The sequence below is a fragment of the Myodes glareolus genome, chromosome 1 (genome assembly GCF_982192425.1).
Source record: "Myodes glareolus chromosome 1, mMyoGla1.1, whole genome shotgun sequence".
In the NCBI taxonomy this organism is placed as follows: domain Eukaryota; kingdom Metazoa; phylum Chordata; class Mammalia; order Rodentia; family Cricetidae; genus Myodes; species Myodes glareolus.
The window spans coordinates 20,946,385-21,090,563 of NC_142026.1; the positions used below are offsets into that span (position 1 = coordinate 20,946,385).

General features: G+C 43.4%; 2 protein-coding genes and 2 pseudogenes across 3 annotated transcripts; 2 read left to right on the forward strand and 2 right to left on the reverse strand.

Moving 5' to 3' along the window:
- Positions 1–11,164: 11,164 nt before the first annotated feature.
- On the reverse strand, positions 11,165–11,260 carry LOC125416497 (U6 spliceosomal RNA; annotated as a pseudogene).
- Positions 11,261–58,618: 47,358 nt separating this feature from the next.
- Positions 58,619–104,634, forward strand: Acsl3 (acyl-CoA synthetase long chain family member 3). 2 transcript variants are annotated; one of them, XM_085697856.1, is made up of 15 exons: positions 58,619–58,757; positions 77,967–78,384; positions 84,926–85,103; positions 87,224–87,333; positions 89,233–89,371; positions 90,173–90,323; positions 91,588–91,711; positions 92,266–92,337; positions 92,716–92,855; positions 94,807–94,979; positions 96,123–96,197; positions 97,709–97,900; positions 100,000–100,114; positions 102,042–102,199; positions 103,931–104,634. In XM_085697856.1, exons 2-15 carry the CDS (start codon positions 78,007–78,009, stop codon positions 104,086–104,088), a joined length of 2,163 nt encoding a protein of 720 aa, XP_085553982.1. In that variant the 5' UTR covers positions 58,619–58,757; positions 77,967–78,006; the 3' UTR covers positions 104,089–104,634. The 2 variants fall into 2 exon arrangements, with proteins under 2 accessions (XP_085553982.1, XP_048315016.1); XM_048459059.2 differs by lacking the exon at positions 58,619–58,757 and adding an exon at positions 63,869–64,009.
- On the forward strand, positions 63,875–69,378 carry LOC125416221 (U3 small nucleolar RNA-associated protein 14 homolog B-like). Its single transcript, XM_048459058.3, has 2 exons — positions 63,875–64,009; positions 65,253–69,378. Exon 2 carries the CDS (start codon positions 65,314–65,316, stop codon positions 67,675–67,677), a length of 2,364 nt encoding a protein of 787 aa, XP_048315015.3. The 5' UTR covers positions 63,875–64,009; positions 65,253–65,313; the 3' UTR covers positions 67,678–69,378.
- Positions 104,635–130,319: 25,685 nt separating the features above from the next.
- LOC125416442 (glyceraldehyde-3-phosphate dehydrogenase pseudogene) lies at positions 130,320–131,324 on the reverse strand (annotated as a pseudogene).
- Between the last annotated feature and the right edge of the window lie 12,855 nt (positions 131,325–144,179).

Genomic DNA, 144,179 nt, shown 5'->3' on the forward strand with positions numbered 1-144,179 from the left:
TCGTTTCATCCCCCATTGCCTCCTTAAATATTTTCAAACTGGGCACTGGGGATTCATCAGGAAAGCTGTATGTGTGTTGGGCTGGGGCAGGTGTAATTCAGTCCATAACGGTATAAGAAATGTTTCTCTTTTTTTCCCTATCAAAGTAGCTAGCCAGCCAACGGTGACTATTTCATAAATTTCCCCCACCTTGTGAAACTTTTATGCGAATCTTTTACTTTCTCCTAAAGAGTAAAACTTGTGTTTGGCAAAGCCTTTTTCCCTTCCCATTTTCCCAGAACTTGGTGGCCCGGAGAAGCTGGTCCCTTCCCCCTTCTTTTCATTTCCTTTGCACCAGTTCTTTACAACAACAACAGCAACAAATCACAAAGGCTATTAGGTTGAGCTCAACTGAAGGGGAAAAGACACAGTCATTTAGAGTATTAGAACAAAAACTAAGTGGCTCTCTTTTTGTCCCAGCATGCTTGCTAGCCTAGATAAAACTATGGCACCTGCCTCCACCCAACCATTCTCCCTTTTTGTCAAAAAGAAGTTGCCTTGCCAAGTTACTATCTCTTTGCTCCCGTGCTTCCTGCACGACCCTGCTAATATTTGTTTCCAACCATAGTAAGCAATATTAATACCGATTTTAATAAAATTTTATTTACCGATCGTAATAAAAGCTGACATTGGCTTCTGTATATTAGTCAATGCATACAGCATGCTTTTTTGTGTGTGATGTTTCTTTCTCTAGTTTGTTCTTCTAAGATGAAGCCAGGTAGCACAGGCTGGATTTGAACTCATTATGTAGCCCAGGGTGGTCTTGAACTCTCCAAAATCCTGCTCCCACTGTGTACGAGAGTGACAGGCACCAAGTAGCAGGCTCGTGTACAGTCCTATAAAACTCCCCAAACAAGAGTGATTACTTCCAGGGTGATGAGCAAAAAGAAATTCATTTCACCACTCAGAGTGAATCCTAGCTAGAAACAAGGGGGCTGACGGCTCTAGCGCCTGCTGGCTGCCAATGAACCCGAAGTAATCTCATTACAAGGGCAAAGTGGGGGAACTGGGGGAGAGCTGGTCGGTGAGCAAACAGAGACAGGAAGACATGCCCCTGACTCAGGACACCGCTGCTCTTTGCCAGGGCCCGTCTACTGGACGTTCCTGTATTTTTCTGCCTCCGTGAGTCTTTTTTAAACATTTTCCCTCATAATTACAGTGTCTGTCCTGGAAGCGGCTGGCTGGGTGTCAAGGTCAGTCCAGTTAGGACTCCTCCAAGAGCTGACTCAAACCCCGGCAGTGCGCTCGCCTCTCAGTTTTGCGTCTGACACAGTTTCCAGGGATCCTGTGTCTGGGTTTTTACGCCTGAGGCTTTGGGGTTCTTTGTGTTTGAACTTGACGTCTGTGGTGCCAGCTGATCCCTGCTCACCCTTGGGATTGTGTACAGTCCTTTGTTGCTTTATTTGATCCTATCTTGGGCTTCAGCCTCATCTCCTACCACACTGCACTCAAGCATCAAAACCAGTGCTTTTGGGTGCTCCTTTTCAGGTCACACACACCCTCCCCCCCCACCCCACCCCACCCCACCCCCGTTTCTGAACAGCTCCCGCCTCAGCTGCCGAAGAGCACGTTCCTTCCTTGGCTTTTACTCTCCTCTCCAGCATACTTTCTTCTTATTCTCTCTGCTTCCTGTATTTCTTTTCGCTTGTCCTTATTTTCATGTTCTCCACTTCCTTCTTCCCTCTGGCTAACAGCTGTGTATGCGCATTGAGCAGCATTGCTTTTCCCACGTAAGGTTTGACAGGACCCCTGTCTCCTGGGCCATCGGGAGCAAACTGCATCCTCAGTCACAGGGAAGCAGAAATGCCCATGGTTAGTGAATTTGTTCTCACATCCAAACTCGTGTTGCACCCATCCGCCATTGCTTCACCCCTGGCCCATGGGGATGTCTGTAGCAGTCTTTGGTCCTGTGTCCTGTTACACACATTCTTCCTAGAACAAATAATTTAAATCAAGCAGAATTTTGTTCTGGAACATAAACCCAAAGGCTGCTACTCAGAACTCTGACAAATACAAAAAAAGACAGTTTTTAACCGTCTCCTTCCATTTGAAACAGTTTCTCCATGTAGCCCAGGCTAATTGACCTTGAACACACTGCTCAGTTCTAGCTGGCCTTAAGCCTGTCTCCCAAGGGCTGGGATCACAGGCACAGAAAAACATACCTGGTTTTTGATATACATTAAAGTGTATGTGTGTCTGTGTGTGCGCGCACGTTTGTGTGTATCTGTGTCTGTGTGTGTGTGCATGCACACATGTGTCTGTGTATGTGTCTCTGTGTGTGTGCACGTGTGTATATGTGTCTGTGTGTACACATGTGCCTGTGCATCTCTGTGTGTGCATGTTTGTGTGTGTGCATGCACACATGTGTCTGTGTATGTGTCTGTGTGTGTGCACGTGTGTATGTGTGTCTGTGTGCACACACGTGCCTGTGCATCTCTGTGTGTGTGCATGTTTGTGTGTGTGTGCATGCACATGTGTCTGTGTATGTGCACGCACATGTGTATGTGTGTGTCTGTGTGTCCACACACGCATGTGTGTCTGTGTGTGTTTGTGTGTGTCTGTATGTGTGTGTGTGCACGTGCATGTGTATGTGTGTGTCTGTGTATGCACACACGTGCGTGTGTCTGTGTGTGTGATGCCAAAGATCAAAGAACCTTCCTCTTCCTGAGCAAAGTCCTTCTAGGCCTCTAAGCACATCAGTGGGAAGGTGAGATCCCTGTTTCTTTTGGAGACACAGTCTCACTGCATAGCTCTGGCTGTCCTGGAACTCACCATGTAGACCAAGCTAACCTTTAGCTCATAGAGATCCATCGGCCTCAGCCTCTTAAGTACTGACATTAGAGGTGTGAGCCCCACACCCAGCTCTGATTTCTTTTCTTTCCTACTATACATGAAGTGGCAATGAAGATATTGACCCGTCTCATAGGGAAATGCCCTAGGATGTTTCCTGGAACCACAGACATAATTTGAGGAAGCATGAGGTTTACCCGCTAAAACATTCGTGAAGGAGCATGCTTGAGTTCTCCGGGCCTGGAATGGAGAGGGACTTGTTTGCTACATTCACGTCACAGGTGGGGGCACTCTGAAATCAAGATCATGGAAGACCTGGAACCAAAAGCCTCAGAAGTGGCTCCATGCGGCTTGTTTGTTGGTCCATTTCCCAATAAACACACTTCAGCACCGCACTAGGGGCAAGAATCCAAAGTAGAAGAGCCAGCAACTCTCCAGGAGCTTGGGACCTCCCAAGGGAGGTGGCCCTGGGCTCCTGCTAGTGGGTCATCGCCCTGGGCAGTGATGGGGACATTCTAAGCTAGAAGATGTTGAACTGGTCCTGTAAAAGTCATTGCTCAGGCCTCAGGGAGCCTCCCCTTCTGCCCCGGAGCACAGCAGGTGACATCTGCGGTCCTTGCCTTTTCTGGTTGGGGAAAGGTTCTTCCTACAGGACAAAGGTGAAAACAGGATCTCCCCTTCCCTAGCAGTACCTGTCACTAACATTAAAGAGACAACACGTAGTGTCCATGCCTCAGAAATCATGTTCAAACATGTCTAAATTCTGTTAAAGAGATTAAAAGAAGCATTTGTCTGTTGCCGGGGGTGGGGGAGGGGTGTCTCTGAATCCTTGGTAAATGAATGCAGATGACATTTGCTCAGAAGTCACAGCTGCTTTCAGAAAAGCGATCACATCTCTCCCCACACAGAATGCTCTCTTCCCCCAAATCTTTCCTGTAGCCTGTCTTCAATGTCATGTCTGCCCATCATGTTTTTATCCTTTTGAACATTAATGTGACCTGCCTCAGCTGAGAATTGTTCTTTTGAAAGGACCTATCTGGAAGTTTAAAAACCCTGCAGTTCTTGGGCTTTTCACTGCCCCCATGACCCATGCCCCCCACCCCGGACAAGGCTTGCCTGCCTACAGGCTCTTGTCATTCAATGATCCATTTTCGGTTCAGTTTTATTTGTTTTTTTACTTTAGGTGTTGTTCCTTGGCAGCCATCCGCCTTGGGTTTGTTGATTGGTTCAATGTTTGTATTTATTTATTTTTTTGAGATCTGCATATACTTTGATTATATTCTTTCTCCTCCTGGTACTCCACCCAGGTCTTTCTCCTATATCTACCGAACTTCATGTCTCTCTCTTAAGAACAAAACAAAGCCGGGCCAGGCAGTGGTGGCGCACACTTTTAATCCCAGCACTCGGGAGGCAGAGGCAGGTGAATCTCTGTGAGCAACTGGTCTACAAGAGCTAGTTACAAGACAGGCTCCAAAGCTATAGAGAAACCCTGTCTCAAAAAAAAAAAAAAGAAAAGAAAAGAAAAGAAAAAAGAAAAGAAAAGAAAAGGAAAGGAAAAAGAGAAGAAAAGAAAAGAAACCAAGACAACACCAACATCAAAAGCACTATGAAAAGCCACCCCTGGAGTCAGGCTGATTTGTGGACTCCAGAGCAGAAGGTTTGCCCTGGGGTGAGGATGACAGGCCTACTGTCACCCCACGGAAGAAAACTGATTCAGAGTCCATGACAGCATGCACAAGACCCACACGAGTTCAAGTCACACAAAAGTCACACAAAATGACAACGCTGAGAAGCAGAAGTGAACAAAATCCCATCTCCTAGCCAAGAAACTATATGCAGCTGATACCTAATGAGAAGGGAAAATCCCCCTTTTCCCGAAACAGAGAGAGAGAGAGAGAGAGAGAGAGAGAGAGAGAGAGAGAGAGAGCAAGCATTTTTTCCACTGGGACCCAGGGATCCTCCTACCTCTGAACCCCTCCCCAGACCTGCAATTACAAGCCTGTGCCACCCACTACTTTTTTATGGGGCTCAACTCAAGGTCCTCATGCTTGGACAGAAAGTACACTGCCTGCTGAGCTGTCTCCCCAGCCCCGCCCTTCTGCCAAAGATTCATTTTTAATCTCTATTTGCCATCATCATTTATTTGCTTTAAATAATTGTAGTTCTTAGAAGGTAAGAAGGGTTCAACTCAGCAAGAGGAAGACTGTGACTCATTTCCATTCTGGTGTCATAAACAAAGTGACCTTTTCCTTCTGTTAAGTGGCACTTAGACACAAATATGATTCCTCCTGTTCTTTTTTGGTCATCACAATTTTCTAGACCATTTTTTTTTAAAAGTGAGTGGGCTGGTCTTCTGCTAGGTCCCTCAAAAGTTTCAGTCTATTTATTTCCAGGCACATCTCCTTTCCTTGGTGTGTTGACAGGTGACTCAGAAGTGTTGGTGGAATGTTAGAACAGACAGCAACTCTGTTCCGAGAGAAGGTGATGCCCAGGGGGCAGCTCACTGGATCAGAACCCCACCACCACCACCACCACCTGAATTATCAGGCTAGCCTCTTTCAGAGCCAACCTGTTGGGAATAATGAGTCCTGGCCTTCAACTGCTCTTCCCTGCTAGAGCCTTCTAATGGAAGTGACTAAAAGCTGTGCTTTGCCTAGAGGATCAGAGAATGAGATTTTTACCTGTTGGCCATTGACCGCAGGGTATTTAAGCCTCCAAGGTGCTATTAAAGAGGGCTTTTGGTACCAGTGATTGAAGGTCTGTGTGTTGGTCTGTCTCTGCGTGAGTATTCTCAAATTCCAGCCCCTTTCCCAAAGCTCGCGAACTGGGGTCTAGCGCATGGAGCAAAGACCGGGGCCGTGGTGCCCGGCAACAACCTACTCCTCGGACAGAGAATCCTCAGTACAAAGCCAATGGGCTCTATGTGAAAGGAACGCTCGCTCTAACAAGTTCCCAACTGGGTCCCATCTAAATGCCAACCCCAGGGGTCTCAGAGGTGAAGTGGGATTGGGTGTCCTGTACAAGAGCTATGTACATAGCAGGCTCAGCTTTGTTTGGTTGCTCTTGAAGTTGCTGGCAAATTGTCATCTGTAGAAAAACCTTCTCTCCAGCCATACACAACAAGGGTTCCCATTTCCAAGTTCAGATAATCCTGTGCTTGCCCCTTGAATTTTGTTGGAAAAGGGAGGCCACTTGTTGGTTTCTGGCCGTCCAGCTAGCTTAGATCCAAAATAATCACACAGAAACCATATTAACTAAAACACTGCTTGGCCCATTAGCTCTAGCTTCTTATTGGCTAACTCTTACATATTAATTTAACCCATTTCTATTAATCTGTGTATCGCCACATGACAGTGGCTTATTGGGTAATGTTTTCAGGGTCTGTCTCAGGAGGAGGATCCAAGGCTTCTTTCCAACTGTGCCCTTCTTTCTCCCAGCATTCAGCCTAGCTTTCCCTGCCTACCTAAGGTCTGCCTTGCTCTAGGTCCAAAGTAGTTTCTTTATTCATTAATGATAATCACAGCACACAGAGGGGACTCCCACATCAGTTTTTGAGGACTGATTCATTAATATGCTATTTCATCTGATTGCCTGGCATTGCAAATCTAATCTAGAAATCATATTACAAGGCCAGATGACTAAATTCTTCATGGGAAGGATATTTCTTAGAGGTTTTATCAATTGTTTTCTCTATACTACTTTAAGTTTGATTTCCTGGAAGCTTCTACTGCATTGAGAGGCCTTGGCTTTACTAAACATTATTTAAAACAAAACAAAACTCTTTCTTTTAAAAATGGGCTCTCAAATAGGTTTTGTAGAGGTAGCTCAAAGATAAGAGCATTCACGGCTCTTTCAGAGGCCCTGAGTTCAGTTTCCAGCACCCATGTGGGGCAGCTCACAACTGCCTGTAACTCCAGTTCAAGGGCGCCAATAACCTCTTCTAGACTCACAGGCATTCACATATATGTAGCATAAACTCCCAGAGACATACACACATATACACAAATCAGTCCATAGAAAATAAAAACAGACCTTTTAGATACTTAGAAAATTAGCATAGAATAAACACATTGACTACAATGACAAAATTGGGTCTAACAATATTTTATTTACTTTATTTATTTTGAGACAGAGTCTGTGAAGTCCTGGTTGTCCTGGAATTTGACATTTACGTCAGGCTGGCCTTGAACTCAGGGATCAGCCTGCTTCTGCATCTCAAGTGTTGGGATCAGACATACACGTGCCACTAAACCCCATGTGGCTGCTCCTTTTAAGGGAGAGAAATGACAAAACAAACAAACAAACAAAACAAAAAACAAACAAAAAACCCAGTCTGGGATTAAGACCATTTGTATTAGAAATTCTGCTTCCTCCAGGCTAGGACAGGCGACACCCCACCAACCTTCTTCTCTTCTCTCTAACATAGAACATTTTAGGGTGGTCTTTGTCTAGCGTGGCTCAGCCATCCAAGGTTTCTTTTTCAGTCATGTGACATCTAACCCATGATTGTCACACAGTCTAGCGGTGTCCCTAAAAGTATGTCTTCAGAGCAATTTCAAAGTTTTCAGCAGGCTGAGACAGGAGGATTACCTCAAGTTTGAAGATAGCCTGAGCTGCATAGTAAGTTCCAGGCCCTGCTGAGTTACAAATGAGGATGTGCCTCAACTATCTACCCCAAATAAATAAGTTTACAGGAGATAAATAAATGGGAAAACAAAACAAACAAGCAAAAAAACTTGAGTTTAATCCCAGTGCTCAGGAAGTAGAAGAAATCAAGGCCAGCCTGGTCTATATCAAAAGTTCCAGGCCAGGCAGGGCTGCATAGCCGGGGCTACATGAGATCCTGTCTCAAAAACAAAGCAAGTAAACTCTGCAGTAACAGATGTCATTATTACCAACAACGGAATAAGCCTGGCAGAGTTCTGGAAATGTTTTAAAACAGAGATTATGTGGAAATGGTTGATACCTGCTGCTTGGAATATATAAATCAACTTTCAGAATACAGATCGGGTTTTAAAAAATTTAGTGTCTGTGTGTGTGTGTGTGTTTGTGCGTGTGTGTATAAATGTTTGCACTTTTGTTTTGTTGTTTAAAAATAAATAAAATAGATTATCTATTTATTTTAAGATTTATTCTTTTAATTTTATTTTATGTGTATGGGTGTTTTGCCTACATATATGTCTATGCACCATGTGCATGCCCAGTGCCAAAAGAGGCTGTCAGATCCCTTGGAACTGGATTTATTGGTGATTGTGAACTCCTAGGTGGGTGCTGGTTACCTTGTTCTTCTGGAAGAACAGCAAGTTCTACTAACGAATAAGTCATCTCCTCAAACCCAAATATCTTTATTCCTTGAGACTATAGAAAAACATGTGTTCCCTATGAAAAACACTCTGGAGGGGGAAGCTGGGGGATGAGAAAGAAGCTCCCAATCATACTCGGTCACACAGCAAGTTCCAGAACAGCCTAGGCTACATGGATTACGTCTCAAAAGAAGCATTTTAAGGGTCTGGAAGGGAAGCTCAGAGGTTAAGAGCAAGTATTGTTCTTTAAAAAGGCGGGTGTGTTCCCTGGCAGGCTTGCAGAGCAGCCGCTAGTCCGACCAGGATGGCTGTGGGTCCCTGCAAGATCTCCAGGGTGGCAGGCTGGTCCTGCCATGCAGCGGGCAAGTCACGTGGGCGGGTACAGCGGATAAAAGGCTCACAGGACATAGTATTACTCAAAGAAGAGGGAGACATTTATTACTTAAAGAAGAGGGAAACAGAGAGACATGGAGAGAAACAGGGAGAGACAGAGACACGTGTGCACACACCAAGAGAAGGAAGACAGAAAGAGAGAGAGTTAAGATGGCTGGTGAGGGAGGTCAGAAGTGGCTGGGAGTGGGTGTAGTTAGCTCTTAAAGGGACCAGAGCATAAGGAATAACAGCAAGTGTATCCAGAGGACCTGAGTTCAGTTCCTAGCACCCATGCTGGGCAACTCACAACTACCTGTAACTCCAGCTTCAATGGCTTTTTTTTTACCTGTGTAGGCATGTGAACACATGTATATACACCACACACACACATATTGTAGAACAAATTTCATTTGAAGTCATGCTTCAGTGATCCTCATAGAGCCCAGTAGCCGAATGTTCCTATGAGGAATGGCCAGCTACGGCACTGAGGGTGCTGTTTTTGAAGGCAGAGACTCCAACAAAACGTCTAGGAAACACTCTGAAAATGAACTCCCAGAAGAAAGGCCAAGGACAGCCGCAGTGCGTTGGCTGAGATTGCTCTCCCTAGCAGGCATGCGTGAGACAGCATGGCACCTCCCACCACCACATATAACAGGGTGTCGTGCTAGGTTTTAATCTGCCTCCGGTGTGGTGATAGGTTGGAATTTGTTAGAAAAATGAGATTGTATCAATATTTTGAAATCTGTGAGTTATAACTTCCCTTAGATGTGTGCGGGGAGGAAGCTGCGCCCGATAGCTGCTACTCTGTCTCTCAGGCAGGGGCAGCATCTGTAGTGAATGTGGTCTCTGCTTCTCTCGCTTTCATCACTCCTGATCCCCTTGGCAAGCCTGTGGGTGGCAATCCGTGGGCGCTAGGGATCTTATTGTGGACCTGTGAAGGGTTTTCGCACACAGGCTGGGTCTTCAGAACGAAGCTCAGGGACACTTGCTCCTTGTTTTGTGGCTGCCTCCATCCGCCCATCAGACCCCTCAGCCGCAGAGTTAGGAGGAGCGCATCGATTTACCCATTACAACTGTACAAAAGGCACACAATCAGGGCAACCTGATCAATCTATCTGCCTGGAAGAATTACTTATTATGTTTTATTATTATGTTTCTGGATAAGTAAAAAGCCGTGCCAAGATTGACCTACAGTGTTAAATGTGTGCATTGCCTAAACCAGGCCTAGGAAATTAATATCCACAGCCTGGCACTTGAGTTCTGTTTACACTCTCCCTGCTCAGTGAGCACCTTAATTAGCTTTGTGTGCCTTCTCCTCCCAGGATCTGTTTAGGAGCACGAAAATGTTTCTTTTTTTCTCTTCTACTTAAAAGATTGCTTTGATGACTTGTGCCACATTCATAGGGTTGCGCACTCAAATTCAATAACGGATTTTACTACATTCTCATTACCTTTAAAAGAAACCTCGAGCCCCTTAGCCATCATTTTCCAGCTTCCCACTGTGCTCGCACATCTCTGTGCACAGCAACCTCTAATTTATTTTTTAATCTCTACTGATTGCTTTTCTGAACATTTCAAACAAATGGAGTTATACAGTACATGGTCTTTTGTGACAGGCTCCTTTTATGTAATATAATGTTTTCAGGTTTATTTGTGATTACTACTTGTTCCCTTTATAGTTAGTTGCATGCATAGTGTTTTGTTATTAGTTGGTTCTCTCTCTCTCTCTCTCTCTCTCTCTCTGTGTGTGTGTGTGTGTGTGTGTGTGCTCACTTGTTTGAATCAGGGTCTCACTATGTATTCCAAACTGGCCTTGAACTTGAAATCCTGTGACCTCAGCCTCCTGAACAGTGGGATTACATCCAACTGGCATTATATTTTTTTTAAAGATTTATTTATTTATTATGTATACAACATTCTGCCTCCATGTCTGCCAACACGCCAGAAGAGGGCGCCAGATCTCATTACAGATGGTTGTGAGCCACCATGTGGTTGCTAGGAATTGAACTCAGTGCCTCTGGAAGATAAGCTAGTGCTCTTAACCTCTGAACCATCTCTCCAGCCCAAGGCATTGTATTTTCTTTGCAGAGATACTAGAGTTTGTTAAGTCCTCCAACCCCGTATCAGACCCATGGGTTGATTCCAGTCCTTGCTCTTTTGAGTGGGTTTTAGTGGGTAACTCTGAGCATATGTCTTTTCCTGTGTGTGCTGGTACTTATGTACAGCACATTCCAAGAACTGAAGTTTCTAGAGCAGGTAACAAACACAACTACGCTTTGTCTGGATCACAAAATTGCTACATTGCACTCCCAACAGCCAGGTATGAGAAACCTATTTTCTCTGGTCTTTCCATGTTGCATGCTGCCAAAGTCATTTCTGCTAATCGATGGGGTAAGAAGAGAGAGAGGGAGGGAGGGAGGGAGGGAGGGAGGGAGGGAGGGTGGGAGGGAGAATATAAAGCAAATACTATAGTGGTACTGCAATCCTATCATCCCAGGACTTAAAAGATGGAGGTGGAGGCATTCGGAGTTCAAAGCCAACCTGGGCTTCATAGCAAGTTCAAGATTAGCTTGGGTTAGATGATCCTCCATCTCAAAACAAAGATACAAACAAACAAACATCTCTGTCATCTCTGTATGGCTTTGTCTAATTGTTGCTTGTATAAAAAAGAATATTGCACGATTTGTGTGTCATCCTTGCTTAGGGGCCATGCTGACCTTCTTTGTATCGTCCCAAGTGAGCATGTTTTTGAATATTTTTTTTTATGGTTGAGACTGATGTCTATACTCGTTTGACAGCTGTGTGTGAGGCCCTTGTTGGAACTACAGTTCCCTGATTTCATAGAGGGATAGTGAGAGTCTGCCAACTGTTATGCTTTGCTTTCCCAGTGCTAGATTTTCACATCTTTGATATTTTGCACTTTTGCATCGATATACAATAAGGGTATAATTTTTTAGGAGGGATAATTACCTTCATAACATACATAGTAAGAAGGATATGATTTGTTTAATCCTCACATGATTTCCACGGATCAGTTGAAAGAGGAATTGTCCTTCGCTGGGATGGTAACTTTGGTTGGCAACATCTCTGAAAATTGTGAAACTGCAATTCATATTAAATAAAAGAACACATCTCTTTATAGACAACTGAACTGCTTCATTATATGTTAGATGCCTGCCACCAATTGCACTTGGGTTTCTTAGAAATAATAAAGCCCTAGGATTTGCTGGAAGAGGAGTACTAAAGCCAAGTAAACAAAACAAAAAAACCCAAACAGAATAGAAAGTAATACTTTGAATACTCTTGTGTGTGTGTGTACGTGTGTTTCATGTTTTGGTCTCATGTAGCCCAGGGTAGCCTCAAACTCACTTTGCAGCAGAGGATGACCTTGAACTCCTAACTCCTAAGAGGATTATAAGCACGTGTCACCTAAACCTGGCCTTTCCACTTGGTATTTTATCAAGTGACCTTATCATTTTGGAACAAAGATGTTTTTAAAGAAATAAGTGGGGGCCTCGAGGGGTGGCTCAGCGGTTAAGCCCACTGACTGCTCTTGCAGAAGACCTGGATTCGGTTCCCGGTGCCCACATGGCAGCTTATAACTGTCTGTAACCCTAATTTCATCATGTTCTAGGGATCTGGTGCTCTCTACTGGCTTCTGTGGCCACTGAATGCATGCGGCACACTTCCATACATACAGGCAAAACATCCATACATATAAAATAAAAATAAATAAACCTTTCTTATAAAGAAAAACAAGTAAGTGGGTTTATATATGTTCAGGTTTACTTCAGTTCACTGAACAAAAAGCCTGAGATGTCTGCACACGGTACAAGCGCTTCCCCTGAAGCAGCACTTCTTGATGGCGACTGCGGTCACCTCAAAGAGCAATGCCCAGTGTGGGTCTCATTGCATCCAGACAGACCGGGGTATCAAGGCAGGACAAGAAGAATTCTCCACTGTGTTATCTCTACCTCATCAAAGGCACAATGGAGACAGCAAGGCTGGCGGTCGGACTCCTCAAACAGGAGCCTGCCCTGACTTGTAGATGGCCTGATGCTCTCCCGGAGAGAAGGTCCTGTGACTAAGGCCGCAGATAACAGGTGTCAGCGGTCAGACCCGGTGATTCATTGCTGCGCTGGAAGTGAGCCGGAAGCGCTCTTCAGGTGCGGTACTGGGTAGTGCACGAGCTAGGGAGGTGGCCAGGAAATGCCAAGCGAGTTGACCAGCACCGATGACAGAAGTATGATCAGACAGACCCTCCTGCAGAAGTTTCTCTAGCAGCAGCTTCTGGCCTGAAACTCGGTAGCCCAGGCTGCCCTCAAGTTCACCGCAGTCTTCACCCTTCTCCCCCAGTGCAGAGATCAGGGGTGTTCATCATCGCGCCTCCTCCCCCAAAGTCTTGAAAAGGAAAACTAGCCAGATATCCTGACGTAGGCATGCAACCTCAGCACTTGGGAGACAAAGACAGGTTATTCACCCGGTGTTCAAGACCAGGGCGATCTGTAGAGCGAGTTCCAGGACAGCATGAGCTACAGGACCCCATTTCAATCAAACCAAGAGCAAGGCACCCCGTCCCCCAACAACACAAGTCTGTGTGAAGCTGCTTTAAGAAAGAAAGTGTAAAGATGAAAAAGTGTCCCATTCCCAAGATAAACTGAAGTAAACCGAGCTGAAATTCTGACGTTTCCTGTCATGAAGGGAAGGACAGATTCCACCTGGCTAGTGCAGCTGATCTTGTTGAAGCGCTTCCCGAGCTTTCCCTAGAGCCTGCCTGCTCATCACGTGATAAGCTCCGCACCTGGTGGCCTCCGTCTGGACTTCATTTGCCTTGAAAGGAAAACTGGAGGGGAAAGCTTAGGCGACTCCCCCGTCCCCTCCCCCGCTCCCGCCCCCACAGCAGCGTGTACCGCAGCCTCCGTGGGGCGGAGTCTGGGAGAGTGGACGTGGCAACTCAACAAAAGGAAGACTGTTTTTGGAATTCTGTGATTTTTCTAAGGACGTGGGCTCCTACTCACTTTCTAGTTCCAGGAACTAAATCAACTCACTGTTTCTGAAGCTAGTTTCCCGGGCACATTTGGACAAAGGCCGGACTTATCTGATTCAAGAGGAGCCGGCTGCCTTCTGCAATCGGACTTGCGATCCCTTTTCTCCTCGTTGGTTCAATTGGACACAGGATCCCTTTTCACTTCCTAAAGCACACTGTCCCACAGTGTGGCTCAGGGCCATTCAACAGCTGGAATGCTTTATGATAGGGACGTTTGGTTCTCCTCATTAAGTAATGTGGTCCTAAAATAGATTAAAAAGAAAAGCACAAAGCACTTTGGCTCTCCCGCCTGGCTTACAGGCAGCATAAACCTAGTTAATATACTTTCATGATTGTTTTTAAAAGCACTCAGGTCTCTTGCAAAAGTCCTCAAAAGCATCACTGGCAAAGATTTTAAGTCATTTTTATATGTGTCAGGAAAAAGAATCTCTGCAGAATTAACAAAGAGCTACCTATGTGGTTATCATTTTTACTAAGAAAAATGTAAGGCTGTGTGTTCAGAGTGGAAATTGTTTTAACGTTAATTCCAGCATACAGCAAACAGACTGGAAACACTGCATCTGCAGTGTTTGCTCTCCCTGCTCTGCGTGAAATTTATAGAACATCTTGCAAAAGGTCACTTCAAAGGAACCTAGAAATGCTACCTGAGCCCGGGAGGGAGCAGAGAACCGGCAGGAATTAAGGACCCCCCGTGGGCTGCTGGAGGAAATAAGAGCCCCTTTGTGGCACCTCAGGGTCCATTACATCAGAGATCCCGAGGTAAAGGGCTGGCGGCCGGCAAGTTGAAGTGAATGCTGTTGAAAACAGTCACCGCGGTGTGGTAGAACTCCAGTTTAAAAGGCTTTCTGCGCTTGGAGTGGTCACGAACATGTGCAACAGCCATTATTATCATGACGACACTGTTCAAAGGCCCAGTGATACATGTCACTGTGCCCTTTAGACTGCTGTTACTTACGGTTTATCTCAGTATTAGTAAGTACAAGGAATCCAATTAAACCAGCTCAGATTACTAAGAGGGGACAGGTGACGCAGCAGCTGTCAGGGGCTGACTCATGTTGTTGTGAACCCAAAACTGTCCTAAAAAAGAACGTCTGTGGCTAGGGGGTGGGGGGGTTGGGGGTTGAGGGAGGCAGTTCAGTCACCAGAAAGATTACCTTGTAAGTGTGAAGCCGAGTTCAGCCTTCAGAACCCACATAAAAAGTGCTGACTTTGCCGGGTGGTGCTGGCTGCACGTGCTTTTAATCCCAGCACTCAGAAGGCAAGAGGATCTCTGTGAGTTCGAGGGCAGCCTGGTCTACAGAGTGAGCTTCAAGACAGGGCTACTCAGAGAGTGTTTGTCTTGGGGGGAAAATGCCAAATTTAGTGGTACATGTTTATAACTCAGCACCGGGGCTGGGGAGACAGACAAAATTTTGGGGTTTGATAGCCAGCCATCTAGCCTACTTGGTGAGTTCTACGCCAGTTGTACTGGCTGGTTTTGTGTGTCAGCCTGACACAAGTTAGAGTCATCAGAGGAAGGAGTCTCACTTGAAGAAATGCCTCAGTGAGATCCAGCTGTAAGGCATTTTCTCAGGTGGTGACCCATGGGGGAGGGCCCAACCCATAGTGGGTGGTGCCACCCCTGGGCTGCTGGCCCTGGACTCTCTAAGAAGGTGGGTTGAACAAGCCAAAGCAAGCCAGTAAGCAGCACCCCCTCCATGGCCTCTGCATAGCTCCTGCCTCCAGGATCCTGCCCTGTTTGAGTTCCTGTCCTTACTTCCTTCAGTGATGAACAGCAATGCTGAAGTGTAAGGCAAAAAAAAAAAACCCTTTCCTCTCCAACGTGCCTTTTGGTCGTGGTGTTTTGTCTCAGCAGTAGAAACCCTAAGACACCGGTGATGAAAGACCAGCCTCAAAAATAGAAGACAGCCATGTGCCACCCGAGGTTGTCCTCTGACCTCCGTACACAGCTGTACACATAAACATGCACACACAGACACACACAAAATACAGGGGTGCGTGTGTGTTGTAAAGAGAGGCCTAACATTGACTGACATCTGGGGTTTTGCTCAGTTGGTTTCTATGTTACATATTGAGGAAGGGCATTGTTCAGTGCCACCCCCTGAGCCAGACAGCCATCTTTATCACACCAGCCGTGCCTGTCTTCAAGCACGCATCAGGATCTCACCTGTAGACTGCCTGCTTTCCGTCGTAGAAGGAGGAGGGATGTGGCGCCATTGGACCTTCACCTGCACATCTGGCCACTCCTCCCAGCCATTTGTATGCAGTTCTTTCCTAATTTTTTTTATCTTTGGGAGGGACGAGGGCAAGCTGGGACCCCATTTAGATGGCTATAGGGAAGCCATCTTCATCCACGCTGGGTGACGACTTCCCGGTGTCCTGTCGGTAACCCTCTCATGCTGTAATTAAACCCAGCAAGCTCACTGGTTTCCCCAGGGTGATTTCTGGGAGAGTTGTACTTTGGTTTTATTATCAGAACGCTGTCAAGGGTGGGTTGACATTATTCTCTTTTCCCTCAGAGAAGGAATTTTAGTAATTCAGGGTGTCCTAGTTGCTCTTCCACTGCTGTGACAAAATACCATGACCAAAGCAACTTATTAAAATAAATAGACGAAGCCAGTAGGTGGTGGCACTCACTTTTAATCCCAGCACACAGAAGGCAGAGAGGCAGGCAGATGTCTGTGAGTTCGAGGCCAGCCTGGTCCAGAGAGTGAGTTCCAGGACAGCCAGGACCACACAGAGAAACCCTGTCTTGAGAAACAAAAATCAATCAACCAATCAATAAAAACTAACAGTTCCAGACAGTTAGAGCCCTTGGCCATCACGGCAGGAAGCATGGCAACTGGAAGGCAGCCACGGCTCTGGGGCAGTAGCTGACAGCTTCCACTGATCCACAAACAGGAGATGGATAGTCAGCAGAGCTAACTGTGAATGGCAAGGGCTTTAGAAACCTCAAAGCCACCCCAGTGACACACCTTCTCCAACAAGGTCACATCTCCTAATTTTTCCCAAACAGTTCCACCACCGGAAGACCAAGCATTCAAACATATGAGCCTATGAGGGCCTTTTCGTTCAAACCACCACACAGGGTCTCTTGCTGAATCCAGTGTGCCTGGAGCTCCCTGTTTTGCTAGCCTAACTGATCAATTAGCCTGTCTTCCCAGCTAGGATTATAGGCAGGCCTCTATGCCCATCTGCTGTATATGTGGGTTCATAGTACAGTGCAGGTGCCTTACCTGAGCATTCAACCTCCCCGTTCTTTCAAGCTTGTCTTAAAGGGACTGATGGACAGATCTTGGGGTAACTGACAGTTACATTATGTCTTTGCCGCCCAAACAAATTACTGGGAGCAATATACACAAGACTTGCCCCAGGAACAACATAGATGTTGTTGTTAACAATTTGGGTTAAGCCCTTCATAGTTTGTAGTATAGATTAATTGTCAAGACACTGCTTTATCTAATTCCCTTTTGGAAAAAAAAACAAAACCCACATCACTCCATTGCCATTAGAGAATTATTCTAAAATGTATTTACATGCAAGGGACAGTTCATCCCAGTTCAAAGGGAGGTGGCATTGGTGACTGCATTTGTATGAATGCCTTGTAGGGAAACGGAGACTGGAACATGGTAAACTAGGGAACAATGGTTAAAACCAGTCTGCTTTGACCTCCCTGGCAGTTCCTAGGCAAAGCTCTCTGTGGAAGTATCTAGTACAATCAAGGGGCATGTCGGATACCTAGGAAGAATCTGGAAGTTTCTTGGACTCTCGAGGTGCTGGAGTTCCACAAGCAGGACAAAGGTGAGAAGGCCAGTACTTGGGAGGCAGAGGCTGGAGGATTATGAGTTCCAGATGTGGCTCCGTGCAAACCCCCACTGTATTGGTTAAGTTTTCCTCATTGTTATGACCAAACGACTGACAGGAGGCTACTTAAGGAAGGGAGGTGTTTTTTTTTTTTTGCCTTTTATTAATTAATTAATTTATTAATTCCTATTTTTTGATTGCTGTCCCAGGGACTCCAGTCCACCACGGCAGAGAAGGTGTGATGGCAGAGAGCAGAAAGCGGCTGGTTATGCTGTGTCCACAGTCAGAAGGCAGAAGATGAACGCCAGGGCAGAAGCCCTGAGCTTCCTTCCTTCCTTTTTTTTTTTTTTTTTAAATTCAGTGATTACTGAAATCACCCGCACTTAGCATTTATTTTTGCACATGCTTATATACCCCCCCACTTCAAAAGGGGAAGGGAGAGGCAGCAGACTTCGTTAATATGATATAAGGAATAAACAGAGCATCCCCAGTCAAGCACTCTGTTGTTTAGACAGGACATATAGCGACCACATCCTTAGAACAAGTACATGGCTGGCAGCAACTGCCTAGAACGTCTTATCAATATCCTTGAAGGAGCAGGAATAGGCTTGAATTCTCTGACCTCTGGTCAAGGTGAAGTGGATCCACATCTATACTCAAAATACTAATTAACCCTTGGTTCGGATCTCTTGTTTGTAGCCACACATGTTGTCAAAAAATTTAAGAGAGCAAGAGTAAGCTCAAACTCTCTGACCTTTAGACAAGGTAGAACAGATTCACGTCTGTGGGCTCCTATACTAGTTTTCAAAATATATAAAGAACTTAAGAAACTTGGCATCAAAACAAACAATTGAATCTAAATCCGGGTTACAGATCTAAACAGGGAATACTTAACTAACGAATCTCAAAATGTGGTTAATTAATAAATCTCAAAATGTTGTTAATTATTTGATACTATACCAATGGACCCAAGGTACAAGCTAATATCTTGTAGCCAGCTTAATATCTATAGGCATGAAGCAAAAACTAATCAGAAGAGATATCAAAGGATGCTAAACGAGTGAGTCAGAGCCAGAGACTGCTGAGGGTCTGGACATGAATCTGGGACCTTCAAAGAAGTAGACCTAAGCCAGGACCCCTGTGGGTCTGGGTGTGAGTCTAGGACCTCCCAGGAACTAGGCCTGAGCCAAGATCTCTGTCAGTCTGGGTGTGAATCTGGGACCTCTGAGGGAGTGGGCAGGAACCAGAGATCTCTGAGGGGCCCTTCCTCTTTTTTTTTTAAATTACTTTTTGTTTATTGCTCTATTTATTTATTTAGTGTGTCTGCACATGTGTCTTAGGGCTTCTATTGCTGTGAAGAGTTACCATGACCACAGCAACTCTTGCAAAGGAAAACATTTAATTGGGATGGCCTCTTTCCAGTTTCAGAGGTTCTGTTCATGCACCACAGAACCAGACTTGGTGGTGCATCCTAGTACTTGGGAGGTAGAGCCAGGAAGACTGTGGGTTCAAAGTCAGCCTCTACTATGTAGTGAGTTCAAGTCCGGCCTGGGATGTATGAGACCCTGTCTCAAACAAACAAAAACAAACAAACAAAAAACAAGAAGCATAAATAGCCAGAAATAAACCGTAAGTCATGGACAACAGGACAAAGGTTTGGCTTCTGTGGCACACTCAGATTCAAAGCAGCTTTGCTGTACATGTGAACTGTGCCTCACTTTCCAGCCCCTAGAAGCAGATAGAAAAGGAAGAGAAAACTGAAGCCAGAATCCTGTATTGACAGCGCTCAAGCAAATAATCATCTCCGCAGCTGTTTCTCATTGCACCACGGAGAAGCTTGTGACCTTGACCAGCTGAGCCCACCCCACCCCCTGCCTGTATCTCCTCTGGACAGGAAACACTGACATGAGGACAATCAGAAAAGCTGCTTCAGAGTTCGAGGCCAGCCTGGTCTACAAGAACTAATTCCAGGATAGGCTCCAAAGCTACAGAGAAACCCTGTTTCAAAAAACCAAAAACAAACAAACAAACAAAAAACTGCTTCAGATGAAAGAAAGAAAGGAGGGAGGGAGAGAGGGAGGGAGGGAGGGAGGGAGGAGAAGAAGAGGGAAGGACAAGTCATTTCTTCACAAGCCTCAACAAAACCACCTTAAAAGAAAATTTTCTTTTCCTTTTTGAAAGCAGATCTCAAGTTTTCTTCAACTTCAGCCTGCTTCTTCACTTACTCAGTTATCTACTGAGAGCCTGTGCCCAGTTGAAAATGAAATGGAGTTGAGTGAATTACCCGCGGTGTGCCCAAATAATGGAATATCGTCTAATGTGAAAATGAAAAGAGCTGGGGCAGAGAGGAAACTGAAATGCATTTTGCTGTGAGTAAGAAGTTGTCTGGCAGACAGTGGTGGTGCAGGCTTTTGATCCCAGTATTTGGGGCAGAGGGTGCTGGGGTAGAGGCAGATGGATCTCTGAGTTCAAGGCCAGCATGGTCTACTAAGTGAGTTCTAGAACAGCCAGGGCTACAGAGAAAAACAAAACAAACAAACAAAAAAAGAAGTCGTCTGAAAAGACAGAATGACTGCACAATTCAATAACATCCTAAAATGCAAAGTCATTGATACTGTGCAAAGATCAAGGGGTGCCAATGATTAGAAGGGACAAACAGGCAGAGCACAGATCTGGGAGACAGTGAAAATATCCTGTATCACACTGTCCTGGAGGTGGTCTGTGTCATTACACGTCTATGTAAACTCAACAGAATTTGTAGTGCGAGTATGAACTGTTACATAAGGGTTGCTCATATGATGTGTCAGCGTAAATCATCCGGTACAATGTAGGTCTCCTCTTGTGGGGCTGTTGACGTTGGAGGATGCTGTGTGTGATGGGGGTGGAGAAGCATAGGAAGAATCTGAACCTTCCTCTCCACACTGTTGTGAAGCTCTGAAAAGAAAATGTGTTGTTTTTTTTTTTTTTTAAAGGAAGAAATGTATTAAGAACCAATCAGCTGAGGCTAGAGCAGCTCAGTGGTTAAGAGCACTGGCGGCTCTTCCAGAGGACCTGGGTTTAGTTCCCAGCACCCACATGGCAGCTTATAGCTGTCTGTAAGTTCGGTTACACGGATCCAACACCCTCTTCTGGCCTCTGAGGGGGTTAGACATGCACATGATGCAAGACATACACACAGACAAAACCTGTACACATGCAATTAATTAATTAACTAATTTAAAAAAGAACCAAACCAACCCATCAAAATCGGGATCCCTGAAAGGAGGAATCATAGAAGAAAGTCAGAAATGGCTCCTGATTGGCTCATATTGAAGAAGTTGGCTTTTTATGGTTTGGGTTTTTATTATTATTATTTATTTCTTTGTTAAGACATTATTTCATTCTGTAGCCTTGGCTGGGTTAGAACTTGCTTTGTAGATGAGGCTAGCCTCAAACACACTGAGATCCATCTGTCTCTGACTCATGAGTACTAAAAAGTGTGCAAGCCAGGCCCAACGTTTTACATTTTAGTTTGAATCTCAACAAGCTTAGTTTCCTACCGAGAAAAGCTTTCCTAAGATATGTAAATGCTACCTAGCACATGATATTCCAGACCCGAGTGTCCCAAATATTAACTCATAGGCTAGGTGCCTTCAAGATTGAAAGACTTAGAAATCTTGATCTAAAAGAAAAATCAAAATTGTGTTATAGCATTGGGACTGGGTATACTTTAATCGCAGCTTCTCAGTCCTTAGAAAGGATAATAAAATTACCCACTAAAGGCGACTTGAAGCAAGTGTTCCCATGACTAATGAGAAGACGATGCTAATGTACCCCTGAGATGAAAGACGGGCTATAAAAACATTGCTGTTGTAATTACTGTTATTTCACACACCCGAAACAAATGCAAGGGCTCTACTAGTTTCTTTTCTTTTCCTTTTGTGATAACATAATGAAATACCTGAGGGAGGCTAACTTTATAAAGACAAGAGAGTTACTAATAATAATTTCACAGTTTGGGAGGTTGAAAGAGTCACCAGCATGATGCAGATTCTTGCAAGGGCCCCATTCGGCTCCATCACCTCTGGCAGGCAGCCACAGTAGAGGGAAGAAGTCACAAGAAAGCAGATGGGTGTGGTGGTGCATGCCTATGATCCCAGCATTTGGGAAGTAGAGGCTGGGAGGTGAAGAGTTAAAGATCAGCCTTGGCTACACAGTGTGTTCAAAGCCACACAGAGCCTGTGAGTGTTGCCTCAGTAAAACTAAAAAATAGCAGGGAAGCAGAGAGACTGGGACCTCTTTTCTGATGATTATCTCTAAATTCTCAGAACCTCCAATCAGGTCCCGCCTTTTACAAGTCTCTCTCTCTCTCTCTCTCTCTCTCTCTCTCTCTCTCTCTCTCTCTCTCTCTTTGTCTCTCTCTGTCTCTCTCTCTCTCTCTCTCCCTCCTGTTTTCTTTTTTAGAAAAGATTTGTTATGCATACTGTGCTCTGCCTGCACCTATACTTGCACACCAGAAAAGGGCATCAGATCTCATTACAGATGGTTCTAAGCCACCATGTGGTTACTGGGAATTGAACTCATGACCCCTGGAGGAGCAGCTAATACTCTCAACTGCTGAGTCATCGTCTCTCCAGCCCTTTCACAAGTATCTTAACCATCTCTCCGGACCATGTCCCTGGATGGCGGCTCATGCCTGTAATCCCAGCATTCAAGTGGCGAAGGTAGGAGAATTGAATGTTTGAGGCCAGCCTGGGCTACACAGTGAGTTTCAAGCCATCCTGGGATACAGAGTAATTTCCATCTTAGCCACCCCCCCACACACACACACACTGGTTCTTGGGGACTCAGAATTGCCTGTGGTCTCACAGAGGCTCTTGGTCCCACCTTTCCCTCTCTGTCCTCACAAGGCTGACAGTCTCTATGGAGACAAGGCCAGAGTAATAGAATTGGTGTCACTTTAGGCAGCATTGCTCTCCTCTTTTCCAGAGTCCAAGATTTGGCTCCCTTTTCCCCTTGAAGGAGGTTCAATCCTAGGAAGCTCCCTAGTCTATACAAACAGACTTCTGGCGGGCAACCCTTGTTCTGACTGCCTCTGTCCTGGCCTGCAGAATCAGCCATCCTATCTGTTATGATTTACTGGCCTGGTCTGTCACCTGGGTACCCTGTCCCTTTAAGAGACAAGCCTCACCCTCTCCCAACTCCTCCCCTTCTGCAAGTGGATAACCCCCCTCCCAGCCTATGTTCTCTCTTTCCATCTCTCTCCTGAAGAGGTAACTTCTGCTTGCAGGCTCTCTCTCTCTCTCTCTCTCTCTCTCTCTCTCTCTCTCTCTCTCTCTCTCTCTCACACACACACACACACACACACACACACACACACACAAACACATCCATCTGCAAACATACACAAAATAAATAAATAAAACGTATTAAAAAAATAAAACTTCAAAGTTTATGATTTAAAAAGCTGTTAACATGATTTGGGTTTCCCAGTGTATGGCTGATCCCCCTTAATATGTTCCCACAGAATGCTGAAAGGATGGACTCTGGCCTGGTCCAAGGAATCCAGCAACCACCGGGGTCCTAGCCTCCTGACCTCAGCAAACCCTGTCAAAAGTGAGTTTCTGGGACTGCGCAGATGACTCAGTGGATGAGCGCTTAATGATCTCCCTAAGGAGTGGAGCTGGCTCTAGCACCCGCATGCAGCTGCTCAGTCACCTGTCACTTCGCCCCAGGGGACTTGATCTATGCCTCTTCTGGCCTCTGGGGGAACTTGCACACACATAGCATATGCACGTAGGAGCACATAACGCAAATTAAAATAAATATTTCTGTAAAAAGTGAGTGCCTATAGGTCTGACTTCAAAACCTAGAGGGAAACAAGACTGGAGATGCCATGAAGAAATGACAGGAGGATGGATGGATGTCACCAGCGACGCTTGCTGGGCTCTGCCTTCATTTGTGAGAGTGTGGGTGGTAATTGGGTCCTGCTTTTGTTCCTGCCTTACATAACAGAATTACTTTTTGGAGCTGAATGGGGTTCATATTGGTTCTTAACCCCATTCCCTTCCAGTAAAAAGCTGTGACTCATTTCGTGCATTTCATCGAGCTAAGGGGAGCCAAGGAGACAGAGGAAGTGGACCTGTAAGCACAGTCCAAACAATAGTGAAGAAGATGGAAGGCTGGCAAGGAAGCTGAATCTAAAGTTGTTCCTAGCTTTCTGGGCTTATTCTGCCTTGTGTAGTCCTTTGTCCTCATCTGTGTCTGAAGCTCACAAGATAAAACATGTTTGCTTTGCTCACAACGGGCATTGCTAAGAACTCACACGGTGCCTAGTTCATAGTGAAATTTCAATAAAGGTGTCTGAGTGAGTGAATTGTATCTCCTTTAATGTCATGGAAACTGAGGTTCTGATTGGATTTTTTGGCACTCAGCAAAATACCTTTTGAAATGTTGCCTCTGTTACAGTTATTAGTTGGCTTTAAAAATACATACATACACATATGCATAAACATTATTTTTTATGTATATAGGTAGCAATTTTGAATGCTACCTATATACATGTGAATGCATGTGAATGCAGGTACCTTTAAAAGAAGATTTCATTGGACTGGAGAGATGCCTCAGAGGTTAAGAACACCTTTTACCCTTGAAGAGGACCCTAGTTCAATTCCTAGTACCCACAGGGCGACTCAGAGCTACCTGTAACTCCGGTTCTAGGGGATCCAATGCCCTCTTCTGTGGGCACTAGGCATTCATGTGGTATACATACATGCAGGCAAAGCATTCATACACATAAAATTAAACCTAAACTATAAGAAAGAAGGATCGGATCCCCTGGAGATAGAGTCACGGGCCTTTATGAGCCTCCCAACATGGTTGCTAGGAACTGGGGGTGCTCTACAAGAACAGTAAGCACTCCTAACCATTGAGCCATTTCTCCAGCATCCCCTTTTTGAAATGGGGTCCCATACATAGTCCAGGCTGAGGTTCAATTCACCTTGTAGCCAAGGACAACCTTAAAGGTCTGGTTGTCCTGCCTATCCTTCAAGAGTGCTGTAATGACAGGCAGGCATCACCACACCCCACTCTCACCATATAGACTTCATACTTGGCTTAGGATGCATTGTTTGCCTTTTACACTTTGCTAAAGGACTTGGATCCTTCCACTGTCTCAGTATCATCCCAGACAAACATTATTTTCCATGAGATCCAGCAAGAGCTTGGTTATTAAGCCCCTTGGATAACTGGCTATACATTTTATAAATTAGATACGAATATCACCACTATCAAGTGAGTTCTATAGTATAACTGTCATTGCATGGCATCACCTTTCCACAATCATAGTTATCACTTCATCTTCTCAAGAAAAATAGTATTTGGAGAGGCTAGAGAGGTGGCTCAGGGGTTAAGAGCATTGCCTGCTCTTCCAAAGCTCCTGAGTTCAATTCCCAACAACTTCATAGTGGCTCACAACTATCTGTAATGAGGTCCGGTCTGCAGGCATACACATAGACAAAATATTGTATATATAATAAGTAAATATTAAAAAGTAGTATTTTGATTACTGTTTATGTGGAAGCCCCACTTCAGACCCATGTCTCTCTTCAGACCCTGCCTCTAAGAAAGCCTGCCAAACAGCATCACCTCCAAAGGGTATTTAAAGCCCCCTCTTTGAAAACACCATCATGATTTTCCCTCTTTCCTGCGATCACCTGGGAATGCTTTGCTCAGATTAAAACCTGGACTTTAATTTGAATTGATTGGCTTATTGCATCAGTGGAGTCATCCACTACCAGGGCATATTTTTACTTATCAATTACTATCAATAACCATGGAGGAAAAGTCCTAAATTACAACAGAAAAACCCCAATAGCATCCCAAACAGAACTTGTCCCCAGGGCATTTATGAGATTCAAGTGATACATCATCTTTACAAAATGTTTAAAATTGAAGGGAAATTGTGTAAGGCACTGTTACCTGAAGTGCTAATTAAATGTGATCATTCAGCCACCTGAGTGTATCAGCTCACTGCTATTTCCCTGGCATTCTGGAGGCCAAGTAGAAGGATCATCCAGAGTTCAGGACCAGCCTGGGTTACAATGTTCCAAGAAACCCTAAACTTTTTGACATTCTGTTTGACAGTGAAAGAAAGGGAAAGAAGAGAAAGAAGGAAAGAAAGATCTCCCAATAAGACTATTTTTTTAAAAAAAAAAAATTGTAACAGTACTTCTTAGCCAGGTCTGGTGGTGCATACCTGTAATCCAAGCTAGAAGCTGAAGATGGTGGATTTTTCTCAAATTTTAGCTCATTCTTGGCTACATAGTGAGAATTGTTTACAAACAAAGGTATCAGTAATAATATAATGACACTGTGTTTAAGTGAGATATGATGTTGCATGCTTATAATCCTAGCACTTGGAAGAGACAAAGAAAGACCTGGAATTCAAGACCATCCTGGGCTATAGACACCCTATCTGAAAAAAAAAAACCCACAATGTATATCATGCCATCTTCAAAATTTCATAAAGAAAAAGTATATGTTATATTAAAATGGAATATTAAATATTAGTATATTTAATATTGGTATAGCATGCTAATATCTAATAATCTGATAATGCCAATATACCCAAATATTTATATATTAAATTAAACTAAGAGTAGTTAAAAGGTACACATATATCACTGTAACTCCAATGAATCTACAGGAAACTGTGGTATCGAAGCAAACATGCCTATCTGACTGCTTATAGATCCAGTTTAATGACAGGTGTAGAGTATCTAGTACCTGCTGAGATCGTGTCATGGAATTATTTTAATTAGCATGACCTACTCTATCATGGTCAAGGTTCAAATGTAGCCACATTTCCCATTAATAGTTAATCATTGGAACTCTGCTGGCTCCTTTCTCTCTTCGGGGTTCTTCTTGTACTACCAAGGAGTCTTACAGTCCAGCCCAGTTTAGAGCTGCTTCCAAACATCTTGTGAAAGAGTCTGGGGAATCTATTCATCCCTCAGCATCACATTTTCTGAGGTTGCAGCTTCTCAAATGTGGCTGTTTGTCACAGCTCAGCCACCAACCTGAGAAGCACAATTAGAAATGTTAATCCCAAAGACGGGAGGAAAAAGACCATTGATCCAAATCATCATGGCCAAAATAATTAGAGCAAACAATTAATTAAAGCAAGTTTTTTTATACATGTACACGGGCTGCCTCCTACTAAGGGAGGGTTCAAGAGATCAGCGTTGGATGTGGGAAGACAAGGCTTGTATAGCTCAATGGGTAGGGAATTTTCAAATAGATAAAATAGGTGGGGTTACAGGAGCAGAACATAAACATGTGGTCAAAACAAGGTAATCCTAAGGGATTATATAACCTTTCAAAACAAAGGTAGGGTTGCAAGATGATAAACAATTTTTTGAAACAAAGGCACTCTTGCCATTCTTGGAACTGGCAGTCCAGCACCATTTCTAGTTCAGGTTACAGGGGGGTATAACCCAATCCTTGAGAAACAGAGGTTTAATCATAAACAGGAATGAACTTTGTTGCCTTTACTATAAGATGGCTTTTAAGCTAAGATTGAGGCAAACTGGTTCTTCAGAACCAGTTCTTCGAAGTCTAGATCCTGATACCAGGCCTAGGAGAGTCTGAAAGAGTCTGCTCCTTCCTTCCTAGCCAGATTTTCCTGAAAGCTATTTTAGTCCCATAAAGAGAATTTAAACTCTCAAAGAACGTGAATTTTAGTTCCTCTGTGTGTGTGTGTGTGTGTGTGTGTGTGTGTGGAGGTAGGTAGGGGTGGGGAAGCAGTACTCATCAGAACCTTGACCACAATATAGCAAGTCATGGTAATTAAAATAATTCCAGGTCAGCCACCTTGGCTGGAGCAGTTCTGGAAAGGTGAACTCCTCAGGAACAGTAGCCTATCCAGACAGGGACATTTGTGGAAGCAGGACTGGCCAGCAACCTAGGCCAGAACAGGCCTAAGACGGCAAACTCTACAGGAGCAGGACTGAGCCAGGGACCTAGGCCAGAGCAAGCCTGAGAAGGCAAGCTCCACAGGAGTGGGAGCAGGAATTGATCCAGATAGGGACCTTTGCAGAAACTAGACGGCAGGAAATAATCAAATTGAGAGCTGAAATCAACAAAATAGAAACAAAACAATACAAAGAATCAATGAGACAAAGAGTTGGTTCTTTGAGAAAATCAACAAAACAGACAAACTCTTATCCAAACTAACAAAAAGGCAGAAAATATCCAAATTAACAAAATCAGAAATGAAAAGGGGCACATAACAACAGACACAGAGGAAGTACAGAGAATCATCAGGTCATATTTCGAAAACCTGTAGTCCACAAAATTGGAAAATTTAAAGGAAATTGATAACTTTCTGGATAAATATCACTTACCAAAATTAAATCAGATAAGTAAATTAAACAGACCTATAACTGCTGAAGAAACAGAAACAGTCATCAAAAGTTTCCCGACCAAAAAAAAAAACAAAAAACAAAAAACAAAAAAACCCAGGAACAGATGGTTTCAGCTCAGAATTCTACAAGATATTCAAAGAAGAACTGATACCAATACTCCTCAAATTGTTCGACACAATGGAAACAGAAGGAACATTGCCAAACTCTTTTTATGAGGCTACAATTACCCTGATACCCAAACCACATAAAGGTATTACTAAGAAAGAGAATTACAAACCAATTTCACTAATGAACATTGATGCAAAAATACTAAATAAAATACTGATAAATCGAATTCAAGAACACATCAGAACCATCATCCACCATGATCAAGTCGGCTTTATCCCAAATATGCAGGAATTGTTCAATATACAAAAATCTGTCACTGTAATCCACCATATATAACAAACTGAAAAATAAAATCACATGATCATTTCATTAGATGCTGAAAAAGCTTTCAACAAAATGCAACATCCTTTCATGATAAAGGTCTTGGAGAGAGCAGGGATACAAGGAACATACCAAAACATAATAAAGGCAATACACAGCAAGCAACAGTCAACATCAAACAAATGGAAAGAAAGTCATGGAGATCCCACTGAAATCAGGAACAAGTCCAGGCTCTCAATGTCTATTTAATATAGTTCTTGAAGTCCTAGCTAGAGCAATAAGACAACAAAAGGAGATCAAGGAGATTCAAATCAGAAAAGAAGTCAAGCTCTCGCCATTTGCTGATGATATGAGAGTTTATATAAGCAACCCCAAAAATTCTACCAAGGGCTTCTGCAACTCATAAACACTTTCAATAATGTAGCAGGATACAAGATTAACTCAAAAAAAGAAAATCAATAGTCCTCCTGTACACAGATGATTAAAGGGCTGGGGGAAAAAAGTCAGAGAATCAACACCCTTCACAATAGCCACAAATAGCATGAAATATCTTGGAGTAACTCTAACCAAACAAGTGGAAGACTTGTATGACAAGAACTTTAAATCTTTGAAGAAAGAAATTGAAGAAGACACCAGAAAGTGGAAAAATCTCCCACGTTCCTGGTAGGCAGAATTAGCATAGTAAAAATGTCAATCTTACCAAAAGCAATCTACAGATTCAGTGCAATGCCCATCAAAATCTTAGCAAAATTCTTCACAGACCCTGAAAGAATGGTACTCAATTTCATATGGAAAAGCAAAAAACCCAGGATAGCCAAAACAATCCTGTACAATAAAAGAACTTCTGGAGGCATCACACTCCCTGACTTCAAACTCTACTACAGAATTTCAGTACTGAAAACAGCCTGGTATTGGCATAAAACCAGACAGGAGGACCATTTGATTGATGAATCGAATCAAGGACCCAGATATTAATCCACACTTTCAAACACCTGATTTTTGGCAAAGAAGCAAAAAATATCAAATGGAAAAAAAAGCATATGTAACAAATAGTGCTGGCATAACTGGATATCAACATGTAGAAGAAAAAAAATAGATTCATATCTATCACCATGCACAAAACTCAAGTCCAAATGGATCAAAGACCTTAACATAAAGCCAGTCACACTGAACCTCATAGAAGAAAAAGTGGGAAGTACACTTGAACATACTGGCACAGGAGAGCACTTCCTAAATATAACCCCAGTAGCACAGACACTAAGAGAAACAATTAATAAATAGGACCTCCTGAAACTGAAAAGCTCCTGTAAGGCAAAGGACATGGTCAACAAGACAAAACAACAGCCTACAGAACTCAAGAAATTGATAATCAAAAGAACAAATAATCCAATAAAAAATGGAGTTTAGACCTAAACAGAGAACTCTCAACAGAGGAATGTAAAATGCCGGAAAGACACTTAAGGAAATGCTCAACATCCTTAGTTATCAGAAAAAATGTAAATCAAAACAACTCTGAGATTCCATCTTACACCGGAAGAATGGCCAAGATCAAAAACACTGATGCTGGAGAGGATGTGGAGTAAAGGGAACACTCCTGCATTGCTGGTGAGAATGCAAGCTGGTACAGCTTGGATATCAGTGTGGATATCACTTGGATATCAGTGTGGCAATTTCTCAGAAAATTGGGAAACAACCTTCCTCAAGACCCAGCAATACCACTTTTGAGTATATATCCAAAGGATGCTCAATCATGCCACAAGGACATGTGCTCAACTATGTTCATTGCTGCATTGTTTGTCATAGTCAGCACCTGGAAACAACCTAATACCCCTAGACTGAAGAATGGATTAGGAAAATGTGGTATGTTTACCCAATGGAGTACTACACAACAGAAAAAAAAATGACATCTTGAAATTTGTAGTTAAATGGATGGAGCTAGAAAACCTCATTTTGAATGAGGTAACTCAGACCCAGAAAGACAATTATCATATGTACTCACTCATAAGTGGTTTTTAAACATAAAGCAAAGAAAATCATCCGACAAACCATAATTCCAGATCCTAGACAACAGTGAGAGCTCTAAGGGAGACATACTTGAATCTAATCTACATGGAAAGTAGAAAAAGACAAGATCTGAGTAAATTGGGAGCATGGGGACCTTGAAAGAGGGTTGAAGGCGGGGGGGGGGGCAAGGAGGGGAGCAGAGAAAAATGTAGAGCTCAATAATAAAAATCAATAAAAGAATATATATATAATAATTCCATGCCACAAGAACTATACAAACACACATGCAGATAAAATACTCCAATATATAATATATGGTTTTCGAAATATTTTTAAGTATATGCAACAGCCATGAAATAACTCTTAATTTTCTACTTTTTGTTATTTACCTTTCTGGACATTTTCAAAAATTTATTTAAAACATTTTTCCTTTATGTGTACACATAAATGTGTCTGTGTGAATGCATGCCAGGTGTGTACAGGTACCTGCAGAGGCCAAAAGATGGTGTCAGTTCCCCTGGAACTGGGGTCACAGATGATTGTGAGTTGACAGATGGGGGATCTGGGATCTGGGTTTGGATACTCTGCAAAGGTCCCAAGCATTTTATCTTTCCAACCTAACCTTCTGTACACTTTAAATAGCCACTTCACTCCTTAAGCTCTCTTCTTGGAGCACAATTATGAATAAAAATCTGTGTTATGACTAAAATACAATGGGAAGTAATAGGATCTTGTTGCAAATGGTCTACGGTTAGATTTCTGTCCTTCATGCTTGGTGAGTCTTAAGTTTGACTTGTTCAGATAGACTTAAAGCAAGAACCAAGAAGAATGAAACTAACCAAAGAACCCCTTTAGCGATCTTTCCACCAAATTGTATAGTTTATGTTTTTATACATCTTCACAGTGATGTTTTTAAAATATGTGCTCATAAAGAAGGTCTGGTTTTTATTCTTCTCTTCAGTCCTTGTGCCTGTACTCCCCAACCCCCAGGGGTCCAAGCTAATTCTTCTGTACCTTTTAACTTAAAATATTATTTGTGGGAACAGGGATTTTCTGTTCTTTTGGATTCCAAGAATTAAACACTAGTGTTTGAAGTGGGCATTTATCTTTTTTCTATTTAAAACATTTTCTCGATCAAATTGAATGTCTCCTGATTTCAGTGCGGTGTGAAAGACTGTGAAACTCCATGTTCGTAGCTCTAAGTAGTTTGTATACAGTTTCCAGTGGTCTGGTAAGCAGAATTTATTAAGCAAGGAGCCATTCAAACTCAAAAACCTTCTGTAGGGTTCTATAGAAAACCATTCAGGACTCTCTCTGCCATAGCGTGTATGTCTATTTAAGTCTTTGAAAACATTGTAGAGGGCTGGCAAGATGGCTCCTCAAGGAAAGACATCAACTGCCAAGCCAGACAAATCTGAGTTCTGTCCTTGGGACCCAGATAGTGGAAGGAGATAAATGACCCCACAAATTGGCCTTCTCTGACCTCCATCTTCATGCTGAGATTGGTACTCTAGAGCCTCCACATACACACTCAGAGAGAATAGATACATTTTGTTTGTTTGTTTGTTTAATCAAGGGCCTAGAGAGGTCCATTAGTGGTTAGAGCATTTACTTTTCTTCCAGGCAGAGTTGGTCACAGCACCCCTGTCAGGCAACTCATACCCACCTGTAACTCACACTCCAGAGGGTGGGCACCTCTAGCCCCCATGAGCAACTGTAGTCATATGCATATGCCCACAAACAAACCCATATAGACAAACATAATTAAAATACCCTATTTTTGCCAGGATGGTGGCTCATACCTGTAATGCCAGCACTTGGGAGGCCAAGGCAGGATTGTAGGCAAGGAAGAAATAACATTCATTGTATTAATTAGGACTTTTTGCAATGATGAACAACTCTAATTTAGACAGGGAAGGGGATTTATTGGCTTACATAATTAAAAGTCCACAATATATACCCTCTAGATAAAGTCTGAGCTCACAGCTCCTGGAGAAAGTCTGTCCTCTTCTGGCTCTTGTTTCTGCTGGGAACTTCACCACCCTCCATGCCTCTGAGTGTCTCTGGGTAGCAAAATAGCTGCAGGCTTCTTGGACTTCCTGCCTTCACACCATTCTTCCAGGGTATCTAGCTCCTTCCCAAGCCTCAGACTTTATCCTCTCTCATGAAACTCAGATAATCAAGCAGAGTGAAGTGGCTCATACCTCTAACCTCAACTCTCAGTAGTGGAGGGGGAGGGGGCAGAAAGATACCTTTTATTTAAGACTAGCTTGGGCTACAGAGGAAAATCCTATCTCAAAAATGAAAATAAGATAAGTAAGCCGGGCAGTGGTGATGCACACCTTTAATCCTAGCACTCGGGAGGCGGAGGCAGAGGCAGATGGATCTCTTGAGTTTGAGGCCAGCCTAGTCTCCAAAAGAGTTCCAGGACAGCCAGGGATACACAGAAAAAACAAAAACAAACAAAAAAGGAAAAAAAAAAGAAAACAAAGTAAATAAAATCAGAAGTGTAATTTTCCCATCCCTGAAACCATCATGGCAGGGTGTCCCTCTCTTTGGCTATCAAAACATTGAAACAATGGACCCACTGAATTGGCATTTGCCCAGGAATCTCATGGTAGGGGAAGCAAAGGCTGAACCTGGTATCAGCCTGAGAAGGAATCTGGCTAGTGGGGAAAGGGAGTCCCACAGTTCTGACCACTTACCTGAGGACCTTCCAGGTGAGACTAGAGCTGAGACACGGTGGGCGGGGCACAGCCCTTGCTTTGTCTTCAAACCTAGACCTCATGCCAGAGTCATGAAGACGGGCTTGTGACCACTTGTACTTCCTATTCATCCTAATACGCCCACCTTCCCTCGGCTTTCCACTACGACCTCTCTGAGACAGGTGCCCAATCCTACAACTTTCACTACTGAGGTTCTGACCCTAACCATTTCAGTAACATCCTTCCTGAAGCATTCTTTGCAGGCATGGGCACATAATCTTAGAGTAGCCACTTTAGCCCTCTTCCCAGAAGGAGGACAATCCCCTCCCCTAATGACATAGGATGGGATAATGGATGGAAAGCCTATGATCCCCTTTCTCTTCTTGTTGTTGTTTTTTACTCTTAAACTCTTTACTCTTTCCTCTTTTGGAGGGGGCACTTGTTATGATTGTTCGTACAAGTCACGCCCACTCCCTCCCCCATCCGCTGAGGCAGGCTGATCTTCAGCTTCCGGTCTGAGCTCGCTGTTTTTCATCTTCCTCTCGGAGAGGCAGCTTCGCTTCTGCCTCTCTCCCTACTTCTCCGCTTCCTTCCCTGTCTCTCTCTTCCTCTCTCTCTCTCTCTCTCTCTCTCTCTCTCTCTCTCTCTCTCTCTCTCTCTCTCTCTCTCTCTTCCCCCTCACGTCCCTTCTCCCCTTTTGCCTCCCCCTCCATAGCTCCCAGAATAAATATTTAACCTCATTTCTACATGTCGTGTATATCCATGTTTCTGTCTCCTGCCTGCCCGCCATGTGTCTCCTTGCCTGGGACCAGCCACCGCTCGGGACCGCTGCTCCCAGGGCCTGCTGCCTGCCGCCACATGGCCCGCTACCACCATTCGGGGACCTACAGCATTTATGCTGCCTACTGCCGCCGAGGATCTTGCAGCATTTTTTAAAAATCATAACAGCGTTGCCACCCAGTTCCCAAATAAATGATATACACAGATGCTTTTTATTACTTATAAATGCCCGGCTTTAACTTGACTTGTTTCTTGTCAGCGTTTCTTTACTTTAAGTTATCCTGTCTACCTTTTGCCTTTATACTTTTACCTTTCTTTTACTTCTATAAATCTCAGTTTCACTCTTACTTCAAGGCTGACCGTGTAGCTGGGTGACTGGCCCCTAATCCGCTTGCTCTTTCTTCTCCTCCCAGAGTTCTTCTTCTATTTATTCTCTCTGCCTGTCCTTGCTCCTGCCTCACTGTTGATCATTCAGCTCTTTATTAGACCAATCAGGTGTTTAGACAGGCAATGTACACAACTTCATGGAGTAAAACAAATGCAACATAAAAGAACACAGCACATCTTTGCATCATTAAAACAAATGTTGCACAGCACAAAAAAACGTAACACACCTTAAAATAATATTCCACAACATCTTCCCTTCATCTTTTCTTCTCTGTTGCCTTGCTCTGGAGGCTTGAGGATGTAGAAAATAGCTACCCTTGCAGGGTATAGTAGGTCACAGCCATGTTCCAGCATTCAGAAGGTTGAAGCAGGAGAATTTCCGGGAATTCAAGGCTAGGCTGACTACAGGATGAGGCTGTACAGATGTTGGAAGGCATCTGTGCCTTTAGAGTATGAAGCATGTTATCTCAGTTTCCATAAAGTAAGACAAGGTGAGTAACTGTGTTGGTTTGAATGAAAATGGCCCCCGTAAGTTCATTATATGATGCATGATCCACTGCTGGTAGACTGTTTAGGAAGAATAAGGAGCCATGTACTTGTTGGAGGAGGTGTGTCACTAGGGGTGAGCTTGGGGGTTCCAAAAGCCCAGTCACTCTCTCTGCCTCCTGTCTGTGGATCAGGTGTAGGTTCTCAGCTACCGCTCCAGAGCCTTGACAACCAACCTGCTGTCATGATCCATGTCACGATGATGATCATGAACTAATCTTCTGAATCTGGAGGCAAGCTGCCAATTAAATGCTTTATTTTATAAGTTACCTTAGTCATCGTGTCCCTTCACAGCAATGGAACAGTAACTAAGACAGTATCCTTCTGTTCCTCTGAGTCATTCAGGTATGATTTATATTATTTTGTGTGTACATTCAATATGTATCTCTGTGCCTCCTTGTGTTGTGCTTTGCTTCCCATCGTCTCTTAGGACTGAACATGCTGTCCTCAGCTGGACCCAGGCAGAACCAATATGCCGAGAGGAGATGGGTGCAGAAAAGATGTTCCAGGAAGAATTTTCTGTGCTAATAGGCAGGCTTGCCGAGAGCTTTTCTTTATAGAACTGTAACTACTTACACCCACTTTTGCCTAGAAATGTCTAGGGATTTTCAAGGTTGTTAATTAGCTATTCAAGGATCTGTTTTAAGTGGCTCCTATTTTCAAACCAGGTATCTTATAATGATATTTTAAAGTGCTCTTCTTCACTAACAAAGGTAATCACAGCCATTTAGTGAACGCCTTGTAGGCGAATCATTATTCACTTGACTTACGCTGTTGCTAATTCTTCACAACAAACCTCCAAAGTAGGAATTAAGAGTTTTACCACCACCAGCTGAAAGCCTAGGGCTAGGGTGTAGTTCAGTTATGAAGGGTCATGTGTATCCCAGGCAGCCTGGTAAGAAGATGGTGACCTTCTGTTCCTTCGGCCTCTACCTGCCCAGTGCTGGCATTTGAGCCACCATACCCAGTTTCTTCAGTGGTAGAGATCAAATCTGTGACTTTGTGCCTACAAGAGAAGCAAATACCCTGCCAACTCAGCTACATCTCCAATCCAAGATCCCTCTCTCTGTCTCTGTCTCTGTCTCTGTCTCTCTCTCTGTCTCTGTCTCTGTCTCTGTCTCTCTCTCTCTCTCTCTCTCTCTCTCTCTCGTCTTTTTCTGTTTGTTTTTTTGAGACAGGGTTTCTCTGTGTAGCCTTGACTTTCCTAGATCTAACTTTATCTTTAGACCAGGCTGGCTTCAAACTCAGTGATCTGCCTCTCCCTGCCCCTCCCTCCTGAGTGCTGGGATTAAAGGTCTGGGCTGTTTGGTTAAAAGCATCACCTCAGCCCCTAACATCATTATACCCAAAGAGTCTGGAATTTTGGGTCCAGGCTTCACCCCAGCCCCTGGGCACCCCTATATCCAAAGAATCTGAAATATTTGGTGGGAAGTTCCATTCCATGCCTCCCTACCCTGGGAGTTGCCTCAGTCCAGACTCCACCTCCAAGAAAGTCCGCCAAACAGTGACCCCTCCCCAGAGAGAGTCATGACCACTACCACAGGCTATTTAAACTGCCACCCAGAGAATGAACGCATGGTCTTCCCTGTTCTCCTTTCCCCTCTCTGTGGTGGTTTTTTGTTCTTCCTTTCCCGTCTCCATCCCTGGGGGCCTAGAAGGTCCCCCGGCCCCCGGAGCACTGGCATCCATTAAACCTGTGCTGTCTCTAATTCGGTTTGATTTGGTCCGATTTGGATTATTGCATTGGCAGAGAGGCTTATCGGGCCATAAAAATTTTTCATCTGGAGGTCCCACCAAGGGAGCTGTTTTCCCATTGTCCTAGGGCAATGTGTTGGAAAACACCCTTCTCGCACACACCTGCTCTCCGCCAGGCTAAGATCAGCTTTGTCTGGGTAAGTTCCCCTTTTCCAAGTCATTGCCCCCAGGGCCCAGGGCCTCATACCTTTGCCGGATCATCTGCTGAAGTCATGGGCCTGTGCCAGGAGGGCCCTTGCCCCCTTGGGGCTACTTTTGGGTAGGAGACAATCTTCCAAAGAATTTCCCACACCCCTGTTTTGACTCAGGAGTCTTATCATGGTGGACGCATTGTGCTAGGCATTGAGTCCCGAGTCTTGGCATAGACTTATAAGATGGAGACCAGCAATTCGAAGCCAGATCCTCAAATGCCCTTGGGCTGCTTCTTACAAAAATCCTTTTAAATTGGGGCTATCTGACACCATACATCCCTTAACACCCAATGTGAAACAAACAAGCCCCCATATGTGCATGATTTCCGGATGCTGCGCTCCCGATACCCCTCCCTAGCCCCCCTCACTGCTTCTCTCACTGTTTGCTCTCTACAACAGATCAGTTTCCTCCTGTGCTTCCACTCTAAACGGCATAGGTGTTCTGTCAAGTATTTTTCTTAAAATAAACCTCTCCGCCATTGCAAATAATCTCAATCAGACCAAATCAGACCGAAATAGAAGACGCCCATGTTTAATGTGATGCTCCCCGGTGGCACTGGGAAAGCATGGCAAGGGGAAGAGAGAGAAAAGGGGAGACCACGCAAAACCTGGAGACTATGTGTTCATTCTCTGGGGGACAGTTTAAGTAGCCCGTGGGCGTGGTCTTGACCCTCCTTGGAGAGGGGTCACCGTTTGGCGCACTTTCTCAGAGGTGGAGTTTGGACGAAGGCAACTCCTAGCGGGCTTGAAATGGAGGTCCTGCCCAGTATTCCGAAGATGGGTGCCAGGGGCTGGGATGAGGCCCCTATTGTTGTTTAAAAATAATATGATGTTGGGAGTGCCCCAGCGGCCTACAAGCCAGGCAGAAGCTGCCGCCAGAGCAGTACAGGTTACCAGCAGCGGCAGAGCTGATCCCGTCATGCAGCAGGGGAGAGTCAGGCAGGCATGTGCAGCGGATAATAGTAAACAGACATAAGGCTAGACATAAAGGTAAACATTTATTACTTAAAGAAAGGGAGACATAAAGACGTGGAGACAAACATAGAGAGACAGAAAACACGTGTGCACACGGCAAGAGACGGACAGAAAAAAGGAAAGCCAAGATGGCTATGAGGTCAGAAGTGGCTGGAAGTGGGCGTGGTTAGCCCTTAAAGGGACCATAGCAAAGGAATAACAGACCCCAACTATAATATTCTAGACTCTTTGTATAAAGGGGTGTTAGGAAGTTGGGGTGATGCTTTTGACCAAACGATTCTGCCCACAATATTCTTTGACTTACTAAAATATTCCCGCTAGGCCTGTCGGGTTAGCTCACAACCAAAATTATAAAATATTCCTGCTAATCTTCTGCCTCTACTAGCATTGGTAAGTTGTAACTGATTGGGTAAATTATATGTCTAAATTTAACAAAAGAGCCTCTAACACAGAGACAGGCCAGCTCCTGCAGCATTCTATAGCTCCTCCAAGAAGACGCATAGTTACAGAAGACCTTCTACCTGGAGGCTTGCCCCACTCACAGGACCAATAATAACAATCTATTTTTTTCTCCTCGCCACCTGCCTTCTCATCTCCCTCAAGGAACAGATGCCTGAGGTCTCCAGGATGGCAGTAAACCAGAGGCCTCTCTAGCCACATCTCCTGCTGAACATGAGCCCACCCTCTCCCACTTCACCCTATGCCCACAGGAAGTAACCAGACTTGAGCCGGTGCCCCTATACCCTAAGAGTCTGGGATGTTTGGTTAAAAGCATCACCTCAGCCCCTAACATCATTATATCCAAAGAGTCTGGAATTTTGTGGTTCAGGCTTCACCCCAGCTCCTTGGCACCCCTATACCCAAAGGGTCTGAAATGTTTGGTGGAAAGTTCCATACCAAGCCCCCTCCCCTGGGAGTTGTCCAGAATCTACCTCCAAGAAAGCCCACCAATGGTGACCCCCCTCCGGAGAGAGGGTCAAGACCACTCCCACAAGCTATTTAAACTGCCCCATCTCTGTGGTTTTTCAGTCTTCCTTCCTGTTTCCACCTCCCTCTCTCCCCCGGAGCTCTGGCATCCATTAAACCTGGGCTTTTTCTAATTCGGTTTGATTTGGTCTGATTTCGATTGTTGCCTTGGTGGAGAGATTTATCGGGGTGTAAAAACTTTTCATGGGTTACCACTGTCGACCAAGATGTACCTTTTTAAAACGTGTGACTGTTGTTCCCAGAGCCTATGACCCTTTGTGGCTTCAGGAGAGGTCTTAGGACTGCTGTCATAGCTCTCCTTCCTGTCTGAAGCCCGTGGCAACTTAAGGGAAAGGCCACATAACCCTCCTCCCGCAGAAACCTGCTCACCCTGCGCCCTGCCCTTCCCCCTCTCGGCCGTGGGAAGGTGCTCAATCAGACTCAGGCTCCCTGCAGATTGCCTGGAACTGTGAGGAGCTGAGCCTGTGAAGAGCTGAGCCTTCCAGGACAGCCTTAGGGCAAGAGTCCAGTTGGAGCCCAAAGTGAGTGTCTTGGGGGTGGCTGCCTTCTGGAGACATTCTGAATCCTTCTCAGGGAGGCCTTTTAACAGGGGTTTTCTTTCTTTCTACCCCAATATCCCCTGTTGGCACACCATCTTCCTTCCTTCCTTCCTTCCTTCCTTCCTTCCTTCCTTCCTTCCTTCCTTTCTTTCTTTCTTTCCTTTTTACTTATTTATGGGTTTTTGAGACAGGGTTTTGAAGTTGGGTATTTTTTACTCTTCACTTTTTTTTGACTCTTTGGGGGCCCCCGCCACCCAGCTCCCAAATAAACTTAGCACGTGGAGTCTTATTTTTTCCTGTGATCACCAGGCCTTAGCTTGGCTTACTTCTAGCCCAACTTTTCTTAACTTAAATTATCCAGTCTACCTTTTGCCCCTGAGCTTTTAACTTTGTCCTATATACCTTTTATTATGTCTTACTCCGTGTCTGGCTATTCGCTGGGTGGCTGGCCCCTGGAGTCCCCCTCCTAATCTCACTTGCCATCAATCCAACAACGGAACAGTGATAGAGTCCCCATGTCCCCTTTGCCTTACCCCAGCTTCAAATCATTAAACAGTATTTCTTTTTCTTTCTTTCTTTCTTTTTTTTTGGTTTTCTTTTTTTTTTCTTTTTTGGTTTTTTTTGAGACAGGGTTTCTCTGTAGCTTTGGAGCCTGCCTGGAACTAGCTCTGGTAGACCAGGGTGGCCTCGGACTCACCAGGCCTGCCTCTGCCTCCCGAGTGCTGGGATTCTTTTAAAGGCAAGTGCCACTACCGCCCGGCAAACAGTATTGACTCACAGTTGAAACTACCTGTCCTCATTCTAGACAGGAGGCTTTTTCTTAAACAATCCTGACCTTAAGTTTTTCCCGAGTTCATCCCTTTCCTTATATTTTGTTAGGTTTATGGGTTTGTGGAGGATCAGGCTCCTTGGATGCCGGAGGAAATGACCGTCTTAGAAACCATGTCCCATCCAGTGGTTTCCCATCACATTTTGGTATGGACCCATTTTAGCCTCATACCTGCCTCTTTTTCTTGGTGTTTCCTTGTTTGGAGTCCTGTCCCAAGTTGAAGAGATTCTTCTTCAGAAATTCTGGGTGGACGTAAGAGAACAGAAACAAGGCTGGGCAGAAAGACGGAACAGACACAGTCGGATGCAGTAACGAGCTTGTTCCGCAGGCTGCCCAAAGCTGGCAGGGCTCAACACAGTTGCTCTATGGCAGGGCCAAAAGCTCAGCCTTGGCGACCCTTTTGTAGGCTGCTCTAAGAGATAGTGAGTGGCCGGCCATGGGCCTGGGGATTCGAGTCAGTTCAGAAATTCCTGTAAAGGGCCACAGAGGGTGCACAGTTGAGAGCTGTTGGCTGAGTCATTGCAGCAGCTGAGGAGATAAACCCTGGAGCCTGAAAGAGCGGCAGGGAGTCTGAGAAGCATGCCATCCACCCGTCTCTTCTTTGTCTCTGGCCATTCATTTTCTCACATCCTTCTGCTAAGTGAACTGTCTAGAGAGCGTTGAGATAAAAACCAAATACCTAGCAACATCCTTAAAAAATAAAAAAACAAAAACAAATGGGAAAACATAAAAATCATAGTATAAGGTGGCCTTTTTTTTTTCTTTACAATGTTTTGGGTTTTTTTTCTCTAGTTTTTAAAAAGAATTTTCTTTTTATAAATCTTTGTTTTGAGAAAACAGACTGAGGCTTGGTGGTGTAAAAGTTGGTAGTCTCAGGCAGGATGATTGAGTTTTAGGTCCTCTTCAGCAACTTAGTAAGGCCACAAACAAAAGTCATTGAGATACTTTTTTCCCCTTCTTTTGTAAATAGACATTTGCACGCTTCCAAGTACACTTTGGAAATCCAAAGCCTTCTTTTCCAAATACCTAAACTTGGTAAGTTTATAAGAAATGGAAACTATTTTAGAAATGAACCTTGAAGCAAACTGAAAATAAGGTGGACTTTCCTTTTGACCCAATACAGAAAGTCAAGGGGGCCCAGAGGCACTGTGAAAGCAAGGACTGAAGACTTCTTCAGAAGCAGAAGATTGGAATGACAGATGTCCTCTGTGTGACAGGGTTGTTAAGTAGCTGAGAGCATCCTCGGCAGGCTTCGAGCTAGAAACTCAGATATTAGTTTTTCTGAACTCTATAAGTGTGCTCGAAGGTCCTTCAGACTCTATGACAACCTGGCCAGCCCGTATGGAGGGACGACACCTATTAAGTCACTATTACAGACTGAGTTGTGTTCCATCCCCCAATCCCCTCCCCAGAAAAGGACAGAAAAATATATATATATTGGAGTAGTACCTGCCTTTATTACAGACTTCATCTTTCTTTGGACATGGGTGGGTCTTTTAAAAGGATTTAAAAAAACAAAACAAAACAAAAACAGGGTCCTGTGTAGCCCAGGTTTGCCTTGAGCGCTCTAGGCAATTGCAGCCGACTTTGAACTTCTGATCCTCCTGCCACCACCTCCGAATGGGGGGGGATTCAAACCCAGGACTTTATGTATGCCAGTTTAGCCCTCTAACCCACTGAGCTAAATCACCAGCCTTTCTCCATGTATTTAACAAGGCATATGAGGTGTGTGTGTGTGTGTGTGTGTGTGTGTGTGTGTGTGTATTTCCCAGAGTTGAACCCAGAACTTTGTGTATGCTAGACAAGAACTCTACCACTAAGCTATATACTCAATCTTTAAGTAAGATAGTTTTTTCTTATTATTTTGTCTGTCTGTCTATCTGTGTGTGCTCAAAAATGCATGTTTGTAAGATCATGTGTGTCGGGGCACACACACACACATGAGTAGAGGTCAGAAGACGACTGTAAAAGTCTGTCCTTTCCTTCTACCATGTGGGTTCTGGAATCAAGCTAAGATTGTCACGTTTGTTGTAACCCCAGATAGAGACTTTACAGAAGGTAATCAAGTCCAAATGTATGATTGATGTCCTTTAAAAGGGAAACTTTTCAGTCTATAATAGAGCCTTGTCCCTAAAATCCAGCACTTAGGCTGCGGAGGCAGCAGGATTGCCAGTTTGAGGTCAGCCAGAGCTACATGGTAAGAAATACTCTTAAAACTAATTAATTAACAGCTGGGGAAATGGCTCAGAGGTTCAGAGCCCTTGCTGCTCTTTCAGAGGACCTGGGGGGTCCATTGCCTTCTTCTAGTCTCTGCAAGCACCAGGCATAAAGTGTAGGCAAGTGTAGGCAAAACATCCATACACATAAAGTCAAAAAGAAATCAAAACAACATACATAAAAAGCTCAAGTTTTTATAAAAATTTAATTAAGTGAAATAAAAAGTAAATTTGGACACGAAGACAGCTCTAGCGAGACAGCATTGTAAGGGACACTGGGAGAATTTTGTCTCTAACCCAAGAAACATGGAGAGGAGGAGAAAGGACACAACACAAATCAGCTTCTTCAAAGGAGCCAATTGCACCTTTGCCTTTGTTCTGCACTCTGCATTTTTACTTCCTGTTGCTCAAGTCACCTGCTTGGTAATACTCTGCTAAGGCAGCCTCGGGAAAGGAAGATCACTCTGCTGATAGCGCTTCTGTTGGGCAAGGCGGCTGGGCTGCGGAACGGGCATGTGTGTGGAGCCGTCCTGCCTGAGGAGCCGTTCTTCGGTCAGCTTACTTAATTCTCCCGTCTGTTTTCTTCTGTGTAAAATAGGAAGCTTAGCAATATCTACCAAAGAGGCCTTTTAAGAGTGTGACAGGACCTAATACCTTAATTCTTCCTTTCCAGTTTTAAATTCAAGAGTATCGCCTGAGGCCCCTTGGCCACACTCCAGCAGACTCTCCGGTGCAGTAAGACGTCGATACCAATTATTAATGTTATTGTCAATTCTGCCCAGCTCTCAGTGACAAAGGCAGTTACATCTCCTGAAACAAAGCTAGCAATTATCTTATGTACTGAGGAAGTCAGAAGCCGGAAATCTAAGCTTGGAGAAAGTATGGAGCTTTGTTTGTAAGACAAGCCACTATGAAACCTTCGGAGGTTTAGACAGCCATATCGGTCAGGTTTAGAGTCATACAGTGGGGTACCAGCCTCTTTTGGGTAAGATATTACTATTACTTGTAAGATATTTATTTATTGTCATTTATGTGTATGAGTATTTGTTTGCACGTATATATTGGTACAACACGTATGTATTGGGACCACATGCATGCCTGATGTATGAAAAAGATGTCAGATACCCAGATCTGGAATGACAGATAACAAACGGTTTTGAGCCATTGTGTGACATTTTGTGGTATCTGGGAACTGAACCCAGGTCCTTTGCTAAAGCGGTAAGTGTTCTTAACTGCTGAACCATCTCTCTAACACCTGCCTGGATATTATTATTATTTTAAGTGGATATTTTAGGCCATTTAATCATCCTTGGTCTATATGGCATAGAAACTTTCATATAATACCCAAGCATTACAAAATTGAACATAGGTGAACTTTAGATGATCAGAGTAATCAATCTTTTGATGGAGAAATCAAAAGCCACTTAAGTCACAATGAGATATTACCTCTCCCATAGGATGGATTAAATTAAAGCACTGGGGCAAAGACACTTGGAATGTGGAGAAAGTCAAAGCCTTGAGTTTGCTGGTGAAAATTTAAGCGAGGCAGGGCCCAGGAACACGGTCGAGTGAGATTCCTCAAAAGGATTAAAGAATTCCGGTATTACCCGGGTGTGCTCCTAAACGAACTGAACCAAGGACTAATGCAGAGGCTTATGCAGATCAGAACTTCCTGCAGCTCCATTCACAGTGGGTCAAGGTAGGGGCAAGGCAGGTGGCCACCAGCAGATGAAGGGGCCAAATGAAGTAGCTGCACCCGGTGTCATATGTAACCATAGAAAGGGAAGAGGTTCGGTTGCAGGTTCCACCAGCGTCACGCCATGTGAAAAGCAGATACAAGACTGCCATGACTGATTTCATTTCTACAACAGCATCTAGAAGCTGGGCGGTGAGGGCGCAAGCCTTTAATCCTAGCACTCAGGAAGACAGAGGCAAGCGGATCTCTGTGAGTTCGAAGCCAGCCTGGTCTACAGAGTGAGTTCCAGGACAGCCAGAGCTACACAAAGAAACCGTCTCAAAAAGCCAAAAAAACAAACATACAAACAAATCAGCATCTAGGGCTGGTGTTCTAATCAGGATTATCATTGCTGCAAAGAAACACAATCACCAAAAGCAAGCCAGAGTGGAAAGGGTTTATTTCACCTTGACTTCCTGATTGTAGCCCATCACTGAAGAAAGTCAGGGTAGGAACTCTAGCAGGGCAGGAACCTGGAGGCAGGAACCAATAAAGAGACCATGGAGGGGCGCTGCTTACTGGCTTGCTCCCCTGGTTTGTTTGGCCTGCTTTTTCATAGAACCCAGGACCACCATCCCAGAGGTGGGCCATCCCTCATCAATCACTAATTAAGAGAATGCCCTACAGCTGGATCATATGGGGACATTTTTCTCAATTGAGGTCTCTTCTCAGATGACTCTAGGTTGTGCCAAGTTGACATAAAACTAGTCAGCCCAGGGTCAGACCTAAAAGCATGCAGTGAGAAGTCTATCTTACCAGGAAGGTAAGAATTTTTTTCTTTGTTAACGAGGTACTGATTCCTCTCCCAGCTATGGTCCACTGACGTAATTTACCTTTCTATCCTCCTCTATGCATTGTTACCAGGGGCTTTGGGCTCATTTCTGCATACTTGGCTGTCCTCCAGATATTGGATATCATTATATACACATTATATACATTGGTTTCAAGAATCTGATCTTTGTAAATATTCAGATGAACTTCCTGGGAAAACTCAATGTCCTTTTTGTTGTTTTTTTAAACAACGCAAACTAAACTAAACCAAGATTTCTCTATATAACCCTGGTTTGCATGGAACTCGCTGTGTAGACCAGACAGAATTCAAACAGTCCTCCCGCCTCTGCCTCTGAGATGGCCGATGCACACTTCCACACCCAGTTTTTGCTGCCATGGGAGTGGCACTCAAGGCTTCGGTAATGCTAGGCAAGCCCTCTACCAGCCCGGCTCTAAAATTGGTCTTTTAAAAGTAGATATTTGATTACCATTAATTACATGTAAATTATGTAACTTCCCTACTATTTTCAAAAAATGTTTTTGAGGCTGCAGAGAAGGCTCAGTGGGTAGAAGCACTCAGGCTGTAGCGCAAATTCTTATTGGTCTTAATAATAAGAACCTGGAGTCAGATATTAGGGGGTGAAAGCCGAAGGACTGGACAGGCAGAGTGGCAGCCACTAGCCCTGACCTCTGTAAAGTCCTCAGACCGAATGGGGTATCCTGTCTCTACAAGTCCTCAGACTGAATGCCTTGAGCTCCCGTCTCCTCCTGTCTTATATTCCTCCCTCCACTCAGCCATATCCTTTCCTGTCTCTGCCTCCTTAGTTCTGGGACTAAAGGTGTGAGCCACCACCGCCTGGCCTCTATGGTTTTAGCTCCACGTTCTGATCGTCAAGCAAGTTTTATTTGTTAGATCACAAGCAAAATATCACTGCACATTTACCATGCAAACCTGATGACCTGAGTTTGAATCCCTGGAAACTACAAACAAGTTTGCGGCGGCCACACAGACATCTGTCTGTTTCGAACTCTTAAAATACATTTTCTTCATGTCATTTTTAATCGTGTATGTATGCGTGTGGTTACGTGCACACGAATGTATGTTTCCATGGAGACCAGAGGCATCGGATCCCTTGAAGCTGGAGTTACAGGCAGTTGTTAGCCATCGGATACCTGACACAGGTGTTAGGAAATGAACCCAGGTTCCCTGCAAGAGCAGTAAGCTCTTCAGAACCACGGAGCCATCTCAAGAGTTCCAAGCATCTGTCTTGTTTTTGTTTTTGTTTTTTAATTTACTTATCTATTTGGGGGGGGGGGAACGGGAGGGACACAGCAGGTGTATAGACGTCAGAAGACCAACTGCAGATTCAGTTCTCTCCACTTATAATGTTGGTTTGGGCATCAAACCCGGGTCCTCTCTAAGAGCAGGTGCTCTTAAGAGCTAAGCCATCTTTTTAGCTGTGCTCAATAGTTTCACGTCAACTGGACACAAGCTACAGTCATCTGAGAGGAGGGAGTCTCAACTGAGAAACTGCCTCTATAGATTGGTCTGCAGGCAAACCCAAAGAGGAAGAGACCCACAGCCCGTGAACCACTGTATACACTCCAACTGCAGAAAAGCACAATGCTGATGCTAATGCCTGGTCCCTAATCCGGTAGCTACCCTCTTCACTGATGACATCTATGGCTCTAGCTCTGAACTCAGGCCATGCTGCCCATTACATATCTCCAAATGGAGGCCCCCAACTGTATTCGCCATCTTCTTCTGACACTTGGGCTTCCATTTGATTGGCAACAACTTGCCAGTCACTCAAACCAGTAACCTGGTAATCATCTCTACCCTTCTTCCTTTTCCCTTTGCAACCTTCCTCCTTGCTTTTCCAGGCACGCCAGTCTCCCATCCTCTACATTGCTAATTCAGATTCTCTCCCCCACTTTCAGTGGAGTGCAATGCCTAATTCCTCCTTCCAGAACCTGAGCAGACTGCGTGTTTCCAGGCCGAGTCTCTTGCTACCTCCTCTCCCAGTGTGATTAAACCAACAAACAAAACCACATCTGGTTGTGTTTTTCTGTTTTTCTCCTACTTAAAAGCATTTAGTGACTAATGCTTGCTAGCAAGCTACATTTCAAACATTCCAGTCAGACTGGCTTGCAAGCAAGTCCATGCATGCTCTTTCCCATGTGTCCTGAGGCCATTTTCTTCCACAGCCTGAGCTATAGTTATATTGACTTACTTGACATTTCAGACGTGTGTCCTGGTCTTGGTCCTTACTGTGGGCTCAACCAGAATGCCTGTTCACTTCCTTGCCTTCCACTCCTGCATGCCCTTCGGGACTTGGCTCAAATATCAATTCTTAGAAGAGGATTGATCCCCTCTCTTCTCCTTTGTAGCCCTCTTTTTTCAGCCTGTGCTGAACTCTACCCTACTTCTCTTACTCTATCATACTGGTTTTCTTGTACAGTACCCTTTCTAGCTTAACTATTATAGAGGCGTGCTGGCTCCTTTGTCGTCAACTTGACGACAACAAGCTAGAGTCATCTGGAAAGAGGGAACCTCAGTTGAGAAAACGCTGCCATCAGGTTGGCCTGTAGGCATCCTGTGAGGGCATTTTCTTGATTAATGATTGATGTAGGAGGGCCCAGCCCACTTTGGTGGTGCCACCCCTGGGGAGATGATATTGAGCTGAGCAAGGGAGCAAGTCAGTAAAGAGCGTTCCTGCACAGCCTCGGCTTCAGTTTCTGACTCTAGGGTCCTGCTTGAGTCCCTGCCCTGACTTCACAGCGCTAAGCTGTGATCAGGACTGATCAGCATGCCAAATAAGTCAAACAAGATGCTTGAAGTCATGGTGTTTACCACACGGATAGAAAGCTAACTGGAACAAAAGGGAATTGTATCAAACGTATGTCTGGGACATAGAAGGGATTGGGCATGGTTGTGCATTCCTATAATCCTGTCACCTGGGAAGTGTGGCTAAGATGATTTCATGAATTCAAGGTTATCCTTGATTACATATCAAATTTAGGGTTAGTCTGAGCTACAGGAGAGCCCCTCTGTCTTTATATGGTTTCTATCGTTTGAATGAAATAACATGATTAAAAAGAAAGTTGGGGAGGAAAGGGTTTATTTGGCTTACACTTCAGCACTGCATTTCACCACTGAAGGAAGTCAGGACAGGAACTTAATTAAACAGGGGTGGAAACTGGAGGCAGGAGCTAGTGCAGAGGCCTTAGAGGGAAGCTGCTTACTGAATTGCTTTCCAAGGGTTGCTCAGTCCACCTTATAGAACCCAGGACTGTAGCACAATCAATAAAAACTCAGAGGCAGATATTGGGGTTCAAGCTGAAGATCAGAAAAACAAAGCAGCCAAGCCACTAGAGAGATCTTACCTCAAGCAAGGCTCAGACAAACAAAGAAGCAATCCTGCCTCTACGAATCCTCAGATTGAGACTGAGAGCTGTCTCCTCCCGTTTTATATTCCCCTCTAAAGCTGGGATTAAAAGCATGCATCACCACTGCCCAGCCTCTATGGCTAACTGGCGTGGCTGCTGGGATTAAAAGTGTGTGCCACCATTGCCTGGCCTGTATGGCTGACTGGTGTGGTTGTTTTGCACTGACCTGCAGGCAAGCATTATTTATTAAAACACAAATAATATACCACTATACAGGACTGAAGGCTGAAGGACTTTGGTCTGTTAACTGGCCTTTTAATGCCGTGACAGACACAGAACCAGCAGCCCAGGGATGGTACCACTCATCATGGACTGGGCCCTCCCCCACTGATCACTATATGAGACACTATATGCCTCACAGCTGGATTTCAAGAAGGTATTTCTTCTGCTGAGATTCCTTCCTCTGATGACTCTATAGCTTGTGTCATATTGCCACAGAAAACCACCCAATACACCCTCTCAGAACAAACAAACAACCCCCCTCCACCAACAGTAACAAAAGACAGGGCCATAGAGACGGCTCTGTGGGTAAATGTGTTTGCCACCAAGCCTGACCACCTATCCCCAAATGGTAGAAGGAAAGACCTAGCTCCCACAAGCTGTCCTCTGACTCTGACATATATGTGATGGCACAAGTGAGGTACACATACGCACATATATGTGATGGCACACCATGCGATACACATACACAAATATATAAATAAACACAATTCTGAAGAATGTGTGAATATATATATATATATATACACACACACACACACACACACACACACACACACACACATATATATATATATAGCTTTTAATCTACATTCTTTTATGTGACTCAGTTTCCGTACTCTGTACTATCCTTGTTGTTTCCTCTCCGTCTGGCTAGCAACTTCACCTTTCTCTTTCCAACGTTTCTCAGGCCTGAAAATCCTGCGTAGCTATTGGCCATTTAGCTTTTCATTAAATCAATCCTATGGATATCTCTTTACACGATGTGAAGGGATATTCTAACACACACACACACACACACACACACATTCACAGACACACGCATATACAGACACACACACACACACACACACATTCACAGACACACGCATATACAGACACACACACACACACACACACCCGTTCCTTTCAATTTTTCCTTCCCAAGGTCTATTCTGTATTCATTCACCATCCTATAAGTCATTAAATTTCAATATATGTATACATAAGAATATAGAAGCTGTTTTGAGCTGTGGCTCTTTGAGGACCAGTGACTGCGATGGTGTAGGTTCTGCCACATCCACACTGAAAGAAAAGTCCCAGCCACCCAGCATGGCAGCACATGACTGTCAGCTCTGGCTGGGCTCGAACCTGATGCCTTGAAGGCCAGTCTGACCTGACTTTTAAATCCTTTCTGGATGTTTAAGTACACTCTCTAAGATTCTTTCTTGGGGAGCAATCATATTTCCTTCACTTTTCTTGTTCATTTAAAAATTACATAAGCAACATGAACATGTGCTTAATGTAACAACGGATTTAAAAATACAGATTTGCATGGAACAAAGGGTGAAAACCCGGCCTCATTTCCAGGTCTCACGTTACCGTTCCTGCTTTTTATGGTGCATTGGTCTGGTTCTTTGCCGTACCTGTTTATAGGCATCACAGACATGTATTTTAATGACTTTTCCACGTTGGTATTATATGACTAAGAGGTTAAGAGTCAAGTATGGTGGTACACACCTGTAATCACAACTGTCTGAAGGCCGACTGAACCACGGAGTCAGACCTTGTCTCAAAACAACCAAATGAAGACGGTGGCATTCTAAACTGCAGAAGATCTGCCTTTAGGTTACAAGATACAGGATGGGCAAGTTTTGAAGGGTGGAGAAGGGCCAGGAAAATTCTGTCCACAAGGCTGTCCTGGGTGGCGTGTTAAATCTGCATGGGTGTAGCACCCTGAAGCATTGTCAAATGCAAACCTCTCTGAGCTTCCAATTTTGTTAGCCATATTTTTCAGACCCCAAGTCTACTAGGATATTTTATAAGTGGTAATAATGAGATGCTAATATTATATTCCTAATTCCCATTTAAATTTAACATTTTTATCACAGTGGGCTTTTTTCTCAAATAAATTTAAACAATGTTTATTTTTCATTTCTCATTCATAATTTGATTCTCTCTGTCCTCTGATCTGTGGGTTCTAGGTACCAAATCCCAGTCATTACGTTTGCACTAGTGAGTAGCAAATGTCTTTACCTGCTGATCCATCTTGTTGGACCCTCTCATTTATAATTTGAGATGCATAGTCATTGAAGAATGATGCTTGTTTTGAGGTCTTTTTACCTGCCAGAAATAATTTCTTCTTTCTCATTCTGCTCACTTTTCTTCTGTTCATCTTTTCTCATTTCTCTCTCTCTCTCTCTCTCTCTCTCTCTCTCTCTCGGTAGTCAATTTTTGGGGGAAGGGGAAAACAGGAAGTGCATTTTTTTTACAATTTTCTTTTTGCTTATGGATTTTCACTTAATTCCAGCTCAATCCAATTATTTATTAGCATGATACTTGACACTGAGACTTAAGCGTAGTTGGATCCACTCTGAAGATTTTGAGCATGTGGGTTTGGATGCAGTGAGTGAGGCACTAGGATGGCAGACAATACCAACCTGTCCTCTGGACATGCAGAACTCAGAAAACAGGGACTTGCTTCAGGCAGTCAAAAGGCCTGAAGTCATGCCCAGGTTCTACCACCCACTGTAGGATCTCAAGATGATGCTTAGTAAGCTGGGGATACCGCTTGATTCATAGAGTGTTTGCCCAACCTGAGCAGAGCCCTCAGTTGGGTTCCCAGAATCATAGAAAACTGGGTGGAGAGAAGTATACATGTAATTTCAACTCTTTTGGGTAGAGGCAGGAGGATCAGAAGTTTAAGGTTATCCTCCCATCTGACCTGCAGGAGACCCTTCCCAGGAAAGAAAAATAGTAACCCAGCAAAGATTGAATGTTTTCTCTAAACCAGGGAAATGCTTCAGAAGGATAGCTAATTAAAAAAAAAAATAGCATTTATGTAGCTGGGCAGTGGTGGCACATGCCTTTCATCCCAGCACGTGGGAAGCAGAAATAGGTGAATCTCTGGGAATTTGAGGCCAGCCTGGTGTACAAAGTGAGTTCCAGGACAGTCCCCAAAGCTACAGAGAAACCCTGTCTCGAAAAGCCACACACATTCACACACAAAAAGGGCATTCATGTGACAATGATTTAATAAATGTGTTCCATTTTCCCATCTCAACCTTTTGATTTTTGAAAGTAAATGATGGAAATTTTCTAACTTCCCCAGAGTCAACCAGGAGAGAAAGAGCGGGATTTCGTGAAAAGAACCGCCTGCTTCCCACGTTCTTCTTCCCTGCAGTATTCGATTAGAAACCTTATCTTGCGTGTCCTAGAGAAGGAAGAAAGAAACCCTTGAAATATGAGTCCTGCGTGCAGAGATGGGATGATAGAATACAGCCCATTCAGAAACCAGCACAGGCCCTCGCTAAATGTTTGCTTAGTAAGCCGAGCTTCTGTTTCACCATAGCAACAAGCTACCTTCTTAAGCTGCAGTGAATTTCAATTTAAAATCTGTTTTCCACCTTCCTGTTTGTGTGTGAATAAAGTCGAGTAGTGAAGGAGCCAGAAGTAGCTTTAGCAAACATTCATACTGTACTATATTGCCTTATTTTATGACAGAATTGGGGTAGGTTTTGACCCCAATACTGTATGTAGGGATCCCCATTCTCATTGGTGTCTGTTGGCCCGATGGTTGACTTCTGAGAGACTTTGCTGTGGACTCTCAACTTCAGGACCTTAGGCTTTCAAGCCCGTGTCCTTGTCAAGATGTAGAAGACCACACCAGGAATGGACTCTGTTTGGTCCTCCCCGGATGACGGAGCCATTCTTTGAAACGATACTCCTGGCAAAAGTTGGAAAGGAATGATCTCGTTGTCAATGGGTCTGTATTTCCTTCTATAATCACTGTGGTCAACAAGATTGGAGTCTTAAAAATTCTCCCAGAAATAGTCAGAATAAGGAGGGCTGTTTTACAAAAGGGAACACACACACACACACAAACAAACAAATAAATAAATAAATACAGGGGGAAAAACCCTGAAACAAAATGACAACAAACAAAATAACAGGCATATGTTTTGAATCTGAAATGTCCTCTTGTGATTTGGTGCTTTTCTCTTGGCAAGGGGTGAAGCTTGGGGAGGCTGTGACAACTTTAGGGGTCTGTCTGGCAGAAGCAGGTCACCAGGGGTAGATTTACTTGAGTTAAAGGCACGCATTATCACACCCATCCCGCTTTAATAATTTTTAAACTTGTTTTCAAAATGTTAGAATATTTTGCATTCATTAGGTTGTGCAAAATAAATGGCTTGAAATTAACTTGATTTACTTTTCCTTTTGTGTTTGGTGCAGAAAATCTGAGACTCCATGTTTGGCCTCTCTTGTATCTCTAGTGAATGGTGCTAGTCTAGAAAATTGGTTATCTATCAATTGATTGATCAATCCATCACATGAACATTTTGCAGATCTCATCTGAGTAGGTCTGAATGACCCACGATTCTGCATCTTCTTACTCCCAGACTGGGTTGATGAGGCTGTGCCACAGAACACTCTTTGAGTACTAGGGGCTAGAGGCCTCATGAGGTAACCCGTTCAATATGGGCTGTGATCCAAAACTCATAAAGAATGAGAATGAACTTAGTCTGCAAAACATGATAAACATCACTGGAGAAATAACTGAAGCTGGGCCACCTCAGGACTATCTTCCTATGAAACACTGAAGAAACACTTTAATATAAAATATATTGAGATGTGCGCCATCCATTTAACATCAGTACTTCTAACATGTTAGTACCATACTAACATGTGGTACTTCTCCGAGTACATGCATGTATTTTCAGTATTCAGTAGGTCTGTACTGAGATGACTGAATGTTGACACTGTACCTGTAGCACCTTGGTAGACCCTGGGGATTAGAAAATGAAGGCAACATGACCCTGGCTCTCAAAGAGCTAATTGCAGAATCACTGAGAACCATAACTGAGCAAACCACAAGGTAAACTGTATAAAGCTCATGGTAGGGACATTAGATATTTTGTTCTAACTCTCATCTTTTTACAAACAGTGCACGCTGAGTTTCTTGAAGCAAATTTTATTATTTCCCAAACATATTTCTTCAATATTTTAGGGGTATAAATGGCAGAACTCCTTCCGAGGAGTCCAACTGGAGTGTGTGAGTCAGCCCTGGGTGAACAGAAAGACTGGGTAAGGAGAGATACATAACCCTACCAAAACAAATTAGATTTCTGGGAGGGGAACCTGAATTTCCAGTGGAAGGAGAGGCAGGAGAGGTCTCTTGCCATCTTACCGTCATGGGAACCTGAGAGTGGTCAAAATCCAGTAGGAAGGAAGCCGACTTGGGCAGTGATGACACCAATCATGCGGATGTCTCTGTTGTTCATTTGTTTTTGATGTGCTGTATCAAGCTCTCCTGGAACTCATTATATAGCAGAGAAACCCCCATCCTTCTCCCTCCATCTTCACAGTGCTGGAATCATATGCGCCGCCACACCTGGTTTTTGATATCTTTATCAAGATGTGACTCTGAGGGTGGATAGACTCCTGGGGACTTTAATTTTATAAGCTAATACATTCCATTTGTTGTAGCAAGCGTAACTTGCATTTCTCTTCCCTTTAGCCTAAAGAGGCCTAACCATAAATCAACAGCATGAACAACAGCATGGGAGAATTGTCTTTTCTTTTCTTTTTTTTTTTTGCATGAAGGTTTCTCTTGACATGTTCAAGTTCATTGCCTTAAATGCTCAAATCTAGTAGAAACTTTAGCTCACAGAACTATGTTGTTTTGTTTTTTTGAATCAGAGTCTCACTCTTGTACCTGTGGCTGGCCTTGAACTCACCATGTAGACTGGGCTCGAACTCACAGAGATTAGTAGGTCTTGCCTTCTTGTGTTGTGAGTTTAAAGTGACAAGAACTAGATCCTAGCTTCAGCAAGGCTCTCTAAAGTGCAGGGACATTTTATTTATTTATTTTTTCTGCCTTTAATACCAGTTAGGTTCTCATTAGGCATTAACATTACCTCTGAGAATCGTCTTTCCTGACCTGTCCATCTAAATTGTTTCTCTGCTCTCTCCCCAGTTATCTTATTCACATTTCAGTGACCACTGTCATTATCTTTAATGGTCTTACTTTGTGACAGGTCTCACATAATAGCCTTAAGGTGGTCATTTGGCCTCACAGCCTCTGGAGTGCTGGGATTACAGGTTTGAGCCACCACATCCAGATTATTTATTATCTTGTTTACTGTTTTCATATATTTTGTGACAAGGTTTCCTGTATCCCCGGTTGGTCTCAAATTCACTTGACATCCTTGGTTTTGATCTTTTTCCCCTGCGTCTCTTGAATGCTGGGATTACAGGTGTGATATTGTGCTAGGGATTGGACCCAAACTTTTGTGTATATGAGGAAGGCAAACACTCTACTGACTCACCGCCTCAGCCCTTATTTACGTATGCTTCTGTTTGTTTGTTCGTTTCTTCAGACAGGGTTTCTCTGTGTAGTTCTGACTGTCCTGGTGTCCTGGAACTGACTCTGTTGACCAGGTTGGCCTCGAACTCACAGAGACCTGCCTACCTCTGCCTCCCAAGCGTTAGGACTAAAGGTACTATTGTACACAGCATTACCGCCAACCAAGGAATCCCGGCACAGCCAGGAAATACAGCAGGACTCATGGAGGATGCTGTTGGCCAGCTGCCTCGCATGCTGGCCCATGCTCACCTAGGGGTCACCTGCCTAGGGGTTGGTGCTGCCCACAGTGGACTGAGCCCTGCTACATCAGTTAATACCAAAACTCTGCCCACAACCAAAATAATCCCCCTTAGCCATGTCCGCAGATGGAGGCAGTTTCTCCGTTGAGATTCTCCTCTCAGATGATGCTAGGTTGGTCAAACTGACAGTGAAAGTCACCCAGGATGGTCTTATTCATGGAGCAAGATGGCTTGAACTTGCAGCAGATCCTCCTGCGTCTGTCTCTGATGTGCTGGAGTTGTTTGCCTCTACCTGCCCTGCCTTTTGAGGTCATTTATGTGAGACAATAAGTGGTTTACTTTTTTTTATTTTTATTCTTTTGAGACAGGATCTCTCCACCCATAGACCCGGTTGTCCTTGGACTCAAAGACATCCACCTGCCTCTACCTCCTAAGTGTGGGATTTTCAAGGCTTGTGCCATCACGGCAGGTTGTAATGGACATTTCAAAGTTGCTTTGGTTGATTGTTCTGCTCCTTGGAATAAGCCTGCTGGATCTGAACAGTATCATGTGTTGTATTCTACCCACCCATCCGCTGGAAGTGAGACAACCAAAACATTCCTGTTGAAAAACCAAATATCAGCTGGTCCTGCTGTTGTATTAGAATAGAAAATGCAGTTCTTGTGATATGGTCACAGGCCATCTTTTTGTGACTCTTCTCAGGAACCAGTCCAGTCCACGTTTATGACAAGTATAGACAATGCCCCTCAATGTCCCTCTAAGTTTGCAAAAGGGAAAAAAGTTTGCCTTGCTCCTATTCATGATTTCATTTGGTGGACCATTCACAGTGGTTTCTAACTTGAAATTTTATAAAAAAAAAAAAAGGAAAATGTAATCAACACTTGATACCCCGCAAAGCTCTGCATGAACACACACTGAAAACCTTTTTAATAGAAAAGCAAATGTGCTTTTTTGTTTTGTTTTGTTTTTTGTCTGTTATTCTGAGGCAAGGTTTCACTTTGGAGGTTAAGCTGGCCTGCAATTCACTTCAGCCCAGGCTGGTTTCACTGTCATGACAGCCCTCCTTCCTGCCTCAGCATCTCTAGGGCTGGGATTGCACATGTGAGTCGCTACACCCAGTTGTGACTCTGTCTTCCCCTTTTCTTTGCCATAGGTTTTTATTTTGTATATGTGTGCATGCATCCCAGGATGCTTCAGGGGAGGTCAAAGGACATTTTTGAGAGTCAGTTCTCTTCTTCCACAATGTGCGTCCAGGGATCAAATTCAGGTCACCAGGCTTGGCAATAAGCACCGTTACTCCAAAAGCCACCTTCCCAGCCTTTGTTTTATTTTTTATTTATTTTTATTTATTTATTTAGGTTCTTGAGATAGGGTTTCTAGTTGTCCTGGAACTAGTTCTTGTAGACCAGGCTGGTCTTGAACTCACAGTGCTGCCTCTGCCTCCCGAGTGCTGCATCACCACCGTCTGGCTATTTTTTATTTTTTTGAGTTAGGATTTCAGAAAAGGTTTTTTTAGCTGACCTGAAACTTGCTAAGTAGACCAAGCAGGTCTCGAATTCACAGATCTCCCTGCCTCTGCCGCCTTCCAGTACTGAGATTAAAGATGTGTGCCTTCACACCCTGCGGGGTTTTGTTTTGGTTTTCTGAGGCAAGGTTTCTTTCTCTATATATATCTATATATCTATGTCTATGTCAATATATATATTCTCTCTCTCTACATATATATGTATACACACAATACATATTTCCTCTCTCTACATATATATGAACACACACACACATACGTATATATAAACAGTCCTGACTGTCCTGGTGTTCTGGAACTTGCTCTGTAGACCAGGGTGACCTCTAACTCACAAAGATCTGCCCCTTCTCCCTGGGATTAAAGGCAAGCACCACCGCTGCCTGGCGCTCTATTGTTTTTAAAGCAACAACAACTAAATAAACCTAGGTGAGGCAGGAAGACTGCCTGGTAGGGTTCAGGCTTTGGGCAGTGTCAAGCTCTGATACCTGACATAAACAAAGCATACCATGGTGGATCACACCTAAAATCCTAGAATCATCTAAATCACCATAAATTCTAGGCTACCCTGGTCTGCATAGGAAAAATCCAGGCCTGTCTGAACTACACAGGGAGGTCTTGGCTCCTGTTCTCTTGCAAGTAACAAACAACCATACAAAGAAGCCTAGTGACTAGAAAAGCGATTACTTTTTGTTTAGCCTTAGTATTTGAATTTAGTAGCCTTTGAGTTTCAAGAGGATTTGCTGTTAAATGTAAATAGATATCCATAAAATCTTGTCTAACGTAGAGATAACGAAGAAAGACATCCCTGGAATTCTACCCACGTGCTTTCTGGGGGAGGAAGGTTGAGTATTCCTTTTCCTGTCTCGAAGTTGCTTAGTTTTCCTAGAGTTTTCTTGTGGTTCTGGGATTACGACTTCTAAGGTATACACATCCCTCTATAGAGCAGAAATTCTGCATTCCATTTGTTAGACAGATCAAGAACCACAGACACGTCGCTTTCCTGATAGACTGGCCAGGGGCCCAAGGTGAGTGAGCTCTCTCAGTTAAGTGCCTGGTGACTCCACCTAGTTCAAGTTCTGGCGGCTTCCTGACTTTTTTTTTTTCCAGATCGTCCTGGGAAGTGAGCCTCTGCCTCTGCTTGAGGCTATCTCAACAATTCAACCTTTCACCTACTTAAAGAAAAGTTCACAGACCAACGAAATTATACGTTGAGTTAAGGGGAAAACAAAACAAAACAAAAAACCCGGGCATGAACACTCTTCCGTCTAATATTACACCGGAGTGGTTGTTTTAGTCCTTTGTGTTTTGCTCTGTTTTGTTTGAACTGGGGGTGGAGGTGTGTGTTGGGGGGGGAGGCAGTCTTATAATAAATGCCTTTCCCTGGTGCTGTGTCCAAAATGATATACAATGGCAAACTAAACAAACACACATTTCCCGTTCATAAACAATAATTTGGAGTAAACTTTCATCCTTTGAAAACAAACACGAAACCTGGGGTACGCGAAGAAAGGGAGGGGGGTAAACGGGTTGGTTACACACTGCGTTAAACGAAACCCATGCAAGAGAAATAACACTGGGCATGCTTCAAGCTTTCGAGCCTTTTCCCTCCACAGGCATTCCCAAACGTCATTTTTTTTCCCTCCTTGTAAGATTGGCTAGAAATTCGTGCTTCAACTAGGATAACGAATAAATTCCAGAGAAGAATGAAAAAACCAAAAACCAACCATGCTATTTTTCCCTCTACGTTGAGATTTATGCACCGCGGCAGTGAAAGCGAGTTTTGCAGTTCTCTGAGGGGACCACCTCGTCGTTGCCTCTCGTCTATTCCCTCCCCCCACACCTCCACTCCCCATCCTCCCGGCCCCGCTCCCCTCGGCAGCAGCGGGCCGGTCCCGCCGCTCCCCTCCCGGAGGCTCCCATCCCCGCCCCACGCGGGGCCCAGTCCGGTCCAGCCGGCGGCGGCGGCTCTGCGGAATGACCTATAGTAACCTCGTCCCCGCCCCGGCCGCCGGCGCCGCGCTCCCCCGGCCGGCCCTTGATTGGCCCAGCCCCGCACGCGCCACCGCCCGCGGGCCAATGGGCGGAGGTCTCTTTGCATATGCAACGAGCGCCGGCTGGGGCTGCGCGTCCTGGACTGCGGCTCAACAGACGCCGCTCGGCCGGCGCCGGGGGAGTGTCGCTGTGGTTGTGGCTGCGGCCGCGGGCTGGGACGAAGAGGCGGCGGCGGCTGAGCGGGCGGCGGGCGGTCGTCTCTCTTTCTCTCTCGCAGGGCGGCCCCGGGCGGCTCCGTCAGGGTCCTGAGGAGGTGGCGCTGGGCGGGAACCGCTCCTGGGAACAGCCAGGCCTGCGTGGGTCGGAGCCCACGGTGAGTGTGCTCAGCGCCCGTTGTGAGGAGACGGAGGGTCGCGGGATGGCGGCAAGGCCTCCCCTCGGCGTGCACGCGGTCCACCGGTGCCCGAGGGGGACGCCCGGCCGTCGGCGGGGTCGGGGAAAGAGGTTGGTGGAGGGTGAGGAGTGGAGCGTCCGCGCGAGGTCGTGGAAACCGCCGCTGTGGAGCCGGGGGGCGCGGGAGGAAGGATGCACCGCGGCCTCCGCTGCGGGCGCGGGGGTGGGGTCGTCCCGCTCCACACGACCGCGCGGCATCCGTGGGAGGAACCTGCGCGCAGCAGTTCCCCCCCCCCCCCGAAAGCCAGGCCGGGACTTGCTGCGGGCGTGGGGCAGAAACTGCGTGTGCTGGACGGTGGGACTGGCGTGGGGACCTCTCTGGTTTACCCTCTTCGGTGCGTTTTAGTCTCTTACGGGTCAGTCATGCGGTGCACATAGCAGCAGCCCCGGGGGTCAAGGTGTGATCGGGTGAAGGGATTTCACAGATGAATATCTAACTGCAGTGCCCCTTCTGGCTCTAGGGCAGGTACTCAGATCAAAGAGCCCCTCCGATAGAAGGGACAGGGCAATTCCTGGGAATTACATAGAAACTGGAGAGGGGGCCGGCTTTGTGAAAGTGGTGATAACCGAGCAGAATGCTAGAGCTGCATCTATTGAGCCTTTATTAAACGCCACACTTGAGTACTTTATGTACAGCTATGTTTACATGGTTAGATCCCCAGGACGGGTGCAAATTCCCATTTGAGAGTGAACACATTAACTTAGCCCAGATCTGACTAGTAGGAGAAACTGGGACCCCAGGAGGGCCTGTCTGAATCCAGAGCGCTTACATCTGAAGGCTTTAGGAGCATGCACCTCTGTGCTGCCTGAATGAATAGTTAGCACCGTGGCTTTGGGTCTGGGGGGTTCTGCAGGGCTTCGGTGTTCTTCCTACTTGTGGTAGCCAGTTTTGTATGTCCACGTTGGTTTTGAGAGTTGTTGAGGGGTGCCTGGTCTGAGAGAACGGGTTGGGACGTCCAAGTCAGTTGCACAGACTTTGGTGTTCTCTGGTATCGTCCTATGCAGAGATGGAGGCCGATTGTATTTTCTTAAGTTGTTCTAAGTCTTTTGTCACACAGTGCCTTGATGACCGTGTTTTTGGCTACAGGAGAGTGTCATCAAGTGTCTTTGAAGCTCAGTTACTGGATTTGTAGGACATTTGAACTGAGTACTTATTAAAGCACAAGTATTCTGTGACTCCAAGATGTCCTCCTTTGAAGAAGGGAAGGCAAGAAGAAGGGCAAAGTGAAGGACATTAGGGGGAAACATCACAGGCGCAGTCCTGATTCACTTAATTGCTCACTGAGAGCCTTCTCACTTCTACCATGTAAGACACCTTGTCAGGTGTGGGAAATACAACAGGGACAGAATTGATGTGACCCTGTGCCCTTAGGCAGGAATTAGACTCCAAGCCAATGCTCTTGTAGATGAATGGGTGATTGCAAGCTATCTTACAGTAAAGGTGAGGTGGAGATTATAATAAACGTTTCGATTTAGATGGAAATCTAGGGAGCTCTCTTTTTAAAAAACTGATAGTGGGAGATTTTCCTAGATTTCAGTCTCTGTTCTGAGGATGTAATCACATAGAACAGTAGGTAGCTTAAGAACTTTTTTGAGCAACTATTATTATTATTTTTTTTATTTCAGTATCTCTTTCCCATCAGATTGTCATTCCAGCTTACATTGCAAGATACCTGAATGAGATAGGGAATGTTTCCAAGCATTTATTTTACCTGCCTTTAGGGTGCTTAAAGTTTAACTATTCTTGTAGTGCTTCAGTCTTCTCCCGATGGATAGTTCAGAAGCAAGAATCTTTTATATGAGCTTTGGATTGAAGGTATGATTTAGACAGTCCTCCTAACCCCTAAGTTGGCACAAAGTGACAGGCTTTTCTAATTCTCGATAAGCAGAATCAAATTTTCAAAAGTTCTTTGTAGTTTATATCCTACTGAGTAACATATATTTCAGCTCTTGGCTGGGTGTAATGGCACACACCTTTTATCCCAGAATTTGGGAGGCAGAGGCAGGTGAATCTCTGAGTTCAAGGCTATCCTGGTTTGCATAGGTCCAGGATAGTCAGAATCACATAGTGGGACCCTGTCCCAAAAAACCAATCAGCCAAACAAATTCCAGTTCTTAGGATGCAAGAAAAACCAGGCATGAATTTGGAAGTATAAACTGCTAACTCTATAAATATTTTAGTCAAGCTTTTAAAACTGTCATCTGTTAGATTAGTTGAGCCTTTAAAGAGGTTAATATGATGAGCAGGAATTTCCAGAAAGCGGAGATGTTAGACGTAAAGTTTCATGGCACGGTGATAAATCCATGAGCTGAGAGAAGGTACTTGTTGAAGTTTATTGGGAAGAAGTAGGTTTTGGATGTGATAGAACAGTTCCTAGGTTTAGCAGTGTCCGGTTGGAGTTGCCTTCTCTGTAGGGTACTGGTTTAGTGTTCAGAAGGAGAATGGACTTAAGCCATTTGGGGACCTTCTGTTGGAGAGAGGATAGTATCTGAAACCATGAGCATGTCGGGCTGCCTATGGAGGATCACGGAAGAGCAGAAAGAAGCCTGCGTTAGTACTGAGTAGAAGTAGTTTGCAAAAGAGAGAAAAGAGTGGCCTATTAGTTATTGTGACAAAAACAATCTGCTCAGAGAAGGCAGGAAAGATTTCTTTTGGTTCATAGTTTCTTTCTTCCTTTCCTTCCTTAACCTTCCTTTCTTCCTTCCTTTCTTTTTTTTCGAGACAGGGTTTTTCTGTGAGACAGTCCTGGTTGTCCTTGTCCTGGAACTCACACTGTACACCAGACTGACCTCGAACTCACAGAGACTCACCTGCCTCTGCCTCCTGAGTGCTGGGATTAAAGGTGTGCACCACCACCGCCCGGCTTGGCTTATAGTTTCTAAGATGTCATTCTGTTTTAGGGGGAGGGCTTGTTGAGAGCATTTCATATCAAGGTGGCCAGGGAGTAGAGAAAGGGGAATGTTGGAAGGTCCTAGGGCAAAATAAAACCCCAAGGATTCCCCCTAGTGGTACACTCCTCCAAAGACCACCTCCTAGTTATGCTGTGCTATGATTCCATCAAGGGGTTAGTGTGTCTATGGCTGGAACTCTGTGATCTAATTGTCTCTGGAAATGCCTTCACAGACCCTCTCCCATAACCAGGGGTATGCTTTATTAATCTCCTAGGTATTTATTAATCCAGTCGAATTGACAGTCTGGAGTAACCATTTCAGGACAGTGAGAAGATAGCCAGAGGTAGTCACTGCCGGGGAGGCAGTCAGGATTATACAGTGCTCCTGTGAGTTCTTGGTGACCCCTGCCAGTGTGGTAGGATGGGTCAAACCAGAGGTGAGGAAATGAGACAATCGAAAGTGTTTCCCATAGGTTTTTTGCTTGTTTTGAGAGTGGGTCTCTCTCTATGTGGTCCTGGCTGTCTTCCAGGCTGGTCTTCCTCCAACTCACAGAGATCCTACTGCCACTACCTCTGGAGAGCTGGCATTTAAAGCTTGTGCCATCGTGTCTCACTACTAACAGAGTTTTTGTTTTTTGCTTATTTTTATTTTTTTGTTTTTCCTTGAGACAGGATTTCTCTGTATAACCTTGGTTATTCTGGAGCTCACTATGTAGATCAGGCTGGCCCTGAGACTGGAGATCTGCCTGTCTCTACCTCTCAAGTGCAGGGATTAAAGAAACACACCACCACTGCTCAGCCTGTTAATAGAGGTTTTGATCTATTTAAGGGAGGCTTGGTGGATTATAAATAGTTACTTATTTGAGTAAGTTGCTGGGGCATGGGAGGAATTGGTACTTTTGCACTCATAATCAAGAGTATAAAATTCCATACTTTCCTTTAAGGCTCTTTTTTTGGTAATTTTAAAATTTTATTCAGCCTAGCTTTACTTTGTTTCTAGTTTTCAAAATGTTCTTAACATTTTACATTTGTGCATATCTTAATCACTTTACTTTATTTCATAAAAGGCTGTAGGGAAAATTCACAAAGAAACACCGTCTCCTTGAGTGTTCTTTGTAAATACTAGTCATTTTGCCAATTCTGTGCATTAGTACTTGCTTCCTGTAAGAATTTTCCTGTAAGTGTAGCTCACCATCGTCCCCCACTGTAGTTTGGTGGACAGAAACAGGAGGCAGGGTGCTAGGGTTTGAATCCTCTCACTTATTGGACGACTGTCCTCTGACTTTTAGTTAGCTTTTCTGTGCTTTGGTGTATTTACCGAATGGTCATAGGAATTGAACCTTTTGCTGACTGTCGTGAGAGAGAGAATTTATGTGTCTACAGTATTGTTGTCAATAAACATGAGCTAATTTTGTTTTCAGATAATCCAAAGTTTATTGCTCCCCCTACCCCTTTTTTTTTTTTTTTGAGACAAGAGTTTCTCTGTGTAGTCTTGGCTGTCTTGGAAGTCTGTAGACCAAGCTAGCCTCGAACTCACAGGGATCTGCCTGCCTCTTCCTCCAAGTGCTGGGATCAAAGGTGTGCGTAACCACCACCTAGCTTCTCTTCTTGAAGTAGCATTAACTTTTGTAAACAGTCGTGTCATACGGAACTGTCTTATGTGTTAGAACCTCTTTTTAGTGGTGTTAGAGGTACTGTATGTAAATAAACATTGACTAACTTTTGTTCTGTTATTTTAAAAATTAGTAACATGTATACATGATTATGTGTGCCTGTGTGCATGTCACAGTACACATGTGAAGGTCAGAAGACAACTTTGGGGTCGGTTTTCTCTTGCTTTTATGCTTTTAGGGGTTGAGCTTAGTTCACCAGGCTTATGTAGCAAGCCATCATTGGCTGAGCCATCTCACTGACCCCCTGGTTTTGTTCTGTTTTATTAACCATTAGTTAATTTGGATTTGTGATTTAATTTTCTCGGGAAAATTAAATTTCTACGTGTAACACATTGTAAGCGGGCTGACATTGTAGCATTTTCACCCAGGTAACAGGCAAATGCCTTTTGTTATTTAAAAGGTTTATGTCATATGACATAATAATTCAGATGGCATTTCTTTCTTTTTATTTTGAAACAGGGTCTCACTATTTACTCCAGGGTGGCCTTGAACTTGAAGTGAGGCTCAGGTTGGCCTTGAAGGTGAGATCCTTCTGCCTCAGCCTCCTGAATCAACTTTGAGTTGCTGAGTGGAGGAGGCACCATTGCCACCCGTGTATATAAAACTTGGTATGTAAATTGGAGCTAGTCAACTTAATTCTCAGACTTTTTTCTTTCTACAAAAGGTTTTTCTTTTGGTGGGTGGGGGCAGGTCTTTATTTTTTTTATGTAACTCTATACTACTAGCCTTGATCTTAAAATCTCCTGTCTCAGTCTCCCAGGTGCTGGGGTTACAAACATGCAACACTGTGCCTGTCTCTTAGCTTTCCATTTCAGTCTTTGTAATATGACAGTTTAAATTCTTACCTCACAGTTTTGTTGGCTGAGGAAGGAAACAACAGTTTAGGGGACACAGCTAAGTGCTTGCTGCTTTCCTTACCCCTCTGCCTTTCTCCTCTGTTGTAATTTGCTTTTTCCTATTTTCTTCTCCTGTCTACTTATTTTTGTGTTACATAGTAGCAAACATTCTGAATCTGGTAAGTTAACAAACTTTATAGTTTACATTTTAAAGGGATTGGTTGAAAGTATTCCTTATGTTTTATCAAGCTCCGTGAAGATACTATAAAGTGTAGTAAAGGCCAAGGGGTGGGGAGCTCCTGTTTGGCCAGAGTAGCCAGGGAAGGGTCAGCTAAATGAATGAAGTGAGCCTTGAGGTGGGTTTGAGGAAAACAGGAGTTTAAGGAAGGTGCTTACAGTGGATATTGAGAGGCAGTGCTGGAAGCACATCTTCATCCAACATTGAAGGTCAGCTATTGAGGACTAAGGAGGGTAGGGGAGGCATGGAACAGGGGCTTGAGAGATAGATCCAGTTAAGACCCTGCATGAATTTTATTCAGTGAATCAACTGGGATATAGCAAGTGAAGAAGACAACAGGAGCTTTTCACTTGTTACATACAGGAACTATGTTGAGACACTTACTCGTCTTGAGTTGATTGCCATGATGCTGCTAGGACTGGTGATGTGGCATTGTCCACAACCATTTGGCCTTCCCATTGAACTTAGTTTCTTGTCTGATTTTTCTCTTGCCATAAAATCTTCTTTCCCATCATAGTTCTTTATTTTCACTCCCCCTTTCCTTTTCCTTGGCTTCAGATTTTTGTTACTTGTGCCATAATTTATATGCTATACACACATGCACATGCGCACACACATATATACACACACTTATGAGAGAGAGACAGACAGACACAGACTAAGACTTTATATAGCCTAAGCTGTCCTTGTATGTTACCATCCTGACTGGCTTGTAAATTTTATGTGTTGACTACTTAGAAATTACTGGGGTATTTATATGGGTCTTTTCTTCTTTAGACATCTCAATAACTAAGATTCTCAGAAAACATCTATGTCAGAGACAGTGGGCAGTGCATAGATGGAGCCAAAGAGTGACACCAGACGCTTCTTCAAGAGCTTACATGCTTTCGGTGAGAGAAAGCAGGCTGCTACCGTGGACATGGCCAGGAATGTGGCAGGTCTTCTGGCTTTGAGCCAACAGGAAGAACTAATGGATTTGCCAAACCACTCCCCATTGAGTACAAGTGAAGATGAGGGGGACAGTGATGGAGAAAGAAAAAGTCAAAAGCTTCTGGAAGCGGTCAGTTCCCTTGGTGGAAAGAGTAGGTGGAAATTGGCAGAGAGATCTGAGGCTACTCTGGGGGTGTCAGAGTTCAATGTTACTTCTGACGGGTCAGGTGAAAAGCTGGTTCTTTCAGATTTGCTTGAGTCTTCTACAGCCTTATCTTCATTGGCTGCTGTGAGAAAACAACTGCTTAGAGTCAAGTCGAAGACTCTTGCGATACCCCTTGACAAAAAAGAGGCCGATCAGATCCTCAGGGAGGCAGCATTCAGCAAAACCGCACAAGTGCTCTCCAAATGGGATCCTGTTGTTCTGAAGAACCGGCAAGCAGAACAGCTGTTTTTTCCCATGGAGAAGGAGCTGCCAGCTGTTGCTCCCGTTGAGCATGCATTCACTGGCTGGAAAACAAGAACCCCCCTGGAGCAAGAAGTTTTTAACCTTCTCCATAAGAACAAGCAGCCAGTGACAGACCCTTTATTGACTCCTGTAGAAAAAGCCTCCCTCAAAGCCATGAGCCTGGAAGAAGTCAAGATACACCGAGCAGAGCTTCAGAAGACGCGAGCTCTGCAGTCCTACTATGAGGCCAGAGCTCGAAGAGAGAAGAAAATCAAAAGTAAAAAGTATCACAAGTTTATGAAGAAAGGAAAGGCCAAGAAAGCCTTCAAAGAGTTTGAGCAACTGTGTAAGGATGACCCAAGTGCTGCATTGCAAGAACTGGGAAAGATGGAAGAGGCCAGAGTGCTGGAGCGGATGAGCCTTAAACACCAGGGCAGTGGGAAATGGGCAAAGTCAAAGGCAATTATGGCCAGATATGACCTGGAGACTCGCCAAGCTATGCAGGAACAATTGGCTAAGAAGAGAGAACTGACACAGAAACTCCAAGTAGTTTCCGAGAGTGAGGAGGAGGAGGAGAAATGCACAGAAGAAGGGATAATCTCTGCCTCTGATGGGATGAACGACCTACAGATGAATGCAGCTGGTGTAAATCCTTGGATGCTCAGGAGTTGCAACAGCAGTGCAGGAAGGGGTGAGCTCAAGACCGACCCTGAACAGCTGCCCCAACAGGTGGCCGGTGGGTTTTCTGTAGGGGAGGAAGATGAAAGACCAGTGGCAGAAGAACTTGTGTTGAAAGAAAGATCCTTCCAAGAAAGAGTTGAACCCAACAGTGCTAAGCCAATGGGTGGCCAAGAAGCAGAAGTCTCTTCAGATTGCCAAGAGGAAGTATCTGAATCTAGGGTATTGCTTCAGAAACTCCACAAGGAAAATGATCAATCTGAGCAGCAAAATGTGAGTTCAGTGGGAACTGTTCTCCAGATCCAGAGAGAGGAGCTTGCTCAGGAGGAGAGCCTGGTGCCTCAGAGGCTAGAGAGAACACATGTTCTGGAAGAACAAGGAGAGTTGGGCAAAGAGGGACGTTGTCAGAAAAAGGGGCATCCCAGACCTATGTTAAAAGGAGAGTGGAAAAAGAGGAACCCACACAGTGTACTTGATGTCTCTAGAAGGGAGAAGAAGGATCAGATGATTGATCTACAGAAACTCCTAACAACTAGATCTCCTGTGAAATCCTTGGCAGTACCCACAGTAGTGGAGTTGAAAGATGAAGTGGAGACAGACCACAAGCAGATAATAAAGGAAGCTTTTGCTGGGGATGATGTCATCAGAGAGTTCTTAAAAGAGAAAAGGGAAACTGTAGAGGCAAATAAGCCAAAGGACTTGGATCTGACATTGCCTGGATGGGGTGAGTGGGTTGGTATGGGCCTGAAGCCTAGTGCCAAGAAGAGACGCCGTTTTCTTATTAAAGCTCCTGAAAGTTCTCCAAGAAAAGACAAGAACTTGCCAAATGTGATTCTCAATGAGAAACACAACATCCTTGCAGCAGCTCATCAGGTGCATGCTATTCCACACCCATTCACCCACCACCAGCAATTTGAAAGGACTATTCAGAACCCTATTGGGTACACATGGAACACCCAGAGGGCCTTCCAAAAGCTGACAGTTCCCAAGGTTGGCACCAAACTAGGCCATATTATTAAGCCCCTAAAAGCAGAAAATGTGGGCTACCGTTCTTCTTCAAGGTCCGACCTGTCTGTCCTACAGAGCAGTCGGAAGCGTCTCTCCAAAAAGCAGCAAAAACAACTGAAGGCAAGCTCTGCAGATTGAACTGCTAGGGGACTAGCATTTTGGTTCCTGGGACAAGGATTCTTGAGGTTTCTTTTGGTTGCTTCATAGTGCTTTAGGGACATTTGCTTAATTGGAGCAGAACCCTGTGTAGTTCTGCCACATTGTAGAAATAAGACAATTTTATCTAGTACAGAGTTTCCATTCCATTTTGAGATATGTGATAAAGTCAGAAATGGGAAAAATGACTACCATAAGCTAGAGTACCTATGTAGTTCCTGTCCTAGGATTAAAGAGGGATCAGTGAGTGGACAGAGGTTCAGGCTGGGATAGGGCGGAAGAATCATGGGCAACAAAGAATGCTCATTTAGTTTAGATATTAAATTAATAGCTCCTGATGTAGTGGCACCTGTATGTAATCCAGCATTCTGAGAGGCCTAGGCAAAAGGATCATTTAGTTGAGGCTAGAGAATGAGAACTTGGCTTAAAAAAACGAACAATCCCGAAAATATTCTAGGAAGAGTTAACAGGTAAAATGAACAAATTTAGAGATTTGGTGAGCACAGTGAGAATAGATAGAAGTGACTAGAATTTATTTAACAATAAAGTGTGACAGAATTGGGTGTATTGAGAAGTCAGTTGTGGAGGGCCTTAAATGCTTTTCATAGACATTTGAAATTATGTTTTATTTCTTTCAGGCAATGTAGAGGAAATAAGACTTGTATAGGGCTTAGGTGTGCTGACATCTATGTTAAAGGAGTGTGGATGCCAAGCTGGCAGTGTGCTTGCTGGATGTATTGATGGGGTGAGAGTTAAAGACCTCAGCTTGTAGAAGTCAGAGTGAACATGGGCAGGAGGGCTGGATGATATAGGAAGTAAAACAGTCACTTGGCAAGAGATCTGAAGAATAAAGGAGAATGAAGATTTTACTGCGTGCTTTTAAGTTTTGAGCAGTGTTTTGTTTTATACTCCGGTTGGACTAAAACTTTGGATTTAAATTTGTAGCTATTCTTCTGCCCCCCACCTGTCTACCTATGATAAGGTCTCTCTGTACCCTGGTTGTCCTGGAACTTGCAATATCGACCAGGTTGGCCTGGAGCTCGCATAGATCCGCCTGCCTGTGCTTCTTAAATGCTGAGATCGTCAGGAAACACATTTCAAGTTAGTGTTTGGGTTTTCCAGGTTCTGTTTCTTGTTTAAAAAGGTCATATACTAGCTCAATGATTTGTGATTTTTAGTATATAAAATTTGTTCCTGTCTGAATGTGTAGAAATCATTTTATACATATTTCTTTCTTTATTATAACAATATATGTTCTATATAAAAATAAAAACATGTGTAAAAACATAAAGATGAAAAATTAAAAGTCAGTACTAATTCTTCATCCCCAATATGGCCACTGCTGATACTTTGGTGTTATTGTTTGTTAACAAGTGAAACTATATTGTGTATCTTTAATATTCAGCCTACTTTTCCTTGTCATTATGTCACAAGCAATTACCGTGTTCATAGATGTTTGAAATATTTTTAGTGGCTATATAATAATCTAGTGAATGTATGTGTCACAATGTGTTTGACATTCACAGTTACTGTGTATTTGCTTATTTCTTTTTGAATGCCTGTTACAACTAATGGAAAACTTGAAATTTTTTTTTTTTTAAAGATTCCTAGTCGTGAAAATACTGGGTAAAGGATATGGAAAAAGTTCAGTGCTCTTAATAAAAATCACAGCTTGCTTTCTAAGTGGTGGTCCTTCATTCTTGTGTCCTTACCATGAGGGTGACTTGCATTTCATTGGTGATTGCATTTATGTAGCCAAGAAGAAAGCCTTTTTTTTTTTTTTTTTTTTTGAGACAAGGTTATGTAACACTGGTTGTCCTGGAACTTATGTTGACCAACCAGGCTGATCTTGAACTCACAGAGATCCATCTGTTATCCTTAGTGTGACATATACTTTCACAAAATGACCCTCCCCAAACTACTTAGCCTCTTGAGTATTTTGGTTAAACCAGACTCAGTGATGTTCTGATTTCAATAGCCATCATACTTAGCCATTTCCTATATTCTACTGAAAGATCTGAAGACAGGACAATGTAGGTGATAACCCTTCAGTGATTTCCTGACTTTTGAGTGAGTTTATAGAAAAACCCCTTACTTTCTTTGAGATTTCCAGCCTATTTTTCAGAAGCAAAGACACAAAATTCCTTATTTTTTTCTGTGATGTTTCTTGTTTTACTGTTGGAAATAAGTTCATAAAACAACAAAAACAAAGTTAAACTTTAAACATTTATTGAATATATGGTATATAATGTTTTCTGGTGTTCTTGGTCTAAGTATTTCAGAGCTGACTCATTAATATGCTCACTTCTTTGAAGTGTAGTTGGAAACAAGTAAAATCCTTAGAGGTCTATTCAAAGTGTTGGGTTCTTGGAGGGAAAGACTACAAGCAGTTGCTAGGTTTCATAGAGGTGACAGCAGAGTTGGGACAGTTGGAGCTGTGTAAAAACACTGGGATTCAAGTCAAGGGAGGAGAAAAATAGGGGAGACTTGTAAATCCTCAGAGTAGCTGTGATGCCAGCCCTCTCCATTGCTATACCTCACAAGGGCTAGGGTGTGCACTCCATCCCTGGGCACATGTCCATTCGACAACAGGTGCTTGAACATTAGCTAATGATGACTTTATGGCTTTAAGATATTCTCTTGACTTTCAAATTAGCACCAAATGAGTAGAGAAGATAGCTGTTTGAAGGGATGGAGTGAATAAAGGCCTAGTCATTTTAAAATAGTGAGGTTAAATCATGGGGTTTACCGTCCAGAATGTGGGTGATAGAAACTGGGGAAGGCCTTGGGGTAGAAGAGGGACTAGTACAGAATAGAGAGGCACGGAGGTACCATGGCGGTGGAAGGATCATATGTAGGGAGAGAAGGGAGCCTCATCTCTGGGCTGCAGAGATGAACCAGGGTCAGGCCAGAAAGGCCATGAGATGTCAAAGAAAATGGAGGCATTGATGGTCAGAGAGGGATGGGATATGACTACTACAACTGGACTGCTTATGAGTAAGAGATGGTTTTGAAAGTCTGTGTTTAAGCAGTTCTGTATTAAATAAAAATAATTTTTTTTCTGTACCGAGAAAGTAATAACAGAAACATAAAGACTTTGTATTTGCGTGTGCATACTGGTGCATGCTGGTGCCCTCTTGTGGAATTCATGGGACAACTCCCTCTGTCCTGAAAGTTCCCAAGATAGAGCTTGACAGGTATTGGTGACAAGTATTTTTACCCACTAAGCTGTCTCTGGCCTGAACAATTTTTTTTTTTTCCTAAACAGGCTTTGTCTGTGTAGCCCTGGCTGTCCTGGAATTCACTTTGTTAGATTCACTTTGTTGGATTAGAACTCCCAGAGATCCATCTGCCTCTGCCTCTGTCTCCCAAGTGCCGGGATTAATGGCATGTACCACCACCGCTGGTTATTAGACTTAGAATTTGAACTAGACCTGACATGAGCATTGATGTTTGAAACTATTAGAGACTTCTCTTACACAATAAAGATGTTTAGTTTGTATATTTTCTGGGCACGAGAAGAAAAAAACCCAGTATGCTGGGGTGGAAGTTCTGAGGGAGGGAGTGACTGCTGGAGCTGAAAAGAGGTCTGGGAGGTGGAACAGAGTCGTCTAAATAGGATGAAATTGGAGTGGTAGATGGATACGGATGAGCTTGAAATCCGAGACTGCAGTGTGGCTTAAATCCGCAAACCGGGTTCTCTGTCATTCTATTTATTTTTTATTTTTTGAGATGGGGTTTCTCTGTAACAAAAGTCCTAGCTGTCCTGGAACTCGCTTTGTATACCAGGCTGGCCTTGCACTCTCAGAGATTCATTTGCCTCTCTCTGTCTTCCAAGTGCTGGAATTAAAGGCGAGTGCCACCACCTCCAGGCTCTTTTTATTTTTCTAGGAAAGAAAATTAAAGTTCAAAAATGAGGTTATTTATTTACTTAAGACAGCCTTTACCTAAAAACTAGGCAGTTTACTTTAATGGACTGGGTTCATGGAATACTGAATGTAGTACTTCTGGATCTGGAATTGTTAAGACACAAACGGATTGTCATGTAATCTAGCAGCTAATGATCTGGGGGTGGGGAATGTATGTATATATGTGTGTATGAATGTATATATGTTATATGTCTGGCTCTCACTTGCAGAAAATGGTTGAGTACATACAAAGTAGTATACAAAGTACATCTTTCTAGTCATTGTGTTACACAAGGCATTCAGTTGTTGGCTGGTTGGCACATTACTGATGAACACAATCGCTGTCAATGGGATGTGGGTACCCAGCTGCAGTCACTCTGCTTTGACTTGTCGTGCCATTCCTCCTCATTCCCTTCCCTTTAATCAAACAAATCCTCATATAAAATTGCATCTTTGAATGGAGAAATCTTCAGACCACTTCCTTTGGATATAGTATGAAGATTAGATTGTGGGTAGGAAAAGTAAATTAGAACAGTAGGGATAGATTTTCCTGGGGTGAGCAAGTGTGTGTGTGTGTGTGTGTGTGTGAGAGAGAGAGAGAGAGAGAGAGTCAGTGAAACAGTCAAGACAGTGGAGTGGACCACAGCACTTTAGGGGGTTCTACTGTATCTTCCTCTGGACCTTAAGGAGGCTTCTTAAAGGACCGTTGTTTAGGAGGTTGTGTAAGTAGAACTGGTCAAAATTTGTGTTGAATTATTTCTAAATGCATTTTCTTCTTGTGGAATTGCCATGGGGTCTAGAAAGTAACTTTCAACATTTGTTTTCATAGTTGTATGCTATAAAATCTAGTACTATGAACTAGACATAGGAAAGGTTACTATTGTGTGAATACATATTAAATGAATTAGCCCCTTTTTATTTACTTTATTTATTTTGTAAAACCAAGCCTGATTTGTTGCTGAGAATGGCCGGTGAAGGGCACCTTTGGGCACTAAGGCTTTTGGGCTATCTGGCTCTCCTAGTCTGTGGTGCTTGGCTGGGACCCTTACCTCAGTTGTATAGGAAGTGTTGCTGCTGCTGAGGATGCTGTCACTGACTCTCCCTTGAGTGAGTGACTTCTGATGACTATTTCATTTCATAAGGTACTTCATGGACAGATAAAGCTTCAGTCTCTTGTATGAACCTAGAAGCTGAAGAGTGGCAAGCAAATTGATAGTGATGAAAGCCTGGCTGAGATCACCTTGATGTGTGCAACAGACTCGAAATAGGTTGTTGCCTTAATCCTCATAATGACATCACGATACAAGAATTCTTCACTTCCTGTAAATGAGAACTAGAAACAACTTAGGTGGCATTTAGTAAGTTGTTGAGAGTCAAGCCTGGAATTTGGCTTCATAGCCTAAGTGCTTAAGCATGAAATAGACTTCAATGTTTTCAGGATGAGCAAGGTGTGTGAAGTACTTAAGGTAAAGTTAGACTATGGAAATGATAGTTTTGTAGGTGAAAATCAAGTCCTGCTAGCAGATGTATTGCATTTTGCAGTATGTGTAGGGATTGTCCCATGTTTTTCTTATTTGCTCCTAGTAGGAGCTTTTTGGAGTACCTGGTATTGTCTGTTTAGCCTTAGAGTTGAACTTGAAGCTTTAGGATGTTATTGACATACCATATTTCCATGATGAGTAAATGGGAGCCAGCATTAAACCAAATCCTTGTTACCATTGCACTAAAAGGAACAAGTCTTTTGGAGGTTTTGTAAACTTGTTATCAAAATAGTACTGTCAGTAATAGTACTAAGTCAGTCCTGTGATGTTGCTGAGGTTTCTGTCCACCAGGTCCCACAGTTGTTTAGTCCCAAATAAACATACAGAACCCTACATTAATTGTAAACTCATTGACCTATTAGCTCAGTTTTCTTATTAACTCTTTTAACTTACATTAGCCCATAGTTCTTGTCTGTGTTAGCCACATGGCTTGGAACCTTTGTCAGCGAGGGATTCTCATCTTGCTTCTTCTGCAGTTGGGTGATGACTGCAGACTGACATTTCCTCTTCCCAGAATTCTCCTGTTCTCGTCACCCTGCCTCTACTTCCTGCCTGGCTACTGGCCAGTTAGCATTTTATTAAAATAATACAAGTGACAGGATAAAAGACCATTGTCTCACAGCAATGTGACATCTAAATAAAACAAGTTTCTGTATGTTTTTCCCTATATGTTTTGTTAACTATGCATGAAACTGAACCCGACTTAATTTAGCTCTGTGTTAGCCACTTTTCATGATGCCTTTGTGTTTCCCAGAGCCTTGCTTATACCTACTGCTTTTCACATTTATCCTTATTTTAATTTTGTGCATTAGATAAATGGTGACTGATGGGTGAAATCAGCTACAAAAAGTTATTTCTTGATGAAAGACCAAACCTAATTAGTGGTAGAACTCAGGTCACCATTATTTTGCTGACTCTAGGAAATAATTAACTGTAGATAAACCAACCTGCTCATCACTGCTTGCGTGGGACTTTTCCTCCCTTTCAGTAGTGAGGGTTCTACATCCTGGGAAATTCTACCTTGACCAGCAAATCAGGGTAGTTGTCATACTAATTAGTTTTAACACTTTGTGCTGGATTGGGGATGGGAGTAAGTTTGCAATGTGGTATACAAAGCATCCACTTTCTTGTTTTGGTTCATTCTTCAGTGTCTGTAGAATGCAGATGACTGAAGAAAACCTCAGAGGTAGTGAAGGACCCAGCTTTTTCATTAAATAAAAACATGTAAAATTAAGTTTAAAGGGGAGTAGTAGCTAGCTGTCTCAGTCAGTGTCCTATTGCTGTGGAAGAAGAGACACATGACCAAGGCAGCTGAATTGGGGCCAGCGTGGTTTCAGAGGTTTAGTCTGTTTTCATCATGGTGGGAGCCTCGCAGGAACAGGCAGCACTCACGGCACTAGGGCAGCGGCTGAGAGCTACATCCTGACCCACAGGCCAGGAGAGAGGAAGAGAGAGAGAGATACTGGGCTTGCTATGGGCTTTTGAAACCTAAATGAAGGTTCACCCCTAGTGACACACTTCCTCCAACAAGGCCACACCTCCTTATCTTTCTAATCTTTTCTAACCGGTCTAGTCCCTGGTGACTAAGCTTTCAAATAAATGAGCCTATGGGGCATTCTTACTCAAACCACCACGTTAGATAATTATGTTTTTTGGAGTTATTAGGATATATTTGTTCTTTGCTATTGTGATGTTCTGGGACTACCAAGACCATTTATTTTCTTGCTTCCTCATTTACCTATATAGAAGCTTTGATTCCCAGACGATCCCTACCCACTGTAGGACAAAAATCCATATTCTCTGGACTGGTCTTCATAATTCTGTGCAATGATTGTTGACAACAGAACAATTATCAGCCTGTAACTAGGGCTACCTACTACTAGTGGGAAGCCTGTTGAGGAGTCTGGGTGAAGAATCCAGCGCAGTAGAGAGTTCTGACTTCCCACTAGTGGTATGTAGCAGGTTTGGATAGCTTTGTTGTTGTTGTTGTTTTGAGACAAGGTTTCTTTGTAGCTTTGGAGCCTTCCTAGAACTCACTCTATAGATCAGGCTGGCCTCAGACTCCCAGAGATTCGCCTGTCTCTGCCTCCCAAGTGCTGGGATTAAAGGTGTATACCACTGCCTGGTTTAGCTAAACTATCTATTTTATTCTGTAAGTTAGGTTGACTGACTAACTCTCTCCCTTACTATAAATGTTTTGAAAATTTATATGCAAGTATTGTATTTACATCATTTCCACCCTTCTCTAAAATACCTACTGTATTCCCCTACTCAAATTCATGATGTCTTCAATTATTGTTAAACACACACACACACACACACACACACACACACACACACACAGGAGAGCTGCTGAGTCCATTTAGTATTGCGTGTGTGAGTGCGCATCGAGACACACACACACACACACACACACACACACACAGAGTTTAGGACTGGGCACTTGGGATTGGATAATCTATCAAGGACCTCCTCCCTGGAGAAGATTGATTTGGTCTTCTCAGCAGCTGTTGCTTGTCTGCAGTTCTTCATCTAGGGGTGGGGTCTTGTGAAATTTTTCCAGTTCACACTGGCATGTCAGTTACTGTTCAGATTGTACAGGTTTCGTTTAAGCTGCAGTATTTTTAAGACAGCTTTCCTGTCACATCTAGAAGACTTCTCACAGATGATGTCCAGAGGCTCCTAGTCTTTCTGTCCACTCTTCCATGTGTTCCCTGAGCCTTAGGTGTATGGCTTGTGTTATAGATGTGTCAGTTGGAATTGTGTCCTGCAGAGTCAGCTCTCTGCATTTTAACCAGTTGTGGGTTTGTGTAACGATGTCCATCTACAGCAAAAGAAGCTTCTTTGATGAAGGGCAAGAGCTACATTTATTCGTGGGTACAGGATACGTGTTTAGAATGCAGTTAGAAGTTATGCTGGGTTAGGAAAGCAGCAGCAGTATGTTTATGTTCTCCTTCAGGCTCCATAACCCGAAGCCACTGGTAGTTGGCTAGGGTTACAGCCAGGCATGAATTCCTTCCTACTGAGCTGCCTTAAAGTTCAGCTAGACAGCTGTGGTTGCCCCAAGTTTGTATCACTGTTTTACCCTTGAGGGTATTGCCATGCTGGTCCTTGTGGTTCATAGGCATCACAGCTGGGCGGGACTGCTGATGACTCTTCTCCCTTGGCTGCTTGCGTAGCATCCTCAGATGCTGTGAGAGCTAGTCCTCAGCCAGGCGGCTTCCAGGTCAGTTCCAGCTTGATTCTTCTGAGGTATTTGATGTCTTTAGCAATAGCATCTTGCCTCTCTGTTCTGGAAGACTACCAAACCAGCAACAATAGCTTTTATTATTGGGAGTCTTTTCAACTCTCCTAATCAACTTGAAGGTTTCCCCTGCCTGGCACTGGGGTTTTTGTTAGGTAGTATAATGGCTTTTGGGGAGAACATTATCATCTCAAGTGGCATAGCTTCAAAGTATGTGTGTGTATGTGTGTGTACATATACTTATACATATAAATGTATTTATTAGCAAACCTAAAATGTTTCCCTATGGCTTTCAAGCATTATGTCATTTTTTAATCTATCCTTTCTCCCTCCCTTTACATTTCCAGTTAAACCATCCCTCCTTCCAGTTTTTCCCATTTTTCCCTTTATAGCCCCAGTGCCCTCCTATTTCCCCCACCATAGAAATGCCCCTCCTCATGGGCTCTTCTAATTTCTGATTTCTGTGGTTACTCCAGGTTATATACTCATATCTAAAGATTCAGAGATAGAATCCATAATAAGAGAGAACATGTGATACTTTGTGGATCTAGCTTTCCTCTTCAGTGTATTTTCTAGTCCCACCTATTTACCTGAATATTTTATGATTTTATTGTCCTTTACAGATTAGTAGGATTGCATTGTGAATATGTATCACATATTATCCATTCTGGGTGAAGTTTGATTGTTCTCATTTTCTGATTATGGTGAACAGAGTGGCAGTGGAAATGCTGAGCAAGTGTCTGTGGGGTGGGATGTGAGTCCTTTGGGGTCATATGGTAGATCCTTTAGCTTTTTGAGAATTCTCCACACTGATTTCCATAATGACTTTACCAGTGACAACCAGGAAATTGGTAAATGCTAAAGACACATAATTTGTGTGTTAAGGAAAAAAAAACATACAAATGGGGACTGGAGAGACGGCTCAGAGGTTAAGAGCTCTTCCAGAGGTCCTGAGTTCAATTCCCAGTGACTACTTGTTGGCTCACAACCATTTATAATGAGATTTGGTGCCCCCTTCTCACTTGCAGACATACATGCAGGCAGAACACTGTATATAATGAGTAAATATTAAAAGAAAGACACAATGGTCATACTTTGTTGTCTTGCTTCATAATTTGGTCTGCAAAAATTGACCAATATTCAGAACTACTATGGACAATAAAATACAGTGTGCATGTTTGCCTGTTAAGTTCCTTGTTACTACATAGAGTACAGGTGGGACTTACTGGGAAACAGGCAGTGTGTATATACAGGGGCTGATGCAGTGTAATGTGAGCCCACGAAGCAGGCAAATTTATGGTTTCTTTTCCTCTTTCTCATTGTCCTCACCACTTGAAGTATTTGTGGATACTTGAGACTGGATTGGAAAGGCTATCTTTGTTCACAGTATGTAGAAAATTTCCATGTAATTCCATTGTTAATAGATATATGGTACAAATAAGTTTCTTAAATTTAGGATATTACAGAGGGCCGTATACTAACTCTGACCCAAAGACAGTTCTAGTTGCTTAGCTAATATTTAAGAGTTTTTCTTTTAAAGTGATTTTGAGCTAACCTATTTCTTTTATCTTTTTCTAGGTTCTTGTTGAGATCAGTTAATTCTATTTTTTGAACACTTATGAATAACCACGCCTCTTCAAAACCATCTACCATGAAGCTAAAACAAACCATCAACCCTATACTTTTATATTTCATACATTTTGTAATATCAGTCTATACTATTTTAACGTACATTCCATTTTACTTTTTGTGTGAGTCAAGACAAGAAAAATCAAACCAAATTAAAGCAAAGTCTGTCAGTTCAGAACCGGATTCTGCATACAGATCTATCGACAGCTTGGACAGTTTGGCTTCAGTTTTGTACCCTGGCTGTAATACACTTGATAAAGTCTTTCTGTATGCAAAAAATAAATTTAAGGACAAAAGGCTATTGGGAACGCGTGAAATTTTGAATGAGGAAGATGAAATTCAACCAAATGGAAAAATTTTTAAAAAGGTGAGTTGATGTCTGCTGCCTTGAGTCCCTTCATACTTGTACCCATGAGTCTCCTCTCCTTGTACACACTTAGCATTATGGGAAGTGTAGTCTCCTGCAGCTGGTTTCTGCCGGTGTTGCAGGAGAAAGTCTCCCTCCAGGGTCCTAGACTGTTTTCGTCCCTCTGTCCTCACTGTCACCAATTTGACTTACTTTTCAGAAAGACATGGAGAATGTGCCTTGGTGTGGGGCTCTTGAACCTGACATCTCCAGGGCTTGCGATAAAACATCTAGGTAGTTTAGGGTGGGGAGCCCTGTTGTAGAGAGCTTGGCACCATGTGATTGTTTTGGTTTTCACGGGGTTCACAGTGGATGTTAATATCTTGGTACTTTGGTTATGGCAGTTGTATGGTTTAAATTTTTGTTTTTGCTACTGTAGAGAATCTTGGCTTGAAACAGAGACAAGCTGTCTTTACAGACAGAAATATTGTGGTTAAGAGCATGGGCTTCAGACTCAGACCGCAAGTTTGAATTTTGGTTTCACCACTTACTACTCTTGTGGCTTTAGAAAAGTTATTTAATGACTGTGGCTTTAGTATTTATGAGCCAAGCTGTTTTAATTAGTATCAAGTTCTTTTCAACCTGAAAAAAACCTTCTGCCTCCACAGAATGCTGGGATTGAAGGTACATACCTTTAATTCTTTATGTCAGAAGATATGCCTATTATTAGTACTGCTGTTAAATTTGCATTTGTGTTTATCAGTTTGTTCAGAATCTATATATAGATTGACAAGATATTCTGCTTTTCTTGTCTAGAATTAGCTGTTTTGGGAACCTAGAGTTAATTTTTAGGTTTTGTATATATAACAAATGAAATATGCAGTCTGTTGTCTGTACCAGAGTATAGCCAAGACCCATGTTTCTGTTGGGCTGGGTGGCAGCTGTGGGAATGGGCTGCAAGCTAGAGAGTGAGTTAAAGAGCCAGCCCTGCGCCCACCTGTATGCTCTGGGTTCTTGTCACACCTGCTGTCCGTCATGGCAGGGTATCAGGTGACACAGCTTAGTTTTTCTTACTGGCCAGACAGCAGAGGGTGGCCAGAAGGCTTTTATTTGTTCATTTATTTTTAAGGTCTCATGCAGCCTAGGCTGGTAGCAAACGCTTGATCCTCCTACTTCCTTGGTTGCATTGGTTTGTGCTACCACAGTAAACAGAAGACCTGTTTTTGGTGACTTGTTTTCATTAGAATAGTTACCACATTTGAAGATAACCTTCAGTTTGAGAAGCTTGTGTGCATTAATATTTCAAAGTGTCCTTACTTTGAGGAGCAGCAGCATAGAATATAATATGGGTAAAGAATGAGGGATTATGTAGCTGCCAGTGGTTATGGACGACTTCACTGACATCTGAGTTACCGTGAAGTCAGCGCACGGGCTTTGTCAGCCGATGTATCTTCCTTTTTTGTTTTTTGTTCTTTCCAGTGCTGGCTTTTATGTTGTCTCTTTCTTCAGAGTCACATTTTTATCACTTCGGCTCATTATGATGCTTACTTTCGGAAAGTCTGGTGTGGTGACATGTGCTTGCAGTCCTAGCAGTTGAAGGCTAAGGCAGTGTGATTACGAGTTCAAGACTATCCTAGACTATCAAGATCCTGTCATAAAGCACCAAAAAAGGAAAAAAAAAAAAACTGCTGAAGTTACAGCTTAGTGGTAGATCAGTTGCCTGTTACACTTAAGACTCTAGGTGCAAACATCAGGTGGTTCCCCATCCCCAAATAAATCCAAACAAAATATTAGAGAACATCCTTCCCGCTTTGACTGGGTTCACACTCCCTGTAAGCCTATAATCGAACGTTCAGGAAGGAGACAGAGGCAGGAGCACAGACACAAGTTCCAGGCCAGCCAGCACTACATAGTAGGAAGAACCTTGTTTAAACATGCTCCTCCTGCGTTTTCTGAGTTGTGGGGACATTTACATCCTAATTCATATGAATAGTAGCTCTGTGGCCTGGGATCTGTGCTTTGTTCTTTCTTCACTCTCCTGTGGCTCTCCCTTACATGCTTGCTATCTCTTCCTGTTTGTTAACTGCCTGTCCCAAACCACACAAGTGTAGGCTAAAGAAAACCAGGCATACTTTGTTGAAGAAGATAGGAAATGTGTAATTCTGAAATAGTTCTAGATAGTAAATGAGGATAAAAACCAAGAACCTCGTACTTAAAAGTACCTGAAATCTTGATTTCTACTAGACTAGAGGTCTAAGTGGTTAAGTATTGGTGTGCTTTTATTTTAATAACTTCTGTATGCTATCACTATTTTATTATTTTTCTTTTGAGGTGCAAGACACTGTTATCAAAGCATTGCATTTTTATGTTCCTAGAAAAGCTTTAAAATACTAAGGTTCTTTTTCCAGGCAGTTGTACTCTTTTAGACAGGATGCTGTGAATGATAATTTTTTTTTTTCTTGAGACAGAGTTTCTCTGTAGCTTTGGAGCTTCTCCTGGAACTAGCTCTTGTAGACCAGGCTGACCTTGTACTCACAGATTGGCTTGCCTCTGCCTCCCGAGAGCTGGGATTAAAGGCGTGTGCTACCACCGCCTGGCTCTGAATGATAATTGATGCTATAACAGGCGCAGTGATATTGTGTGTCACTCCTTTGACAGAATAAAAAAAAATAGCCAAGTATGAAAGAACAAGGTGACCCCAAGGTTCCTACGAGGACTGGGGATATATAACTCTCTGATAGAATGCTTATGAAAGATTTAAGTGAGGAGGCCCTGAGACTTGTTGAGAACTGTGCTGTCAGGAATACTGAACCTGTTTGTATCTATAGCAAAAGCCCATGTGACTGAATGGTGATGAGAGCAAAGTTTATGGCTCCAGCTAGTCCACTTGTTAAGCAAATCATCACTGAGTGTCTTAACACTAATAAGACACACTGGTTAATTTTTCATGGGTCTTACATTTTTTTGCACGAGAGGAAGAAAGGCCATCAACAGTGTGAAAGCAGATTGGTGATTAAGGACTGCCTGCCCAAATAGGTTGCTAAGATGAGACCTGAACAAGATCTAGCAAAGTGGGGTAAAGAACCTCTGGGCAGGAAGACAGAGTAGTGGGTCCCAGACAAGAATGAGCTCATCTGAGCGGGGTTCATGGGGTGAATCATGTAAGATCTTGGAGAGAGCACCTTCTTTCCTTGTTTTAGCATTTCCGAAGAACAGAAAAGATGGGGGTTGTGCTTTAGGAAGTGAGTTTGGAAAGGGGGTTTGCAGATTACACGGAGGCTTGTAAAGCTCCCAGTACCTCTGGGCCTCAGTGCTACTGGAAGGGCAGAGGCTGCATCTGGAGTAAGGGACCTTGTTCATGTGTGTGTAGGAGGCTAAGGGTGTATGAGTTGTGGACAAGATGGCCTGGCATGACAGTAATGGGCATGAAAGAGGTGGCTGGGTTCAGGCCGTGCTTTGTGGATAAGGTGGTAGACTCTGGATGGATCTAGCAATGAGCCTGAGGGTGAAATGCAAAGGTGAGTAACTGGAGTTGTGTGGAGCAGTTGGGTGGATGGTGCGCTGTCCTCTTCCATAGGAGTGATGAAAAGATGAATAAAGAGAGGAAGAGGGAGAGCGCTTGGCTTGGGGCTTGCTAAGTTTGCTAAGATATATCTTTTTGGTATCCTGCTGAGCAAGTGAAAACAGATGGCTGTAGTGGATGTGGAAATTTGAGGAGCTTTTGAAGCAGTTGTTGAGAGGCTGGCTTTTGTCGGGGACATTCAGCCTTGTGGACCGCAGAATGTGAGCACCAGTGTATATAGGCTCTTACGTTTGGTAGTTGAAGGTTGAGGAATTTCTGATTAATTTCTAATGACTTAGTGAAGTAAGCGACGATGATCATCTCCAAGTAGAGAGGAAGAATATTTAAAAAGAAGAAGCATTTAGAGTTACTAAAGGATGAGAAAATTAGTAACTGGGGGCGGGGGTGTCTTAGACTGTGGGCTGATGAAATCTGTGGTACTGCATTCAGCGAGGTTTGTGCTTTCTGCAGCAGTGTTTCACGGCATAGACAGGGTTAAATTAATGAGCTTCGTTTTGAGTTAGCCATACAGATAGAATTAGAAACTTCAGGATGAGCCAGGTAAATAGTGTCCACAAACGTAATCTTATGAGAAAGATAATGGTTCAGGTTTCCCCTTTATTTTGTCCTTTATTTTATTTTATTTTATTTTATTTTATTTTATTTTTTTGTAGACAGGGTCTCACTGTATAGCCTTGACTGCTCTGGAATCTCAAAGTACTCAGTGTAGATTAGGATAGCCTTGAACTTGAATTTAGAGAGAGCTGCCTGCCTCTTCTTCCTGAGTGCTAGGATTAAAACTTTGTGCCACTAGGTCCCTCCTTCCCTCCCTCCTTCCCTCCCTCCCTCCCTCCCTCCCTCCCTCCCTCCCTCCCTCCCTCCCTCCCTCCCTCCCTCCTTCCTTCCTTCCTTCCTTCCTTCCTTTGTTGTTAAGACAGGGTTTCACACTGTAGCCTAGACTGGCCTGAATTCTCATTATGTAGCCTGGGCTGGCCTAAGACTCAAAGCAATTCTTTCCCTCAGCCAGCTGAGTACTGGGATTATAGACATGGGCACTTGAATAAATTTTAGAATTTCATTTCTTTGTGAGATGCTGGCATCATCACATGAGTTTATGTATTTGGGTTGTATATTAGGTGTTTTTTTCCCACATTTTTGGACAGTACTGGTCGTTTAGATTTAGAATCTAGGCAGGTGCTCCATTTTTATCTTTGGAGTTTATAGTTTAGTAACTATAATCCGATTCCCACACATTTGGGCCAAATTCTCATCTTTCTTCTCACCCACACAGAGCTCCTTTTGAAGTCATTGGAGCTCCCATGCTGAACCTTTCCTGGGGGTGCAGAGCAAGGTGAGAGTTTGGGACTACTACAGTTAAAGAAGTATATTTTACATCTGTATTCAATAGGACACCAGAGGGCAGCATTTATCCTTCGTCTTCTTCATCTAACCTCTTCGAGAACTCTCTTGAATGCTGCATTTTTAGAAATAAATATGGTCGATGATTTTTTTTTTATTTTATGTGTATGAATGTTTGCCTGCATCTACTTTTGTGCCAGGGCCCATGGAGGCTAGAAGAGAATATTGGCTCTGGACCTGGAGTTAGAAGTGGTTGTTTTTGTTCTTTAAAAAAGGCGGGTGTGTTCCCTGGCAGGCTCCCAGAGCAGCCGCTAGTCCGACAAGGATGGCTGTGGGTCCCTGCAAGATCTCCAGGGTGGCAGGCTGGTCCCGCCATGTGGCGGGCGAGTCATGCAGGCGGGTACAGCGGATAAAAGGCTCACAGGACATAGTATTACTTAAAGAAGAGGGAGACATTTATTACTTAAAGAAGAGGGAAACAGAGAGACATGGAGAGAAACATAGGGAGAGACAGAGACATGTGTGCACATGCCAAGAGACGGACAGAAGAGAGGAGAGTTAAGTTGGCAACCAGGAGGTCAGAAGTGACTAGGGGTGGGCGTGGTTAGTCCTTAAAGGGACCGCAAAGGAATAACAGTTGTGACCACCATTTGTGGCCTGGGAAAACAGGGTCCTCTCGAAAAGCAGGCTCTGGGCCATTTCTCTAGTCCCTGTTGAGATGGCTTTTAAGATACTTGAGACATAAGTTAACACAGCCATGCTTGGAAACCAGCAGTATGCATTTGTAGTTTTTGTTCGGGTTTTACATATAGTGGGGAATTCCTGATTGTGTTTAAGTTGAAATCCATAAAGATAACAGTATGTTAACCAGCTTTTAAAGGAGCTCATTATTAATGTAAACTTGTTACCTGTGCTTCTGACAAATCCAAATAAAATAATACAGGCTGGCTAAGTATCAGAGGTCTTTGAATAATGTAACTCAGTCTCCACTTCGTTGTAGAGAGACTTTGTACTTTGCTTATCATGATGGGTAGTTGTTCAGATTCAATTCCTGTAAATATTTCTTTGAATTTGGGTAGTAGGGTCACTTTCTAGCTATCGATCACATACCATCTGTTTTTGAAATCCAGAATTTTCAAGCAGAGAAGAAGTAAAGCTTTGCTCTAAGTGAATTATTAGTACAGGGCCATTTGTCTAGGAAACTGACCTTTATGATTCCGTCAGTCATATTCAGGTTTCTCCCCTGCCCCCTCCTTATGTAGCCTCACACTCACTAGTTGAATGCCGAGATTTCAAGTGTGTCACCATGCCAGCTTCCCTTTTTGGTTTATTAAAAATAGGACTTCGCTGTATAACTCTGCTGGCTTTGAACTGTATAGATCTTTATGTTTCAGCTCAATTCTGAATAATTTCAAAAACCAAAAATAAAGCTAACTCCCCCCTCTGTCATAGTTAAAAGCTCAGCATGGGGTTTGGGTTGTCACAGACAGTGTCACAGAGCTAAGTTTTAGGATGTACATTAGTGAATATGTCTTATAGTTACATAACTTGAAGCTTGAAATTTGCTCTGATGCCTTTCTGTAAACTAGCATTTTGGTCACATTGAAAGACATTTGTGTTTTTTATACTTTGCTTTGTCAGGTTATTCTGGGGCACTATAATTGGCTTTCCTATGAAGATGTCTTCACTCGAGCCCTTGACTTTGGAAATGGATTGCAGATGTTGGGCCAGAAACCGAAGACCAACATCGCCATCTTCTGTGAGACCAGGGCTGAGTGGATGATTGCTGCACAGGCGTGTTTTATGTATAACTTCCAGCGTACGTATGGACCACACTTTTTAAAATAATGTTTCTTTTTTGTCCTTTTGTTTTTGAGATGAGTCTCTATGAAGCCCTTGCTGTCTGGAACTATAAGGTCCCCAGGCTGACCTCAGACTTAGAGATCCACCTCTTTCTACCTGCCGAGTGCTGGCGGTAGAGTTGTTTGCACCACACTTGACCGTAAAATAGTATTTAAGCAAGAGGTCGATATTCTGATATTAGTTTTTTTCTTTACCTATTTAGAGGGTGTATTTATTATGTTTCAGATATTTATTTACTTATTTGTCTGTTTTGGAAAAAGAATCAGTTTGGGAAGAAACCCTGCTTGTCAAATATTAAGGGGTCTTTCTGCATCTGGAAAACTAGACCTAGCTTTACAGGGTCGTTGCTCGGCTACCGTCTCTCAGGGACCTTTCTGAACCTGCTGCTATTTCGCTAATCTACTTCTGCTAGTAGCTACACTTAACTTCTAGAATACATTTCTATCATACCTTGGTTAATTCCTAAGCACTAGGTTATATGATAAAGAATCTTAATATTGCTGAAGTTATTCGAGTGGTGAGCGTGGCGGCTAACCCTGCAAAGCAGTCCTGGAAGGTCGGCTGGGAGGGAGGCCTTGGGGCCAAATGTCATGGTAAATGAACATGAAACAAAAATGATGCTTCCAGCGACTTCTTTTTTTTTAAGTTATTTTTATTTTATGTGATGGTGCATGCATTGCTCATGGAGGCCAGAAGGAAACTCTGGACTCCCTTGGAACTGGAGTTACAGGTGGTTGTTAGCTCCTGTGTAAGTGCTGGGAATTGAACTTGGGTTTTCTGCAAGAAGAGCAAGGACTCTTAACCTCTGAGCCATCTCACTAACAGTCCTCATTTCCTTCCTTCCTTCCTTCCTTCCTTCCTTCCTTCCTTCCTTCCTTCCTTCCTTCCTTCTTTCCCTTGTTTCTTTCCTTGTTTCTTTTTTTGCTTTTTTGGGACAGGGTTTCTCTGTAGCTTTGGAGCCTGTCCAAAGCTCGTGTAGACCAGGCTGGCCTCGAACTCACAGAGATCCGCCTGCCTCTGCCTCCCAAGTGCTGGGATTAAAGGTGTGCTCCACTACCGCCTGGCCCATTTTCTTCTTTCTTTAGTTGAGACAGGTATCAAGGGTATCAGTGTTTGTCCCTGACTGGTCTAGAGACCTTACTGGCTTTGAACCCTGCTTGGGATTAAATACATTCTCTGCTGCACCCAGTCTGCTTCTTCTGCTTTGTAAAATAGGGACTGCCTTTTTGTTTTCAAGGTTTGAGTTTACATTTCTTTTGAGAATGTTTTGAAAGGATTATTGTTTTCAAAATTATTCTATTTCTATTTCCAGTTATATGGGAAGTAAATGTAAAAGAAATCCATGTTGTATATATTATGTGATTTCAGTGTTCCTAAAATACTTGATTTTTCGATTCTAGAATAAGCTGTACCACTATGTATGAACACTATTTTATTTTTCCTTACTTTTTATCTTTTGAGTCAGGGTCTCATTTAGTGATCAAACTCACTATGTAGTGGAGGGTGACCTCCAGTCTCTGCTCCCCAAGTGTTAGGATTATAGGTCTCATCACTACTCCTGGCATGTGTTATTTTGTTGACTTGTGATACTTAAGATCTGACATTCAATGTGCTGTCGTACCAGCTTGTCCAGTGGTTCTCAACCTGTGGGCCTCATCCCATTTGGGGTGTGTGTGGAAGGAAGGGCCCTTTCACAGGGCTTGCATAAGACTTTATACATGTATTTGCATTGCAGTTCATAACAGCAAAATTATGAAGTAGCAATGAAAATGATTTTATGGTTGAGGTCCCTACAACATGAGGAACTGTCCTAAAGGGTCACATCCTTAGGAAGGTTGAGAACCACTGGACTCGTCTCTTTTCACATTCTAGTTCCAGCAGCCAACAAGGAAGATTTTGACATTCTAGGATCAGGTATAATTCCTTTGTGTCACATTAGTCCTAGAATAGTGTGCAGGCAAAACACACATGCTAAGAGTGTTCACTTAAAGCAGTTGAGGAAGGTGAGTAAAGGAGGCTCTGCTATGTAGCAACTGTGCCTTTCTTCCCGTGTGACCTTTGTCTTCTTCCTCGTAGTTGTTACACTGTATGCTACCCTGGGAGGTCCAGCCATTGTTCATGGACTAAATGAGACAGAGGTGACCAACATCATTACTAGCAAAGAACTCTTGCAGACAAAGCTGAAGGTGAGGAATACAGTTAACTCTCAGTGTGTGATGCTTTGATCCTGAGTTACCTTTGTGAGATTTTGTTCTTTATTTTTACAACATAAAAGCAGATTACATTTATATTAGACCAGAATTAAAAAATTGTTAAAAATTACTACTATGCTAGTGTCTGTTGAAAGGATGACAGCTTTATTGTGCTTGTTTCATAGTGTATTTAAAGTAAATTAATAATCTTGAATGTCTTTTTTGAATTTGTATTTCTGTGCACATGTGCATGCATACGTGTGGTCACATGTGCCATGACATACCTGTTAAAATGAGGACAGCTGTGCTGATTCCTCTGCAGGTTTTGCAGCAGGTAGGGAAAAAATGATCCATGAAGAGACAAGAATGAAATTCAGCTCAGCTGGATTTTACTGTAAGTAACCAGTGCTGGACCAGGACTTCTAGAGTCTGGCCTAGATCATTTTACTTTAGCCACATTTAAGCACAGCACATTTTTTTGAAAAATGTATTTAGACAACTCAGTCTCAAGTACACAACAATTTAAGACATTTTTATATTGAGATTTCTTCCAAAGTACATCTGACTTGTTTCACAAGTATGGGTACTGTTGACTCCGAGATAGTGCCCGAGATTTAGGGTCTGTGGGAGTCAGGACTGACCTGGCCCTAAGATAACTGAAGTCACTTTGACCGTTGTAAAGCTCAAGTGACATCATTCATGAGAGTGGGGTTTGTGGTACAGAAACAATGCTCAGGATTTAGGGGAACAGGGTCCTAGATCAGTAGGAGCATAAATTCTGGGAGACACGACAGAGCCTGTCTCACAACAGCAAAGAATCACCAGGTTGTAAAACTACATCATTCCTAGTGTTCCAGGAAGAACAGCTGTGCACATCATCTCCAGGGCCTACCTGTGTGCGCAAGGCTTTTCTGCCCTCTACAGGCAGCCCACAGGAATCAGTTCTCCCTCTAGTCACCGTGAGATTCCTTGTGGGTTTCATTGATTTCAGGTCATCAGGCTTGGTGACAAGTGCACTTACCTCCTGAACTATCTTGCTGACCCCTCAACATTTTATATTTATTTTATGTGGATGTGGATAGGTATTTTGCCTGCATGTATGTATATGTACCATGTAGTTCAAGTGAAATGCTTATCTTTGTAAGCACAAGGACCCCAAACTGTGTAAGTCAGGTGTGGTGGTATCTGCTCACACTCCCAGCACCAGTGCAGTGTGAGTGGACAGGTGGGTGGGTTCTAGGCCAGAGTATCCTGTGGGGGAAGGCTTGGAGAACACACACAGAATTGTGCATAGGCACCTACACGTGCACACAGAATCTCAGCATTGGGAGCTGGAAGTAGGACCTAAGGGGCTTGAGATCTTACCTCCTGAAAGAAAGGAACGAGTTAATTCGTAAGGTGCTATATGGGTGCTCTTAACCACTCTCCAGACCACTGAATATTTTAAATTCATTTAAATATCACTGAGTAATGATTTGCTTGAAAATTTTAAGTACTAAAATGGGAGACATTTTATGAAATAATAGGAAAATGATTCTTGTAGTTTCTTAGGCCATTTCCCCTGAAAACATTACCATCTCAGGCATGCTTTTGTTTTTCTCTTTTAGTAAATTTACAAGTAGATTTTCTCCCTTCCCCTTATGTTTTTGAGGGACCTTGGATATTCTGTGATTATATGTCCATTTTGTGGAGCAGTAGCTTTGTTGATAAGGATTTTATAAAAGAACAGAGTATGCATAATATATAGAATAGCGAATGTAGCCCCGCCCCCCGCACCTCCCTCCCTCCTTCCCCAGCCCCATCACTGAACTCTTTTGGGGGCAAGAAATCAATTGGTCATTCAGTGTGGTGAACTTGGTTAACGTATCATGGTAAATGTTTGTGTTTCCTCAGGATATAGTCTCTTTGGTCCCGCGTCTGCGCCATATCATTACTGTTGATGGGAAGCCTCCAACCTGGTCTGAGTTCCCCAAGGGTGTCATTGTACACACCATGACTGCAGTGCAGGCTCTTGGAGTGAAGGCCAACATGGGTATGTTGTGTGGTCACCATTCCATATGTGCACTCTGCTCACTGTGTTCTCTAGAACTGACCAGAGGTGTGATCCTGGAGTTAGATCACAAGACACTCAAATGTAGAAATGGGGTTTTCTACAAATGCCTTTATTTAGCCTTTAAAGAAAGACTTAAGGAAAATGCCAGCATTTATTATTAAGTAACTACCATTACTACCACTACTACTCTAGCTACCATTACTACTACTACTGCTAACTACCACTACTACTCTAGCTACCATTACTATTGCTAACTACTGTTACTATCACTACTACTCTAACTACCATTACCACTACTATTCTAGCTATCATTACTACTACTACTTGTGCTACTTTATTTTATTTTATGTTTTTTGAAACAGAACAGGGTGTTTCTAAAATGGTTCAGAGCTTACCTTGTGGCCTAGGCTGACTAGTGTCCCGAGTGCTGGAATTGCAGACGTCTGCTGCCCTGCCACTGTTTGTTTTTACTCTTGAAGACTGGCTTCCCAGTCCCAGGACTTCTGTGGCTACTTTGCTCACTCTGTTGAGGTTTTACTAAAATTGCTCTTTAGAAAACTTTGCCAGAATGCTGTATCTAAGCAGCATCCTTTATTATCTCTCCTTGTTGTTATTTTTCTTTGTAACTCTTATATTATGGACGTAACCGGTTTGTCCCAGTTTGTTTATGCCTCCTTATGTGTTGACTGTTGTTTGAGTATTCATATAAATGAATGAGAAGAAAGTTGGTGATGTCGCCGAGTTCCTCAGAAGTGTGTGTTTTTCTTTTCTTCAATATAGAAAACAAAGCTCACAGCAAGCCGTCACCCTCAGACATTGCAGTAATCATGTATACAAGTGGGTCCACAGGAATTCCAAAGGGAGTCATGATCTCCCACAGCAACATCATTGCTTCTATAACTGGGATGGCGAGAAGGATTCCAAGTCTGGGGTATGTCATGGTAAAATGAAAGTAACTTTGTATTTGTATCTGTATCTGTTAGAGTACAAGCATTTGGGCCTTTTTCCGAGATGGTTAAGTTATTCCCAAGTGTCTATGAAAGTAAACACTTTAGAGAACATTAATTAAAAAATAATAACACTGTTAAAAAGATTTATTTTAATTGTACACATGTGTAAGTGTCTCCCTGTCCCTGCTCATGAATGAAGCTGCAGAGGCCAGAGTATCAGATCCCCCAGAGCTGGAGCTGTTAGTGCCCAGTATGGGTTGAGAACCAGACTGAGATAACATGAGTTGTTAACTGCTGAGCCGCCTCTCCTGCCTCTAAAATAGTTATGTTCATGTGATTTTAAAATGATAGTTCAGTGGCTTAGTATTTTAAAGATGCAGAGTTTAGCTGAATTTGTGGTTGTAAATACCTCAAGTTTAAATTATTTCAGTCAGTTGGCCTCGCTTCCATGTGTACGTAGTCATTTCTGTATGCTATGTGCAGTCTTGGTGGGCAGAGAGGTAGTCATAGTCAACTGATGGATTTTGAGGTTGTGCTCTTGGGGCATCAAGGGAAAGTGGAGTGGAGTAGGCAAAACATGACAGAAGACACCAGCTGGGGTGGAGGAGTTAAGATGATACCTCAGAGATGACATCATTCTTATGACGACAGCTGGGACACTGCCTTTTTTGTTGCCTTTATGCGCAGACACACATGCATGGAGACACATGCAGTTAGCTGTGGGCCGGGATGTGGAAACAGCTGAGAAACCTGAACAGCGCTTCCCTTTTGGACTTCCTTAGTTGTTCTTCATGTTTGTAGATGCAGGGCCATTTCTTGAAAAATACATGAATACGCATATTTTCTTGTGTATTAAGTTATACTTTACAATTTATTACTGAATCCAGCTCCTAGAACAGGCATCCATTCTAAGAGAGTCATAGTAGGTACCCACTAACTCTAAAGGTCATCGCTTATACAATGACTTCCTGTCGTTTAAAGACCTCCCAAACCCCAGCTTTCACTTCTTTTGCCTTAGTACCTTGCTCCTGCAACAGACCACATTCTCTTTATTTTTGGATTGAACTGTAGTTTGGATGCAAAGGAAATGTAGTTTTTTTTTTCTTTCTGTCTGTCTTATCTGTGCCCCCTCAGCAGGGAGCTTCAGTGGGTGCTTAGCTATTCCACTATGTGTCTAGAAGCCTACTGTGGTCACTTTGGCAGAAAGCTCCCACCACCCTTGCTTTTATCTGTCATTTCTTTCAGAGAGGAAGATGTATACATTGGCTATTTGCCCCTGGCCCATGTTCTAGAATTGAGTGCTGAGCTTGTGTGTCTTTCTCATGGATGTCGAATCGGCTACTCTTCACCACAGACTTTAGCAGATCAGGTAAATTAAGCATCTATGACTTGATATACTAAAAAGTATTTTTAATGTTTCTTTCCCTATCAGTTTCAAGTTAAATCAGTAGAATTATTGCTACCTTCCCCCCTCCCCCCCGCAAGACAGGGGTTTTTCTGTAGCTTTGGAGCCTGTCCTGGAACTAGCTCATGTAGACCAGGCTGGCCTCAAACTCACAGAGATTCTGCCTCTGTCTCCCGAGTGCTGGAATTAAAGGCCTTAAAGGCGTGTGCCACCACTGCCCAGCCATATTGCTAATTATTTTTAAGTAGACATATTAGAATATAAATACATTGAAAGGGGTGAGTTTATCATATGTTTTTGAGTTAAGAATGCTATTAAGTTTTTAAGTTAAAGATTTTTTTTTCCAAGACAGGATTTCTCTGGGTAACCTTGGTTATCCGGGAGCTTTGTAGATCAGCCTGGCCTTGAACTCACAGAGATCCCCACCTGTGTCTGCCGCCCCAGTGCTGGGATTAAATGTGTGCACTAGCACCGTCTGGTTCAAAATCTTTATATAGGTTATATTTTGTGTTTTGTAGTCTTCAAAAATAAAAAAAGGAAGCAAAGGAGACACATCCGTGTTGAAGCCAACCCTGATGGCAGCTGTTCCGGTAAGAATTGCCCATTCTTTCTTATCAAGCACTCAAGACGTGCTGTCAGCCGCAGGTGATGGGGTGATAAAACTAATTGTGATTCTACTTATATTTTTTAGTCCTGATAGAATTTATCTTTAAAATGACTTAGTGTCTTGATGGTAAGGTGAGTGGGGTGGATCAAGTGCTGGTTACACAGTCTGAGAACCTGAGTTCAATTCTTAGGTCCCAGATGATGGCAGAAGGAGAGACTCTGACCTCCACATGTGCACCATGACACATGCACCCCAAAACTACCCTCCATCATACATATGATAATTAGGAATATTGATGATTTGGATATGACATAAATATGAAGATTGCTCAGATAATTAATGAATTTATTTATATGTCTAGGAAATCATGGATCGGATCTACAAAAATGTCATGAATAAAGTGAATGAAATGAGTAGTTTGCAACGAAACTTATTTATTTTGGCCTATAATTATAAGATGGAACAAATTGCCAAAGGGTGCAGTACTCCGCTGTGTGACCGGTGAGTAAAGTCAGTTCCTCGTGTAAATGCCAGTTCCCTTCAGCAGGCTGGGGAATTGAGGCCTATGTACCATGGTTGCGGTGGCTCAGGCCTGAAATCCCTGTGGCTGGGGGCTGCCGAGGTGATTCAGTGTTTTGCAGAAAGGGTGGGTGATGGGAGCATGTGAGAGCTGGGCACCAGCGCTGCCTTCTGGCCTCTTAAAAAAGTCCAAGGCCAGCCTGTGCTCCATAGCAAGTTCCAGGCCATTTTGGGCTGTGTACTAAGAAATTCATTTGAAAAGTCAAGGGACTGTAACAATCCTTCCTGCATAAGAACTGAAAAATTTTTAGTTATCATTTTTCTGCGTTTAATATAGTACTTAGATGTTTAATGATGTTAAGTTTCAAAACACTACTTTAAAATTTATTTGAATATGCTTAATGGTGAAAATTATCAAACTTTTATTTTTAAAGCTTTAAAAGATTGTTCTCCAGCCTTCATCTCTGTTTTTGTACTGTTAATAAAGAGTACCAAGTAGTTTGAAAATTATAAAGTGAAAATAGGATTTTTTTTTCTTTTGAGTGTTTCACTTGCATTGTAGACCAGACTGGCCTTGAACTCAAAGAGATTCTCCCGCTGCTGCCTCCCAAGTGCTGGGATTAAAACCATGCACCATCACTGTTCAACTATATGTTTAATTTTTTTATGAAAATATAAACATAGTTTTCAGATGCTTTACATTATTGGGTTTTTTTTTTTAGACTTTTTGTCTATTTTAGGAAGATGTCAAGTCTAATAAATTTTTTTTTTTTGATGATAGGGTCTCCTTTCTGAGGGCTAAGTTAAGAGACTGGATAGCTCAGTTTTAGAACATAAGACTTAAGGTGTATGCCACCACATCCAGCCTTAATACAACTAATAAAATGATTGCCGTGTAGTCTTCATCCTTTTCAAAATGTTTAACAAACTTCAGTTTCCATAGCTTTGGAAACTGACCCTAGGGTGTGCGTCTCAGTAAGCAAGCACCACCACTAAGCCATTCCCAGCCTCACTCCTCGCTTTTTACTTGAGTTATGAGCAGTCTTTTTCAGAAACATATCAAATAGATATTTGAAATACTTTCTTTTTAAAATTGCTTCCAGATAATTTGCATATTTTTAAAGCTATAATAAACACCTCAAAGTTTGTATTAGATAGATTTTTAGACAGATTTTAAAAGAGATTTCTGTACATAAAGCTTGCATTAATTTCTAATGAATAGATACAAGCAGAAAATTAATTTGCTTCTAATAAATTATTTAAAGATGTGGCATATAATATGTATTTATGATAGCAAATTCTCTGTTCATTAAAAAGAAAATCTATTACTATAAACAATTAAATATACCAATTTTATATTGTCTATTACATGAAAAATAACTGAGGAAATGACATTTTCTTTGCTGATTGTACCTCTGATATTTAAGACAGAGTGACTCAGGATAATCTTCTGAACTGGCTGTAATACTTTGATTACGTTACTTAATCTCAAAAGCTCCATTTAACAGAGAGGTTAAAGATTTGGAAAACTTCTGGCTTAGTTACTTTTCTGTTGATGCAAAGAGTCACCGTGACTAAGGCATTTAATTGGGGTCTTGCTTACAATTTTAGAGGGTTCACTCCATGTCCATCATTGCAGGGTGCATGGCAGCAGGCAGGCAGGCACCCCGCTGGCCACTGGATCAGTAACTGAGCTTGCACCCTAAGCCAAAGGCAACAGGTGGAGGCACCAACTAGGAATGGTGCTGGATTTTGAAACCCCAAAGCCTACTCATTGTGTCACCCCTTCTCCAAAAGGAGTACACCTACTGATCCTTCCTCATTCGAAACAATTGGAAACCAAACACTCAAATATATGAGCCTGTGTTGCCCATTTTTATTCAAACTACCACTCTGCTTTAAAAGTCTTGGAATTTTCTATTGGTATTTTTAGCTTTGTTTTCCGGAATGTTCGAAGGCTACTGGGTGGAAATATTCGCCTTTTATTGTGTGGTGGTGCTCCACTTTCTGCAACGACACAACGATTCATGAATATCTGTTTCTGCTGTCCTGTTGGTCAGGGGTATGGACTCACGGAATCAACAGGGGCTGGAACGATTACAGAAGGTGGGTGCTGTCATCCAAGATGTGCCCTGTGTGCCTGTCAGAGGCTGGGGTGCAGTGTAGCCCCCCCATTTGTTATGGATTATTTTTTAAAAATGCATGAGTAATCAAGGTTTTGATTAATAGAATTGTGATTAACTTGGGTACTGTAATTGTTGATAGATATTTTTAGGATGTATTGGATGAAGTGGTAGTTAATTCATCTACAAGAGCGTTTTGTATTATGTATTGTCATATGATATTAAAAACTGAATATTCTGGGAAAGATGCTTCCAAGAAACACTGTTTTGTACATTTATTTTATCCCAGCAATTATAGACTAGTGTTTTTTTTTTTTTAACTAGTCATTTAGGTACCAAAACTCAGATTTATTTCTGGCATTTGAATGATCTTTGATGAAGAATCACAGTCTACTAATAATTCATCATTCTGGGGTACGAGATCTTGGGAGTTTTCTTCTGGTTTTCAGCTGTAACTGTAGAATCTTAAGTGTGGTATGATAGCTGAAGATGATGTGAGAGATGCCACAGCCTTGAAACAGTGATCCGGGAAAGATGGGAGAGGCCGTCAGCATTGTAGTGCTGTACGACCCAGCAAGGAAGTAGACTAGGTGTAAGTTGTGCTCCTCTGTCCTGTAAGATAGGACTCCCAGCTTAGGAACTGGGCAGCCACTTATACGTGTGGGCTGGATCCTAATGTGAGGACGTGTGATAGGCAGAGATTCCAGGGATGTAGAGCAGGTGTGCCTGATTTCATAGGACTCTCGGTTGCTAATGTAGACTCCAAACCATTTGAAACTTCTTTTTCCAATGACTGTAACAGGTGACCTTCTAAGAAAAGGCTATGCCCTGTACCCGGGTGTGTTTTTGTAACTCTTTTGCTTAAAATGTGTTTGAAATGTCTTAATAAGCCCCAAACTCTGCATAACAAGTAAAATCAGTTTCAATAATACTTCAGGTCTTTAAAAAGTGTACCTGTGCTGAGCAGAGCCTGCATCCTGTGGCTCACTTCTGTTTGTAAGGATTCTCTTGGGGATGAGGCTGGCTATCCAAGGCTTAGGATAAATCATCATGTCAAATCACTTAGGAGAAGGAAGCAGTTGGTTAACCACAGTTCTCAAATACTTTTTCTCCCTTTGCCTCTTAGTGTGGGACTACAATACCGGCAGAGTGGGAGCACCATTAGTTTGCTGTGAAATCAAATTAAAGAACTGGGAGGAAGGTAACAACTTATTTTAGTCACAGAACATTAACTTTTATAAGATTGAAATAGACATTACTCTATTGCCTTTTGTTACATATTTTAGAATGTAAAATTTTAAGTGTTCATTTTGTTGATTAACTGTTAATATAGAACTGAGCAGATGTACTTAATTTGCATGCTTCAGAATTGATTCTGAAGAATAGATTTTTTTTTAACTTACTGTATATATGTTTGTGTGTTTATATGTGTGGAGGCTAGATGTCAGTCTTGGGTGTCATTCCTCAGAGGTCATGTCTACCTTGTTTCCTGAAACTGAGACTGTGGCTTAGGCTAGGCTGGCTGGCCAGTGAGCCCTAGGAATCTGTCTCTGCCTCCTGAGTGCTGACATGACAAGCCTGTGCACCACACATGGCTTTTTAATATGATTTTTGGCAGTTGACCCCATGTCTTCTTACACAGCAAGCTCTTTACTGATTGAGTAGTCTCCCCTAGTCTCTTGATTATCATTTTATTATATAAGTTACATAAAGTAAAAATGATAGCAGAAATTTGAGATATGTGCTAAGTGAATAGTGTTATAAGTTAGGAGGACCAACAAGATGGCTCATTAGGCAAAGGCCTTGTCTCTGATCCTCAGGACCCGAGGTCAATCCCTAGAACACACATGGTTGCAAACCAGAATTAACTGACTTTTATACATACACTGTAGTTTCTGGGTGCATGCATATGCATGCTTGCACGCACACACACACATACACATACACACAGCACAGACACGAAGAGTCAGATGGGAAGGGAGAAGAGTAAATGTAATAAAATAGTAGTCATAATTTCACTTTGTAGAAGAAAAAAATCACATTTATTCTGTATGGATTATCATAATTTTCCTTTTCCCCGAGGACTTCAAACAAAGTTTTTTTAAAAGGAAAAAAATTGCACTTTAATTCTATAAAAATTTGTTGTTTATTCTATTTAAAATAAAAACCACTGTAGAGATATTTGTGTCATATCAAAGCATATGGATTATCTGTGATCTATCGGGACATACCTCTCTTTTCTAAAGATTCTAAGACTGATAACATTTGTCATCTGTTTTTTGCATACGTTAGAAATAGTCAATAAAATTTGAACTCAGTCAATCTAAAATTATCTGAAAGAACAAGCTTCTAAGTATATATTAGTGTGATTTTATGAAGGGATTTGTTCTATTACTTCATATTGGACAGTTCTTTTATAATTTTTCTAGCATGATATATGGACCAAGTAGAAACTTTGTAATTATTTTACGTAATAGGTGAAGGATGCTGGAATTTAGAATATTCATTTTTTTTTTGAAATAGTAGCTTAAAAAGTGTGGATGCTCATTATTGAATGACTGAAAGTTTGGCGCTAGCTTATTGATAATGTTTAGCCTCAGTATCTGCTTTATTTATCCTGGACCTCTAATTGGTTAAAGTAAGATCTATACTTAGAAACTAATAGTTTTGAATTTTTATGTAATACCTATATGGTTTATTTGTGCTTTTTAGGTGGCTATTTTAATACTGATAAACCATATCCCAGAGGCGAAATTCTTATTGGTGGCCAAAATGTGACAATGGGGTACTACAAAAATGAAGCAAAAACACAGACTGATTTCTTTGAAGATGAAAATGGGCAGCGGTGGCTCTGCACTGGAGATATTGGAGAGTTTGACCCTGATGGTTGTCTGAAGATTATTGGTGAGCCATTGAGTCCTTTGTTTCTTTGTCTTTCTAACTTCCTTCCTTTCTTTCTTTCCTTCCCTTCCTCCTTCCCTCCCTCCCTCCCTCCCTTTCTTTCCTTCTCTCTCTCATTATCTTTTATTATATGTAGGACTGTTTTGCTTAAATGTATGTATGTGCATTACATGTGTGCATGATGTTCATTGATATTAGAAAAAAGTATTAAATCCTCTGGAACTGAAGTTACAGATGGTTTTAAGTCACCATGTGGGTACTGGGAATTGAACCCATGTCCTCTTAAGTACATGATGTTAAAAGCTGAGCCATTTCTTCAGCCCCTGAATCCTTTCTTGAAAGTAAGTGCTTCTGAAATGCCTTTTACGGAGAGGTGCCTGTGTTTAGAGAGACTGTTTAACAGTGAAAGAGCTTATCTCTGTAATAATGAGAAGGGCTCTTATCCCCAAAATACAGCATATTAAAGAGGGACCAAGTGTTCTCAAAGCTTGACACATTATGGATAAGGCTGTAAAAGCTGTTCGGCCACAGATTTGTAATAATTGTTAGTTAACCTTAGTCATTCTCCATGGTTTGTGTCGATGCTGATATCACCAAAGTCCAACTTAGTGCACTAAGGCGTTTTTTTTTTTTTTTTTTTTTTTTGGACTTACAGGAAGTTGTGACTAAGGAGTGGGTGAATGGGCGAAAGATTGCTCATCAAAGTAGGAACGACTCGAAGTCAAACAAAAGTCCACCCCAGCATGAGTGAAGTGGGAACTCATGAGCTTCCTGCATGACTTTGCTGGCAGACTGATAAGTTGAAGAGGTCTCTTCTTGGCAGCTCAGTTCGTCTGAGCCTCTCTGGGCAGCTTGGATTATCTGAGAATATCTCTTAGTAGCCTTTACTGCTTACATAAGCCTCAGAAGGGAGGGGTCTAGTGCATCAGGGACTTCCTAGACCACTGGTTCTCACCCTTCCTGATGCTGCAGCCCTTTAATATAGTTCCTTATATTGTGGTGACCCCCACCATAAAATTATTTCCTTGCTACTTCATAACTATAATTTTGCTACTTTTATAAGTCACAGTGTAAATATCTCTATTTTCTGAAGGTCCTAGGCAACCTCTTTGAAAGGGTCATCTGACTCCCAGCAGGGGTCGCGACCCACAAGTTGAGAATTGCAGTCCTAGAACCTTTGCATAGGCTTATGCAAAGATAAGATAGGCTTACTTAGGAAAGTTCTAACTTACTTACTTTCCTAAGTAAGCATATCTTTATAACGTCTGAGTGCTGAGGCTCTTCCCTGCAGATGGAAAGTCATTGTTTCTTGTGGGAAATTGCTGCACAACACTTCACCATAACTTGAAGGCTTCCTTTCCACCAGCTCTGCATCCCTGTTTCATGTACCACTAAGAGACATGTGCCTCAGCATCTCTTTCTGTCTTTCTACATTTGCAGACCAGGATGTGCCTTCTACCACCCTCTCATAAGAATTCCCTTTCTGCCTGTTTGTACCCCTCCAAACCTTTTTCTTCCGTCATGTGATGGGGGAAACCTCATTATTGTAAAAAGCCTTGAATGTCTTCTGGAAGTTCAGTTCCAGGTGTTTCTTTGCACAGCCGCCACGCACCTCCCTGCCTCTTTGGGGTTGTTTCCCTCTTTTATACTCCAGTGACTTCACGGAACGGCCCTTGCCTGTGCTGTTGTACCGGGATGCTTTCAACTCTTGTCAACAAAATTCTTCTCAGGCCCCACTTGCTAGAACCTTTCCAAATCCACAGATGGTGTGCTGTGTGGATGCTGTTTTGTGTCACTCTTCCCTGGGTAGTATGTGTTTGCCCTTTGTCTTGCACAGCTGCCTTACCTGCTGGGTTCTAGTGAGTGCCAGGAGCGTATCTGCTCAGTAGAGAATATTAAAACCGTGAGGATGATGTCCTTTAAGTAAAATTTTCCTCTAAAGGATTTATTTAATAATAGAAAATTAGGGTCTCATTTTATTATGTAATCTCAACTTTAGGGTATCCACCAACGCTTAATTGAGAAAAGTTTTAAATAACTTGGTGACAGTACCTATATGTGCTTAAATGTGTTCTCATTGTTTCTGCCTTTGTTCTGTGCAGATCGTAAAAAGGACCTTGTGAAACTACAGGCAGGAGAGTATGTTTCTCTTGGGAAAGTAGAGGCAGCTTTGAAGAACCTCCCACTGATAGATAACATTTGTGCATATGCAAACAGGTAAGCCGTGGAGTCTGCACAGAGTGTATAGTGAGGTGGGCGTATAGTGAGCAGTCACAACCACATGAGAGATCACTCGAACTGTTCTGACTTAATGGCCACCACCACCTCTTTCCAGCTAGTGAGCTGGTACTTCCTGCGGTGTTCTCCTTCATCTTCCTGTTGTGTGCTGCTTTATGTCTCTCTGTCAGTGTCCTGAGTGACAGAGGAAAATAAGTCCTCCTTCCTGTTACCTCGGCACCTAGCTACCTGTGTGTCTGCACAGGGAAACTTTGCAGACCCAATCAGAGGAAAGGGGAATTAGCAGTGTCTTCCTACAGGCCCTTCTTCCTGTCCTTCTGACCTGCAGTTTGAGTATCCTTACTGCTGGCCCTGGTAGCCACAGCCTCACAGCCCCTGGAAGTTTAGAAGCCTAGAGCTGTTTTGGGAAATAGGATGGTTTTGGAGATTAGACCTGACTACATTTTCTGTAACAGAAGTTACAGAAATTATAATAAAGTGGCAATTCTTCTCCAGTGATCATGGTCGCTGATCTGTGAGTAAGCCGAGAAGCCTGTCGGTAGCAGTTGACATAGTTATGGTGTCCTGGGAAAATCACCTTGGAGGTAGACGTCAGGGTGCATCCCAAATGGTAGATGAGCATCGGTGGAATAGCTGTGTTCTGAAATAATTGGGACAATAAATGGGACAGATTTTGGAGATGTGGATTCTTGTTTTGAGGCAGGGTCTCTCTACAAGTCCTGACAGTCTTGGAACTCACTGTGTAGTTGGAGCCACCTTTAATCCTCTTGCCTCCACCTCCCAAGTGCTGCTGGAATTAAAGGCGTGCACCACACACCCATTTTAAAATGCTTGTCCAGATTTGACTAGTTAGCACCCTGTACATGACTCATTGGTGACTCTACACTTTAATCAGCCATTTCCTTTCTTCAGCATTTTTCCAAAGCTGATTTTTACTTATTTAAGAATCACTCCAAACCTGGTGGTTGTAGCACACTCTTTAATCCTAGCACTAGGGAGACAGAGGCAGAGTTCCAGGACAGCCAGAGCTGTAATACAAAGAAACCAAAAACCAAACAACAACAACCAAAGGATATCCCCAGATGTTCCTTTCTTCATGGTGCTGTTATTTCTTCAGGTTCAGGCTGGCCTTGAATTCATGGCACTCCTCCTGCCTTAGCCTCTGTAGTATGGGGTCTACAGCCTTTCTGCCCAGCAGGCATACTGTCTTACCAACAGTACCTGTCTTTGTGCATACTAAGTTTCTTTGGTAATCAAATTCTTTATCAGAAGAAAATGAGCATCACTGCAGGACTTACTTCCTCCCCTCCACTTTCTTCCTTTTCCTTCCTTCCCTCGCTTCCCTTCCTCCCTTCTTTTGACAAGACAGGGTTTCTCTGTGTAGCCCTTGGTATCCTGAACTCACTCTATAGACCTGGCTGGCCTCAAACTACGAGATCTGCCTGCTTTTTCCTCCCAAGTGTTGGGATAAAAGGCTTGTGCCACCACACCTAGTGTATTGCAAGCTTTTGACTTGCTGCTACAATTCTTCAGAAACATAATTTACAGGTTTTGCTTTTCTTATTTCGTTTCTAAGAATTTACCGATTTCAAAGAATTGGGAAAAAATGTAAATTCCCTTTAAAAATGTATACATTACATTACCACTTCTAATTGTTAGGCACACAGAATTTATGAGGTTTGTTTGCAGTGAACTTTGCGAGAGCTCTCAGATGTGCTAAGTGGTAAGAGGCATTGCATAAGGTAGGTATGATGGTGGTTTTTATGTATGTCATAATTTTTCCAATAGTGAAGAGTTGGCTATAGAATAAGAGTTGGCTATAGAATGCCGTGGTAATTGGTTACATTAGTAAGCACAGTGCATGCTGTTTTGTTCCTTTCTAAGTTACCCTTTCTGTGTGTTTCAGTTACCACTCTTATGTAATTGGATTTGTTGTGCCAAATCAAAAGGAACTCACGGAGCTAGCTAGAACGAAAGGATTTAAAGGGACTTGGGAAGAGCTGTGTAACAGCAGTGAAATGGAAAATGAAGTTCTTAAAGTGCTTTCTGAAGCTGCTACTTCAGGTGAGTGTTCTGGTAAACTGATTCTTAGAACTGAGATGTGGAAAATATATGCATTTATTTAACCTGTACATTATAAGGGCCAGAATGCATCCTTTTCTTCTGGCAACCTTACACCATTATTCAGGCCCCTCTGCAGTAGGACATTCAATTTTTTGCTCTACTAAACTGATTTTCCTTTCCTTTCCTTTCCTTTTTCCTTTTTCCTTTTTCCTTTTTCCTTTTTCCTTTCCTTTCCTTTCCTTTCCTTTCCTTTCCTTTCCTTTCCTTTCCTTTTCCTCCCCCCTCCCCTCCCCTCCCCTCCCCTCCCCTCCCCTCTCTTCCTAAGACGGGGTTTCTCTGTAGCCCTGGCTGTTCTGGAACTCACTCTGTAGTCCAGGCTGACTTTGAACTCACCAGAGATCTACCTACCTCTGCTTCCTGAGTGGTGGGATTAAAGGCATATACCATCACTGCCTGGCTCTAAACTGATATTTTAAAAATTAAGTTAAAAAAATTTGTAATTTCTTGTAAAAATGTGTATGAGGCTATGTAATGTGGAGTTTTTCAGCATCTTAGTTGCTTTCCCTGTTGCTATAATAAAATGTCCTGCTAAAAGCTGCTGAAGGGAAAGTCTAGTTTGGCTCCCAGTTGAGGGTACAGTCCATTGTGGTGGGGAGGTTACGGTGGCAGAAAGCTCAAGGGAACCAGGCACATTGCATCAGAGTCAGGAAGCAGAGAGGTGAGTGCTGGTTTTCAACTAGCTTTCATCCTCTTTATGCTGCGTAGGGAATGGTACCTCTCACAGTGGGCAGATCTTCTCACTTGAGTTAACCTAATCATGATAGGCATTCTTCCATTTCCCAGGTGGCTCTAGGTCTTACTAAGTTGACAATATAAATCTCTGCAACCATGAAGTGCCAAACTGGGATTTACAGCCCCTTAGCTGTTCTCATCCTCTTAGCTTTTGCCTTTTCTCTGCTGTTCTTCAGGGCACTGCTGTTTTCAGGGCACAGTAGTCCTTGGTGAAAGGTCCCAGTATGTTATACTGGGTGTCCTGTAACCTCTTTTTGTGTTTTAAAGATTTGACTAGTTAATGATATGTAATAACAGGTCTCATGATATTTTCATACCTACATATGATGTATTTTGACTATTCCCTGTTATGTTGTCCTTCAATTCCTTGCTCTTTCCAGCTAGTTCCACTTGTACTTTCTTTGTATTTGGGCGGCTTACAGGAGCATGGACAAGGGGCTGTTGAAGGAGCAGGGGCATCGCAGTAGTGACCATACCACTGGAGAGTGGCTCCTGCTCCCGGCAAGGGTTCAGCTGCCCGGAGGCCTCTGCTTTTCTTTCTGTCAAAGACTAATATTGTTTGTTCAGTAGTAAACGTCTGTGTCTGTCTTGTTAATGCTCCATGCTGCACTTTTCCAGCTCAGTAATGGGGTGTAGACCCACATAGAGGCGATTGTTTTAACGACAGAACTGCCTTCCATTTTATACCTATATCATTTATTTAATTGATTCTCCTATAGATAAGTTAATTTGTTAAATGGTTTTTGCTGTTATAGTTCTCATGTCTCAGAAACTTGTATGTTTGAGGTTGAGAAGTGAGACTGGTATTGATGGGTTGCTTGTTTGTTTGGGTATTTGGTGGGTATGCCTCAAAGAACTGTACTTTTTGCTGAGAGCTTTGACGGTGTTCTTAATGTGTGGGGGTTCTTATTGCTGTGTTTTCTTTTGTTTTCGTCACAGCAAGTCTGGAAAAGTTTGAAATTCCAGTAAAAATTCGTTTGAGCCCTGACCCATGGACTCCTGAAACTGGTCTGGTGACGGATGCCTTCAAGTTGAAACGCAAAGAACTTAAGACACATTACCAAGCAGACATTGAGCGGATGTATGGGAGAAAATAGGTAGTTTTGGCACGAGTTTGCTAAAGCGAGCTCAGATCAAATAGGAAAATACTTGAACTGTGTGTCTCAGGCCGAGGCAACTCCACTCCTCATATTAAACCCCAGCTGTTATTTCTCACCACATCACCATTTTTAACTGACAGGATTAGTAAACTATTAAGACAGCAAACTTGTGTCTGTCTGTTTCTTCCCTCCTCCAGTTTGCTTTGGCATCTATGACTGTGTCAATAGGAGAATTTTTCTGAATCTTACTGGGGAAGCAGTGATTTTAAAACCTCAAGTTTTTAAACATGATTTATATGTTCTGTATAATTGTTCAGTTTGTAACTTTTTAAAGTTTGGATGTATAGAAGGATAAATAGGAAATATAAAAATTGGTTATTTGGGGGGCTTTTTTACGTATTGTATTTAAAAATAAAAGGGTATCATTGTGAAATTATGTAAATTTTAAATGCTTATGAATCAAGTCACTGTTGAACAAAAGATTTGTTGCTGTGTAATTATTGTCTTGTATGCATTTGAGAGAAATAAATATACTCAGACTTACGTTTTAAGAAATTGAGACTTTGCAGATACACACCTGACACTGTTGGTTTTCTATACTTATTTTTTTTTCTACTGGGAAAACAGTAGGGTTGGCACTGCACGAAACGAAGTAGCAAGAGAGCGACGGAGCTCAGAGGCACAGCTGGCACAGCTGGCACAGCACGCGCGGCAGCTGGTGGTCCTTCAGCTGCTGCCATCGTGTTCAGTGCTTGTCCCGGCGCTCCTCAGATCACAGCGGAATGTTACGAATGAAGGATAGAGCTGTGAGTGCTGGCGCTGGCCGCACACACCTTTGATCCCAGCACTCAGAGGCAGATGCTGGCAAGGCTGTTTGAGGGGGACCTGGTCTACACAGAGTGTTCCAGGTCAGCCACAGTTGCACAGTGAGAGCCTTTCTCACAGAGGAAGAGACCAGAATAAAGGATCGAAACTTGGCTATTTTGCTGTGTGTTCACTTCTTTGCCTCAGTCATAGAAAATCATTCTGTTCAGACTCGCCTACTTCTTACCATCATATAATTCTCATTTTAAAAATTAGAATTGTTTCAATACTAGAAACTGCTCCAGAGAGTGAACACAGGAGGGAAAGCGATAGGCAGACAGATATTTCAGTGGTGAGAGCTTGTTGACAGCCACCTTTCCTAAGCACCATAGCATCTCATAGGGAGCACGAGAACTGAGTGTCCGTGTGCACCGCTTGCCTGTGTTATTTCTAGTGAAGAGTCCCCACTGCATCAGTTAGGATACACTCAACCTAGGGCTGAAAGTCACGTGTGGCCGTGTACTCGTCAGACTGTCCTCCATGCCTTCTTTAAAGTCTCTCCTTCATCTCTCCCCTCCCCACTTCTTGAGAGGGTCTTTCCATGTAGACCAGGATGGTTTGGCACTCAGGAATCCTCTTGCCTCTGCTTCAGAAGTGCTGGGGTTAAAGTAGTATACATCACCATACCCAGTCAGACATTTTTCTTGATCTCAGTTACTTAACGCATCAAAAGTTAAAAGGATATCGAGAACAAAACATGAGAATGCAGATCTGTATAGGTGAGGTTAATGTGTGTTTCAGCAGTAGGGTAGGGTACAGCAGTGAGAGGAGCCAGGGCCTGGAGTTCCCTTCACATAAACTGCTTATTTGGAGACATCCCAGCACAGGATTGTTTTTGTATATTGTGTTTTGGATGCTTTTTCTTCGTTGAAATTTAGGTTATGTTTGAGAAAACGATCCAACTTCCCATAGAAGGCAAAACGTGGACAGAAGTGAATGGAACTTCTCAATATTAGTGTTGGGAGCTGGTAATTGTCCCGTGCTGGGTGGGGAGCATTTGTGTCCAATGTCTTGAATAACACAGAATAATTGTATTAAAATGATTTAAAAAGCAATTTATCTTTGTATGTATGTGTGTGGAGGGGTATGTGCGTGAGTGCAGTCGACTGAAGAGGTCAGAAGGGGACGTGTAGCCCTGTGAAGTGCAGTTACAGGCTCTTGTGAGCTGCCTGATATGGGCGATTGGAACCACTCTCCGGCCCTCTGCTCTTAATGCTGAGCCATCTCTCCAGCCCATGTTCAAAGGAATTTTTTTAAAATACAGATATAATGTGAGCTTCAGTGCTTTTGGAAAGACACCAATAATTATGACTTGAAATGTCAGATTAAGAGGTGTCTCATCAGGCTAGAGTAATGCTGATTTCTTTGAACAGTGAATAAAGATGGTTTAGTCGGTTAACTTCCATTTGCTTCCTTGTATGACTTAAGTTTAAGGTTCTGTTTAGTTCTAAGATACTCAAATGCCACAGTGAAACATGATGTGACCCATTTCTTTAGCCAATCAAAAAAAATCCATAAATATTTTTTTTTGTTTCAAGAAGAAAAATTTTTCAGTTTTAAAAAAAGATATGAGACCCTGTCCCCCAAACCCAAACTAACCAAATGAAACCCATGGATTATTAATTATTGTTTAGCTAAGACAAAAACTAAGGAATTTCAAAGAAAGCTCTGATTATATACATGTGTAAGCAGTGTGATTTCTTGAGCCATTTTTGACTGTTTACTAGAAATAAGCTAAATGTGGAATAATTGAACACCAGTAAGTAGCTGTCTTTAGCACATGTGGTGACCACCTCTGCTTCATGCTCAGGAACTCAACCTGCCGAGTGCTTTTGTTGTTTGTGGATGTGGTGGTGCAACCTTACTTAGCAGATTTTGCTGACTCTACAGCACAGCTGAAATTGGCACCTGATACCTAAAACCCAGAGTTTGTGAACTCTCATCCACATCTGCAATGTTCTATAAAGTTTGTAACTTTTCGCCATTGCTTAAAAATAGATGAATCCAGAATAGCAACTGCTGGTAAAATGCTAAGTGTTTTACAAAAGCCTTAAAGCATATTTCATGGAATACAACTTTTTAAGACCTTTAGAAAAATATTTTCTGTGTGAGTTCCCTTTGTAGGAAGAGTGTGTCCGTGTGCAATGCTCTAAAGAGGAGCTGCTGTTAAACACTGCATGCGGGACCGGGCTGAATGGCAGCAATGAGCCCTGTCTGGATCGGCTGCTTGTCTACTGTGAGCTGATTTCCAGTGTGTTTTTGGTTATAGCTGTTTTCTGCTCAAGAAAGGATGCTTCCTAAACAGGTTCTCTGTGATGACATGAAGCTTGAAGAATAACAGTATTGTAAGAGTTTCTGGTGCACTATGATGTTTTGCCCAAAGAAGGAAAAACCTTATAAAAGTCAAACTTTGGCATTCCTAAAGTGTTGGTTGAAAACAGAGTTTGAAGAATTTCCCTCTGTGGCCTAGCAAAAATGTGTTCTTAGTGTGTCCTGGCATTCTTGTGCTCCTAACTTCTCCCTAGTCCACCCTTAGTTCCTCCTTCACACCTTTTGGTTTTGACTGCACAGTTAAAGTACTGATAAGGACTGTAAATTTATCATTAAAATTTGTTGAGTAAAAAGAATGTCTATCTTTTTTCTCCAACTTTTAGTTCCATGCTTAGCATAGAAAGAATATATCAAGCCAAATACCTCAGAAGCTAACTCCACCTTGCCAGTAATGTTTGTTTCTGGTAAGATGGAATAAATGTAATTTGATAGTAACTTATGCTTTTAACTTTTTTAAAAAAAATTTGTGTATAGGTGCTTTTGCTGCATGTATGTATATGTACCATATGGTAAGTATGATGCTCACTCACAGGTCATAGGGCGTTGGATATGCTGGAACTGGAGTTAGTAGATGATTGTGAGCCACCGTAAAGATGTTGAGAATTGAACCCAGGTCCTCTGGAAGAACAGTCAGCTCTCTTAACAGTAGAACCATCTCTCTAGCCCCAACTTTACACTTCTTATAAAAGCATTTTTTGTTATCCTATAGGAACCCAAGTAAGGTATTTTCATGTATCTGGAAGCTTCAGTATGTTTTACTTGTTATTTACATCAACAAAACACCAGTGTTTCATTTTCAATAGCTCTGCTTAGAATATTAATTTAAAACATGATTGCTACCACATCAAATTCGTATATGATTTTAGCATAAGGTATTATTGTCATACAAAGATTCTTTAATAACTGCTCAAAAAATATTTTAAAACATGATTGCTACCACGCCAAATTCGTATATGGTTTTAACATAAATTATTATTGTACTAAGATTATGTGTTAGCTTTCCATTGCTCTGACAAAATACCTCCAAAAGTTAAGTTGAGGCAAAGTTTGATTTAGCTCATGGTTTCATAAGTATCAGTTCATGATCAGTTGGCTCTGTTGTGCCTGTGCTGTGGTGCGGCAACATGAAATTACCCTGTGGTGATCAGGAAGGGAAAATGGAAAGGGGTACCCACACCTTTAGGTAAATGCAGGCCTTGCATCCTCCCACTAAGCCTCAGGTCCTGAAGAGTTCTACCACCTTTCTATAGTACCATCAACTGGAATATGATCCTTTTAAACCTATGAGGGACATCTAAGACCCAAACAGTGATGGATGAAGACACACCATATTAAATCTGTATCTGTGTATCTTTATCTTAGTTTGAGTGATGTTTTCATTCTGATATGTCACAAAAACATCCTGTTTCAGATTACTTTCTAAAATATTTATAGTTCTTTAGGAATTTCATACAATGGATTTTTATTACATTCACCCTCTATTCTTCTCCATCCCTTCCCAACACAGTTCCTCTTCACTATTTCCTTCCACATGTAAACCAAGGGCCTGTCCTTTCAGAATCACCTCAGTAAAACCGGTATCTTAACATGATGCATGGCCTCCAGAGATGGTGTGATGGAGTGAGGTCATATATAGCGCATATGTGTCTTCATTCAGTGTTGTGTGAGCTTTTCAGCTAGCCTTTCTCCATCTCATGTTCTTACCTAGTGACACCTTGGGAATCATACTGACTTTAGGACTCATTCAGAGGCAGTATCTCCCACTGGTGATTCCTTTTCCTATCAGCCTTCAGTTTCTTGTGAAGAAAGGGTTTTCCTCCCATGTGGGTTTTGTTATCAAATAAAAACAAGATCCCAGCTTGTAGACTTCCTCAAGGATGCCCTTCATAGAAACTTCCTCTCTAATATGACTCTGTGGGTGTGCAAATGTGTAGGAACAGATTTTCTTTCTGGAGAGTTTCCTTAGCTGGAAGGGGACCACCCACAGTTACAGCTTTCCGCAGTACTTCACAGTTTTTTCTTCCTGTGAATTCTATTCAGCAAAGGGGAAGCTAAAAGGAAGATTTCCCCACACTGGCCATCTTCTCCAGTTTGGACTTGCCGTTCACTGACGATGTGTTACAGGGCAAAGGTTTCTCTACTTTTTTCACATTTTAAGGTTTTAGGGTTTTGTTGCTTGTATTAATCCTTGCTGGAGGGACAGTGGAAAGAAACAATAATTATAGGAAGAAACATGGCAGCTACAAAGGACTCTCGGCCAAGTTCATTGTGTTACATTCTTACATAAAACATTTTTAAAGATGATCAATATGTCTACATACTAAGCTGAGTAAAATCTGAGCCATGTTAGAAGGAAGACAGAGGGAACAGACATGACAGAAACAGAGTTTCCACAAGATATTGTCTATTATTTGTGGCTATTGTGAAGGGTGTAGCACAGGCACTGAGACAGACAATAAATGGGACCTTATGAATCTGAAACACTTCTGTAAGGCAAAGGACATTGTCAATAAGACAAATCAGCAGCCTACAGAATGGGAAAAGATCTTCACCAACCCTACATCTGACAGAGGCTGATCTCAAAAATATATAAAGAACTCAAGAAACCAGATATGAAAACACCAAACAAAAAATGGGGTACAGATTTAAACAGAATTCTCAACAGAAGAATCTCAAATGGCTGAGATACACTGAAGGAATTGTTCAACATCTTTAGCCATCAGGGAAATGCAAATTAAAATGACTCTGAGATTCCATCTTACACCTGTCAGAATGGCTAATATCAAAAACACTGATGCCAGTTCATGCTGGATGTGGAACAAATGGAGCATTCCTCCATTGCTGGTGAGAGTGTAAACTTGTACAGCCTCTTTGGAAATCAATATGGTGGTTTCTCAGAAAACTGGGAATCAATCTCAACTTACTTCAGGACCCAGGTGTAGTGGCATTTCAATTGTATTTTAGTAAATAAAGACTGCCGAAGATCTGAGAATAAAACAGTCCCACTGGTCAGCCTTACAGACCAGGTTATGGTGACCCACACCTGTAACAAGGAGCTGCGGGCAGGCCTGCTTTTCATCCCACCTGGCTCCCGTACGGCTAGCATAGCCCCGGAAATAACAACACACAAATTGTATTCATTTAAACACTGCTTGGCCCATTATCGCTAGAGAGTTAGTTACTGGTTAACTCTCACATCTTGATTAACCCATTTCTAATAGCACATGGCTCAGTACCTTTTCCAGCTGGGCAGCTTACATGTTTCCTCTTCGGTGATCTGGGCGGGAATGGCGGAGGGACTTCCTCCTTCCTGGAATACTCCTGTTTTCATCGCCCCGCCTCTACTTCCTGTCTGGTTGACCTGCCTATACTTCCTGCCTGGCCATTCAGCGTTTTATTAAAATACATGATTGACAGAATACAGATAATTCTCCCGCACCACACACCTTTAATCCCATTAGCCACAATAACACGCACTTTTAATCCCAGTAGCCTCACTAGTTGCCATAGAAATTGGGTAGTGCACACTTTTAATCCCAGCCCTAGAGAGTTATATAAGACGGGGTGAGACAGCTCTCAGACACAGCCTCCTTCTGAGATTCTGGGAGGCAGGATCACCATTTAGGACTGAAGTTGAGGTACGAGCCAGTGGCTGGCTGTTTTGCCTTTCAGATCTTCAGCATGAACCCCAATTTCTGACCTTGAGCTTTTATTAATTGTGCTTCACCCAGCTATACCAGTTTTGGGCATATACCCACAGGATGCTCAGTCATACTTCAAGTACCCCTTCTCAGCTATGTTCCTAGCAGCATTCTTCGTAATAGCCAGAACCTGGGAACACCCTAGATGCCCCTCAACTGAAGAATGGATACAATGGAGTAACTCAACTGTTAAAAGTAATGGCATCATGAAGTTTGCAGGCAAATGGATGGAACTAGAAAAAGCATCCTGGGTGAGATAATGAAGACCCAGAATATGTACATAATGGTATGTACATATTCATAAGTGAATATTAGCTGTAAAGTAAAGGATAACCATGCTACTATCCCAGAGAGACTAATTCCCTGGGAAAGGGAAATAGATCTCCTGGGTAGACTGGGGGTGGGAGGAGATAGCAACATGAGGGTTCCATTTGAGGAGTGAATGGAAGGAGAGAGTAATAAAAGAGATGTCTTGATGTGGGGGGGGTCATTTCAGGGTCGGGTAGAAACCTGATGCAAAGGAATCTCCCACGAATCTACAAGGATGACTCCAGCTAAGACTCCTAGCAATAGTGGGTAGGTAGCCTGAACTGGCCATCTTCTATAATCAAATTGGTAACTATCCCAATTGTCATTGGAGAGCCTTTGTCCAGTGGCTGATGGAAACAGAATACACAGCTAAGAACCCATCCAAACCTGGGTAATGTTGTTGAGAGGGGGAAGAATTGTTTGAGTCAGTAGGGTCAGGGTCATCCATGAGGGAACCCACAGAAGCAACTGGTCTGCCCCTGGGAGCCCATAGACTATGAATTGATAGCTAGGGAATCTGAAGGGACAGACATAGGCCCTCTGCATGTGTGGCTTGGTCTACTTGTGGAACTCTTGGCAGTGGGAGGTGGTTTTGTCCCTAATGTTTTGGCTGGCTTTTGGGAACCTATTCCTTGTACTGGGTCTCCTTGCCCCGCCTTAATACAAGGGGAGGAGCTTAGTCCTTCCTCAATTTGATAGGCAATGCGTTGTTGGAACCCATGGGAGGTCAGCCTCTTGTAGAATAGAGGTGGAGGAAGGGGTGGATTAGGAAGGTGTGGCAGAGGGGAGTTGGAGGGAGGATTCGTGAGGGGGAGGGAAAGCTGTGGTCGGGATGTAAAATAAATGAAAAAACTTAATTAATACATTTTAAAAAGGAAGATAACAGGCCTTGCCTTGAGCCCCATTTCAGCCATCCATCAGATATTTGTTGACTTTAGAGAGGAACTCTTAGCAAAAGTGGCCTACAAGCTTCTGTCAGGTAACCCAGGCAACAGTTATCGACACTCCCTTCAAAAGTGTTACCTTCAGCAAGCTAGTGGGAGGCTGATCACATTTTACTCTGCCGAGTGGCCCCCAAATTTATCCATTTTTAAGTCAACTAAGGAAATGTGGTTTTGCTTGCGTGCATTGACATCCAAGTTGATTCTAGGGCCTTTCATAGAATGAGGCATTTCCTTGGTAGCAATCCCCACTTACTTTGCTGGTCCGGTCTTGAGGCTCCCAGATGTGTGTGTGTGTGTGTTTGCGGAATCGGACTCAAAGGCCTCACCTCTGTTTCTCGACCTCATTCTCCAGGACAGTGTGGGTGGCTTCTGGACCCGTCACTCTAAGGAGGCAGCTCTCAGATGGGTCCCCAGGAAGACTACGTCAGCAGATTCAAGGTTTGAAGATGGCCTCTGTGCCCTTAGGTTAGCCCTGTTCTTGATCACGGCTTTTCTTTGGCAGGCCTCCCTTGCTTTCTCCTGGATATGGCCTGGCTTTTCTCTAGCATTTCCCATGCTGCTTGTCCTCTGACCATCCATCAAAACTTGGAATCTCAGCCTCAGGCCCAAGCTGCCCTTTCAGCAAAACAAGCTTGGTCTCCTTGCTTTCTGCTTCAGTATAAGGAATGAAGCCTCATGTCCAGCCAGGAGCTTTGCTGGTTTCATGATGTACCCGTGCTCAGGAGCCAACCAGGCACCAAGACCTGGGTGTGACACTTTGGTCTTCCTCACAGTTTCCTCCTTCCACACCGCTCTGGTCTAGTCTGTCAACAGATACCTTGACCTTTAAGGTAGCCTCCTCACTAGCCCTTCTGTGTTCTTTTTTTTTTTTTTTTAATACTTCTCAGACTTTTTCCCACACTACTGCCAGGGTGACCTTTCCAAAACCATAAATTGAATTATGCCTTATAAAAAATAATCTCACTGAGATATTGTTCACCCACTTAAAGCTTAAAGTTCATGCCTAACATTAGGAGATGTGTGCAAACAGTCCGACATCTAATTTTAACATTTCCCCATACTCATTAGCCACCCGTTTCCTGCTCCCTTTCCTCATCCCTAGAGACCTCTGATTTACTTTCTCTGGATTTACTTATTCCGGACATACACATATGCAATATGTCGTCATTTATGATTGGCTTCCTTCTTGAAAGGATTTTTCAAACATTTTGTATCTGTGCATGTGCACACATATTCACATTCTGACAACATATAGAGGCTCCAAGGCAGCTCCAGAGGGTAGTTTCTATCCTCCCACCGTGTGGGGGCAGGCTTTCCTCCCTGAGCTACCTTGCCTGCCCTGCAAGTCTTCATTGTTTCTTTCTGTTTTGAAAATATGACTTTATTTTCAAACTCTATTTTTAGTGGAAATTTTTGGTTTTTCCTTTATGGCTAGCACAAAAAAACCAAAGAATTAGGTTTCATCTTCACATTTTAACACACACACACACACACATATATATATTTAAAATATTTTATCAGTATATATCCATTTCACATAATAATGCATTCCATTATAGCATTTTCATGCACACACATGATGTATGTACATCATCATATGTACCCCCATTGCTCTCTCAGCTCATTCTCGTTCCCACTAAGCCCCTGCTTTCCAGTGTGCATTGTTCCTAGTCATGCCCAAACGACCTTCATCACTGTCTTGCTCTCTAGTTGGTTCTCTCCAAATAATGCTCGTCTCCACTTTAATGATATATACATTCCACTGCTCTCCCTTGTATGCTCCTCCCTGTAGGCCTCTTTCCACCCATCATAGTCCCTTTCCTTTTTTCATCTCTCTCTCTCTCTCTCTCTCTCTCTCTCTCTCTCTCTCTCTCTCTCCCACACACACACACACACACACACACACACACACACACACACACCATTTATCTGTTGGTGGATGCAGGCACGACCTGGTGGCCAGCCTACCTAGAACATTGTGCTGCTAAATAAGAAGCATGGCACACTGTGCTCTTGAGTGTTCCCAGCAGCCAGAACATGATTCCACATAGAGACCCTGGTGGCATTAGCACACGCTGTGCAGTCCGGGGTAATCAATCACAGTCAGTCGGCTTCCACTAGGTAAGTAGTTTTTTCCATGCAATAAAGCAGATGCTGTTCCCTGAAACCATCTAGAGTGGTTCATCTCCACACCCTTTACCAACTCATGGGTATTGCCGTCTTATCAGGGGACACCCTGGTATTGTTGGCAGATGTCTAGGCTGGTTCCACATCTTGGTTGTTGTGCCACATCTTGGCTGCAGTGAACATGGATGAAAGCTGACTTATAACCCTTCAGGTAGATACCCAAGAATGGTATAGTAGCCTCCACAGGATGTACACCTTCTACTGAGATCTGAGATAGGATGCTCTTGAAATGTCAAGATGGCACGAGATCTGGGGACAACCCTCTCTCATCACTCTTCCCTGGTGACTTCTCTAAGCTGGTAGCAAAGCTGCTCAGAACCACTCTACCTTGAAGTGGTTCACTGTGCCATGAGTCACGAAGTGAGAAGGACGCTTCAAAGTTCAGGGCCTAACCAGACAATTGCTCCCAGCAAGCTACATTTATCTCCTTTGAGTTTCCCAAAACATGCTTGGGTCAGGATGGTTCTTCTTCTTCTTCTTCTTCTTCTTCTTCTTCTTCTTCTTCTTCTTCTTCTTCTTCTTCTTCTTCTTCTTCTTCTTCTTCTTCTTCTCCTTCTCCTTCTCCTTCTCCTTCTCCTTCTCCTTCTCCTTCTCCTTCTCCTTCTCCTTCTCCTTCTTCTTCTTCTTCTTTTTTTAATTCTTGTTTCAGTTGAAGGGAGGAAAAGAGAGGCTCAGCTTACATTTTGATCTAATTAAGTTAGAGCCCTCTGAGACAGATTCAGGGACCAGACAGGAAGTCTATGGAGGTGTGTCAAAAATGCAGCAGTGTGCTCCAGATGCTGTGTTAGAAGCCCTGGGCTCTGCAGCCTAGAGCAATCGGGTTAAGCGGCAGATCCTGGAGTTCTCCGCTCCGTGGGAAACAGAATCCTTACTGCTGGTGAGTTTACTTTCCCATAAGCCTCATGAGTCCATACACTGTTGCAAAATCAGCTCCCACCAGCAAAATTCCGCTCAGCTGCTGGTGTGGTCTTTGGGAAAGACATGCCATTTTTCCATTCATGTTTGTGACATCTTCTAACTGAAATAACCGTGAGGCACTGTTTTCATCAGATGTGACAAAATACTCAAGGGAAGCAACTTCAGAGAATTGAAGGTCTGCTTGGGCTCCTGTTGACAGAGGTTTCAGCCCTCGTCTCCCCCTGGCCCCATTGCTTTTGGCCTGAGGCAAGTCCTGTCATGGTGGCCCAAGGATGTGGTGGAGGAGGCTGCTTACCTCCTGGTGACAGATGCAGAAGCATACAGAGAGGAAGAGGCCGAGGACAAGACATACACTACCGGAAGAAGCCGCCCTCATGAGACTTCAGAAACAGGAGGGGAAATAAAGGCAAGTTCACCAAGTCCTCAAAGCCAACGGACTCTGTGTGAGCCCGACAATGACTGTCCCTCAAAAAAACAAAACAAAATAGGCTGGGCATGTGGGGCACACCTTTAATGCCAGCACTCAGGAGGCAAAGGCAGGTGGAGCTCTGTGGTTTAGTGCCTGCCTGGTCTACATAGCAAGTGCCTCGTGAGTCTATGATAATCTTTGAAGAAGAAAAGCGTACAGCCCTCAAAGGTACATCCCAGTGATCCACTTCCTCCGTTCAGGCTCCACCTTCCACACTTCCCATCAAAGCCTGAAGTTGATCAATTATAAATATCACTACTTAATTAATCCATCAATTAGGTCAGTCAGCACCTTCATGATCCAACGACTTCTTGAAAACACAACCTCTGAACACTGCACTAGGGACCAAGACTTTAGCATATGAGCCTTTGGAGTTGGGGTAGGGGTGATAGAGTCCTTCTTCTAGAGAGACGAAAATGTACCTCACACAAAAATATGGGCATTAATGTTTGCAACAGCATTATTCAAAATAGCCCCAGAGTGAAAACAGTTCAAATGCCTAGCAAGTGTCCAGACTATTTTACTTTTTGATAGGTAAACAAAATGCAGTATATTCATACAAAGAGATATCACTTAGCCAATAAGAAAATTAGACACACATCCCACAGCACTGATTGATCTTTGAAAACCCAACGAAGCAAGGCCACACTTTAGTCAGATTGGATATCATTAAGAATGACAATGACCAAAAAAATGCTGGCGAGAACATGGGGAAAGAGGGAGCCTTGTATATAGCTGGCCAGAGTATAAACTGAATCACCCGCTGTGGAAATCAGTGTGTATTTCTCAAAAGCTAAAAACAAATGCCATATGTTCCAACTATACCATTCTTGGGTATATACCGGAAGGGTTCTAAGTCAGCTTTCAGAGGTGCCTGCACATCCATGTTCACTGCAGCCAAGATATAGAAGAACATCCAAGATGTGGAACCAGCCTAGACACCTGCCAACAATACCGGGGTGTCTCCTGATAAGATGGCAATACCCATGAGGTGGTAAAGGACTGTGGCCTGAAGATGCCTTGCATTGCATCTCACCTGCTCTGACCACCTCTTCCCTCTCTTCCTTCACTCAAGTCCTCAAACAAGAATAGTGACCTGAAGATGTGGGTGCAAGGGATATACGGAGAAACAGAGCCAGCGGCGGCGGCTCTAGGTAGCAGCACACACTAGGTAGCGCCCACAGAAGGAAGTTTCTGCTCAAGCCTGCAAAGGCTCTGGAGGGTAAACCCTGATGCAGAGATGCCTGACTCCAGGCTGTGGAGGGGACTGTTATTCCCAACTATCATGGGGCTGGAGTTCAAAGAACCTCAATTTCCTTACCTTGCTTTTAAACACAAGCCCACCCTAGGAACAGGAGGCCTAGCCTCTGAAGAAGAGCCTCAAGTGCTGTCATTGGAATCAAAACCCAACAAACAAAGCGGGATGTATACCAGTGGTAAAAATAGATCCCAGGGGGAGAGCATGGGCAGGACAGTTACTTCATCTGGGGTGTATATTATGATTAAAGTGCAAAAATGGATGAAATGAGCCCCCCAAGTCCCTACTGAGAGATGTTTGGGTCCACAACCGCATGGAGACCTGACCATGCAGAAGCATGACGAGGCATTTTGTTCTTCCCCAGACTGCCCAACTGCTGCCAGCTCAACCTTCCACAGAAGTCTTCACCACGCCCTTCACTTCTCACAAACCTCCATGGCGTCCCATCGCCTTAGCGGCATGCCTAAAACTCCATTACATAATATTCGAGGCTCTAAAGAAGAGATTTCTTTTCATCTTATGTGTGAGTGTCTGTGCACCACGTGCAAGCAGCACTCTCAGAGCCCAGAAGGGAAGGTTGGATGCTGTGGGACTGGAGTTACAAATGGTTCTGAGCACCGTTGGTTGCTAGTGTTGGGAACTGAACCTGGGTCGTCTGCAAGGGTAGTAAGGGCCCTTAACTTCTGAATCATCTCTCCAATCCTGTACTTGAAGCTTTTGAACATGTAACCTGTGTTACATGTTTTGACCTATCTAATCAAAGGGTCCTCTTTTTTCCTCCTGAGGACCATCAGTTCCAGTCAAAGAGTAAGCGTGGCACATAGAGTCTGAAGATACCATGAATTCTGTTCTAGACCTGCTGGTTGTGTGACACAGCAATAAGTCCCCTCCTCCAGTCTCAGGGTCCTGGTCCATAAAGGGGAACTGTGAGGCGGTGGGGAGGATTCTGGTGGGTACAGTATGAGGGAACACAGACTAGTTAGTGGCTGGAGAAGCTGGTGTTTAAATCTGACACCATGCCATTTCCACGGAACAAACCACGCTGTTTCCTGGTCTAGCTCTTTGACTTGATGCTGTGCTGTGCACCTTGATAGTCTTGCCTCTTCCCCTTGATCAGAACCTTCTGCATTCTTCAAGACTGGGTGGAAACTTTCCCTCTCTTGTGCCGACTTCCTCATGACCTGAGTCCTTGGGGTCCTGAGACACTTCTCACTGACTTCTGTCATGTTGTTAATCACTTCTTTGCCTTCCTGTTCTAAGTTCTCAGCCTCCTCCTGAGTCTACAGAACGGTCTTCTAGCTCTCTGTCTTTTCTGTCTCTTAGCTTCCCCCCCCCCCGTCTATGTTTTGCATGATCCGGATTCTATTTTAATTTAACTATTTAAATGATTTCCCCTTTGTAGTCTTTGAACATTTCTGATAGCTCTTTAATGACAGAGGGGCTCGTCTTTGTTTGCTCCCTTGATATCACATCTTATTTTTGTTTTATGGACACAATTGTTAGAGGTTTAAATTTTTTTTCACTTGCCTGAGCCACTAAAAAAAAATGACTCGATCTATCCTGAAATGATTGTATGCCCTTGCACATGGGAAGTGTGAGGGGATGAGGTCATGTGTAGCGATGCGGTCCTTGACTCTGTGACCTTTGTATGTGTGTGGGAATCCTGAAGGACAGAAAGTGGAGATGCTTCCAATGGCTTTATGTGATTCGAGGAGAACACTGTCAGAGGAGACTGAGGCAGGAGAATGAGTGCTTGTGGGTGTTCTGAAGAGATTCAAGCGAAGAACAGGAAGTGCCCAGGGTTCCATTTCATTGCCGTCACCACCCACCCTGCTCCTGAGAGCTGAATCTCACGGGGGTTTGGCAGAGCCGGCAGACTGGTCCTGAGATGTATCCCCTTTCATGGAGACTCCAGACTACAGTGTCCTCTTTGGAGACTTCTCCTCTTCCTCCTCCTCCTCTTCCTCCTCCTCTTCTGCCCCTACTCTTTCTCTTACTCCTTTCCTTTAATCCTCTCCCTACCTTGTCTTCTAATTATTTTTGAAGATTCACAAGTGATATTCTCTGCATCCTTGTTTTCTTTTAGAGGGTTTGTATCTTTATTAACATTTCTTCCTGTCATTTTACTGAAAACTCAGGTGAGAGAGGAATTAGACACACATAGCCAATCTTCTGTTTGGAGCTAGAATTCCTACTCTTTTTTTTTTTTTTTTTTCAGACATCTCATTTATGGGCACACACCTTTAATCCCAGTACTTGGGAAGTGGAGGCAGGCAGATCTCTGAGTTTGAGGCCATCCTGGTCTACAGAGCTATTCTAGGCTGTTATCCAGAGAAACCTTGTCTTGAAAAGACCAAATATATACATAAAAGATGTCTCACATTTACCAGGCTGGCCTTTGGCTTGCCTTGGAGCCAAGGCAAAGCTGAAACATCTGATTCTTCTGCCCCTTGGCCTGCTGGCATTATAGAAGTGTGCTGTCATGTCTGGTTTCTGTGGTGCTGGGAATTCATCCCAGGGTCTCTTGTATACTTGGCGAGAATTCTATCGACTGCGCTCTGCTCCCAGTTTCTAGAATTCCTACTTTCTACATTACTTATTGACTTAGCGACTCAAGTCGGTTCCCTGTTTGGGATTCAGTTCTTTAAGATGCCCAACTGTCTTATGGTCTGCAATGGACAACACCCCATTCTGTTCTTTATTGACTTGTGTGTGGAGACGCTCTAACACATTCACCAACAGAGATGGTTTGTGCATTGAGCATCTCTGCTGTGCCTTATGTTTCTTGTCCAGGCCTCACAGATGCATCTTCTCACAGGAAGGACTTAATCTGGAGAGGCATTTGGATCTCTACTCTATGGTCCTTAGTGTTTTAAACCTGGATCATGCACATCTGCAGGATTTGGATGCGATAAGAAAACACACCAAGGGCTCTGTGTGTAGACACCCATGGTCTAACTCCTTTAACGTTGCAATCCTCTTGAGTTCCTTCTAGAAAAACTAGAGCTTGGGAGTCTTACTATCTGTTATCTCTTGTTTCTGTTTGTTTTGGTTTGCTGGGGCAAGTAGGTTACTTCCGCTCAGAATTTCCAGTTTTCTGAGTTGAAGGAGTTCCCCCTCTTCCCGCCCTTGTGGGCAGCGCCTTCTTCCCCTTCCCTTTCCCTCACATATACCCAGAGTAGCTGGATGTTTTTCCCCAAAGAAAACTACGTGGCCGATTCCAGCACAGCCAAATAAAAACCATGAGCGGAGCATCATGACATGGTCCTCAGCCTCAGAGGTCATATTTTTGGCAAATGGCTGTGTCCTGTTAACTGTCATTCCCATGGTGTCCAGCTTCTTCATTCATCTGATACATTTTCCTGACTTTGGACTATTTGGAATGGTCCACATTGATTAAAATGGGAAGAAAAAAAACAGTCATTCTTCTACACTGAGAGAGAGTGAGTGAGTGAGAGAGAGAGAGAGAGAGAGAGAGAGAGAGAGATTTTAGAGACTATATTCTTTTTTTTTTTAAGTAATTTTATTAAATTATAAAAAGTTTCCATTTACGCCCCTCCTCCCAATGCCCTCCCACTCCCCCCTCCCTCTCCTCTTCCCTCTTTGTCCCCAAGGGCAGTCAGGGTCTCCTGCCCTGTGGGAAGTCCAAGTTCCTCCCCCCTCACTCCAGGTCCAGGAAGGTGAGCATCCAAACAGACTGGATCCCAAAAATCCAGTATATGCAGAGGAAACCAGTCCCAGTGTCATTGTCAATGGCTTCTCATAAAGACTGCAGGCCAGCCACATTCAGAAAATTCGTCCACATTCAGAGAATCTGGTTGGATCACATGCTCGTTCAGTCACGGTCCATCTGGTCTTGGTAAACTCTCATTAGATCCGACCCCTTGTATCAGTGGGTGATAGTATCCCTCGCAGTCCTTCGTCATTTTCCTCCTCCTTCTGCTCCTCATTTGGATGTTGGGGGGCTCAGTTTGGTGCTCCAACGCGGGCCTCCATCTGTATCGTCATCCAACGCCAGATGAAGGATCTATGGTGATAAGCAAAATATTCATCAGTATGGTCACGGGCCAAGGCCGGTTCAGGCACCCCCTCCTCTGTCCAGAGAACAATCTGGGGATCTCTCCTTGGACCAGGGATCCCATATATAATCAAGTTTCCTGTAAACTCTAATATGACTCCCTTAGTTGAAATATATTCTTCCCTGATCCCACATTCATCCTTCCTCCCTTCCCCCCCATCCCGGTCAACCGAACTTTCTCCATTCCTCCCCTACTCCCTTCTCTCTAATCCTTTCCCCTTCCAACAACCCTCCCCCCCCCCATGCACCCAAGGTTACCTGGGACTCTTGACTATTTCCTACCTCCTGGCGGATAGCTAAATAATTTTCATCAGGTTCGTCTTCTTATTTAGCTTCTCTAGGATCACGAATAATAGGCTCAAAGACCTTTAATTATGGTTAGAAACCACTTATGAGTGAATACATACCGTGTTCCTCTTTTTGGGTCTGGCTTACCTCACTCAGTAAAGCGTTTTCTATGTCCATCCATTTGCATGCAAAATTCAAGATGTCATTATTTTTTACCGCTGAGTAAAACTCTAATGTGTATATGTTCCACACCTTTTTTAACCATTCTTCTATTGAGGGGCACCTAGGCTGTTTCCAGGTTCTGGCTATTACAAATAGTGCTGCTATGAACATAGTTGAACAAACGCTTTTGTAGTATGTTTGGGCATCTCTAGGGTATATTCCCAAGAGAGGAATTGCTGGGTCCTGAGGGAGGTTGACTCCCAGTTTCCTGAGAAACCGCCACACTGATTTCCAAAGTGGCTGCACAAGTTTGCATTCCCACCAACAATGGATGAGTGTTCCCCTCATTCCACATCCTCTCCAGCATAGGTTATCATTGGTGTTTTTAACTTTAGCTATTCTGACAGGTGTAAGATGGTATCTCAAAGTGGTTTTGATTTGCATTTCCCTGATCGCTAAGGAGGTTGAGCATGACCTTAAGTGTCTTCTGGCCATTCGAAGTTCATCTGTTGTGAATTCTCTGTTCAGATCATTACCCCATTTTTTAATTGGGTTAATTAGAGTTTTAGTGTCTGGTTTCTTGAGTTCTTTGTATATTCTGGAGATCAAACCTTTGTCTGATGAGGGGTTGGTGAAGATCTTCTCCCAGTCAGAAGGCAGCCTTTTTGTCTTACTGACAGTGTCCTTTGCTTTACAGAAGCTTCTCAGTTTCAGCAGGTCCCATTTATTCATTGTTTCTCTTATTGTCTGTGCTACTGGGGTCCTACTTAGGAAGTGGCCTCCTGTGCCTATATCTTGTAGACTACTTCCCACTTTCTCTTCTATCAGGTTCAAAGTGGACAGATTGATGTTGATGTCTTTAATCCATTTGGACTTGAGTTTTGTGCATGGTGATAGATATGGATCTATTTTCATTCTTCTACAGGTTGACATCCAGTTATGCCAGCACCATTTGTTAAAGACGCTTTCCTTCTTCCATTGTATACCTTTAGCTCCCTTGTCAAAAATTAGGTGTTCGTAGGTTTGAGGGTTAGTATCTGGGTCTTCTATTCGATTCCATAGGTCGACTTCTCTGTTCTTATGCCAATACCAAGCTGTTTTCAATACTGTAGCTCTGTAATAGAGTTTGAAGTCAGGGATGGTAATGCCTCCAGAAGTTCCTTTATTGTATAAGATTGTTTTGGCTATCCTGGGTTTTTTGTTTTTCCATATAAACTTGATTATTGTTCTCTCAAGGTCTGTGAAGAAGTTTGATGGGATTTTGATGGGGATTGCATTGAATCTGTAGATTGCTTTTGGTAGAATTGCCATTTTTACTATGTTGATTCTCCCAATCCAAGAGCAGGGGAGGTCTTTCTATTTTCTGGTATCCTCCTCACTTTCTCTTTTCAAAGGCTTAAAGTTCTTGTCAAATAGGTCTTTCACATCCTTGGTTAGAGTAACCCCAAGATATTTTATGGTGTTTGTGACTATCGTGAAAGGTGATGTTTCTCTGATTTCCCTCTCCGTTTCTTTATCCTTTGTGTATAGGAGTGCCACTGATTTTTTGGAGTTGATCTTGTATCCTGCCACGTTACTAAAGGTGTTTATCAGCTGTAGGAGTTCTTTGGTAGAGTTTTTGGGGTCGCTTATGTACACTATCATATCGTCAGCAAATAACGAAAGTTTAACTTCATCCTTTCCAATTCGAATCCCCTTGATCCCCTTATGTTGTCTTATTGCTATTGCTAGAACTTCAAGCACTATATTGAAGAGGTATGGAGAGAGTGGACAGCCTTGTCGTGCTCCTGATTTTAGTGGAAAGGCTTTGAGTTTCTCTCCATTCAATTTGATGTTAGCTGTCGGCTTGCTGTAAATTGCTTTTATTATATTTAGGTATGATCCTTGTATCCCCAGTCTCTCCAACACCTTTATCATAAATGGGTGTTGAATTTTGTCAAAGGCTTTTTCAGCATCCAATGAAATGATCATATGATTTTTTTCTTTCAGTTTATTTATATGATGGATTACATTGATAGATTTGCGTATGTTGAACCATCCCTGCATCTCTGGGATGAAGCCTACTTGATCATAATGGATGATTTTTCTAATGTGTTCTTGGATTCGGTTTGCCAGTATTTTATTGAGAATTTTCACATCGATGTTCATGAGTGAGATTGGCCTGTAATTCTCTTTCTTGGTTGTGTCTTTGTGTGGTTTTGGTATTAGGGTGACTGTAGCTTCATAAAAGGAGTTTGGCAGTGACTTTTCTTTTTCTATATTGTGGAATACATTAAGGAGTATAGGTATTAGCTCTTCCTGGAAGTTCTGGTAGAATTCTGCATTAAAACCATCTGGTCCTGGGCTTTTTTTGGTAGGGAGATTTTTGATAACAGCTTCTAGTTCTTCACGACTAACAGGTCTATTTAGATTGTTCACCTGGTCTTGGTTCAACTTTGGTATATGGTACTTATCTAAAAAAATGTCCATTTCTTTTACATTTTCCAACTTTGTGGCATATAAACTTTCGTAGTAAGATCTAATGATTCTCTGAATTTCCTCTGTGTCTGTGGTTATGTCCCCCTTTTCATTTCTGATCCTATTAATTTGCAAGTTCTCTCTCTGCTGTTTGATTAGTTTGGATAGGGGTTTGTCAATCTTGTTAATTTTCTCCAAGAACCAGCTTTTTGCTTCATTGATTCTTTGAATTGTTTTCTGTGTTTCTATTTTGTTGATTTCAGCCCTCAGTTTGATTATTTCCAGTCTTCTACTCCTCCTGGGTAAATCAGCTTCTTTTTTTTCTAGAGCTTTCAAGTGTGTTGTTAAGTCTCCAATGTGTGCTTTCTCTGTTTTCTTTAGGTGGGCACTTAGTGCTATGAACTTTCCTCTTAGCACTGCTTTCATTGTGTCCCATAGGTTTGAATACGTTGTGTCTTTGTTTTCATTATATTCAAGGAAGACTTTAATTTCTTTCTTTATTTCTTCCTTGATCCAGGGGTGATTTAGTAGTTGACTGTTCAACTTCCATGAGTTTGTTGGCTTCCTGGGAGTACCATTGTTGTTGAATTCTAATTTTAATCCATGGTGATCTGACAAGACACAGGTGGTCACTAATATTTTTTTTGTATCTGTGGAAGTTTGCTTTGTTACCAAGTATGTGGTCAATTTTCGAGAAGGTTCCATGAGCTGCAGAGAAGAAGGTATACTCTTTCCTATTTGGGTGGAGTGTTCTATAGATGTCTGTTAAGTCGATTTGATTCAGTACCTCCAGTAAATCTCTTATTTCTCTGTTAGGTTTCTGTCTGATTGACCTGTCCATTGGTGAGAGAGGAGTGTTGAAGTCTCCTACTATTAGTGTGTGTGGTTTGATGACTGCCTTGAGTTCTAGAAGAGTTTCTTTTACATATGTGGGTGCCTTTATATTAGGGGCATAGATATTCAAGATTGAGACTTCTTCCTGATGAATTGTTCCTGTTATGAGTATGAAATGTCCATCTCCATCTCTTCTGATTGATTTTAGTTTGAAGTCGATTTTGTTAGATATTAGAATGGCCACACCCGCTTGTTTCTTAGGACCATTTGCTTGGAAAACCTTTTCCCAACCCTTTACTCTGAGTAGGTGTCTGTCTTTGTGGTTGAGGTGTGTTTCTTGTAGACAGCAGAATGTTGGATCCTGTTTTCGTAACCAATCTCTAAGTCTGTGCCTCTTTATAGGTGAGTTGAGACCATTGATATTAAGTGATATTAATGACCAGTGATCGATGACTCCGGTCATTTTTTTGGGTAGTAGCATGTATGTGTTTTCCTTTTTTGAGTTGTGCTTGTGGAGGGTCGCTAGATGTCTGAGTTAATGTAGGCAGTGTTGGGAATGTTGGATTCCTTGGGTTGTGATTTTCCTTCTAGTATTCTCTGTAAGGCTGGATTAGTAGCTACGTATTGTTTAAATTTGTTTTTATCCTGGAATATTTTGTTTTCTCCGTTGATAGTGAACAATAGCTTGGCTGGGTAAAGTAGTCTGGGTTTGCATCCATTGTCTCTTAGTTTCTGCAGTACCTCTATCCAGGACCTTCTGGCTTTCATGGTTTCCATCGAGAAGTCTGGTGTAAGTCTGATAGGTTTACCTTTATAAGTTACTTGACCTTTTTCCTTTGCAGCTCTCAATATCCTTTCTTTAGTCTGAATGCTTTGTGTTTTGATTATTATATGACGAGGGGATGTTTTTTTCTGATCCAGTCTATTCGGTGTTCTGTATGCTTCTTGAACCTTCATAGGAATATCGTTCTTTAGGATGGGAAAGTTTTCTTCTATAATTTTGTTGAGTACATTTTCTGGACCTTTGAAATGCAATTCTTCTCCTTCTTCTACTCCTATTATTCTTAGATTTGGTTTTTTTATTGTGTCCCACAGTTCCTGAATGTTTTGTGATGAGAATTTGTTGGATTTGTTGTTTTCTTTGGACAGAGTGTTTAATTTCTCTATGGTGTCCTCAGAGTCTGAGATTCTTTCTTCTATCTCTTGTATTCTATTGGTTAAGCTTGTTTCTGAAGTCTCTGTTCGTTTACCCAGATTTTCCAAAGCCAGCCGGCCCTCGGTTTGTGATTTCTTCATTGACTCCATTTCAGTTTTCAAATCTTGAACTGTTTCTATTACCTGTTTGATTGTTTTTTCTTGGTTTCCCAGAATTTCATTTACGGATTTACTCATTTCTTCAAACTTTTTGGTATATTTCTCTTCCATTTCTTTACTCATTTCCTCAATTTTTTTGTTATACTTATCTTCCATTTCTTTACGGCAGATTTTCACCTCCTGTTTAAGTTCCTCTATTATTTTCATAAAGAAGCGCTTAGAGTCAATTTCTTCTATTTCTTCTGGAGTAGGGTGTTCAATTCTTCTAGATTCGAGCTCCCTGGATTCTGGCGATGTCATGTTACCTTTCAGGTTGTTGGAGGAATTCTTGCATTGGCGCCTGCCCATCTCCCCCACTCTGGATGAAACTCCTCAGCACTCTCTGGATAGAGCTCCTCAGCCCTCTCTGGGAAGAACTGCTCAGCAGGGCAACAGGGCTAGCTGGTCTTCCCAGGACTCAGGAGACAAAGGGCCCGCAGCAGTGGGGGGAGGGGAGGGGTCCCTTGGAACACCGAAGACCCTGCTTCAGAAGTTGGGGGGGGGGGCTGTGCTCCCTTCCCGGACAGGCAGGCAGACTGCCCCGGTGAGCACCCACTCACCTCTCTGGGAAGAACTGCTCAGCAGGGCAACAGGGCTAGCTGGTCTTCCCAGGACTCAGGAGACAAAGGGCCCGCAGCAGTGGGGGGAGGGGAGGGGTCCCTTGGAACACCGAAGACCCTGCTGCAGAAGCTGGGGGGGGGCTGTGCTCCCTTCCCGGACAGGCAGGCAGGCTGCCCCGGTGAGCACCCACTCACCTCTCTGGGAAGAACTGCTCAGCCTAGAGACTATATTCTTAACCCCAGAGAAGGAAGCTGCCATTGAGAGTAACTGGTCAGGATGGAGGTGGAGGTGATTTAGGAGGAAAGCTACGAGTCTCCTTCCTTTGTCAATTCATTATAATACTTTTCCTTTCTGTGCTCTAAAAATCAACAGAGTTGCACCAATTAGCTCACAAAGTCTATTGAACTCACTTTTTTTCATTTAACCTTTATTTATTTGTTTTTAAATTGATTTTTATGGAGCTCTACATTTTTCTCTGCTCCCCTCCCTGCCTCTCCCCTCCCCTTCAACCCTCTCCCAAGGTCCCCATGCTCCCAATTTACTCAGAAGGTCTTGTCTTTTTCTATTTCCCATGTAGATTGTATGTATGTATGTATATATGTATGTATGTATGCATGTCTCTCTTAGTGTCTTCATTATTGTTTAGGTTCTCTGGGATTGTGATTTGTAGGCTGGTTTTCTTTGCTTTATGTTTAAAAACCACTTATGAGTGAGTACATGTGATAATTGTTTTTCTGGGTCTGGGTTACCTCACTCAGTATGATGCTTTCTATGTCTGGGTGATCTCACTCAATATGATATTTTTTAGCTCCATCCATTTGCCTGCAAATTTCAAAATGTTATTTTTTTCTTCTGTGTGGTACTCCATTGTGTAAATGTACATTTTCCTTATCCATTCTTTGGTCAAGGGGCATTTAGGTTGTTTCCAGATTAGGGCTATGACAAACAATGCTGCTATGAACATAGTTGAACACATGTCCTTGTGGTATGATTGAGCATCCTTCAGATATATACCCAAAAGTGGTATTGCTGGGGTCTTGAGGAAGGTTGTTTCCTAACTTTCTGAGAAATCACCACACTGATATCCAAAGGGACTGTACCAGCTTGCACTCCCACCAGCAATGCAGCAGTGTTCCCTTTTCCCCACAACCTCTCCAGCATAAGTTGTCATCAGTGTTTTTAATCTTGGCCATTCTTACAGGTGTAAGATAGAATCTCAGAGTTGTTTTGATTTGCATTTCTCTGATGACCAAGGTTGTTGAGCATGTCCTTAAATTTCTTTCAGGAATTTTAGATTCCTCTGTTGAGAGTTCTCTGTTTAGGTCTGTACTCCATTTCTTTTTAATTGAATTATTTGTTCTTTTGATGACCAATTTCTTGATGAACTCAATTTTTGAACACAGTGAATGAACCTACTTTTAAACTGCACTATAGATACTATTAAAAACCACTGGCTATACAGCATAAAGGAAGACTGAGGAACCTTGGGCATGACAATAACGCAAGCATCTAGGACTGCCCAGGATAGGAACAACTGGAGAAACGCCATAAGTGGACTCATGCATGCTGAAGCATTGCCGGGCCATAAATGAATGAATGAAATGAATGGATACTATAATAAGGGCACTGGGAGTTTTGGAGGCTGAATAACAGTTTGCAACAATGTAATAGTGTAATAAACATGAACCAAAAGCAACTTGGGGAGGAAAAGTTAAACGTCTCTTAGAGGTTATGGTTCATCATTGCGGGAAGCCAAAACAGTTATTCGAGGCAGGGGCCTGGAGTAGAATCCCACGTACTGCTTTGCTCCTAGACTCCTGTCCATCTACCTTTCTTCCACATGTGTGTATGTCCACACACCCAGAGATGTTACAGTTCACAGTGGGCCAGGCCCTCCTACATTAATCAACGACCAAGAAAATGCCTCACAGACATGCCCACCGTCCAATCTGATGGAGGCAATTCTTCAACGGAAGTTTCCAGTTCCCAAGTGTGTCAAGTTGACAAGCAAGGTTTGCCATCACAAGGTAGCTGTGTAGCTACTTCCCAGCTTTCTCCGTCTTTCCTACGCTCTCCCTGCATCCAGATCCATCTATAAACACTCATCGTTATCGACCTGCGTTTCACCTATCTGTTACCAGCTGTTATGTAGTCTTCCGTTTTTCCTCAGTTGCCCTGTTGGGACAATAAAAGACTCCGGCCAAAGCAGCTTAAGGAAGAAATGGTTTAATTTGGCTCGTCACTTCAGGCACGGTCCATCGTGGTGTGGGTGTCAAGGCAGCAGGGACTTGAAGCAGATGGCCACATCATGTCCTCATGCATAGGAAGCGGGCAGCGAGCCGTCATGCTCACGTGACTCTCCCCATTTCATACAGTCAGGATCACTGGCCCAGAGAATGGGGTCACCCACAATTAAGATGCACACATGACAATCCTCCACAGGAATGCCTACAGGCCAGCTTCCGGACGAGTCTAGATTCTATCAAGTTGGTTATTAACACCAGTCTCCACACCAGCACATCTATTGATCTATGACTTTGCTTTCATTTCTTTTTTTTTTTCATGGTTTTACGAGACAGGGTTTCTCTGTAGCCTGTCCTGGAACTAGCTCTTGCAGACCAGGCTGATCTTGAATTCACAGAGATCTGCCTCCCTCTGCTTCTTGAGTGCTGAGGGATTAAATGTCTGCGCCACCACTGCCTGCTGACTTTGCTTCTTACTATGGTAACATTGTCTTTTGTTTTGAATAGAAACAACACATATGGAACACGGACTCCGCTTCCATGCACAACCCTAAGTGTTCTCTGCAGATTGTCTGCTCTAGGCACCTCGGTGGAGACAGGTTCATCCTTAGAACCTGACTCACACCTCCTACCATCGATGCTTTCAACTTCATGCTATAATGGGCATCAGAAAATCTGTCTTTTTTCAAGATTTGTTTTTTATTTATGTGTTTCTCTGTGTGTATAGTGTTTGTGTGTGAGTGTGCCTCCACAGAGGCCAGCAAGTCATGTTGGGTTCTCTGGAGTTACCCAGGGTTGTGAGCTACCTGATATGGATGCTGGGAATGGGACTCTGGTTCTCTGTAATTGTTCTTAGCTGCTCAGGGCATAATTTCTTCTCATTTAAAAGCATGATGATAACCCATTAGACATGTGAGTTTTGTTTATTCAGTCACTTGGGGATGGGTGTTCGGGGTATTTCACCTTCATCGGCGCGGAACTCTTCTGCTTGAATGCCTGCATGAATCCAGAAGTAGGATGCAGGATCACGTGGAAGTTTGATGTTGAGCTCTTTTTTTTAGTGTGTGGGTGGGTACAATGAACTTTATTTATGGTATTCAAGAGAATAGGACTCTCTAAGTTGTTCACCTTCTTCTGGGGTCTGGGTTGGAAACTGTGAGGGAGATGCTCAGTGGCCAGGGTTGAATTGGGACAGGTACTTTCCTCAGCGGTTAAGGGCCTCTCTTTTGCTCTTGTGTCCTTTTGGGGGTGGGTGGTTCAGGGTGGGCTTCTTACTTCTTGAAGTCCATGTAGGCCATGAGGTCCACAGTCCTGTTGCTGTAGCCATGTTCCTTGTCATGCCAGGAAATGACCTTTCCAGAGATGTCAGTGAGAGCAATGCCAGTCCCAGCATCAATGGTGGAAGAGTGGGTGTCACAGGCGACAACCTGGTCCTTACTCAGTCTAGCCCAGGAATCCTTTAGTGGGCTCTTGGATGCCTATGTCACTACTTTCTTGATGTCACCATATTTGACAGCTTTCTCCAGGTCAGATCCATGACAGACATGTTGGGGGTAGGAACATGGAAGGCCATGTCAGTGAGCTTCTCATTGAGTACCGGATGACCTTGCCCGCAGCCTGGGTAGTATCAGTGGATGCAGGGATGATGTTCTGGGCAGCCCCACGGCCATCATGCCACAGCTTCCCAGAGGGGCCATCCACAGCCTTCTTGGGTGGCAGTGATGGCGTGAACTATGGTCATGAGTCCTTCCACAATGCCAAAGTTGTCACGGATGACATTGGCCAAGGGGGCTAAGCAGTTGGTGATGCAGGGAGCCTTGCTGACAATCTCTAGTGGGCTGTCATACTTCTCATGATTCATATCATCAACCAGGGGACATCAGCAGAAGGGGCAAATGTGATGATGGTTCTTTTGGTCCCTACTGCCTTCTCCATGGTGATGAAGACACCATTAGACCCCACTACTTACTCAACACCAGCATCACCCCATTTGGTGTAGGCGGGATCTTGCTTCTGGAAGATGGTAATGGTCTTCCCGTTGGCGGCAAGCTTCCTGTTCTCAGCTTTGACTGTGCAATTGAACTTGCCAAGGGTAGAGTCCTACTGGAATCATCCTGGAACATGTAGATCACGGAACTGAGGTCAATGAAGCGATCACCATTGGCAACAACATCCACTTTGCCAGACATGAAGGAAGCTCTGGTAACCAGGCTCCCAATACTGCCAAACCATTCATTCCAATCTGCACCATCGCATCTCAGGGACAAAGCGGGCATTGCGTGAGAAGATGTGGCAGTCTCTGGGGCCAGGAGGAGCAGAGAGGCCTGTGTTGAACTTTTAAGGCATCGGCAAACTTGTTTTTTGCAGCTTTGGTTTACCACTTCGTAGGGTAGGACATGGGACCTGGAGAGTCCCAAATTACATAGCTGACTGCTGAAGAGAGTGATTTAATACACGTGTCCGGGTTGTGCTTGCCACAGCCCTCTATGAATGTGGGTTTTCATCCTTCCCCTCTTGAGGGTAATTCAGACACACCGGCTTGTGATTGAAATCTTAAGACGTTGTGATCTTTCACATTTCTTCTATCGATAATGCAAAAGCGAAGTCTATAATCTTGGCTAGTGTGATTCTGGAACCTTCTCGTAACTCACAAATGGGGTCTTTTCAAATGATTCATCTCATTACAGCAAGCCGGCTCACTCTGTCCACTGCCCTTTCCCAGCAACGTTAAGTGGTTGTTGTCTAGACAGGCTCAGCTGAGGCGACACAACTGCTTCCCGCCCTCTTCTCTCCCCGATCTTAGGACATGGTGTGGATTGGGTGCTGTTACACACAGCTAGGCAGGCAGAGTAGAAGGTAGTTCAGGTAGCTGAGTTTGGAGTCCCCTGGCCTGCGTCACAGACCTGCCTCTACATGTCCATCTGCCTCTACAGTTTGCCTTCTAGTGGACCAGTAACCGTCCACCACTGCCCTTTAAGTAAGGACCTGCATGTTAGCTGGTGGTCCGTGATAGCCAGAGACACTGAACTTCTAGCTTGGTGGTCCAGTCTCCTAGGAGCGACATTGGAATGAAAGACAAATGGTAGACCGCCTCAAGAAGGCGCATCAGGCTTGATTTGGGAGGGCCTCAAACTCCCACATTGCTCCAGGAGTCATGTCTTCCCCACAGGGCTTTCTGATTTGGGGGTGGATGACAGTATGCTTCCTGGGCCAAGAGGAAATTTGTTTTTCATGACAGTGAGGATTATTAACTGAAAACACTTCTAGTCAAGGAATGTTTGAAAATAGAGGCCTGGTCAGGGGTTAAGGCCGAGTGCTTTTGGGATGGGGAAGGGACTTCAGTGAGCACGCATTTCTCATGCGCATGCGTAGAGGCAGGAAGGCGGTCTCTTTGTAGTTGTAGTTCCTGAATTGCCCACAAGATGGCGGAGGAACTCTGTCCTCGGCTTCCCAGTGCAGAATCACAAGTCTGAAAGATGGCTTGGTTTGAGAAAGCCTTTCAGGTCTTCACAAGAAACCTGGCATTGAAAGCATCCTACTTGAATATTCAATGGAAAGTTGAGTTCTTATAAAACTAAATGAAATATGTAGGGAAGCTCCCAGGGATGTGTACGAGAGATCAGTGTCAGACAGGGAATTGATAATTGGGGGAGCGGGTTTGTGCTTGAGGGTTGGGCAGTATGAACTGTTCACAGGCAGTCTTGAAGTCTGACGAGGGGTTTCGACTTCGGACTTTAGACGTCACATCGGACGATCACAATGAATAACATTTAGGTGTGTGCGGTGGCGACAGTAATCCAAACAGCCCCTGTTTTTGGAGAGCTTGCATCCTACTGGGAGGCTGACAACAGCTTAGATAAGAAAAACAACCGGTGTGTCAGATGGCACCGAACACTGTGGGGACATCGGGTGGGAGTGGAGGGATGTAGCTTTAAATCCACGGCACAGAAGACCTCCTGGGAAAGACGACATTTCACTGAGACCTGAAGGCTTGATGAGCAAGCCCTGAAAAGTTTAGGGGACAGACTTCCCGGCAGAGGGCACGGTAATGTAGCAGCCCTGAGACGGGACCAAGGAGGCCAGGCTGGATGCCGGGCAGAGTCAGGCTGGAGAACAGGATATGACTCAGAGGGAGACTCGGGTAAAGAGGGGGATTTTAAAAATGGCTTTTTAATAGCATGTATTAAGTATACATTATAATGAGTTTCATCATGCCGTTCTCTACAAATACATATTTCAATATTATTCGCCTCTTATTGCCCTGATCTGTCCCCTCCAACTCCCAATAGCCACTTTCCTCTTCTTAATTAGCCTCCTTATTACTTTCACCTTTCATGCTTTTAATTTTTATTCTTTGGACTTCATGAGTTTATTCCTGTTATTTAAAGGTATTTATTACAGTGGCTGCACCACAGAGGAATGCATTTTTTTTTTGAGAAAATGGGAATTTTGAAGTGGAATGATGAAACTAAACCTTTGTAAGAGAGAGGGTAATGACCAGTACCTACCAAAACATCACTCAACCATGCCAGCACCCTACCAAAACAGCACCCAGCCATGCAGGCACCCTAGAAAACAGCACCCAGCCATGCAGGCACCCCAGAAAATAGCACCCAGTCATGCAGGCACCCTACCAAAACAGTACCCAGGCTAGGCTTCCTCAGAGTTTGCCCAGCCCATGCTTGGTACTCTTCGCTGTTCAGGGCACAGGAGAAGGCATAGGGTCTCCTGCCTGTTCAGGGCACAGGAGAAGGCATAGGGTCTCCTGCCTGTTCAGTTTCCATCCACTAGGTGCCAGTGGCACAGCTAAGCCTGGCTTTGAAGGTTGGGCACGATATTAATAGGAATTAGCTAGAATGGAGTGGGAAGGCTCCTCAGTCAGGGAAACAAGCTGACATTTGACAAATGTCTCTGTGTGGAGACCAAGGTCCCTTTCTGGAGCCATGGAAACCATTTTCTCAGCTCCCCGAGCCCCTGCTTTTGGCCTAGGCACAGATTCCATGATATCTGCCTCACAGCAGATGGGGACCTGGAGCCAGAGGCCAAGGGATTTGTTTTATTTTTTTAGGGAGGTCTAAGCACGACAATATATGTTATACAACTAAAAAAAAAACAAGCATAAGAAAGAAAAACTGCTTTTTTGGCCTCCTCCCCTCTCCCACCTACTAGCCCCTGGCATCTTCCCAAAATGAGAAATGAAAAACTTGTATTTCTCCTGGCTTCCAGATAGGGATCAGATTATTTTTCTACCATTGGAATATAAAATTAATTTATTGCCTTGGTTAAATTTGATTTTACACACACACACACACACACACACACACTCACATACACACACACTCGATTGAGATTTTTTGTTGCTGTTTTGTTTTAAACAGCAGCTCCACAGACCCGGCTTCAGGTTTCATGGAGCGTTTGCTGGGTGTTTCTCTTCAGTAATTCTTTTCCTGGATACCTTCCAGTTATTTCCAGAGGACAAACTCACGCTTTCATTCTGTGTTAAGGATCTCTCTCTCTCTCTCTCTTTCTCTCTCTCTCTCTCTGTCTGTCTGTCTCTCTCTCTGTCTCTCTCTCTCTCTCTGTCTCTCTCTCTCTGTCTCTCTCTCTCTCTCTCTCTCTCTCTCTCTCTCTCTCTCTCTCTCTCTCTCTCTGTATCTTCATGTCAGGAAGAGCTCTGATGAATTAAGCCTTGGGAGGGCCAAGCTTCAGAGTCTGGTTGAAGTAAAGCTTTCAAGGGGTGTTTTGAGGCAGGAGAGCAGGGAAACCCTTAGGTAAGCAGGCAAGACGACTCCCCAAATTACTTTCTCTGCCTGACTCTTATTATGTCTGCTTCCTGCTAGCTGCTATAAGGAGTAACATCCAACAACACAGAGGGCTTCAGATGGAGAGCCTTGACTCAGAGCATGGGAAGGGCTTGTTTCTGGGGTCTCCAAAGCTGCTTGTCTATCACCATCATCAGAGATGCTTGTGCAGTGAGGTGACCCCCACACCTGAGCTTCTGGGTCAGTCTGAATCTGACGAACCTAATACACAAATTGCTGGTGAAATTCTGACGAGGCCCAGATACCATATGGGCAGTCAAAAATGATTTCACACAGTTTAATAGAAGCTGAGGTGTTTCAGGACTAGGTTGAGGAAGAGGTCTGCTGCTTCGGCTGCCTTAACAGAACGACTCTGTTTGTGTTTCTAAGACAGGACCTTCCTTCACAGCTGGCCTCAAACTCAAGACAATTCTCCTGCCTCAGTCTCCTGAGTGCAGGGATGACAGATGTGAGCCACCATGCTCAGTTTTGTTTGTTTCATGTGTTTGAATATGTGTTTGTGTGCATGTGTGTGGATGTGCGTGCGTGTGTGTGTGTGTGTGTGTGTGTGTGTGTGTGTATGTGTGTACATGTGGAGGTCAGAGAACGACTTTGAGTGTTGTTCCTTAGGTACCCCTCATACCTTGAGACAGTTTTACATTAGCTCGGCTCTCTTCAATTAGACCAAGATAACCAGTTACTGAGCCTAGGTACCCACCCGTCTCTGCCTCCCCGGTGTCGAGACGACAAGTTCTAGCCATGCCACCATGTTTTGCTTTCTCTCTCTCTTCTTTAAACATAAATGCTGGGGATGGGGCATAGGAAAGCACTTTCCTTTTTACAAGAAAGACACTTTACCAACCCAACTCTCTCCCTAGTTTTTGTTTTCTTTTAGAGGTGAGTTTTCTACGTAAATGAAGATATTAAGACCCAAGAAGATACATAAGGGAGAACATGGAGTTTTGACATTTTGAGACTTCCCTTGTACCCATGGCGATCCTTTCCTTATTCATTTGACTATTCTGCTTTGCTTATGCAGTAAAAGCTGTCATCAAACACTATTTTTGTGGTCCACCATGCCCTGGTCAACCACTCTGGTGCTCAGGCTAGAGCTAATAAGTATGACTTTGTTGATGGAAGGAGTTTATGCATATTAATATGTATTTGTCATTCATGTGGCCATGACAGTGACTTCATGCTTGGTCTCTGCTGACATCTGTCAGCCTTGCAGAAATGCCCACCTTTCACATTGTCCTTGCTGGACTGTTTATCTTAATCTATTTTCCTGTTGCTATGGTAACAGTACCCTGACAGAAGCAACTTAAGTGAGAAGGACTCTGTTTTGGCTCACAGTTGGAAGCAATAGTTCAGCACAGTGGGGCAGTCATAGTGGCCTAAGCTGGAAGGAGCCGGCCGGTCGGCACCTACAGCCAAGATGTGGAGACTCATGAATGTTTGCGCATAGCTAAACTTCTCCTTCTTATGCACCCACAGAATGGTGCCATCCGCAGTGGACGAGTCTTCCCAGTTCAGCTCACCTGGCCAAGATAATGCATCACAGGCTTGCTCAGAGGCCCACCTCCGAGGTGATTCTAGAACTCATCAAGTAGAACAATTGAGATTATCCACCATTGGATCACTAATAAGTAAGGCAAGGTTTTCCCAGGTGCTGGAAAAACCAATGTTTTCTTAATAAATAAACAATGGCAGCCGCTCCATCTCTTTCTTGTTGAGAGTCGTAGACATTAAGACCGCGGGACACTGGCTGCCTTGGGTGAGCGGTCTTGATTTTTTATGGCAACATCCCAGCACTATTTCAAGGGCGCCTTCTCTACCAGCAGTGGAGAAATGAAGGCTAATGGAGGACCTCATCTCAGAGGTCTTGACCAGTTTTAGAATCGTAAGCCAACAATGAAGCGTGAGATTTGGAGAACGTGTCCTCTGTGGGAGCTTAATGGCTCCCTGTCAGGTCATAACTGGCTTCCTCCAAAGTGTCTTAAACATGAAGACACCACCAACTCATTTATGGCTTCTCTCCATTAACGGGGACGCCTGCTCTCCATGTATGGAGCAATGATGGCAAATGGTTCAAACTATGTCAAGAAATATGGCTCACTTATAAGACATTGTATTGGAATTCTCTTGAGCAGTGGTTCTCAACATTCCTAATGCTACGACACTTTAAAGCAATTCCTCATGTTGTGGGGACCCCAAACCACAAAATTATTCCCATAACTACTTCATAATTGTAATTTTCTACTATTATGAATAATAATGAAAATATCTGACATATAGGATGTTTAACATGTGAGCCCTGTGAAAGGGTTGTCTGACCCCCCTAAAGGGGTTGTGACCCAAAAGTTGAGAACCGCTACTCTAGAGGCATGGATGGCCACAATAAACATTTATTATAAGTGATATTTGTTAGCTTGGCTTACCCACCGGGACTGGGCAGTCTATTAATGGCTGTCCACATGCAGAAGAGGCTGAGAACCTGGTAGTCAGCTGCTCCGACATGAAGCTGGATGCCTCAGTGGTTCTAATATGGATGCCTCAGTAGTTCCAATCTGGTACTGAGCTGCCAGTCTCTGGAAGGCTGATGTTCTATGGGACGGCAGTGAAGGATGCTGGTGGCACAACCGGAGACCTGAACTCGCCAGCAGGAAGGCAGGCATGGTGCCGGAGCAGTAGGCTGAGAGCTTACTTCTGACCCACAAACCCCCCGCCCCCCCCACATACAGAGAGAGAGAGAGAGAGAGAGAGAGAGAGAGAGAGAGAGAGAACGGGGAGTAGCATAGGCTTTTGAAACCTCAAAGCCCTCTGTTAGTGACAACATTTCCTCCAACAAAGCCACCCTCCTAACCCTTCTCAACATCCCCAACCCACTGGGGACCAAGCATTCAAGCCTATAAGCCCACAGAGGCAGTCTTCACTCAAACCACCACACCCACTGGAACCAGAGCTCGCTGATTGGCTAGACTGGCTAGCTAGTTGTTCTGGGGACCCGCCTGTCTCCCCCTTTGAGTGCTAGGGTTCCAGGGCACAGCTAACTTTTACATGGATGCTGTGGATCCGAACTCAGGTCCTTATGGTTTTGTGGTAGGCATTTCATCGACTGAACCACCCCTCAGTCTTCTCTATGTGACTGGCGGGATCATTACACAGGGAGAATGTGAGGGTCTACATGGGGTCTGACCAGTGTGGATTCCAGCGCGTCTCACTAAGAATCCCATCTGCATGGGAAGCCTGCCAACCTAAGTGTGGCTGTTGGTGTGGTCTGTGCAGAAGAATGCAGAGGGCTGGAAATCTTAATCCCCCTGGCTTTGCTGCACCACACATGTCCCCACATACAGGGTCCATCAGAGAATCAAATAACCCTCTTTCTATTTATCCTCTTATCACCCCGGGAAATCAAGTTAAAGATGAAACCCTGAACCGACCAATATTCTTAGTCACCATCACCAAGGGCGGTAGACCATTAGATTCTATCAAGCCTTTGACATGCCACTGATTTCCTAATTAGCAGTGTGTGACTCATTGCTGGAGGAGGCAGAAGCCGCTTGTGACCCTGGGCTGCCCTAATTGCCAGCCGAGCAGCTCTCAGAGGCTCACTCCGTGTATTTTGAAAAGTCTAATATCGCCACCAGCAAATTCATGCTCGCTCGGGAAACTTCTAAATATCTTTAAAGATGTCATCTCCCCGTGTTATTTCATCTAATGAGACCCGAGGGCAAGGCAACCTTGTCTTCCTCCTTCAGAACTGTCTGGATCCTCTGCTGTCTGCTACTTCCTGCCACCAGGGCTGTCTTCATCTACTCTCTGTTTCTCCGAAATGTCTTCTTGAATTTTAAGCAATTTATTTTTTTACCACCCTCACACACACCGAGTGCCCCAGACTCCGGTGATGTATTTTGGGACAAGTGGACTCGGAATCAAAAGTCCTTTCTCACCGAGGGAGTTGATCTCGGCCTGAGCCCCTGGACACACACACACACACACACACACACACACACACACACACACGGTGCGTTCTGCCTTTGGTGAGCTCCAACTGTGTGCAGTTGCTGGGAAGGGAATATAGACAATTCAAGATCGATTGGAAAAGACCGAATTTCTGTGCGTGGGGCACTTGTAATCAAACACGGAAGAAAAGCAGGACACAAAATGAACACACACACGGAGGGGTAAGCTCACTGTGGTGGGCAGTGCCCACTGTGCTAGGCAGTGTTGTCAGGTTTGCACAGTCTGGACACACTTGGTTAGATTAATCACTGTGAGGGAAAACCGTCTTCATGGCGGGCAGGACCGTTCCTTGAGCAGCGGGTTCTGGACCATGTAACTTTGAGAACACTGAGCATCATTACTCATGCTCTCCCCCTGCTGTCTGACTACATCTGCAGGACCACCTGTGTCAAGTCCCTGCCACCTTCACTGCCCTGCCGTGGCAGATGGCTCGCTCCTTCCTTCCTTCTTTCCTTCCTTCCTTCCTTCCTTCCTTCCTTCCTTCCTTCCTTCCTTCCTTCCTTCCTTCCTATTTTTCTCTCTCGGTTTTTTGAGACAAGGTTTCTCCATAGCTTTGGAGCCTGTCCTGGAACTAGCTCTTGTAGACCAGGCTGGTCTTGAACTCACAGAGATCCGCCTGCCTCTGCCTCCCCAGGGCAGGCATTAAGGTGTGCACTGCCACCAATTGGCTCAGTTCTTCCTTCTTTAGGTTATTTTTGTCAGAGTGTCCTATCATAGCAATGAAAAAAGAAACTAAAACCCTCACCAAACTTTTATATAAACTAACACAGGCACACACACACGTGCGTGCAAACACACACACACACACACACACACACACACTTGTATGTCATTTCTGCATACGAGACTGCATTCTCCCTCCATCAACCTCCCTACCCCTCCATGTCACCGCTCAGTCGCTCAGGTGACTTCAGACGCCTCCCTGTATCAATCCCTTCCTCATCCCTGTGTTCTTTGCTCGGTCTCCGTTGCTGTCACCTAGCTCATCCATTCTCAAGTGTGAAGGTCACCAGACCTGACTCACAAGGCCCTCTGCTTCTCTGTTGTTCCTTTGAACTGTCTCTGACTTTTTTTTTTTGCCTAAAAGTGCATATCCCTTAATTCAACATGTGACAGTTCTCACTTAAGTGTGTACTTACATACCTGTCAGGTAAATCTTGCAGAAGAGCTTCAGCGTGACCCTCTGGGCCAAGACCCTTTGTTCTGACCCCTTTCAGCATATGTTTGACTTTTTTTAATTTCTGACCTCTGTATGAATGGAATCATACAGTGTATAATTTCTATGTATAGTGTATGTGTAGGGTATAGTGTATGTGACTCTTTTGTTGGACTTTATGTTTATGAGATTCACCTGTTAGGTAGGTGTATCAGTGGCTTGCTCCTTTAAGAAAAAGATCTACTTTTATTTTATATGTATGGGTGTTTGCCTATATGTATGTATGTATGTATGTATGTATGTATGTAGTATATGAACCATGATGTGCCTGGTGTTTAAGAAGCCAGAAGAGGATGGCAGATCCCCTGGAACTGGAGTTGCAGATGGTTGTGAGCTGCCGTGTTCTTATCACGGATACTGGGAAACTTACCGGGTTCTCTGCATCTCTGACTGTGACAGGTCAGACACAACCTATCAAAACACAACCAGATTTGTTTTCAGTCAGGTGGAAACTTTGGGGTCAGGTAGTACTTTAAATTGGGGGATGTGGTTCTCCCTGGAGACAGTGATGGCCATCTTGGGTCTGACATGGTGGTGTTTCCTGAATAGTCACACTTGAATGGACTGTGAGCTTGCGCTCCCCAGACGTTTCCATCCCTGAGACGAGGTGGTGGTTCGAGGTGCGCCAGGGATTCAGACTGCATAGATGCTGTGCTTTAAACACATTTACAGCTTCATTGGGGATTTGTAGAAATTCTCTTCTACCTAGTAAATACGATAGAATAGAAGCATCTCTGAGCTTTTTTTTGTCATTTGCACAGCTTCTAAAGCCAAAGGAAGAGAACCCCTCTCATGTAGGGTGGTTTGGGAAATCTGCTGGTAAGTCATGAGCCTTTAGATCAGAAATACCTGGAGACCAGATCAGCATTTTGTATCTCAGCCCGTGCTTATAGAACTGTTGTCATGTGACATGTGAGGAGATGAAGTTCTGGGTGATTAATCACTGAGACCAAAGTCTCTTTGTAGCTAATGGGAAGGCAGTACTGGAAGTTGGGTCTCCTAATGCAAGGAGCTTGGTGCCTCCCCTTCAGGTCCCATATGGACAACCCCCCAAAGCCCTCTTTCCTTTCACATATAGCTCTCTACGATTAAACTCTCTTAGACATGACTCCTTCCATTAACTGCTGAAGGATCAAGTACTCATACCGAAAACACGCCTAATGTCACTTTGGCAGAGAGCAGAAATGAGAATTTAAAAGCAAAGCTGGACTGTAAACACGGCAGCTCTGCTGTTCTTTAGAGATTTGATACGAGAGAGCTCAGACAGGGCTACTTGTTCTGAGGCTGCAGGAGCACGGTCCAAGAACGGAGCTGTGTGAGGAGGCTTCTGAAAACTCCTAGGAAGCAAGAGTCTTGTGACCTCTGTTTCTTCCAAACACGGAATGTGTTTCTGTGCTCCTCCCAGCTGGAGTGGATAGGAGTGAGTTTACTCAGGTTACTCAACCCAAATAGCGATTGTTATTGGTTTGTACTCCTCTATGGAAAAAAACCACGTTTCTGCCACGTGTGGCTTGTCCTAGTGAACTCACACTTGATTCACGAGATGCTTCTTAATCCGCAGAGTATAAATGGTTGGATGCGCTGAATAAAGTAGGCTGCTGCATGAGACTTCAGTTCCCCTCATTTCTTGGCTCCATTCTCCCAGGTCTAGAGTGGCAACCATAACTTAACCCATAACTGTCCTAGTCTTCTCTGTACCTAGTTCATGCATTCAAGGGAGCAACCTTTAACCCATATCTCCCCATGCCCCCCTCCCGGCTTCTGACAACCACCAGCCTACTCTGCTTCTTTGAATTTGACCTTTAAGATTGCCCTTAGAAGAGTGATCATACCATCCTTATCCTTCTCCTGAACTCTTTTCACTTAGCACAATGCTCTCTGGGGTTATCTGTGTTCTCACAGGTGGTAAGATTTCCTTCCTTTTCATGCCTAAATAAAAATCATCGCATGTGTGTGCAGGCACATATTTATATCACATTTTATTTGGACCTATGTCATAGATGCCTCGATCAGCTCTGTATTTAGGGAATAATTCTGCAAAGGACAGTCGAGTGTGGCTATTTCCACAAGTCTCTGACTTTATTCCTTCTGGGGATACACAGACACAGTGATAATGAGTTCAGATGAAAGAAGTGTTAGCCAACTTGACTGTGGCAGTCATTTCCCAGTATAAACATATATTATCACCTCGTGGACACTTGAAACAGACACCATTTTATTTGTCAATTAGACTTCAATAAAGCTAGGGGACAAAGGAGCACCTGACTGGTTCTCTATCTGTGTTCTGTCTCAGTCCAATCCAGCAGAAGTGCTCCCCAGCTCCCAGTGCTTTGCTCGCCCGATGGAAGCCCTTTCCCTCCCTGCTCGACATGGCTGGTGGTCATGAGACTCTGCTGCCCTCAGGAGATCTCTGCAGTTTTCAAAGCCCTCTGTGCCAATTTCCAAGCCAGCTCCAGCTGTTCTGCCTGTCATGAAGAGTGTCCTGGACTGTGACTGGCAGGTTGGTGTGAGAGGGACCTCTGTGTCCTAAGGTCTTCTGCTCCTCCCTGTGTGCCTACAGGTGTGGAGAAGGGCCAGAGGGTTTCTTTCTCTTTCCTTTTGCATGTGCTAGGTGTGGGCACATGAGGAAAGAAACCTACTCTCAGCTTTATTTGTAGAACTGGATCACTTTAGTCTTTACCAAACAGATTATAAAACAAAATTGCCTAGACAGAGCTGGAGGGTTGGGGAAATAAAGATAAAACGCATAGCACCAGACTAAGTCCTGAACACAGAATTTCTGGTTCTGTTCTGATGGTCATTTAAGAGATTAAAAATAAAGAAAACTTAAAGGCCTTTGCTGTAAGATTAAGGAGAATTTCCTACATAAAATTAAAGCGCGGGTTAAAGGAGGCATCACTGTAGGCCCGTCTCTCTTCTCTCATGGATTCTATTGTGGGCATCTCTGAACTAAGCACCCAAGAGGAACAACCTGTGGAGATACATCCCCCTTGAAAGCTTATTTCTGCCAGTGATGCTAGGGCAAAGGAGAAATCCAGAGGTCGCCTGCTCGGCCAGAGGAGGGCATTTCAGTGATAATCACTCCGTGACCTAGAAGCCCCGAAGTCAAGCAAACATGCACAGACACAAGTCACGTGTGCACGTGACCAACTGTGATTTTCCATCTCACGGGTCCTGTTCTTTCCTTCTGGTCTCCGCAGCAGATAGATTAGTGGTTCTGGAAACCTGACCTCTGTGCTTTGCAGTCAAGGATGGGGAAGGAGTCTGAAACCATGGCAACATGACCTTCAAGGGGATTAGGCTGGAACACTGCAAGACTCAGGAGCCTTGTTTACGGGTTGGGGCTCCAGTCTGAAAGATGTCCCTGTGAGTAGTCACTTTCTGAGCCCGAGAAGCACACATTACAAGTTCCGGGTCACCCACCTTCCCACGGCATCCTGTTTTCCCAGAATCTTTGTTGCTCTTAGTAAGCCTGAAGGAAAACCACTTCCTCTGGAGGCCTTCCTGACTGCTTTCCCTGTGACAGCCCAGCAAACCTTGCATGGGCTCCCCGTACTGACCTGCCTGACCCTGTCCAGTCTCCTCCTAAGGCCCAGGAGAAGTAATGGAGGACACTTGTCATGAGGTATTTGTCTTTGGATTTGTGGCCCTGTGCTTCATCCAAGCAATTAGCAAAAGGCTTGGAGTGTGGAAGGGCCTCCCGTTAGAACCTGGCCACCCTGAACCGTATCTCTGGAGCCATTTCTGTGTGGCCCAGGAAAGACCCCGCCCCTAGTACGCACACACTTCTTTTCAAAGTGGATGCGTGCCTCAGACACTCTGTAAGCTTAGACTTGCGTCCTTGCCTTTTGGATGGTCATCCTACAATTTATTAATATTTTTAATACGTGTATCATGGTTGTTCATCTTTAGGGGTTCAGTGTGATGTATGGGTATGCTGACCTTTCATCTCATGAGCAGCTCAGAATATGCAGGTGTTCTAGCACCAGACAATCACCATTTCCTCATAACAGAAATTAAAAAAAAAACAACTTCTCTTCAGGCTTGTTGGAAGAGAACAAACATAACATTGTGAAGGAAAATCACCCTTC

Excerpts from the sequence above, each read along its gene's own strand:
- LOC125416221 (XM_048459058.3), top strand. The coding sequence starts at position 65,314 with ATGGAGCCAAAGAGTGACACCAGACGCTTCTTCAAGAGCTTACATGCT.
- Acsl3 (XM_085697856.1), top strand. The coding sequence starts at position 78,007 with ATGAATAACCACGCCTCTTCAAAACCATCTACCATGAAGCTAAAACAA. Across the intron at positions 90,324-91,587 it reads AGAAGGATTCCAAGTCTGGG|AGAGGAAGATGTATACATTG; the intron begins GTATGTCATGGT and ends CATTTCTTTCAG. Across the intron at positions 96,198-97,708 it reads ATTAAAGAACTGGGAGGAAG|GTGGCTATTTTAATACTGAT; the intron begins GTAACAACTTAT and ends TGTGCTTTTTAG.